This window comes from Vigna umbellata, chromosome 1 (genome assembly GCF_029865625.1).
Source record: "Vigna umbellata cultivar VRB3 chromosome 1, Vumbellata_1.0, whole genome shotgun sequence".
In the NCBI taxonomy this organism is placed as follows: Eukaryota; Viridiplantae; Streptophyta; class Magnoliopsida; order Fabales; family Fabaceae; genus Vigna; species Vigna umbellata.
The window spans coordinates 62,388,746-62,530,824 of NC_142165.1; the positions used below are offsets into that span (position 1 = coordinate 62,388,746).

General features: G+C 33.8%; 3 protein-coding genes and 3 pseudogenes across 3 annotated transcripts; 3 read left to right on the plus strand and 3 right to left on the minus strand.

Moving 5' to 3' along the window:
- Positions 1-1,709: 1,709 nt before the first annotated feature.
- Positions 1,710-2,033, minus strand: LOC148205998 (uncharacterized). The gene has a single exon (XM_088106055.1). The coding sequence runs from the start codon at positions 2,031-2,033 to the stop codon at positions 1,710-1,712; it is 324 nt and encodes a 107-aa protein (XP_087962181.1).
- A 26,693-nt stretch (positions 2,034-28,726) lies between these two features.
- On the plus strand, positions 28,727-31,297 carry LOC124836340 (putative xyloglucan endotransglucosylase/hydrolase protein 28). Its single transcript, XM_047311491.2, has 4 exons — positions 28,727-29,101; positions 29,233-29,333; positions 29,819-30,027; positions 30,486-31,297. The coding sequence occupies exons 1-4, from the start codon at positions 28,912-28,914 to the stop codon at positions 30,979-30,981; spliced, it is 996 nt and encodes a 331-aa protein (XP_047167447.1). The 5' UTR covers positions 28,727-28,911; the 3' UTR covers positions 30,982-31,297.
- Positions 31,298-52,365: 21,068 nt separating this feature from the next.
- Positions 52,366-111,163, minus strand: LOC124836339 (DNA topoisomerase, type IA, core). Its single transcript, XM_047311489.2, has 22 exons — positions 110,981-111,163; positions 110,368-110,877; positions 108,971-109,335; positions 106,568-107,219; positions 106,344-106,430; positions 105,999-106,045; positions 105,342-105,451; positions 105,150-105,250; positions 99,405-99,497; positions 98,396-98,479; positions 96,562-96,645; positions 92,320-92,388; positions 91,033-91,092; positions 87,331-87,402; positions 86,793-86,900; positions 86,567-86,643; positions 76,926-77,009; positions 72,677-72,788; positions 72,508-72,597; positions 64,000-64,065; positions 60,417-60,512; positions 52,366-52,845 (listed from the first exon to the last, which is right to left on the minus strand). Exons 1-22 carry the CDS (start codon positions 111,059-111,061, stop codon positions 52,720-52,722), a joined length of 3,174 nt encoding a protein of 1,057 aa, XP_047167445.1. The 5' UTR covers positions 111,062-111,163; the 3' UTR covers positions 52,366-52,719.
- Positions 111,164-117,289: 6,126 nt separating this feature from the next.
- LOC148205999 (uncharacterized) lies at positions 117,290-119,553 on the plus strand (annotated as a pseudogene).
- Positions 119,554-126,241: 6,688 nt separating this feature from the next.
- LOC148206000 (uncharacterized) lies at positions 126,242-129,301 on the minus strand (annotated as a pseudogene).
- A 4,408-nt stretch (positions 129,302-133,709) lies between these two features.
- On the plus strand, positions 133,710-134,400 carry LOC124837626 (triphosphate tunnel metalloenzyme 3 pseudogene; annotated as a pseudogene).
- Positions 134,401-142,079: the final 7,679 nt, after the last annotated feature.

Consider the following 142,079-nt stretch of genomic DNA (forward strand, 5'->3'; position numbering starts at 1 on the left):
CAGATCTTATTATTTTCAGTTTACAAGAAAACTGGTTTTCAGTTAAAAGAATGAAGTTTTGAAGTAAAGATTTGACGACAGATTTGTGTTTCTAAAGAAGAATTCATGTGAAACGACTATAGTCATCAACAATGGTTAAAAAATATTTATATCCATCAATGGAAGTAGTAGAAATAGGGCCCCAATTATCAACATGAATGAGGTGAAAGAAACATGGAGATTTAGTTTTACTAGCAAAAAATTGAAGACGTTTTTGTTTAGCAAAAGCACAAGCATCACAAGCATCAATAGATTGAAAAGAAATATCAGAATATTCATAAGCTAATATCTGGAAAATTTTATTTGAAGGATGACCAAATTTAATGTGCCACAAATTACAAGAATCACTAGAGCTATTATTAAAAATAGAATGAAAGGAATTTAATTCTGAAGTACTGTTGGTATTTTTTAGCTACTCCAATGATCTAGTAAGTATTCATCTACACAATGAGATAATTGTTTTGATGAAAAATAATGAAACAATTATTGGAATGTAACAGTTTCGAAAAAAATAAGAACAGAGAAATTGGGAACAAATAAAGTATTGTGCAAAACCAAATTGCCTAAAATGACCTCAGCACGGACGCTTAGGGCCCTTGACCCAGGGCCCTTAGCCTTACTTTTCTGCACTGCATCTTTTTGTCTTTTTCTGCAGTTTTGCTTGCTTCTTGTGCTTGGTTTAGCTCTATACATTGTTGAAGATTCTTCCAAACACATTATTACCTACTAAATAAAGGGATTATAGACGAAATTACATCAAAGTAGCCCAAAACACAATTATTAATAAAACTAAGATAATAGAGAGGATTAAGCAAATTACAAGTTAGAAAAAAGTTGATTTTGTATCAAAATTGCATCATAAATAACGGTAAAATCAACCGTTATCATGCAGCTTCATTGCCTCTGCATGCAGCTCCTAAAATGCGTCCAGCAGTAGATCATATTTGACCTTAATTGGCTCATTGTTGAAATTGTTGTCGCTGCTTTAAGAACATACAGATCCATCCATGAGACACAAATTTGTCTCTTCCTCTAGACTCTGATCATCATCACTGGATGACTCCTCGTCACTGATCTGCCAGGCAATATAAGTTTTTCTCTGCTTGCTCCTCCTCCTGTCTTGAATGTATTTTTTACATCAGCCTTTTGCTTGATCTTCAAGTCTGGGCAATCTAGCATGATGTGACCTTCTTTCCCACACTCATAGCAAGTGAAAGTAGTGATCTTTGCATTCCTTTTGCCTCCTTTTGAGTTTCCTACAAAGCTAGTTGCAACATTCCTATTTTTCATAAACTTAGTAAATTTCTTTACCATTATGTTCATCACCTCCTTTTCTGAGATGTCTGCATCTGATTCAATTCTTCTAGAGGTCTTTTTGCTAGTAGCTTTGAGTGCAATAGACTATTTTTGCTCAGTCTCTTCTTCTTCCTTCAATCTCCCTAGCTCCAGCTCTTGTTCCCTAAGCTTACCAACCAGTATAGTCATATTCATAGTAGTTAAATCTCTAGATTCAGATATGGCTATTACCTTTGGCTTCCAACTCCTGTTGAGACTCTTTAAAATCTTGATGTTAATCTCCTCCTTCTCAAAGACTTATTGAGGGCTATCAAGTGATTGACAATGTGTGTGAACCTCTTCTGCACATCATAGATGGTCTCTCCAATTTTCATTCAGAACATCTTGTATTCTTGCACCAAGGAGTTCTTTCTTGCTCTCTTTACTTCATCTATGCCTTCATGTGTTACTTCAAGTACCTCCCACATCTCTTTGGCACTCTTGCAAGTGGATACCCTGTAAAAGTTGTCAATAGTAAGAGTAGAGGAAATAATATTTCTAGCCTTAATATCATATTGTGCTCTTCCATTTTCCTCTTGACTCCACATAGAAAAAAATTTTAAAACAGGTTTTCCATCAATCAATTTAGTGGGTCCAAAGGAACCATTAAGAACAGCATCCCATACACCTTTGTCTACTAACTCAAGAAAGATCCTCATTCTAATTTTCCAAAAAGGGTATTTTTTGTAAGATCCTTGAAAATATTTGTATGTTAAAATGTAAGATCCATGAAAAAAAAAATATTTATAATAGTAAATTTTAACATTTTATTAGTAATAATAATTTTAATGGATAGAAAAATGTAAATTTTTGGATATAAAGTTATAGTAATTTTGGAGGGAGAGCTTCAAATTTTTGATAACTTATTTAGGATTTTTTTAGAAATGTGAATAGTGAATAGTGAATAGTAAATAGTAAATAGTGAATAGTGAATAGTGAATAGTTAAAAAAAAAATATTAAAATAAATTATGGAAGAGAACACTCCACGTAGAATTAATCATTCAGAGATAAGAATGGTGAATAAAAAATAATTTTTGAATAGTAAAAATGAATAGTAAAAGTGAATAGTAAAAATGAATAGTAAAAATGAATAGTAAAATTTTTGGCTATAAATAGCCAAGGGGGGGAGGCTGAAGATTTACACCAAAATTCTAGAGAAATTGTGAGAGAAGAGAGTTAGAGGAAATTCTAGTTAAAGAGGGGAAATTCTGGAAGTTTCCGGAGAACGGTTTGAGAAGAGGAAACTAAGTCTGGAATAGAGGTAAGGGAAGCTAACTTTGAGTATTTCTTTTTGTATTATCTTGAGTCTTGAATATGCTATATTTTTCTTTTGTCTGATTTTAAATCTTAAATATGGAGTATTTTGTTTCTGTATGATTTTGAATTTTAAATGAGAATATGTTTTTTTTTGTGTGTTAATATCCAAGTGTGATAATTGTAAAATGTGATATTGATTATGTTATGTCAATTGTATGTTATTAGTGGTTTATATTTTTATTTTGGAAGGATTAGAAATTGTCTAATCGGCTCTGCCAGATTCAATTTCTTGTTTCCCCAAACTATTTATTTCTTTACTTATTTATTTTATTGCATTTTTGGAAGGATTAGAAGTTGTCTAACCGGCTCTGCCAGATTCAACTTCTTATTTCCCCAGACATGTATTGTTCTTGTTATTTAATTATATTGTATTGATGGATGGATTAGAAGTTGTCTAACCGGCTCTGCCAGATTCAACTTCTTGTTTCCCCATGAATTTTTATATTAAGATTATTTTTATGATTGTCAAATATTGTATTCTTCTATGACCATTTATAGTAATGTTTTATTATTGTTAATTGTTTATAATTATCTTGTATGAATTCTATTATGGATGTTTATTGTGATGATTTTATTGAATGAGTTTGTTGGCTGAAATTAATCTTGTTGGAAGGTTTGGAATAAGGGTTCTATAATAGCTTGTATATGGGTATTAAATATATATACAGTGTTTGAGGTTGTTGTGAGAGGAAGTAAAATTAGGCATTTTAAGATTTAGAGCATAAGAAAACAAGGTAGATAAATTAAATAAATAAATTGTTAATTATTGAAGGCCTCCCTTTGTTGGTAGGATAGAGGAACCTTAAAAACCTGAGTTGGCACATCCCTGATCATAGAGCAGCCCTGGCCTGGTCCAGTCAGTTGTGACTAGTCATATGTGCTGGCGTCGAAGGTGAGTTTGATGCGTTCAGACATCTGGGTCCTCTCCGGTGACCAATTGGGGTAAAGAAAAATCTCTACTAGGATGAAAATAAAATAAAACAAGTTGATTGTAGATGCATAATATTATCATGGTAAAAATTTCATATATATTTTATTTATCATTACATTGAGCCCAGACTTTAATATGTAGTTCCTAAGATATGTTGATGTATTTTGGTTGATCCATGATCTTTGTTTGGTGAAAATATGTTGAGTTATACTCGTTATGGGCAAAATGAGTTTATAATATGAAGCATGATATCTGTCAATGTGTTTAATTTATCGATACCAAAACGGGTTATTATGAATTCATGATTAAAGAATGAACATGATTGAGTTAGGTGGATAAGAGGGTATGAATTGTTGGTTTTTATGAAATGTTGGAGTGGATATGAGAAATCATTACTTATGAAATGATGTTTACTACCGGGAGTAGTATGATCGAGTTATACCATGAGAGTTTGGTATGAGCAAAGTAACACCTGAGATTTATGGAAGCAGGCAGAGAGGGGTCTGACCATAAGGCTTCAGAAATTAAGACATAGTATGTAAGTGAGGCTTAAGGAAGCAGGCAGAGAGCGGTCTGACCATAAGGCTTCATGAGTAAGCATGGTACACTTGTAAGATTTATGGAAATGAGAAAGATGATTTTGATAATGATGAATTAATGACATCGGAATAATGATATTTTATCAATTGCAGAAATACCTGATTTTAATATTTTTGTTACAAGTTTAATGATTTTATGATATGGTTGGCTTACCCTTATTTGTTTGTACTATGATCATATAACTCATGTTATATGTGATTAGATAATGTTGCAGATGCGGTTGAAAAAGCTTAGAGATGAGAGAGATGCGGGGAAAAACTTTCAGGGATTTTTGTAAAAAGAATAAATTTGTATTGGGAAGATTATGTTGTGTAAAATTTATAAGTTGAAATTTCAATGGTGAAGACTATATTGTTTAAAGTTTGTAAGTTTGGTATTGTACTTTGGAGTAATTGAAATAAAGTTTGATTGTTTATATGAGATATCAAATTAATTTAGTCTCTACTATCAGTAATACCCTTTAAAATATTCGGGTGTTACATTTTTCACCTACAAATAGAGGTGGTCTGTTTGTAGATGCACCTTTACCAAAAGTTTGAGAAACAAAAGCCATCAGGATCACTTAATCGATTTCACAGAAAAGATAATCGATTATTTTTCAAATAATTTTTGAAAAATCTGCTCTGGTGCCAACTGTTAGAAATAAGGAGGCTTGTTTCTCAACACCAAGAGGGGGTGAATTGTTGTTTTATAAAAACTTGCACTTTTCAAATATTTTTGAGAAATTAGAATAATCTTTAAACTTTCTTGTGTTAGAGGTAAATGCTCATGCAAAGAAAATAAAGAGATAAGGATAGAAGATCAAACTCAAGATTTTTATCCTGGTTCGGCCTCAATGTCTACATCTAGTCACTCTCCCAATCAACCTCAGATTGGAGAGTATTTCACTATAGTGATTAGAGTATTATAGCAAAGGTTTTACAGAGCTCTCTCAAATGCAAACACCTTCCAAACTCTCAATCAAATATATAAACAAAATACACCTGCACACACAGAACCGCTTGTCCTTGTTCCAGAAATCCTTTGAGAATCCCCATTCAAACTCCAAGAGTTCCTCACTCTCCTTTCTGACGCGCACATCCAGGGAAACAGAAAATAAAAGATTGCAGAAAATTCTTCTGATCAAAACCAGATACACCTTCAGTAGTGCTAATGTGATCAGTCAATGTAGCCCACAAAAATGCCTCTCAAGAATGCCTCAAGATTCTTCAAATTCTTCACATTCTGGATTCTTGGAGCGTATGTGCAACGTGTAAAATCTTTTCTCACAGAGAATATCATATAAACAATTTACAATTGATCAAAATTCCTTAAATTATAAACAATGCATAAATATATAGTTTTTATCAGTTCAGACACAAAACAATCGATTGTTATTTATGTAATCGCACTAGTGCAGAAAGGGCTTTAGACGTCTGTTCTTTTGGCTTTTTGACGTCCAACCTGTACCCGACATCTTTGTGGGTGACGTTAGTCAGACGGCGGGGGTATGCCTCGGACGTCTATATAGACGTCCGTTGTGGTTAGGCCCAACGTCTATATAGACGTCCGAGGCATACCCCCGACGTCCATATATACGTCCGAGGTATACCCCGACGTCTATATAGACATCGGAAGAAGATACCCCCGACGTCCATATGCCTGAAACGGGTTGTTTAGGGATTAGGGGTTGGACGTCGGTTTGTGCACTATCAGACGTCTATAGACGTCCGTCAGTGCACTAACCGACGTCTACTGGTGTTTTTTTTTTAAATTAATTTATTTTTGCATTAAAACCACACCTGAAAAGCAGAAAATTGTCCTAGAACAATATAGTATAGTATATATGTGTTTCATATAAAGAAAGTTCTACTTAATGTATAAAATAATCCAATACCAAAACTATAAAGATATAAACTTAAACTAAAACTAAGCAATGTTCAACAGCAAATAAAATTGTTCCTAACTCCATCTTTGCAGAAGATAAGTTGTCCACTCCTGCCTTATCTGCCTAATTGTGTCCTCTGGTATATGAGATGTACTCTTGAAGCGCTGCAAAATTGAAGAAAGATTCATTATGGTTTCATATATGTTTAAAGATGAATTTGATTTGTAATGTATTCAAGGTATGCATCATTACCTCATTCCAGTCATCTGTAATGACAGCTCGAATGATGGTCTTAATCCAACACATGACATAGAAGCCACATTCCCATGAATCTTGTTGCTGGTTACACTAAAATGACAAACTAAATAGTCAAGAATTTAGATCATTCAATAACATAGAAAATGAATTAGAACTATAAATGACTTACAACCTTTGGATACAAAATTTGAACTAGTTGACCTCGAGATTTACCAATAACTCTGTACAGATTGAAAACACAAAGTAAAATTATCATAACTATATTTATCATAAAAGTTTAAGGTGAACATCAAATTCAAAGTCATTTTTGGAGAAACACTTACCCTTGAAGCATGGTTCTCAAGTCATTTTTCATCTTCCTATGCAACAAACAAAACCATATAATTTTACATTGTTTGGGAATGATGACCATCAGCTGCCAGTGCGACCTATCACGAAGGACAAATAGTTATTTAACTAATTAAGGAAACTTTAATAATGAACTTTTACATATAACAACACCTACCCATCAATGTATGGCACAAGGTATACGTCTCTTTTTGACTCATCCATCCATGTTTGAAAATAATGTTGTTTGTTTTCAAGTGTGTTACCAAAAGGTTGAATGGTCTGAGGTTCAACAAATCCGTACATGGAAGGCCGACCTTGGTCTACAACGATTGTGTCCATGTACCAAAAACAACAAAGTTAAGTTGTTAGAAATTATAGGAATCTAAATAAAAGGAATATGGAAGACAAAATTAACTATCTTACATGCACCACAGTTGAATGATGGAAATATTCAACATCCTGTCTCCCCCAATCACCTCCAATGCATTAGGCAATGTGATATATACTGGCACATGGGGGGCAGACCAAATACTCTCGAATCCTAGTATAGTTCTAATGGTGCTCCCTTCAACCTGGATAATCTTGTCATTAGCTTTCATAGAGGATCATCCTCCCCTTCAGCCATGTCATCATCTTCATGTATGACTTTATCATGAATCGGCTGCTTTTGAGGACGTGTGAACTGAAGATAAGAATTTCATCAAAGAGTTATCAACAAATATTTTTAAACTTAACATAGAAATACTAATAACAAAGACATTATACCTGTGGAGTAGCGATGTGTGACATGATCAATGCTCTAGGCCAGGCTATAAATGATCCTATGGCCTCCCCCACAAAATTAATTTCTGGAGTGGGTACAGACACCTGAGCCTGGGGATCCCGAATCTCGTCAATCGTCACACGCACGTGGTGGGGTAATATGGGAACACAATGAATAGTCTGTCCTCCCTCAAGCACTCGTCCGACACCCACAATGCGTGGGGGATCCCCATCAACCAACAGCTCATATTGACCGCTATACCGAGTAGCAATAAAACTTGTAAAATTGAGCCAATTAAGCCCTCTCCGTTAAGTTTTCACTGACGCCGTCTGCAGATGCTGACGTGGTGCACACTTAATAGGTTGATGTGCACTGTTTGATTACATGGAATTTTTATTTAAATTAAGACATTATGACATGGCAAAATTTAATTGGTTTATGATAAAATTTAGGGATTTTATTTGCTTTGAGTTAGGAAACTGGTCGGAGTGACGAACAAGGGTTGTTTAATTACTGTGCGACGAGGAGAAGTTGTGATTCCATGGAAGCCAGGATTTTGTGGGTTTGGCTGAGGTTGCTGATGAAGGCGCGACGAGGAGAAGTCACGGTTGGTTTTCGTGGTTTTGTAAAAGCGGCATTTGTTTGATAATATTTCTTTTTTTTTTAACTTGCTGAAGTCACGTATACAAAATTCATGAAAGGAGAAATATTTAAGAAACTTCATTGTTTGATTCTATAATTTCCATTGCCATAGAAATTCTAAAATATATCGTGCATTTTCAAATGGGGTTTGGTGGTGGGTGCAAATTACATGGTAAAACTTTCTCTTTGTATTATTGATGGAGATCAAGTCAAACTTAAATTTCTTACTCAGATACCAGTATTATTGCTCTGCTCTGTTGTTGCAGTTGGTGGGGTCAGGTGGAAAAGTCATGGGGAGTACTGCGAAATTTTCCTAGACCATTACCATTCTACACAATTTTGATCAGGTTAACAATTGCAATTCTTGCACCTTCGTATTTTTTCTTTCCTTGTCTAACGAAGCTTTCTTTTTCCTTTGTGCATTTGGAATGCGTTTTTTCCCTTAGATTCTGAATAAAACTTTGAAGATATTTTTTGCACATTTTATACAACAGGATTTATTTTTAATTATTTCAGTGAAACTGATTCTAAGACTAATTTGTGAATTGCAAGAGGTTGATAGTGGGTGGATTTTGTTTTTCCTTAAAGACAAATTTTAGCTCAGTGTAGATAAAACTAGCAAGGAAGAGGTGAACTGGTGAACAACCCAAATCTAGTGTGGAACCTTCATTAATGAAAATTTTTTCTGCAGGTTATCTTAAAAGAAAACTTCATTGTTTAAGAAAACTTTTCTCCTGGATGAAAAGTGTTCAATAGCCTTGTGCCTCTTCGTCTTTGTCCTCTGGGACTCATCATTTCTCTTCCGCTTATTCTGCTTCCCCGAACCCCCACCTTGGTGTGAGGGATTTAGATCGGAAGCACTTTTGTCGCCAGTGATGGGTCGTTGTTCAGTTAGGGATTTGCTTTTGGGGGTGTCATATGACACAGAATCAGGGACGGAGGCAGAAGACATGGCGGCAGAAGACATGGCGGTAGAGACAGAGATACAGAGAGATTGCGGTGCTTGAAAGAGGAAGGACGACGAGGATGATTGAGGTTTTATGGTGTTGGAGGTGAAAACCTTTTTTGATATCTTGCAATCTCAAAACCTAATTTTTGTTCCTGCTTCCTCGTTTTCCAACCGATGTTTGTTTTGGCGAGGTAATCTTGAAGGCGTGAGAATGGAGTATTGGTTGTTGTCGTCCATTTGAATATCGAAATCTAGAATAGAGTGATTGTGATTGGTCATATTGAAAGTAAAAAGTGGTGAGGATGAGACGAGGTGTTGCGATGAAGGAGATGATGTACGAAGATGGTGTGAGAACTGGTTTCACATGGAAGTTGCAGTCATGGTCTTATTAAAGGAGGCCACGTAAGTTAATTTTAAAAAAATTCCACGTAATAAAATATTTTTACATCAGTGTGCATCACGTCATCAGAGTTAGACAGTGTCAATAAAAACTTAATGAAAAGGACTTAATTGACTCAATTTTATAAGTTTATGAACTTAATTGAGACCGAAAAAAAAAAACAATAACCCACTTAAAATTGACCAATATAAGAATCAAATAACGGTTTAAACCTTAACAATATTATGTCAAAGCCGGGACTTTTTAACATATACTCTCAACTTTGTCAAAATAGTCAACTTCTTAACCTAGTTTTACCATCATTCAAGTTGCGGCCAGCCGTCTGTTCCCTCACCCGACGCATTTGCAGTCAAAATAATTATTACAGTTTAAGTCGTTTTGTTTTACGCGTGTATATATACCTCGTTTCCTTTCATTGTAGCCTAACACAATTTTCTATCTCTTTTTAATACAAATATTTTGTTTTCTTTGTTTTCCTTTTCCCTCTGCTCATGACTCTCACCACCGTTAAGCTTATGCAAAATATCAATGACCTCTTCTTGCACATAAACCACATTAAGAAATATAATTATAAAGTTTATGAAATGGATATTTTATGTACTCAAATTTTCATTTTCATCTAGTATATCTTATTTATTGAATATCTGTCAAAGTAAATTAGGTGTGGTAATCAGCGCCTCCAACCGCTACCATTTTAATCATGAAAAAAAAATGTGTACGGTGCGTTTTTTTTTTTCAATTTCAGTGCCTATCAAATTTTATATATATATATGATTAATTGAACTTAAACTCATCAAAGTTATGAATAGGTAAAAATTAAAGAACACAAGTACAAAACTACAATAACTAAATTGAAAAATAAATTAGGAACTAAAATCGCATATTTTATGTAAAAACGAAAATAAAATTGTACTAAAATCTTTATGTACGAACGATTTATTTTTTAACATAATTATGTAGTTATGAAATTTAAAATAAGCTAATCTTAGTAATCATATGCACTTGAACATATCCAATACATTTAGATGTTATTAGTATTGACATTTGTAGAAATAACTGAAAAAAGTAGTATGAAAAAGTATTTTTGAAGAATACAGTACAATAGTAATTACTTGCTTCGGGTTCTATAAAAGCATAAAATAGTGAATAGTAAGGAATGTTGGATACTTAGTAGCTAATATAAAATCCAAAAAAGAAGGAAGAAAGTAAGAAATGAGTGAAGTGTGTGATAAATATATAGTTTGAGAAACGTAGGTCAGATATTAAAAAATATTAAATTTTTGGTCAATATAATTACAAGATTTCATTTTAAATTCTGGCGTGGGGGTGTGAGCTGTGGCCACAGATGAAATGGATAAACTTCTTAGTTTTTATATATTATTTATGTGTGTGGATGGGGATAATAGTAGCAACAATAATAGTAATAATAATAATTATTATTATAATAATAGATTGAGTAAATAGAAAAGCAATACTATCTGGAAAAGGAATAAGATGGGTCCGTGATGCCGCAATCTACGAGAGGAAAGAAGGAGAGTGAGATGACGTGGCGGATATGCATGCAGTGGTATGACACGTGTTGACGAGACAGTGTTGGACCCTCAGCCAAACATGCCCTTAAAATCCTTTCTTGTTTTTTTGTCTGTTTGGTAGCAGGACTTCTTCTTCTCCTTCTTCTGCATACACAATCTGCTAAAATGACAAATATAACCCTTCACATTATTCCTATTATTACCCTCTCCCTCACGTGTCCTTGAAAAACGCTCCGCACACTAATCGCCTCCGTGACCCTTCATTTAAATCTTTAAGATAAAAACTATTCTAAACTATACTACCCTACAGTCTTATAACAACTATTTTAAAGTCATATTAAATATTTAAAAGATTATTGTTTGTAGTAGTTTATGAATGAATTACATTAATATCTTAAGATTTCATCAATCTTTTTCAATATTTATTTTTTAAATTTCATGTTAATGCGTTTTTATATATTAAATAAACTCTCAATCGTGTACTCGCAAAAGAAACTACAGTAAATATTAGAAAAACAAAAGTCTTGTATAATTTCAAAAACTATAAATAAATTAATGAAATTATTCTAATAATTCTTTTTCAAGTCAAGTAAAATTGTTTCTATAAAAAAAGAATATTTTCTTTTATCAAAAGATAATACCATTACTAAATTTGTCTTCTTTTACTTTTGTTTTCTTTTTCTAACGGTCCAAACGTGTCATCAATGAGAGACTGAACAGAATATTTCAGGGAGGTACACGCCACTATTAATAAGTCAACAACATTAATGTGTCTTCAATTTCTGTAACAATTAACTTCACAATACAATTATAATCCAGCAACCACTGATGGCCCTTTGATGTGATATAAAAAAATAGTATTTATGAAATTAAATATATTTATTTTATTTTAATAATTTTAAATAAAAATATATACCTATATATTAAGAGTATCTATGAAATAAGGAAGAAAAATATATTGTTTACCAAAACAAAATAACACTATTAATGATATACTGTTTAGGTTTGTTTGAGTCAAGCTTAAATATGTTTTAATTTTTTAATTTTTAGTGAAAATTAGAATGAATTGTTTTTTTGAAATTTTAACTTAATTTAATTTTTGTAATTTTAGAAATGTGTGGATTTAGTCTTTTTAATCAGACCTAGTTAAGTTTATTTGACGTTTCAAAGGTATTTTATATAGTATTTGAGTTGTTGACACTGTTTGACATATTTTTTTCTTCAGTATTAGTTGAGAAACACATTTGAAACCTCAAATGCATTTAACAAAAGTTGATTAAAAGAAATAAATTCATGCAGCTCTAAAGATAAAAAATTAAATTAGTCCAAAGTTTCAAAAATTAACTAATTCTATTTTTCATTAAAAATTAAAAGGCAAAAATATATTTAACCTGTAACACCCTAGAAAATGGCATTTTACAAGTGGTGGTGTAAAAATAGTGAAACTCGATTATTTTAATATTAAATAGTTTTCATATAAATAGTTTTGTTATAAACGAGTTTTATTATTTTAAAACACATCATCTCTAGAAACCACTTTTCTAGGGTTATATGACTTCTCTTCAAAAGTTCTTCTTCTCTATTCATCTAATTGAAGAACTAAGACCGTAGGAGTGATCCTGGCGGCGAGCTCTTCAATTCAGACCGATCTGTTTCTTCGTTTGAGTAAGTTAAGTTTTGACCAATTTTCTCTGGTCCTTTCTTTCTTTTGTTACATGTGGACTCCGCTCATTTTGCATGTAAGGTCTGAGTCTTCTATAAGACTCTCTATTAATCAATGGTACTAATGGTATACCTTGATTGTGTTTATGTTGTCTGTAGGTACAGATAGAACTCTTTGAGTTGTGTGAGCGGAATATGGTCTCTAAAGCGGTTGGTCTTCTAAAGAGATAAGGGAAGCTAGTGATTTCTTTTAATTGAGCTACAAAGTGTGCTTTGGTAGTTAATAGTATGTGAGTTGAATGTATGCTAATCTTGATGCTTCAATTGTGTGTTTTGCCATAGTATGCATGTTTGATTGAGTGAATCTACTGGTATGAATCTGGTTGAATGTTCTAAAAGGTGATGAATATGTTTGGAATTGATCTTAATATTGAATTTCTTGTGGTTGAGAAGCTAGTGATGATATTTGATTGGAATTTTGGGAAAAGAATGGTTAAGTTAGCAGGAGTTGAGAAATAATGGTCTAGAAGGAGATATGGTAAGTTAATAACTATTGTGTGATTATTTGAGACTTAGTTGTGTGGTAAATTAGCAAAGAATTTGTCTAGAAGTGTGTAGTAGACAGTAAGTGGTGTCTTGGAATGAATTTTGGTGCATTTTAGAGGTTTTGAGTAGTGAGTTTTCAAAGTAAGTGGACTTAGTTCAAGTGAAGTGTTTCGGGTTTGTTATTGGATCATTTGTGATTTTGTCAGACCCCTAAATGGCTAAGTTGTGAGTTAGAAGTAGTAAATTGGAGTTATGGTCTATAAGTTGAAATTGTAGTTAGTTTAAGTTAGAATTTCATTACAAAATGAGTTTAGTTTTGGTTTTAGTTGAATCGTATATTTAGACAGGTCAGTTGTAGCTTAGAATACAAAATGGAAGTGCTAGAAGTTGGTAAAAATGGTTAGAATAGGTTATGAGTGACTTAGGAGTGCTAATTCTTAATTTTGGTGTTGTAGAATTATACAGCGAGGAGAGGCGAGCATGAATGGCTGACTGGGCGAGTTTAGAGGAGTTCTGGCAGTGAGTTCTAGAGGCTGAGTGTAAGTTTGGGGAGCTTGTTGTTTTGGCTCTCGTTGGGCATGTGGGGACTGCTCGTTGAGCAAGTCTTTGGGGTTTTTGGCAGTAAAGTTTAAGGGTTGAGCAAGCTTCCTCGCTAGGCTGGGGAGGCTTCCTGTTTGGTCTCTCACTGGGCGAGTTGTCTATGTTCACTAGGTGAGCGGTTTGAATTTGTTTGGTTGTTTTTGCTTTCTATTTCTCATTTGTGTTTGGTTTTATTTGGTGAAATGTTTATTTGATACTCTATCACATGATGGAAAGGAGTGATGGCATGTGAATGATGGTTATAAAGAGTTCAAGGAGAATTCCTTTGAAATGGTTATGTGTGTAAGTGTATTTATTGATATAGGAAGCTAGAATTAGAGGTCATTATGATGCTCTCAATAACCTTTAGTCTCAAAAAGAGAAGGATGATTATGTGGTGGAGAGTGGCAGGAGGTCCCTAGTGTACTAGTTATTCATTAGCCATAGATGCTTGAAAGGATTAACCTTGGAGTGTTTTGATTTGTTGATGAGGATGTTGTTGTTGTTGACGTTGTTATACCACCTCAAAGGCAGGGTCTCTATAGTTTGATATCAATACATGTATCCAAATTGTTAGTCTAAAGTTAGATGATGAAATGTGTATGAATATTGTTTGGTTGTTGATAGTTGAATTATAAGAACGACATTGTATAAATATTTTATATGTATTCTTTGATAAACTAGTTTACCCTTTCTTCTTTGTGTTGTTTGTTTGTTTTTTTTCTTCCTTTTTACAATGATCACCTAAATGGTGTGAGCTTAGGAAGCAAGTGCTAAAAAGAGGTGGATCTAAGGCGTAGAGTAGAATGTTTGGTTTTAGGCTTCGTTAGTTAATGTAATTATCTTATTACGTTTTCAGTTTAGTGTAATATCTTTTTATAGTATTCCAAGTTTTAGTATATATTTTTCTATTATAAGTTAGTTTTGGATTATTTATAATAACATCTTATATTTTTTCTTCGAGTTAACTGTTTTGTATTAGTAAAGTATAACAAATCCTATGATAATTAAATGGGAATGTTAGTAACCTAATTATTTATAATTTTTTTTGAAAAAAAAAGGGTAAATAAGTTAACATTAAATTGTTAAGAAAGATTAATTTTTTATATCTATGATCTTATTTTCTTTTAAATATCCCTTAAATGTCTTATACTATAAGAAAAAATTATTAGAGATATGGAAATTTTGAAATAAATTTATTTATTTATCTTTTAGTTTTAGAATGGTTTATAAATAAATAATAACATTTGCTACTGACATTTGTTTGGATATATAGTTTGTATGAAGAAGTACTTTATTTGTAACATTGTTAATGTGCGAGTGTATATATATATAAATATATATATATAAATATATATATATATATATATATATATATATATATATAAAAAGAGGATATAATATTAATTTCTCTTTAACTTTTATTTTTTCACTTACAAATTATACCTAATATTTAAAAAGGAAAATGGCATACACTTTGCATCATGTAATGATGAATCACACAAGTTTTGGGTCAATATAACGCGATGCAACACTAAAAAAATACCATTATTAATATGTTAGACGAGCTTGTATAACTAAAATATAATGTATAAGTACAACGATTTAAATACTCTAATACGGTAGAATAGTTAACTAAATAGGAAACATAAAACTTCATCACAATTATATATAAACATAACTACAATTAAATTTTATATACAAACTATTAGTCCAAAATTATATATACACCTGGTTCTCTAAAACAACCAAAAGAAAACATTCACTATAACATCTACACTATCTTCACCGAGTTTCTACTCTACAGAAATATCATCTCCTTTTGCTCACACCCACCAGATGATCATCGTCAAAAAAATCAACACATACGAATAATAAATAAAGAACACAAAAGAAGGGTAAGCTAATGATAAAAAGAATAAACAATTATTGCACATTAAGATTTCATTATACATATTATTCCAGTCAAAACACACCAATTATCCTAATCATGTCATTGACCTAGATAAAATCATCCGGATAAATGTATTAATGTCAGACTATGACAAGTTTTGCACTTGTAATGGTGAAACAACTGGCCCCTCAAGCTATCACACAAGGTTAATCCGTCTACCACCTATTGACAAAGAACACCAGACCATAGACTAGGACCTCTTGTTACTCCTCACCACATAATCCACTTCTTTATCTAAGATGACGTGATTATTAGAGCGTCAAAATAACTTCCAAGGTTGCGTCCCTACATTAATACACCACTTACTTGAAACCACCATTAAGAATTTTACCCTAGAAATTCTTTCAACCTCATATTTGAATTCAATAACAATTTCCATACCATCATACCTTTCAAACCATGTCACTAAATGATAAATATAACATCACACCATTTAAATCCAAATACTACAGAAAAAACAATCAAAACAACCAAGAAACCTAAACCCACTCGCCTAGCGCCAGAAATAGGGTGTCCAACGAGCACAGACTCGCCTAGCGCGCAACCTTCACTCACCCAACAAGAGCAAAAACAATTAGCTCCACCAATTCAACGAGTTGGCTTGCCTAGCCACTAAAATCACTACTAAAACACTTAATTACTCGCCCAACGAGCTATTTGCTAGCCCATCTACTTTGCAAAATTTTGCAGAACATCAATTTTGTAGATTCTACTCCCCTCAAACCCACAAGTCTCAACTTATACACCTCCACAAACATCTTTAACTCCAATTTGGTACTCTAGACCTCAATTAACCCTATCCAAATGTGTATGACTCAAACCAAACCTCATTGGACTTATTGTACCATGAATCTCTAACTTATTCCAACTAAAATACCATTTTAAGACCCATAACTTATTTCCCTCTTTTCTAACATAAAACTTGACCACTTAGGAGTATGAGCAAGTCAGAAATGACTCAACCACATGCTCTAAAGTGTCCATTTTAGCATAGACCCCTTTACTTTTCAATTTCATTAGTCAAAACCCTTAAAATGAACCTAAAACCATCCAAACACAACCAACCTATTGACTATTAACTCCATTTTTATAACAAATTTTCTACTATCTCAAGGTGCCAACAAGTTTCAATCAACCATACAACATTTCCTAAATCACCATTTCTCCTCTTAGACCATTATTTCTAAAACTCACCTATCAACCCCTTCCCCCCCCCCCCCCCCCCTCCCCTTTGACCAAAAATAACCTATAACTCTACTACTCATTTTTCTTAAACATATCAACCAAAATTACCACCACCAACTTCTCAACCATAGAAAATTTACAACCAAGATCAATTCCAAACAAATTAATCAAAGTTAAAAAACAGCAAGCATCAATTACCTATTTGCAATCATTCAAATCAAAATTTATACTAAGCAGATATTCCAATTTCAATCAATTTCAACATCACCTAACAACAATCATCAATAATACATATCAATTAAAATAAATCAAAGAAAGATCAATAACTTCCCTTACCTTTTTTAAGACCACACCGCTCTAGAGAACCTTATTCCGCTTTTACAACACAAGAAGTTCTATTTGTACCTACAGACAACAGAAACACGATCAGGGTATACCGTTACGACTAGGTATGGCAACGAGTCGGATCATACATGGATAGTGCCTACCCGCAATCCGATCCGAAAAAAGAAAATCCACCCGCTACCCACTCTCTACCCGCACGGATACCCGTTTAAAAAATACCTATAAGTATTTTAAAACTCGTGGATACCCGTGATACCCACGAGTACCAGCAAAATTTAAAAAAAAATATTTTTATAAATTATTAAAATAAAATTTAAATAAAATTACAATAAATATATAAAGTATAATATAAATTAAATTAAATATAAATTAAAATTTAATTTTAATTACATTTAACTTAATAAAATATAAATTAAATATTTATTTTTATTTTTTGCGGGTAGCGGATATCCGTGAGTACGGATAGTATAATACCCGCACCCGACCCGTTTATAAGCGAATATTAAAATACCCGTTACCTGCAATCCGCGGGTAGTAAAGATCCGCGGGTACCAACTAACCGTCGCGGATTTTATCCACGAATATCTGCAGGCACAGATTTTTTTTTGCCATCTCTGGTTAGGACCACTAATCAACAGATAATCTTATCGAAGACTTGGACATTACATGCAAAATAGGCAGCGCTCACATGAAGTAAAAGAAATAAAGGACCATAGAAAAGGGGTCAAAACTTAACTTACTCAGATGAAGAAACCAATCAGTCTGAACTGAAGAGTTCGTCGTTTGGATTAGTCATACGGGCTCAGTTCTTTAATCAAATGAATAGAGAAGAAGAATTCTTAGAGAAAAGTTAGAGAACTCTAGAAAAAGAATTTCTAAAAAAATAGTGTGTTTTAAATAATAAAACTCGTTTATAACAAATTTATTTATATTAAAACCTTTTAATATAAAAATAATCAAATTTCATTATTTTTAACCCATTATCATTTTTAAAATCCTATTTTCTAATTCTTTACAAAACACATCAAAATTGTAATTATAACATAATTAATAAAATGTTCTAATTAAAGCATAATTATTATTTTATTAAGTGGTCTCCCTTCCGTTGTCGTAAAAGAGTTTGTTAATGTAAAAATACATTTATTACAATAACATAAAAGTAACTAAATTTATACATAATATCTAAAAACAACAGAATTATCAACATTAAAATCATGCTTATATTAATAAACAGATGTATGTGAGTTGAAATCACATTTAGTTATATATAGTGTAACATTCCAAAAATATAGTATAAAACTATATCATAGAATACCCACAATTAACAATATTACAGTTCAGTTCTGAAAGAAAAAAGGGGTACGTTTATGGCCGAACGGCCTTACAACAATACTCCAGAATTTAAACTTTACAAAACGAAAGACTAAATCGAACGGTTCCAAAACTATGCTTACACCGAATAGTTATACAAAATAAAACTAATTCTAACAACCGAACGGTCCTATGGTTCAACTTTAACGTTCACTTCTTCCAAAGCCTCTTCCAGCAAACACTCGTCCCCTTCTACTCACATTCACAGGATGATCGTTACAACAAGAAGAATAACCGGACGGACAACATGACAAGACAGGAAAGTAGGGTAAGCTTATGTAATTTAATTAATCCAGTAAAACATATAATTCACACAAAATCTCAGATTTAATAAAATCAATAGGTCAATCATGCGACAACCAATCATACATTTCCAACAATAATCGTACGGTAAAACATGCAATGACCGACCACTTTACTTTGACTGTCCGGACTGTATGAATTATGTGTAGCTACGACGTTTGTGCACCCGGGTGATGTAGTAGCTGGGATGCCCTCAACAACTGTCACCCGAGGTCAGTTCGTTATACCTCGCCCAAGTTCACCTTATGGACTAGGTCCTCCTGCCATTCTCACACATGATTTACTCCTCTCTACTTGATAATGAGTAATCACAAAATATCAGGATAAACACCAGCTAAGCATAACCACATTCGTACTCTATCATTCAATAGCCAATCTTGAGATATTCCTCCCTGGAATACTCCTTCGTATCCATACTATTCCATTCATATCACACTTTAAATACCATCATACTTAATCATCAATACAGTCAAACCGAACCAAGAAAACAAGATCCCATCTTAGAACAGAACTGAAAGAAATAACATCAATCTTAGAAGCAAGATCGAACGAGAGAATACTTTTTAGGCTAACATAACCGAACACCTAGTGTAAGACCGAGCGATCTTTCACTTATCCACAGAACAGGACCGAACGGTCCATACTAGGTAAGACTCATCAGAAGCCGAACACTTATGGTAATACTGAACATTTACTTATGACTGAACGGTCTTTACTAGACAGAACTCCAAGAATGTACAAAATACTATAGAATACATATAATTAGACCTAACCGAAAATCATGAAAGCTTTTATCAGAGACCTAAGAGTTTAAACCAAACATTACAAACTAGGGCCGAACACTATTGAGCTTGGCCGAACACTCCTAATACCTAATGCAGATAAATTACGGAATATATTATAAGACCGAGCGCTTAGTTTGAAACCGAGCACTATTGAGACCGAACACTTGGTTTAAGCACTCTAAAATTACGCAACAGGTATAAGTTGGTTAAAAACACTAACATACAAAAATGCTTATTTATAAACTAGGAAAAATGATTATAAGATCAAAGACTTACATTATCTGTAGAGTAACCTAACTAGACTGACTATTAAATGAAAATAGAAAACTATTAATTGATCAAACTATTAAATTTCAATTATACTCAATAGATCACCGATCGGTCATTGACTGAAATTCTTTCTACAAAAGGAGAATCCAGTCCAGACCGAATACCCAATAGAAAACCGAACGGTCAAGACTGACTTTTTGAGACAATTATAGAATACTGCAGATTTAAGCTCAGACCATATTCATACCCAGTTCGCACCATGTATAAACCAACACTCACATACAGACAATCATACAACAACATTGATAATTCATATCAACTAAATAACTAAACAAAACATCATACAAACATGCCAACATTCAAAACAGAGAATCATAATTAAATTACAAGCTTCCTTTACCTCTAAACTCAGCCGAACGCTCATGGTTGCAGTATATGGCTCACCACTACCAAATCTTATACACTTAGAGTTTCCCGATTTACGAAGCTAGACCAAATAAAAGACCAAAATTGCTATCAGAATTTCATAGAAGAAGATGATAAACTCATGCAACCAAAAACTTGGCTTGCATGTGGCAGAAAACAGCTGTTCTAAAGAGAGAATGAACTTACCAGTTCAAACTAACACTTGATCGGTTCAATCGAAAGCTCTTGACACGAGAAGAACTCAGGCGTGGCCTGATTGTTGATCAGAAGAAGAAAAAGATGAGAATTTGTAGAGAGAAGAATAAGAATTGTAGAGAGAAGGAGGAGAAAAACTCAGAAAGGTTGGAGAAAGAGAGAGAAGATGCATGCAAAAGTGACTCAAAGTTTTGAAAAATTTTCTTATATACTACCGTTAACAAACCGATCGGCCACTCAACTCTGCACACCTGTCTTCCACTTTCTGAATATTTAAACCCTTGTCCTACACCTGGCTTCCACTAACTACTGATTTTAATGACCTTGACATATAGTGTCATGATTAAATGTAACGAGTCTTTCAAAAGATTTTAAATTATCATAAATAAATATTATCAAAGTCTAACACTTATGTCTTCAACTTATCAAATCTTAGTTTTTATTTTTTAGGTAGGGTGTCACAAAATATTTTTTGTTATTAAATTATAAATAAATATTATTTAACTTTTCACTTGAAATCTTGTTTATTTTATTAGACAATGATATCTCTGTTAATCTCAAATTTTGTGTTTATTATTGTCACTCAAAGCATAATACAAACTTGAGTATTCTTAAACATCCATCAGGAGTTATGTAAATTACCCATTCAAGGTTAGTCATTCAGGATCAAGTCTTATATACATGTAGGTATGTATATACTAACATATATACATTTATGTAAATAATCCAAGTCATCCATCCATGAATGACCATCAAAAAAGATATACATAATGCACATCAAACATTAATCATATACCTTTCAACCCATATAAAATTAATCATGCTTTTATACGGTATACCATGAATCATGAATATTTCACAAATATAAAAACACATTAAATATAGCATAACTTATTACCATTTCAATATCATCATCACAATTGCCACTTAAATGAATACAATATAAGACAAAACCCTCTTAGATTCCTTTATCACTTCTGACTAACCACTTTAACAATTGAGTTTTATAACAAACATTTGAACTATAATCACTTATTGAAAATTAATTCAACAAGTTTCATAAACACCTCCATTGCCTTAGGGTTCCTGAGCATCCAACCTATAACACTCTAAATTAATAAAAATCATGTACTAATTTAAGGCATCTGGCATTAAGCATAAAGTTACATAAGTAAATGGATAAGAATTACATTATTCATATATATATATATATATATATATATATATATATATATATATATATATATATATAATTTTTTAAAATATAAAATTTATAGAAAAGAAATATTATGCAATAATAAATTATACGCAACTATTTACCACTAAATTTTTATATTAATCTCATTGAAATAAGATTAGGACCATATATATATAATTTTTCAAAATATAAAATTTATAGAAAAGGAATATTATGCAATAATAAACTATACGCAACTATTACTATTAAATTTTTATATTGATCTCATTGAAATAAGATTAGGACCAGTTGAAAATAGACGTATACATGTCACCTTTACGTAATTTTCATGCTACACATTTAATTATGAATCCAAGTCATTTGGTTCTGTAAACATTGATCATTAACAAGTTTAGTTGCGATTAATAATGAAAAATGTTTTGGTTTTATATGACAGGTGTAATCAATAGACACACTCTTTTGAATATGCTCAAGAAATATAATAACAATTTTAAGTTTGTAATAAAGTCTAACACATTTACATAATTAAATGTTATAGCTAATATTTTATTAGTCAATTTGTTAAAGTGATCCAATTAATTTAAATTTATGGTTAAAAAATATATGTCATAAAATATTAGTTGTGTAGATATCATAAACAATATTTTAATTTGATAAGGAGCCAAATTAGAAATATTGAAATTAAAAGAAGTATTTGACATAAATTAGTTATGGTTTTCATCTGTTTTTTTTTTCTCTCTCTTCATTCCTATCAAAGAGAAAGCCAAGAGGGAAGCTTAGGTACTCTATGATTGGAAGATTATACCATTTTTCCATGTTGTTCCCAATGACTAATTCATATATGCTTTTATATAATGCTCCACGAGGCATCAGCCACTAGTGGAAAAATACCTTTCTAAAAAATAGCTTAGGTACTCTATGTCCCCAGTAACTACGTTATAAAAAATCATTTTTGTACGTTATAAAATGTCATTTTTCCACTAGTGAGGGATTATTCATGATATGAAAGGGTTTGATTGCTCATTAATTATTAATCTATATTGGATGCATAATCTAACAAGGGACGTGTTTTCCTTGAGCTTCTCCTTTTTTATTGTCTTCCATCTTTGTTCATATTTTCTTCTATTTTTGTGCACTTTCAATTAGGTTATTATTATACTTCATTATATGTTCTTGTTTTAGTTTTCTTTAATTGGACACTACCTCTTTAATTGGACTCTTCCTCCTCTCTTAGGGTGTGTTTACTTGGGGGTGATGGAGGGAGATGATTTAGGGGAGAGTGATTGAGTGGATTTGAGGGTAATTTTTTGTGTGTTTATTTGAGTGGATTTGGAGGTAATTGAAAGTGAATTTAGAGGTAAAGTTTGTGAGAATTAGTGTAGGATTTGATTGATGTGATAGTTTTAAAAAATTTGTTTAATTGGTATATATTGAAGATTACTAAAATGCTCATAGGTATTAAAGTAATATAAAATGATATTTGTTAATGTTATATTTAATTGTAAAAATGTTTATTAAGAGTAAAAAATTAAAAATAATTTTTAAAAAGTAATTAAATTATAATTTAGTAAAATGAATTTATTTGAAAATGTAGTATTTGTTTGTAATATAATTTAGTTCCAGGTAGTATGAATTTATTTGTTGTGAAAGTGAGATTTATTAATTATTAAAATTAATTTTTAAAAATAATTATTAAAATTAAATTTTAAAAATAATTATTAAAATTAAAAATGTTTATAAGATTAAGGAGAGGTATTGGTAATAACCATGGACCCAGCCAATATGGAGGTGCAAAGCATTAGTTAGGGATGTGCAAAAATCAAATATGGCCCAGGCTTAAATACACCAAGATCATTATTCATCCAGGCTTATATATTTATACAGGGGCACATGCGTCTTTTTCAGTTGAATCCCTCCAAATCTCTTCTCATTCGCGTGTGAGCAAACAGTAGGAAATCCCACAATTTATTTCCAATCGTTCTGCGCAAATCGCTGCAAGTGAACACGCCTTTACTTGCAATTCATCGCTTCTCAACATTCGTAAATAGTAATTCATCCTGAAGTGAACACAATATTAGAGTTTCTTGAGGTGTACCTTCACATTTAGATAATTTAACTATTTTAATGTCTTCATGAAATTTTCATCAAATACCATGTAAAATGAGTCTTCAATCCAATTGGTACTTTCATTTTATTTTAAAAATTATAAAAATAAAAAATATTACTAACAAAATCTTGTTAAATTCACATTAATTCTTTATATTAATTCTTTATATTAAAGTCGTGTAAGACTAATAAATTTAGCATAGTAATAATTTTTGTTTTCATTTATATAAATTCAGTATAAAATTACACTATTAACGTTAGAAAAAGTAGAGAAGACGAAAGATTAAGATTGCGAGAGTGGAGATTTCCATCCAAACTCACGTGCATGCCATCCATCCAATGCTGCCTCATCAACCAATACGATTTACCTCGGGATCCACCCACACAAGATCCCATTCCCCATCTCCATGTCACCCAAGCGTGGTTCGCTTCCCGTGCACGTTAGAGACTCAGTGTTTCCCTGCTCTAAAATGCGCAGGCACAGCAGAAAATAGTGACAGGGTTGGATTGCGGTTCCTTTCCCAATGGAGAAAAGAAAGGAAAACTTTTATTAATCCTAATAGGAAATTAATAGGACTGTTTTGAATTATAATAATAACAATAAAGCAATAAAAAAATAGAAATAATAAAATATTTGCATGAAGTGTGAAGGGTGATTGGGTTCGGTTTGCGAGGAGGCACGTTAAGAAGAAAGAGGCTCGGTGAGAGTCCGTGAGTGACGGGAAAGAAGCTTGGATTGTGGGAACTGAAATAGAAGTGTGTTGAGTTTATGAGTGTAAAGTGGGGTCCACTCAAGGTAACGGCTATTTCACACCATCTATCTATCCTCAGCTGTCAAGCACCTTCAACAAACTTCCACATCATCCACATCATTGCACCATCTTACATATTATTAACCTCTTAATAATGCTACTATACTTTTTTTTTTTTTAAATTAAATTTAGTTTTATTTCATACCAATTTCTAAATATGATTAAAAAAGTCATATTTATAATGTTCCCGCTTTAACTATGTTAAACTAATATCTTTAGAATCCCTGTGTGTGGTGTTTATATAGAGCTATGAATTCCGTGACGAGTTCACGAAGACAAGGTCCAACTAATTAAAGGATAATCAATGTTTTATTAATTAATTTACCAAGAATTCAGTTTTATTTAATTGATAACAGTTTTACTATTAAAAATATTTAATTGAAACCACTATTATAATAAAAGTTCAAATTATTGTTATTATTCATCAGTGATGACGCAGTTTGATTGGTTTATTAATTAATTTACCAAGAATTCAGTTTTATTTAATTGACTACAATTTTACTACTAAAAATATTTAATTGAAACCACTTTTATAATAACATTATTGTTATTGTTCAATGAATGACGCGTTTTTATTGGATGGGAGTGTCAAAATAAGGCGCCGAATTTTGAACGCTGGCCCACGCAATTCTTATTCCTCTTTTTAAAACCCTCCCTTCAATCCTTATTCACGCATTTACCATGCCCATTAATGTCTTTTTACTTTCAATTCAACTGTCTCGCGCTCCCAACACCACTGTCACTGTTTTTTATTACTTTTTTTTTCAAATCGTATTCATAAAATAACTAAATGCAAATTTTTTTTAATTTTTTTTTCAACCAACTATTTTTATTTGAAAGTTAAAATCAAATTAAATTAAAGCAAATCTCTCACTACGTTAAAATAATTTTTTTAAAGATTGATTTATTATTTAACTATATCTTGTATAATATTGATATTTATCAAAATATTATAATAAATTTGTATTATAGTTTCTAATTATATTATATATATTATATATGTAAATATAGCAAATTTAAACTTATAAATACGATAATTATTGTGAAAAAAATGCATTGCAGTAAACTTATATAATAGAAATATTGCAAACCGTTTAATAATATTGTTTAGTGACTATTATAAAAATAATAGTTTTATGTAATAGAAATTCTATAACTTGTCTATATTCGTAACATAACTTGTCTTATATAAACGAAGAATGTACATTTAAATTACTTTTTACCTCAATTTCTAGTATATGTGAATTCTTTTATTCGTAACATAATAAGAAATCAAACTTAGTTAAATGTTATTATTTTATATTTAATTAAAATAAAAAAATGCAAACAAGACAACCTGTAAATCTTAATGTATTCCTTCTTCCAAAGGCTTGTCTAGTCTCGTGAATATACCTTTTTAATTATATATTATAAAGAAATAGGAAAATGAAAAGTATAAAGTGGATCTCCTTTTTTAGTACAAAAGGCTTAAAAAATATTATTATTTTTCCTATAATCATTCGTATGTCTCTGCTGTCCTCTACTTAGTTTCTTCCTTTTTAGTACTTTTATATTTTTAGTATCATAGTTTTTGCCACTTTACCTCTCTCCTTATTTTTCAACTCTTTTTAAATTTCAGCCTTTTCCTAATTTTTAAAATTTTAAAGCATCAAGTCACATTCTCCAAGGCTATCAAATAAATTAAGAATACTTTAATAATCTAAAATGGAATAAAGATATTTATACTCTAAATATTCTTCAACAAAATCAGAAATGATATGATAATAATTATAAATACAAATGTATTTAGTCAAAGAGATACACTGTTGACATTTAAACTCAAAATTCACTATAGAAAATTCTTTTTTCTGAATAAAAACACTTGTTCTTTTTTTTTCTCTCAACAATATGCGTCTTATGTAAAATATATCTTTTTGCTATAACAAGATTTAACCCATTTATAGAAAGTAGTACCAGAAGAAATATTTCATGATATATTTATTTTAGATTAAAATATACGACTTATAGAACTTATAGAAAGTGATTTGATTTTTCTTCTCAATTCAACATTCTCTGTGTTTTTATTTGATGTATATTTCATTCATTATTTTTTTAAAAAGTAAATTATTTTAATTATCTAAATTATTCTGCTCTTTTCTTTATTATAAAAGTTTATTTTCTATAATAACTATATTATGACTAAGATAAATTATTATTTACTCCCATATATATTAAAATATATTATGACTAAGAATCAAGTACTTTATAATTTAATTTAAAAACAAAACATAAAATTTTAAAATGGTTTAAAAATAAATAAACATATTTAATCTTATTTTTTAATATCTCTCTTTATATTAAATATCAAAATTGGTTTAGTCTTTAAACAATAAAGAGTTAAGTTAATTGAAGAGTGTGCAAACTTAAAAATAAATATCTTTATATCAAATTATAATATAATTTATATATTGAAAATATTTTACTTGTGAAATGTTAATTATAGAGCTTGGAGAAAAAGAATATTTATTTGTTATAATTTTGATGCACAAAAATTAAAGATTTATCTTATGAATATCATGCACAAATATCTATTGATAATGTGAGAACATTATAGTGTCTCCAGTTTATATATCAAAATAATTAGGTCAATAATTATAATACTAAACTAATTTAATATTAGAGCTAACAGAACTCATTATTAAAATAATGAGTTTAAACTTAATCCAATTTCAGAACAATATGACAAATTTAATTTAATATTAGAGCTAACAGAATTCATTATTAAAATAATGAGTTTAAACTTAATCCAACTTTAGAACAACATGACAAATTTTAAGGTGGTCAATCTTACAAAATTATTTAGGAAAAAGAAAGTTTATTTCATTTATATTTTATAGTTTAGTTTTATTTTTAATTTGAAATCTTCCAATTTCATTAATATAAATTTAAGTAAAAAAAAACACTATAACAATTTCACTATTCATTCTTACACATTTATTATATTATTTTATTCCTTTAAGTTGATTTGAACATACTCTTTTTTTTATGTACACCCTTGGCGGTCCAACTCTCAATATTTCCAAAAAATTGTAAATTCTATGATAATACAAAGCTCCTTTGGCAAAGATCAGTGTTCCAACATCCACATAAATACATTTCTAATTAAGAGGAGAAATTGATAGGGTCTTATCAATACCATAATATCTTAAGACATGTTGATGAACAATTAAGACCATTATCATAATGTTAAACAACAAATATAAATTATAATTGACAAGAGTTTATCAACTAAACCCATACAAATAAAAGCCTAATACAACTAGGATAAATGGGTAAAGTAATATACTATTCATTATTGAATGTACTTTATTTATTCTCTAATGGGCATTAGAGTATCTTTGCATGGAGACCCTATCCATTGGTCCAAAATAATAAGAAAAAATACTAATAAAAGATGCCATTTCTAGGTTATAGAAGAAAGACAACAATGATCTAATGGAATAATATAACATACACACTAAAATATATATATTAAATTGAAATGAAAAAGTGTGAAGTATAAAGTTTCTCAAACAGAAAACTAACCACAAACTTAATAGTGTTTCTATATGCGTTTACTTAATTTAAGCAAAGTGAAACATAAAAAAGGGCAGAAGGAGGACAAGTTTCCCTGTACAGATTCATTTTCAATTTTGCGAGATATGTTTAAGATAAGAGAGCCCGTGTTGAAGCCTTTGTCAACAAGTCTTTGTACTCATCCAAAACAAAGCACAAACCTACACTACAACAATGCCCAAGAGAGAGAAAATAATATTATTATACTAATAATCTACTACCTCTAATAACTCAGACAGCTGAGAAATTGTTGTACAATTGTAACGTATTTCTCATTTTCCACATACATTTATATTCCCCAATTAAATACCAGTATGTTTCTTAAAAGAAAAAACAAACTTTTAATTAAATAAAAAATGAAGAGAAATTTGTCTACATTCGGACACAGCTCAACACTCTCTCCCACACTCTCACCAATACAAATAAGCTTAAGCTTTCCTTTGGCTCTGTCTTTCTCTCTAATCAGCCTCTTTCTGCTCTCTCTATCGCTTCTAGCTGTAGAGATTATTCCATACCTCTCTCTTTCCCTCATCTTTTTCCCTCTCCTTCTTCTTTGTCACCCTTCTTTGCACCACTCCTTACATATCCCAAAAGAACACTCCCAGGAAACACAATCATGGAGGGGTCTCACATGGAGTTCCTAGTAGTCTTTTGTTACTCCATGCTTTTTGCCTTCGGTACTGCCTCTTACGGGAACTCTCCCATCATATCCTTTGATGAAGGTTACGCTCCCTTGTTTGGGGACAGTAACTTGGTCATCCACAGAGATGGCAAATCTGTTCATCTTTCACTGGATGAGAGAACAGGTTTTTCTTTTTCTTTTCTTTTCTTTTTCTCTTGCCACCTTTGTCAATCTAGGTGGGGTTATTGAGATGGTGATTTCTGTGTTTAAAGTCTTCACCTTTTTGTGTTTACCATTTCTGTGATGTGTTTGCAGGTTCAGGATTTGTGTCTCATGATCTTTACCTTCATGGGTACTTTAGTGCTTCTATTAAGTTGCCTGCTGATTACACTGCCGGAGTTGTGGTTGCCTTCTATGTGAGTATTTTGCCTCAATATTATGATTAATGAAAGTGATAACTTTTTTATTTTTTTCTATGAACCAATTTTATTCCTGTTTTAAAAACTCAGCCATCCATCTTCATCACCAGCTCTCCCTTTTACAAAAATTTCTCCTTCACCTCAATCACCAAGTCTTTTATAATATCGTTTTGTTTAAGTAGCAGCTTTTCTTATTTTCGAAAATATAAGCCAAACAGCTCTCAGGGATTGATTAGTAAGGTTCTGAAATTGAAGAATACCAGTACGTTTTTTATGATAAAATAAAAAGTTCGGATGTTTCCATTTTCATCCTGAACAGTGGAGAATGAAATTTAGGATTTTTGAGCATAAAATTTAGAACTTCTTCCTGGGCAAAAGTGCAATTTTGTTTGTTTGAACCTGAAACATCATCCTGGTTTTGATTTTAACATTATGCGGAAAATAGGAAAAGTAATTTATTTCATCTTGTTATCTGTTTGCAGATGTCAAACGGTGACATGTTCCAGAATAACCATGATGAAATCGACTTTGAGTTCTTGGGAAACATTAGAGGCAAAAACTGGAGGATTCAGACAAATGTTTATGGCAATGGTAGTACCAATATTGGCAGGGAGGAAAGATATGGTCTCTGGTTTGATCCTTCAGATGATTTCCATCAGTACAGTATTGCCTGGACTGATTCTCAGATCATGTGAGTATACCATATTTGGTCATATCTTGCATTATGTCCACAACTTTGTTATGGTAACTTTTATCATCATTCTTGTTTCTTACCACACCCCCTCACACTGTAGTTTGATGATCTCTTGTTTATAAGTAGAAATTTGATGGATTTTGCTGGTGTTTGATATTCTCTGTTGGTCTGGTTAAGTTTCATCAAAATATTTCATCTAGTTTTCTTTTTCCTTTTACCTTAACGTGTGTGTGTGTGCAATATAAGGGGTAAATGGTTTGTTAAAACCTCTCTTTTTTTCTTGTGGTTACTTGGTTTGGTTACTGAGAATGAATAAAACCAGATAGATACCAAGGTAACTAGTATACTTGAATGGTACATATCCTTGTATGGATTCCATGTTTTTCTCATTCAACTATGTTTTTCTTACATCAGAAATTGTTTTTCTTAATTGGGTGTGGTGTATCCATGTGCAGATTTTATGTGGACAATGTTCCCATCAGAGAAGTGACGCGAACAGAATCTATGGGAGGAGATTTCCCCTCTAAGCCAATGACACTGTATGCAACAATATGGGATGCATCTGATTGGGCTACGAATGGAGGAAAATACAGGGTTAACTACAAGTATGCACCCTATGTTGCCAAATTCTCTGACCTTGTTCTGCATGGGTGTGCAGTGGATCCTATTGAGCTGGTTGCCAAGTGTGAGAATGATGAAAAAGGCATTGCTTCTGGTGTTACACCAGCGCAAAGAATCAAAATGGAGAATTTCAGAAAGAAGCAAATGACATACTCCTACTGCTATGACAGAATCAGATACAAATCACCTCCATCAGAGTGTGTCATCAATTCCCAGGAAGCCGAGAGGCTAAGAAAATTTGATCCAGTAACTTTTGGAAGCGGTCGGCACCATGGAAAACGACACCGCCACACCAGAGGAAGCCAGACAGAAGCAGCTTCATCATTTTAAGAATACCATAATTTGTTTTATTTCATCCTTTCATTTAGTAAAATTCCTGGGTTGATTTTTTTCTTTCTGTTTTTTCTTTTTCCTGGTGTATAGAGAGGGAATAGAATTCTTGAATATGATGATAGTTTTGATATGGTGGTTAATTAGGTTATTGCTGGTGGTGGTTGGTGGGTATGTGTATAGTTCACACCTTTAGGTTCCCAGGTATTTTGCTATTGTAATTCATGTCTTTTTGTTTACAAATTAAAATCCTTTGATTTTGTACTTATATTTAGACCATACCTCAGCGGTTCAATAATTTATTTAGCATTGGTTATTTTTTAACTGTGTTAGAATCATTAAAATCACACTGAAAATTAGTTGGAAATCAGAAACTGGAAGATGTGAGCAGTCGAGTGACCGTTCGGTTTTGGAAGATAGAAGTAAAACTTAGTTTTCAAAATTCATGTCACTCTCTGCATGTAACTATCTTCTTCAATCTTTTGAAACTCCATTTTTCTTCTCCTCTCTAAAATACTTACTTCTTTCTATAAAATCTCACTCTTTTCTTCTTCCGATCATCAAACAGACTACATCTGAGCATTTTCGGCGTCGAGGACGTTCGTTTGAACCGATCAGTTCTGGGTTCTAAGTTGGTAAGTTCTCTCTTCATTCAGTCGGTTGGTTTCTTGGTACATGCAAACCTAGTTTATGGGTTGCATGATTCAATCATCTTGTTCTGAGAGTTTCTGGATTTCTGTTTGGTTTAGTTTCTTAAGACGTGACTGTAGAATGTTAAGGTCTCTGGTAAAGGTGAACCCGTATTCTGAACTGTGAAGGTCACGCTTAGAGGTAAGGAAAACTTATATAATTTGATTAAGATTCTTGTTTTGAATGGATGTACGTTCGTTGATTTCTGAATGAATATGAAGTATGATTGTTGATATATTTTGACTGTATGAAGTGTAAATATTTACTATGATATGGATGTATGAATGTATGAAGATAGATGTTGAGAAATGTATTGATAAGATTATGAATTCTAAGTGTAGAATTTTATGTAAAAATTGATGTTCGTCACTGAAGATCTTTGACCGTTGGGTTTTCCTGTGGACTCGGTTGGAACTGGATTCTTTCATATGGAAAGAATTCTAGTTGAGGACCGAGCGTCTTCGTTCTGCAATATTTGTATATAAGCGTTCAACCAAGGATATTCGTTCCTTGATGTTTGATGGTAAACTTAAGTATATCTATATGTATTTGTATATTTTGTTCGTTCATGAACACTATTTAAATGGTATCTTATTATATTTATCCAGCCTTTCTTCTATAAGTTTAGTAATGCTCGGTCTTACACCAAGCGCTCGTACTAAGTAGTGCTCGGTCTTACACCAAGCGCTCGTACTAAGTAAGTGCTCGATCTTACACCAGGCGCTTGTTCTCGTTTCCGTAATCTATCTTTATAATAAGAGCGTTCGTCCAAACTCCATAGAGTTCGCTCTCTACAGTGTTCAGTCTTCAACTGACATTCGGTTTCCTTGAGGTTTAGCTCATTAAGAAGCTAATATTTATTGGCGATCGGTTTCTTCATATGATTCCGTTAAGTACTATTATTTGGTGTCCTACAGTACCTGTCTCAATTGGTTTCGGCCTAGAGTCCTAGTACTCGGCCTAGGCTTTACGGTGTTCGGTTTGAACTCTCAAGTGTCAGTTCATTAAATTGGCTCACTTGGTAAACAACATTCGATTATATTAGTCTCTGAGAAGTATTATTATATTCGGTCCTTTTCACAACTAGTGAGTAACTCTCTCAATTTGATTATGTTTGAGTTGGAGACATCTCGGTCTCACTCCAAGTGTTCGGTCTTGTTCTGGATTAAAAACTAACGTGCGGTATTTGGTATCCTAAGGGATCATTATTCAAATTGGTTCAGTTGAGGTTTTAATAATGAAAGATGATAAAATACGATATGGATGAAATGACTTTGGTTATGGAAGAGTGTTCCGGGGAAGAATATCTCATGATTTGATATTGAAATGGTAAAGTATGAATGTGGGCACGCTAAGCTGGCGGTTCATCCTGATATTCCGTGATTATTCGTTTATCACGTAGAGAAGGGTAAGTCATGTGTGGGAATGACAGGAGCTCCTCGTCCTTATGGTTAATTTGGACGGAACGGACTAACCTCGGGTGGCAGCTATTGAGGGTATCCTAGTTACTACATCACCCGAGTGCACGAACGTCGTAGCTACATGAAAGAGTTAATGAGTTATCTTGTTTAAATTGATTGAGTGAGATATATGTTGATAATTGAATTAAATTACACAAGTTTACCCTATTTCCTGTCTTGTCCATTTTGTACGTTCGATGGTTGTCTTTCTGTTGCAATGATCATCCGTATAGATGTGAGCAGAAGGAGAAGTTTTGCTGGAAGAGGTGTTGGAAGAAGAAAGTTTGGTCGAGGTAGAAGTTAAAACTGAACAGTAGAGCCATTCGGTCAGTAGTTAGTTTCTTTTTGTGATAACCGGGATGTTACAAACTGCAATTCAGTCATTTATTTTATTCTTTTCTCATCACATAGAGACAAATCTGAGTTAAGCCATATTTGTCAGTTGAACGTTACAATTATTTAATCAATCTTAATGGGATTCCAAGGTCAAGCTGAAGAATGATTAAGTGTTGTGCCGCTGATTCTTCAATTAATTTTGACCACATCATCTGTCTTTTTATATTTTGTGTTTTGCAACATTCTGGTATATCTACGTGGAAACGAAAAGGCTAGATGTTTTTGTTGACCTGCGTATCTGTTATCTTTTTACAACGAAAAGAAAAATATTTGCTTTCCACTTTCAAACGAATTTTCTTGTATCACTCTGTATCATGGTAATTGCGAATTCAGATGTTAAAGCAATAATGTTGTATCAAGTAGGAAGTTAATTCTGGGCTGATTGAAACGGGAGGGATTTCAACAAAATTTTGTAGATTTTCCCTTCACTATAATAGTCAATTTTTCAAGGAAAATTTCATCCTTTTTATTCTTATTTTGAAAATTTTAAAATCAAATATATATATATATATATATATATATATATATATATATATAAATTATAACCTTGATTTAATTTTTCTATGCATGAGAAAATAAAAAAAAATATAGTATATAATTTAGTTTTTAAATTTTAACATGAAATTAGAATTTATTTGTATTAAATTTTGATACAGTTTAATCTTGAAACTTAAATAATAATAAATTTAAATAATAAATAAATATAATGATTTTAATTTAACTATTATATTTTTTAATATTAATTAATTTAACTGTTATATTTTTTTTAATTTTTTTTTAATTTGTTAAATAATGTTTCTAATTAACTTTTGAGTTATTTACACAACTCTAAAAAAATGTTATAGATGAAAACTAACTTTTATAATAAACACTTTATTAATTTATTATTAATTTTTTAGTATAAATAAAAATAGGAAATTGTATAAAAGTTACTATCTTTCTAGAAAATAAAAACTTCCCTTTCCTTTAACCTATTCTAAATATTTGACTTCTTTTTACCCTTTTATATAAGATTAAAGTATACCATACGATTCTTGATGATGGGATCTATCTTTTTATCCAATCACTTTGATGAAGAAAGTAAGTTTCTCTTGTGCTCTTTCTAAAGTATTTTTGGTTATGTATAATTTTTGGTCTTTTTGTTTTTGGTTTTATCCATGTTCTCATATATTGTGGTAAGGAGAGAGTAATGCTTTTAGATGCAAGGTGTTTAAAGCTAGTGTCTACATAACAAATGTGGAATGAAGTGAAATAAGTGGTTAATGTTTTGTAATCTTAACTCAAATAGATGTTAACAGTGAAGAAAAGAAAAGTTAGATACTAGTTGTAAAAAAATGTCTTATATCTCAAGCTAAGAGGGGGTGAATTGGATTAAGTCTTAAAAATTGTTCTTTTCAAAATCTTTGTGAAATCTTTGGCTTTCTTGAAATCAATAAACAGGAAGTGATGCATCGACAATAAAAGAGAAGGAGTAGAGAGAAATATCAACACAAACAATATATAGTGGTTCGGCTAATCGCAAGCCTACATCCAGTCCTCCTTCAACAACCCGAGTTGAATGAATTCCACTATAAATTGATTGATCTTACAAAAATATGGAGATACCCCTTTCAATGCACTTCTCACCACACTCAAAATCAATATAGCTACCCAAGAGATGAATAATCTTCAATCTCTTAATACAAGAGCACTCACAGCCCTTAAACCCCCGCAAACATGCAGGAACACAAACACAAATTGTCTATGATGAAACTGATCTCCAAGTCACACTCCTTTAGTGCAGATCAAATTAAAATAGAGTTAGCCCACTTTTCTTGAAAGAATCTTGATGTATAAGCAACCAATGTAGCCTTGATTCTCCAAGATCTCTTCTTGAACGTTCCTGTATTCAAAACTCAATGTAAATGTTAATATTTGAAAATGATAGCAATTGATTAAAACTCAAGTCACACATATATAGGATTTTATGAATCCTGACACATTATAATCGATTAAGGTTTTTATGTACTCTATTAAGCTTTTGCTTTTGTTTTAACAATTTTGCTTTTGTTTTAACAAATTGTCCTAAGTATGTAATCGATTATTTAATAACATAAGTCATTTATAAATTTAATTGATTGTTATAACATATTAGGCTATTAAATGAAATGAATTTAAACAAAGTAAACTGATTTAATCAATTGGACAACTTATGTAATCGATTAATCCTACACTTAAGCAATTTTTGAATCCAATTTCCATTCTAAACATATTAACCCACTTAAGAAACAGATTGTGGTATTGCTTTCTGTTTTAATCGATTAGAGAACTTATGTAATAAATTACTACATAGTAGTTTGCCCCTGTTAAGCATACAAAGTGATATAGTGAAATGTTAAATCGATGATTTCATCCAGAAATGATATCCTTAATATGTTTAATACATGATTCATTTAACACAAATGAATTCTCATATCAAGCACAAACAAGATATAAATAAAACAATTGTTATGTCATTTGTTGTGCAAGAAACTATAAAACCATTATCTTGTTCATCATAAAAAACAAAGATATAAAGGGTAGGTTTAGCCCCGTCTATCAACAATCTCCCTTTTTTTTATGATGATCAACAAGAAACATGTTTTTCAGTTATTCTCTCCTTTTGGACATTAGCAAAAAAATGGCAGAATAAGTAACATGGAATAAGATACCAGCTCTATGTAGCATAATATATGATACAAGTATCAGCACAACTATAGCAGAGATAGAAACACCTGCTTTATCTCACAATGATGCATATTTCACACTATATGATGGATTTCCAAGTGAGTTTGGGCTATATGCAACCCATGATATCTATTTCATGATAAACATATATATATATATATATATATATATATATATATATATATATATATATATATAATGACATTTAAAACTTGTTCAGAAACCCACACATGCAATTAAAAGCATATAAATCCATATTTAGCCGCATAATCGATTACATTATTAATGTAACAGATTATAAATTACAGTACAGTTATTTAACAAATTATGGAATTGTTTAATATGTTAAAAATTGCAAATATGATCAAAAACACGATATACGATCACTTTATAACCTGCAAAATCAACCTTCTGAACATTTTACAGTGTATCACAATAATCATGATTTGAGCAACAATTGTATACCAATGCATTATCAATGAATGATATAAGCAAATGAGCATATGACAGTATGCAATTTCAGAATGCTTTTCAAATTCATTGTGCACAACCTTGATCTAGAAAGCCTAGCTCATTTATAATTGTATAAAATCTTTCCTTTGACAATGGTTTTGTAAAAATGTCAGCCCATTGGTGTAAAGTATCTACAAATTTAATTTTAACTTCACCTTTTGAGACATGATCTCTGATAAAATGATGTCTTAATTATTTCTATATGCTTTGTCTTTGAATGCAAAATATGATTCTTTGTCAAGTTGATTGCACTTGTATTACCACATTTTAAGGGTATGTGATATAAGTAAATGCCATAATCTTTCAACTGACTTTTAATCCAAAGAGATTGAGCATATTAGATTTCAAATGCAATATACTCGACTTCTGTGGCAGATTACGCCACACAAGCTTGCTTCTTCGAATGCCATGTGATCAAAGAGCATTCGAGTAAATGACAAGTGCCATTGGTGCTTTTTCTATTAAGCTTGCAGCCACCAAAGTCAGAATCGTTGTACCCTTCTAAGGATATGTTAGCATCTCTAGGGTACCATACGCCTACTGTTTTAGTACCTTTAAGATATTTCATAGTATTTTTTACAGCAGTTAAGTGAAATTCTTTTGAACAAGACTGAAACCTAGCATATAAATATACGCTATGCATGATATCAAGATGAGTAACAGTCAAGTAGAGTAAGGAACCAATCATACCTCTATACATTTTCTGGTCAATGTCCTTACCTTTCTGATCTCTATCAAGATAGCAGTTAGTGGCCATCAGAGTTGTAGCTTCTTTGCATTCATCCATCTTTAGAATCAAACTTACCAAGGTTGCTTTTACCATTATTCAATATAAAGCATTTGCAACCAAAAACCCTTAAGTGAGTAATATTAGGTTTTCTACCTTTTAACAACTCATAAGGGGTAAGCTTAAGCATGGGTCTAATGATAGTCCTAACACATATCAAGTTCTGCTAACGACATCAGCTCAAAAGTTTTTGGGCAGGGATATTTCACTTAACATAGTCCTAGCAAGTTCTTCATGAGCTCTTTTTTTCCTTTCAATTACACCATTTTGCTGTGGTGTTCTAGGTGCATAGAAATTGTATGATATGCCCCGTTCATAACAAAAGTTCTCAAAATTTTCATTCTAAAACTCTTTTCCAGATCACTTTTAATTGCCTTTATCATAAGCTCTTTTTTCGTTTTGAATAATAGAGGCAAATTTCTTAAAGATCCTAAAGGTATCACTCTTAGATGCAATAAAGAAAGTCCAAATGAACTTAGAATAATCAACTACAATAACAAGACCATAAATATTTCCTCCTAGACTTTTAATTCTTGAAGGGCCAAACAGATCCATGTGTAAAAGTCAAGTGGTCTAGTAGTAGATATCACCCGCTTTGATTTAAAAGAGGTTTTGATCCGTTTCCCTTTTTGACAAGCATCACAAAGTTCATCAGATTCAAACTGTATGTTTGGTAGCCCTAGTACAAGACCTCTAGATGCAAGTTTATTCAAGTGAGGCATGTGAATATGTGCAAGTCTTTTGTGCCACAACCAAGGCTCAACTTCCTTAGACAACAAACATATAACAAATTTGAAAGATGTCATTTTGAAATCAATCATGTATATATTGTTATATCTCTTGCCTACAAGCACAAGTTCATTTGATGAAGCATGACAAATTAAGCAATGATTTGATTCAAATGTAACCTTTAAACCCTTATCAACAAGTAAGACATTTTCAATGATGTATGAGGAAGGGGTTTGTATTTTACCGATACCAATGACTTTACCCTTATTATTATCCCCATATGTGACGTGCCGACTTGTTTTGTGAGACAAGCTGTTGAACCTTGAAGGATCTCCAGTCATGTGTCTAGAGCATCCGTTGTCCAGATACCACATGGCCTCTTTTTCACCTTTCTCTCATTGTTTTCAACTTGGGCATATTTGGCCATCATGCTTACATTCGTTTGCTGTTTAGGGTGCTTTATGGCTTCACTTCTGCCTTCATTTTCTTCTTGAAGAGCTTGCTTTCTAGACTGCTCTTTACTCCCTGCAAAATTCAAGTTAGTTTTTTCTTCTACATATAAAATTTTTAGTAAACCTTTTTGCCATCATATTTGTTTCTCCTTTCTCTGAACTTTCTTTAGATTTCTTAGTAATTTCAGTAGCAGACTTCAAGGTGTTGATGTTTCTTTTCTCCTATTGATTTTGCTTTCTTGATCTAGAGAGATCTTTGACTTTCACCTTCTCAATTCTTGTCTTGATCTGTTCATGGGAATTGTTGATGACAACATCTCTTACACCTTTGCCTATTGAATTCAAGAAATCATTATTTTAATCATCAATTACACCTTTTCTCCAAAGGTTTGAGATATATTAGCCATCAGGAACGATTTAATCAATTTTGTAGTGAAAGTAATCAATTAAAATTCAAGTAATTTTCAAATTCCAGCTCTGGTGCTAATTGTAAGAGAAGAAATGCCTTATATCTCAAGCCAAGAGAGGGGGGGAGGGGTGAATTGGATTAAGCCTTAAAAATTGTTCTTTTCAAAATCTTTGTGAAATCTTTAGCTTTCTTGAAATCAATAAACAAGAAATGATCAACCAACAATAAAAGAGAAAGAGTAGAGAGAAAGATCAACACAAATAATCTATATTGGTTCGGCTAATCCCAAGCCTACATCCAATCCTCCTTCAACAACCTAAGTTGAAGGGATTCCACTATAAATTGATTGCGTTTACAGAAATATAGAGATATCCTTCTCAATACACATCTCACCACACTCAAAATCAATATAGCTACCCAAGAGATAAATAGTCCTCAATCTCTAAATATAAGAGCACTCACAGCCCTTAAACCTCTTGCAAACCTGCACAAGAACACAAACACATATTGTCTATGATGAAACTGATCTCCAAGTCACACTCATTTAGTGCAGATCAAATCAGAACAACTTTAGCCTACTTTTCTTGAAAGAATCTTGATGTATAAGCAACCAATGTAGCCTTGATAGCAATTGATTGTTTTTAAACAGAACTTCAGTCACATATATATAGGATTTTCTGAATCTTGATGCATTATAATCGATTAAGGTTTTTATGTAATCTGTTATGCTTTTGCTTCTATTTTAACAATTTTTCTTCTGTTTTAACAGATTATCCTGAGCATGTAATCAATTAATAAATCACATAAGCCAATTATAAATTCAATTGACAGTTATAACAAATCAGGCTATCAAATGAAATGAATTTAAACAAAGTAAATTGATTTAATCGAATAGACAACTTATGTAATCGATTAATCCTACACTTAAGCAAATTTTCATTCCAATTTCCATTCTAAACATACTAACCCACTTATGAAACAGATTGTGGCATTGGTTTTTGTTTTAATCGATTTGACAAATTTATGTAATTGATTACTTAATAGCAGTTTACCCCTTTTGAGCATACAAAGTGATCTAGTGAAATCTAACAGATTATATACAATGTTAAATCGATGATTTCATCCAGAAATGATATCCTTAATATGTTTAATACATGATTCATTTAACACAAATGAATTCTCATGTCAAGCACAAACAAGATATAGATAAAACAATTGTTATGTCATTTGTTGTTCAAGAAACTATAAAATCATTCTCTTTTTCATCATAAAAAACAAAGATATAAAGGGTAGGTTTAGCTCCCCCTTTGAGCACTAGAAATGAGAGATTATATGAACATATTTCTAGATGAACTCCTTAGATTACTCTCAAAGAGGGAAGTGAAGTTTGCTCTAAATTTGATACCAGGTGTTAGACTAGTATCAATATCCCTTTAACAAAATTGAAGATGCAAATAGAGGAGTTGCTTGAAAAATGGTTTATCAGACTAATTGTGTCACCTTGGGAAACTCCAATGTTGGTTAAGAAAAAGGATGAGAGTTCTAAATTATGTGTTGATTATAAGCAACTAAATAAACTCATTATTAAGAATAAATACCTTCTGCCAAAAATTGATGATTTAATGGATTGGTTACATGAAACATTAGTGTTTTCTAAGATAGATTTAATGTCAGGGTATCAGTAGGTCTTGGTAAAGGATGAGGATGTACAAAAACAACTTTCAGCTCAAGATATGGGCGCTATGAATATGTGGTGATGCCAATTGGAGTGACAAATGCCCAAGTTATATTCATAGACTACATGAATAGAATTTTCTAGCCGTCTTTAGATGAATTTGTCATAGTTTTAAAATATGATATCCACTTTAGAGAACCAACTTTATGCCAAATTCTTCAAATGTGAGTTTTGGTTGAAAGAAATGCAGTTCTTAAGACATATCATATAAGCTTAAGGGGTTCAAGTGGATCCTACTAAGGTTGAGGGAGTGGTTAAATGGGAAGGTCCTAAGTTAGTGTTAAAATATAATGACTCAATTTCTCACACCAAGGGGGGGGGGGGGGGGGGGGGGGTTGAATTGGTGAAGTGTAAAAATAAAAGCTTTTAAAATCTTTTTTACAAAATGTGATGCCTTTACACTTTTCTTGAATCGCAAGGTAAATGATTAGCAATGTAGCGAAAACTTAATCGAATATGCAAAGAACTTAATCGAATGAATAAAAGAGAGTAGGGATCAGAAAATTCAAACAATGTATTTTTATTCTGGTTCGGCCAAGCCTACATCCAGTGTCCTTCCAACCACAGGAAGCAAATGCACTATAAAGATCAAGGTTTTTACAACAAAATTTTTATAGAGACCTCACGTCAAAAATATAAAACACCTCTTTAACCCTCTAATCAAATATAGGTAGTAAACAACAAGACCAGCAACAAGAACACCCTCTTCTACTGTCTAACCCTTTGAGGCACCCTCAAAGTCAAGAACACCACTGTTCTTCTTCCTGTAATCACAACAGGGAAACCAAGCCAATCTTAAAAAGATTGCAAATCCTGATCATGCAGTAAACACCCAAATGTGCAGATTGATCAGACGTTTGAAACACAACAAGTACTGCTCCTCAACAAATCTCAGAATCCTTAATCACCACGGTCAATCTTGATTCTTGGAGTTTTTCCCTTCTCCGTAAGATCACACAACTTTCTGTAAAAATATGAAAGTGTTAGAATCACAAAAGTTCTTACAGAATTCAAATCAGCGTCAATTTATAATTAAACACACATCATACGCATTTTAATTGACTTTGCTACTAACGTAATCGAATATACCATTAAGTTATAACAGTTTAGCAGCAATCACAACAATTCATTGAATGTACAATTAATGCAATCGACTATCATTTAATGCTTGGTCAACACAATTAAAAATATGACCGTTATGTTAGTTGTGACAAGCATTAATCAAATTTTCAAAACATCAACCAACTTAGTCGAATACAAATCACATGCAATCGATTAAGCAACAATACTTAGCACAGTTTTGAAAACTTTTCTTCTTGAAAAATCTCACAGCACACTTGAAAATATTCTGTGCAAACACATGAGTTTTAATCGATTCACCCCATAATGTAATTGACTTAAAACTGTTGTTTTGCCACATATTTAAAGTTCAACTAAAGTGCATGTGGTTTTCCTTTTCCAAAAACACATGTCATGCATACACATATAAAATCACATTTAACACAGTGATATGCAATGAACAACACAATCATGTTCTCATATATGCTCATACAGATTTAACACAGTAAAGAACAACATATAACATGTAAACACAGAACATGTAACACAAAATATACATGTCTTATTAATTATGTGTTGTCATCATAAAAAACACAGATATTTCTGAGGTTGGGTTAAGCAAAACCTATGCTCCCCCTATCAACAATCTCAATAGTTAGTCACAAATATCATGAGGTTTATGGGTCTAATTGACTACTATAGTAGATTCATAAAAGGTGTCTAAAAAATAGTGGCTTCTCTAAGACAAATAACTCGCAAAGGTAAACCTTTTGAACAAACGAATAAATGTGAGCAGATATTTTAAGAGTTGAAGGCAAGGTTGACTAGTGCCCTAACTTTTGTGATACTAGATACAAACATGCTTTTTGAGGTATATTGTGATGCATCACATAAGGGTTTGAGATGTGTGTTACTGTAGAAGAAGATGATCGTACCATATGCTTCAAGGTAATTCATGAAAAGAACTATCCTTCTCACGATCTTAAGTTGACAATAGTGGTGTTTGCTTTGAAAATATGTAGGCATTATTTGTATAATGCACAATTTACGGTGTTTAACGACCACAAGAGTCTTAGGAGCTTGTTTGAACAAAGAGAGTTGAATAAGAGGTATAGATGATGATGAAAAGTTTGCGAGATCCTATTTAACTTTTCGAAAGGCTAAAGTTGAGCAACTCAGACTGGGGTTTATTACAATAAGTGGAGGTACCTGAGTGAAAATGAGACTGTATTGCTATGGACTTTGCAATTCATTTACCACGATTAGTAATTAATCATGATGCTATATTGGTTATAATAGATAGGTTGAAAAAACGTGCTAATTTCTTGTTTGAGTCTAAAGATGTTTATGGCTAAGCTGACACAATTATATATCAAGGGAATAATAAATTTGCATGAAGTGCCTTCGAGTATAGTGCCAACTTCAGATTCAAGATTTACGTTTAGATATTGACAAAAACTTCAAGATACTTTTGGAAGTAAGATGAATATGAGCTTTGCCTATCATCCCCCAACCGATGGACAATCTAAAAGAACGATCCAGTTAGTAGAAGTCTTATTGAGATCTTGTGTATTGGATCATTTTGGAGTTTAGGATGAAGTTTTACCTTTGGTGGAGTTTATATATAACAATAGTTATCATGTTATAATAGGAATGAGTCTTTATGATGATTTGTATGGTAGGAGGTGCAAGACTCATTTATGTTGGTATCAAGATGGTCAAACAATTTCGATAGACCTTGAGTTGTTACAATAAGCACTTAAAAAGTTTAGTAGATTCGAGAGCGAATGAAAGCCTCAATAATTAGGCAAAAGTCTTATGAAAATCAAAGGAAAAAGCTTCTGGAGTTTGAGGTAGGATATCACTTATCCTTGAGGAAAGTGAACTCGAGTGTTAGGTCAGGTGATTCAACATGGGAGTTATAAAAGGACATGTGGATATCGAAAATTTTTCTTGTTAGGTAGAATGTAAGACTTTAGAAAATGCTATAGAAGAGAAATAGTTTTTATAACAGACACTTGATTAGTTTATTATTAAAAAGCTTTACTATGAATAGAAATAAGTTAAATCGAGTTCATTTTATTAAAACTGTTATCTCTCTAGAAAGTACAACCTTCCTACTCCTCTAACTTCTCTTTAAGTCTTTGACCTTTTTACCCATTTGTTTGAAGATCATAGTATACCGTATGACTCATGACAACGAGCTCTATGTTTCTATCTAATCAATTTGTGGAGCAAAGTAAGTTCCTATTGCCTATCATAGTGCCTTGTCTGGTTGTGATAGACTTGCAATGTTCTTTGAGATTGACTTGAGTATTTGCTGAAAAATGCTTGGCTATTTGTCCAATTTGCAATTCCAAGTTTCTGATAGAGGTCTTTGTGTTTATCTGGTTGGTTGTTGAAACTTGAATTAATTAATTTAGAGCATCCTACATTTTAGGTAACCTATCTTGTTGGAAGGACTATTGGCCTTGGTAAGGTGCTTCTTGGCCTTTGGGAATTTCCAGCCTCTTGCTTCCACCCGAAATTTTAATTTTGATTGTTTCTCTAATGAGAATTCTAGTGGAAGTTAAAATTCTTTGGTCTCCTTCCCTGAACCTCTCGAGTCAACTTTATTGATGAGCATTGACCTCTTGATATCTTCCATCTACTATGAGCTAAGATGGAACTTTGTGTGTCTAACTCCAAAATTCCTCTTTTGGTTGGTTGGATCCTGTCATGTTGCAATTGGTTATCACTTGCTGATAAGGACTTTATGATTGAGGTTGCTTCTTCTACGTCTTTTGTCATCATAGTTCCTCCTATATAAGCATCCAAAATCATTTTTGTTTGTAGTCTCATCCACTATAGAACATGTTGAGCTTAGCAAGATCATCAAACCCATGATTTAGGTATTTTCTTAGTAGAGATTTGTATCTCTCCCATGCTTCATATAAAGGCTCATCAATTCCTTGTAAGAAATTTACGATTGATGATTTGACACTGACATATCTTGATGGTAGGAAGAATCTAGTTAAAAACTTTCTGTCCACATCATCCTAATTGCTCATGCTTTGATTAGGTTGAAATTGCAGCCAAATTTTTGTCTTCCATGTTAAGGGAAATGGAAACAATATGAGGTGAGTTGCTTCGTCTTCCTCTCTAGTATTCCCATGGTACCACATAATTCATAGAAAGTGGTTAAATGATTGTAGGGATCTTTCTTGTCCATTCTTACAAACTGATTTGAGGTAATTAGTGACAACAGAGTAGGTTTCATCTCTACTCCTTTAGGTGGTTTGACTATGCTTGAAAATTGCCATTTTTTCTTCTTGTTAAGGAATAACTAGATTTGGAGGTGATTTTTCTTTGTTATGCTATTGTTCAAGTTGTCATTGATGCTTCTTCCTTCTGGTTTTGCTATTATTTCTCCTGGATGTCTTCTCAATCTTAAGATCAAACATCAAACTTACTTCCTGTCTTTTTCTTGGCATACCAGATGAACATAAGATCAAGTGAGTAGAGCATAATACGTTTTTGAAATAAAACTGAACTAAACTAGAACTACCCAGATTATACTAAGATATACAACAAACTTAAACTGATTACAAATTATTAATTTATCTTAGTGCAAATCTCTGGCTACGATACCAAAAACTTGTTGATTGTTCCTCTAAAGATATACTTTTTCCAACAACTGCACTGGTTAGATTATATGACAAAACATCATATCCATAAGGATTTGGTTTGATAAAACAATAATCTATGATCTATTCAAGTTTGTATATGAAACAATGATAAAAGTTTGACTTATTTAACAAGTTTGATTGAATGATGAAAATAAGTGATGTTGATTAAGATGTTAGGGTTGAACTTGGCTACTCTTCCTCTACTACACTGTTTTTAGCTCACTGTAAGTTATATTCATTACTTTAGTGTTTTTTGAAGTACTCTTTATGGTAATTCTAAAGCCATTCTTGGTATATAGAATCTAAGGTTATCAAACTTAGTGTGATTCCTTACTCATGATTGAATGACTTCTTGAATTAACGAGCAAGACTCTTTAAACCAACTAAATCATTAGATTTATTCCTGTCATCTAACAAGCATTAGGATATTTTGTTGCATCTAAACTTAAATAAGTTTTCTCATTTCATTTAAGTTGATGAAGTAAGATAATTGATCAATTCATAAAAGAAATACAAGCAAATTAAATAACCAGCATATAAAGAAAAAACATAACATATATTGACTCAAATGCAGTAAATAAGGTTAGAGAAGTTACATCAATCCCAAGAAGGAAGAGTTTATCTACTCATAATAATTTCTAATACAAGCATAAAACGTTGTTGTCTTCCTCTTATAATTCTCTCTAAATGTATTACACAACATGTCCTAACAACTCTAGGAATGAATTAAAAATTTTGTTTCTATTAAGCATGCAAATAACAAAGCAAGACTTTGTTTTTATGAAAAAAATAACATTGCTTTAGCTCCTGAGATGTTGGTCAACCAAGATCTTTTCTCCTTAGGCGAGTTTTGTAACACCCTAATTTTGGGATGCCACGATTACGAGTGAAAATTTAAAACTTTTAAAATCATAATACCATTGCGGAAATCCAAATTCATTAAGTCTTTAGAATTCAAGAAAAATAAAGAAAATTCCCATTTAATTATAAAATACCACTCGAAAGAGCTTTTCCTTTTACTCTTCAAGGAGCAGCTCAAGATTGGTGGTACTATCTTTCTACATGAATTACTAATTGGGATACTATAGAAAGACTATTTCTCGAAAAATATTTCCTAGCATCTCGAGTATCTGCCATCTGTAGAGAGATCCAAGATATAAGACAAAGAGATAGAGAAACTCGCAGTGAGTATTGGGAGAGATTCAAGAAACTTTGTGCTTCCTACCCTCAACTTCAAATAAAAGATTTCGCTTTTATGAGGGCTTAAGTCCAACAGATAGGTCATGGGTAGATGCTGCAAGTAGAGGATCATTCTTAGACAGATAACCGGAAGATGTTATAGATTTAATAGAACGGAAGATAGTCGATAACCAACAATATGAAACAAGAGAAAATTCAATGACCTTGTTAAAGGGAGTACATGAAATGGAAAGAGGTGCAATAGATGGAAAAATGATAAATGAAAGAATAGACGGGCTAGAGAAACAACTCGACGAAATTGTGAGCTTGATTAAAACTTCAACTCCACAAGTTGCTAAGGTGTGTGAAATTTGCATTTCAACAGGACATTATATTGATGAATGTCCTAGCATAACAGAAGCTATCATGGAGGAACCATCTCAAGCTCTTGTTGCAAACATGTTTAGAAGCAATAAACCATATCAACAACACAAGCAACCTTATGTTCCACCTCAGTTAAGGCAATAATATCAACTAGATATGTCACTTCATATTATTCTTCACCTCCTCCATTTCCAAATCGGTTGAAGTTGAGAAACAAGAAAAGGGAGGAATTAGACCAAGAGATCTTTAATACTTTCAAAAAGGTGGAGATCAACATCCCTTTGTTAGATGCTATTAAACAAATCCCAAAATATGCTAACTTTTTAAAAGAACTTTGGAAAAAAAAGGCATATTAGGGATAATTTGGTAGTAAATTTGGAAATAAATGTGTCAAGCTTGATTAAGAAGCATATTGAAATACCGCAAAAATGCAAGGATCCAAGTATGTTTTATGTTCCTTGTGTTATTGAAAATTCAAAGTTTGACAATGTCATGCTAGATTTATGGGCTTCCATAAATGTAATGCCTTTATCAATTTTTACTTCTCTAGTCTCTAGGACCTCTTGAGACTACTGGTGTGGTCATTTAATTGGCAACCCGTAGCACAATTAACCTTTTAGGTGTGCTTGAGGACGTGCTTGTCCAAGTTGAAAAGTTAATTTTTCCTGTAGATTTCTATATCTTGGATATGAAGGATGATGAAGGAATCAGTCCAACAACTATTATCTTGGGAAGACCCTTCATGATGACAGCATGAACATGGATAGATGTGCATGAAGGATCATTGACAATGAAGATAAGAGATGAGAAAGTGCAGTTCAACATGTTGGAAACCGTGAAGCATCCGATGGAAGATCATTTTCTATTTTGCATTGACTTATTAAGTGATTTTTTAAATAATTTATCTTCTAGTTCTTAGATGTTTTTTCAATTTTTTTCTCCATCTTTGGACTATTCTTTTTCAAAAATGTCATTCATAACTTTGGATGATGAAAAAAATTATAAAGCAAGTGCTATTGAAGACGTAGTGATAATAGATGATACCTCTCTGGTGTCCGAATGTGATGTTGGGGTGGCTGAGATAACCTTAGATAGTAAAATATTGCAATATGTGGAAGAACAGTTTTTGCATATTATTAGAGAACATAAGAAAGAAATAGGTTGGATTGAGCCCTATACATGTGGTTCCTAAGAAATATGAAATCACAATGGTCAAGAACGAGAAGGACAAGTTGACTCATATTCAGTAGAGAAGTGGGGCACATAACTTAGTAGTTGACTATCTTAGTAGGATTGAAAAGGGAAAAGATAACATTCCGATTCAAGATGACTTTTCCGATGAAGTCCTACTAGCATTCCTTCCACCATGAAGGAGGTAAGTACCCTCATACTTTTCTCTGCATTCTATATATAAGGCATGTGTTGAGGAAAATGCATAGTTTAAGTGTGGGGGAAATAATTTTATTTGTTCCCTATTTTGTTTTTTTTAATAATACTATTTTCAATAAATATTTGCAATGGATTTGAGAGTTTGAATGAGTAATTGGGATGATCATTAATTCAAGAGAAAAAAAACGAGTCATGTTGATATGAGTGGATTGCTTTTTTGATTTGCTGATTGAGTTGATTTGAGAATTTCTTGCTTAAATCTTTTGTGAAAGAAATTTGAACCTTGTGAGTTTTGGGCCAAATGTTAAGGGTGAACCACCATATGCCATACTTATTTTTCTTGAGTGATTTGCTCATATTTTGTTAGTACTTTAATATTTAGCTTGATTCTTTCTTTTACGGCTGAGGTAAATATGCATGATTTGATATGATTGAGACATTTCTTGTTTTAGCTACTTGACCAAATAACTTGTTCTAAGATTAATCCATTGAAAGCCTTTTAAGTCTTAAATCTATTTTCCTTATTTTCATTCATTGTCAAATGTGAAAAGAAGAAAAAATATATGTTCCTACCTTAGGAAGAAAGAAAGAGTAATGGATTATGTTAAAAATAAGTGATGAATGAATAAGTGTGTGGGTGGCAAAAAAATAATAAAAAAGACAAAAGGGGAAGATAAATAGCTAGAGTTTTGAAGAAAAAAATGGAAAAGAGAATGGAAAACGCAAATCTTCCTTGAGAGAGCATCAAATAATAAAGATTGTTTTGGAAATCAAATGTCATTACTCTTTCTATGTCTATTTCAAAAACTCAAAAATTTCAAAAAAAATTCCTACCTTTGTTTGGCCTCATTATAACCTTTAAAGAGTCCTCATGATCAATAATTTAATATTTTTCTGAAGTATGTGAATATTAGAGTCTTGCTAGATATCAAGGGTATCTACTTAGGTATTTTAAGTGTAAACACAAGCCAAAAACACGTAAGAGAGTTGGGGAGAAATAAATACATACTTGAGTGATATCTCTCATATTTGATTTTCTTGTGAATTCAAAAGGTCAACTCATGTGGGAAGAATAAATTGATTTCATTGCATGCTCATGACAACTTGATTTATAGAAGATTGATCTGTATATGGTGTTATTCATTCTTTTGATCTAAATGCAAATATGGAATGAAATGACCCAGAACAAAGTCTTGGAATTAATCATTTTTTCCCAAGAGTGTAAAAGTGTGGGGGTGTGATGAATGCATATTTATGCCACATTTATGCTTTAAAATTTAAACTTTTGATGATTTCTTGAGCTTAAATGGTTGATTTAAAGTGAATTTGTGAAAATTGGATTTGTCGGGTTTGAGAATTAAAGATGCTTAAAATGTGATTTTTAGTTGTATAAATTGTGTTGGATATTCTAACGTTTATTGGTGCAACTAAAGTTAAAGTTTTATTCATTTAAAATGCAATTAGAGGAAATTTCAGGGGCTTTTTTGTAATTTTGGAAAATTAAGAAAGACATAAATGAAATTTTAAAGACAATTTTGTTGATATTTAAAGATAATTAATTTAATTTGAAAATATACACAAAAAATATCTATAAAATATTCTTAAAAAATGATTAAATTTGTTGAATATTTAAAAGATATAGATATAAGATAAAAGATCTTATCAACAAAATATTCAGAGTTGAAACCCAACTAAGCCTATATAAAGAGATCCAGGGGAGACAGAAATCATAACTCATTCATTCACTCAGACTCCTCCACTGGAAGCAATCATCCACCACTCGTCTCACTTTTATTTTACTTTGTTTTCTACTCCATTCATGGAGGGCTAAGCTTCTAGGGTTATTCCATTGTAATTTCATTATGGATTCTGAGGTTAAGTTGAATTAATGTATTTGTTTCTTTTGATTATTGATTTTAGTTATCTCTTTTCTATGTCTTTCATCTCTTAATCACATTAAAGTAATGATTTTTACATCATAAGGTGTTTGAATCTACATGCATATTGATCATATGAGTTCAAAGGTTTTTAGATTTGATTGAGAATGTACTTTGATTAAATTTAGGAACTTTCATATGATTAAACGAGTTTGTGCTACTAATTGAGAATGTACTTTGATTGGTGATAAGAATTTCAACTATAATTAATTGAAAATTTACTTTAATTAATTAACCTTTAATTTGGTTAGGAGATTTAAGAATAGACATGATTAAACACAATAGGATTTGATTGAGAATGTACTTTGGTTAAATTTATTGTGAATAATCTAGAAAGATCTTACATTTGATTGAGAATCTACTTTGGTTAATTTTATGATCGCCTCAAGTTAATTAACTTTAATTAATTTGAAACTCGAACAATAATCAATTGAACAACAATTTGTGGATAACTGATGACGAATCTATCTTGAAAATGTAGTGGAATTAGCCTATTTCATTATAATTGTTTCAAAGTTTCTCATTTGTTCTTCAATTAAAATCACAACAGTCTTCAACACCAAATTCATTAGGATAGGTTTTCATTCTTATTTTTAAACATTGCATAGCATTTACTAATCTTTTGAGAGTCTACATAAGAGTCAAGTATTGAAAAATAATTTCGTATTCATTGAAAAACGACTCAAAGTTACTTTAACTTTATCTGGTTTCTTGACTACTAACTTGACAATATTGGAATTGTCTTATAAAATAGTGTTAATTTGATAGCTTCAACAACATGTCATGTATAAAAAGTGGGGTTAGAATTTTGAAGCATATACTTAGTTACCGTGATAACTAGTTGTGCGCTTAATAAATATTCAGATCTACACCATGTTGAAAAACCCAGCTAAATGCTCAGCAAGCACATTTCTAAAAGCTAGTTCACATAGTTTATTATAATTATTATTTTTAATTTATTTATTTATTATTTGTTGAATGTAACTGTTGGTAGTAGCTGTCTATCAACACTGATCTATAGTTTGTTAAGTGTCTCCTGAGTCTGCTCAAATTATTTGAATGGTTTATTGACCTTCAAATAAACATCTAATAACTTGAAAAGTGTAAATAGAGTTGGTTATTTAAAACGCTTATCTTCTGTAACTTAAGCTCCTATTCTTAAGTTATTAGATGATTAGTTTCATTAGTCAAAACTGTACGTTATTATTGTTTTTTTTATAGAGGTTTATGTATTTCACATGATCAATCCTATCATTCTTTTTATTTTGTAAATCACTAATTTAATTATGTGTTCATCAAAATTAATTAATAAATATATCATCGTTTCTCTTTATATTGTATGTTTTATATTTTCTCTTAACACATTTATATATGTATCAAATAACTAACATTTTAAATCTACATTTTCTCGAAAATGCAACGTAGCGTATTTAAAAGTCTTCCAAAATACACGTTCCAAAAATGAACTATACATGTAAGCTTCAAGTGATTCATAACTCAAATAAGAATTGGGATAACCATTCAATTTAATGTCCCTCTAAAAAATAATAACCTGAATTATTGCCAATGATAAACTTTAATAATATCTTTTACCTAATTGAGGAAGAATTTTTCTAATAAAAATATTTTAATCGAAGTATCCATATTCAAGTAAAAATAACTTGCATTGATGAACTATTTCACGGTATTAACCTTAAATAAGCATTCCTCAGTGACGAATAGTAACAAGAGTACTAAATCTTAACCTCGCCATCTCTTTCCACAAATACAAAAATATTCTTAACATAGACTATAATGTCACTCTTTTCATCATCTTGTAAGAGCCTGTCGTAAACTCTAGCAACGTCAAGTATTCTAAACATCAAGAAAACAAAATAAAAAGAGCAAGAAAAAGGTATAACCTTTTTATGGATTTACAAGGCAGATAAAAGAATATCAATCCTTGCTAAACTAACCGTTCAGTGCTTATTCAAGTTCAACCAATATGGATACAACAAATATTCCTTTCTCTAAATTAAATAATATATTGGCCTATGTTATAGACATTTAACCAAAGACTACAAAATTTCTTGAACAATTATAAATATACATTTGGGTCCATAAAAGAACCTAGCAGGACTCGTGTGGGACTGGATTCACAAATCCTTTGGTTGGAGAATAGCTGGAAATTCCAAGTAGCCAAAGGCACATACTAACGTAGCCAATCACGAAAAAACCTGCATTCATGCTGAAAAAATAGGCCAACTTAAAATGCTTCAATAACTTCAACTTGGGCTTTAGATTTGCCTTTTGGCCGACCAGACCGTCTCACGTCTTTTCCGGATAAAAATTCAAGGGCTTTTTCCAGTGTCACATCAGTTGGCTTGATATTCTGAATGTCAATTTCAAAAGAAAAAAAGTCATACAATACGAAAGGGAAACTCAGCCAACTCAGTTAATACGAAAGTGAAAAACTTTAGCGGTGGGAAAACATGCTTTGAGATGTTACTTTCACATAATGGATGTGTTCAGTTACCAATTGGACAGTGAATAAAAAATGTGAAAGGAAACATTTCTTGCCTCGGTCACAGGCCTAACATTTGCTTGTCATTGTTGTTCCAACGGAAAACCATGAACACTATTTTGCAGAATACATCGATAGTAAAAGTGATTTATCCATTTTATGTTACTTCAAATTAATCCGAATAACTAATATTATTGGTAAATCAATCCGAATAACTAATATTATTGTTAGATGTAACAGACTTAGGACACCTTATTATATTTTTCTCATTTATAAATGCATGGTAGTTTCTTCCTGCACCCCATTATAAAGAAATTTTCCATTAGACAAAAATGACTTATAGACTACATAATCTAGAAGACAAATTTGACTTCCAGAGATTGTGCAATTTGGAAGCAAAAACTGACTAGCTTATGGATTGTACAATCCAGAAGTTATTTTTTAAATTTGGATTATGCAATCCGAAGTAATTTTTTTACTTCTGTAATGCCTAATTTGAAAAGGGCCAAATAATTAATTTTGGTATGGTGGTGCAGGTATCCTATATGCTCTACACACAAGGATTCAGCCTATGATTTTCTTTCTTTTATTTTAACATGATATCTAAAGTTTTGCCTAGTCCACGGTTCCGTTCTCCTCTTCCACCATGTTTATAGTCGAAGACATCATTCCCAACAACCATCAAGTGACTCATTTTAAGTGCCAACTATTTTGCCTCCTTTTCTCTCCTTCAACTCCTACAACTGAATCTGACCTCCCAATTACTCTTTGTAAAGGTATACGTTCTACTCGTAATCCCTCTCCATATTATATTGCTTTGAGTTGCCATAGATTATCTTCACCTTTTTATACCTATCTTTCATCCATTTCTTTTGTGTCCATCCCGAAATCTATCAGTAATGCCTTAGCCCATCTTGGTTGACATCATGCCATGCTAAATGAACTGTGTTCTTCATAATAGTTCTGGAAATTAGGTTAAATGGAAATTGATATGTTTATTACAAAGAGATCATACAAGATATATACGGGAGACCTAAGCTATTTTAGGAAATATAATAACTATATTCTATTCTAGAATCCCTTGATTTATGGGATTGTCCCTATTTATTCAAATCTGTACTGATTACAATAAAATATATACTTGTTATGAAATACACAAATTTCCTAATTTATTCTTTCCTAAAATACTATTTGATTTCCCACACTCCCCCTCAAGCTGGTGAATAGATGTTTTCCATTCCCAGCTTGGATACAATCTTCTCAAAATTGTGGCAGCCCAGCCCCTTGGTAAGAATGTCTGCAATTTGATCTTGAGAGGACACATATGGAGTGCATATCAAGCCACTATCAAGCTTTTCTTTGATGAAGTGTCTGTCCACTTCAATATGCTTTGTTCTATCATGCTGCACTGGATTGTGGGCTATGCTGATTGCTGACTTATTATCACAATAGAGCTTCATAGGTTCTTCCCATTTTATCCTCAAGTCTTCTAAGATGATTTTAAGCCATAGCAACTCACATATACCTTGTGCCATGGCTCGGAATTCCGCTTCAGCACTGGACCGAGCCACTACACCCTGCTTTTTACTTCTCCAAGTCACAAGATTTCCTCCAAGAAAGGTGCAATAACCTGTAGTTGACCTCCTATCCACAATTGACCCTGCATAATCAGCATCAGTATAGGCTTCAAGCTTCACATTACCATTCCTTTTGAATAGAATCCCTCTTCCTGGAGTTCCTTTAAGGTACTGTAAAATTCTGTGGGCAGCTTGTAAATGGGTCTCCTTTGGGCTATGCATAAATTGGCTAATTAAACTCACTGCATAGGCAATATCTGGCCTGGTATGAGACAAATATATAAGTCTGCCCACTAATCGCTGGTACATCTCTTTTTCAACAGCAACGTCTTCTTCTGCATTTCCAAGCTTTATGTTTGGTTCTAATGGGGTACTAGCAGGTTTGCACGCTGCCTTGCCAGTTTCCTTGAGCAAATCAGTGATATACTTCTGCTGGGATATAAATATCCCATTCTTGGAGTGGGCAACTTCAATTCCCAAAAAATATTTTAGTTTTCCCAAGGTCTTGATCTCAAATTCCTTGCCCAAGCATTGGCTCAACAATCGCTGCTCTTCTTTATCATCTCCAGTTAATATTATGTCATCCACATACACCAATAATATTGTTACTCCCCCTGACTTGGAATGTTTAAAGAACAAAGTATGGTCCCCTTGACTTTGTTTGTAACCTAGACCTGTCATAACTTTAGTAAACCTGCCAAACCATGCACGGGGGGACTGTTTTAGCCCATATAATGCCTTTTTCAGCTTGCAAACAGTGTTGGTTACAACGTCTCTACCGTATCCCGGAGGTATCTCCATATAAATTTCTTCTTCAAGGTCTCCATGTAGGAAAGCATTCTTAACATCAAATTGTTCCAAGTTCCAGCCATAATTGGCAGCAAGAGACAATATCACCCTAACTGTGTTCATTTTGGCAACCGGAGCAAAGGTCTCCAAATAATCAACTCCATAGGTTTGGGTGAACCCTTTGGCAACTAGTCTTGCCTTATATCTCTCAATTGATCCATCAGCCTTGTATTTCACTGTATAAACCCACTTACATCCAACTGGCCTCTTTCCTATTGGTAAGGTGACTAACTCCCAGGTGTTGTTCTTCTCTAACGCCTCCATCTCTACATCCATGGCTTGCCTCCATTTTCTGTCAGACAATGCCTCAGATAGGGTATTAGGTAGGAGTGTAGTGTTTAGGTTTACTAGGAAGGCTTTATGGGTAGGAGAGAAATTTTCAAAGGACAGGTAATTTGAGAGAGGGTAGATTGGCTGTTTGGTGCATTTTCTTGGCCCTTTTCTAATGGCAATTGGGAGGTCAAGATCATTTTGGGTTTCAATTTCAAGATCATTTTGGGTTTCAATTTCAGCCTGCACAGCTGGAGAAAAAATTGTTACCTCTTTTTGTGGATTTGAGTTGGATTCTTGAACATTGCTTGATCCTGGAATGGCCTTAGTCTTTCTTGAGTATACCAGCTTCTTACCAAATTTTCCAGCTTCAACATCTCCTTGATCAGCTTCACAATTAATTTCACTTGGTACAGCTTCAATTTGATCTAGTTTAGGTTCAAATATCAGGTCTGGAAGAATGGGAAAACCAGAATTACTACTTTCCTTATCTTCCCTGAAACTCTCCCCCGGAAGATAAGGTTGATGGAAATAGCCCTCTTGTTCATTGAAGGTAACATCCCTAGACACAAAGAATTTTTTGGATGGGGGGTGGTAGCATTTATACCCTTTCTGAGTGAGTGAGTAACCAACAAAGACACACTTTAAGGCTCTAGGATCAAGTTTCCCCCTGTCTGTATTATGAATATGGACATATGAGATGCACCCAAAAACTCTTGGTTTAAGATTATTTGTAGTGGATAGGTTTGGATAGAAAGACGACAAAGCTTCCATAGGGCTTTTTGATCCTAAGACTCTAGAGGGTAGTCTATTGATAAGGTGTGTTGCTGTAAGAACAGCTTCCCCCCAGAGATTTTTTGGAACACTATGTTGGAACAACAATGCCCGAGTCTGATTTAATAGATGCCCATTTTTTCTTTCTGCGACCCCATTCTGCTGTGGTGTTTTGACACAAGAGGACTCATGAATTATACCTTCTTTTTGACAAAAAGAATTAAGGACATGATTGAAGTAATCTTTGGCATTATCTGACCTAAGCCTCTTAATATTAACACCAAACTGACCTTTTATCAGGGAGTGGAAGTTTAGGAAGACAGAACTGACTTCTGATTTTTGTTTAAGTAGGAAAACCCAAGTGACCCTTGTACAATCATCTATAAAGGTGACAAACCATCGAGCACCAGACACATTTGAAACATTAGAAGGTCCCCATACATCAGTATGAACAAGATAAAAGGGGAAATTGCTAATTTTATTACTTATTGGAAAAGATACACGCTTGTGCTTAGCAAGTTCACACACCTCACAATGAAGACTCTCAACATCTAACTTTGTAAACAGAGAGGGAAACATAATTTTGATCACTCCAAAGGAGGGATGTCCCAACCGACAATGATAAAGCATGATTTTTTCTCTGTTGGTCATCAAAGATTCAGATATGAAGGAATGAGAGATTCTGTTTTTGTTGGACAGATTTGGATCTTCAAGATAATAAAGGCCATTCCATTCTCTAGCATGTCCAATCATCCTCCCCGAATCCTTGTCCTGAAATACACAATGATCGTTGTAAAAAACAACCTTACATGACAAATCCTTTATAAGTTTTCGTATAGAGACTAGGTTGGTGGACAGCTTTGGGACATGGAGAACATCTTTTAAGGTTATTAAAGAATTGATTTGGATATTTCCTTGACCAGCTGCAGTTATAAGGGTTCCATCTGCTGTGGCAATTTTCTTGTTGCTGGGACATGGGGAATATGTGGAGAAGTATTTGGCTAATGGTGTCATGTGGTCTGTGGCTCCAGAGTCCAATATCCAGTAATTGTTAAAGGGTGTATCTGAGACATTTAATCCAAAAGAAAGTGGAAACTTACCTGAATATGCCAAAGAACACACACCTGTAGGTTTTTCCAGCTTACTAAGAAAGGTTCTCACCCTTTCTATCTCCTCTTGATTAAGATGGGCAGCAGCTTCTGGATTATTTCCTTCATTTGTTCCAGCAGCAACATAAACTTGTCCTCCTTTCCTTGAGGGGCCTCCTCTGTGTCCCCCTTCTCGATCTCGATTTAAAGGCTTCCCATGCAACTTCCAGCACTTCTCTCGGGTATGACGAGGCTTATTGCAGTAGGTACACCAGAGACCATCACCTTTTTTCTCCACATTTGCTGATCCTCCTTTCTTCTGTTCGGCTACCATGGCCAACGTCTGTTCTCCTTTATGGTCAGCCACCATTGCTGAGTTCTCTACTACTGCTGGACTCTCCAACATGAGACCCCTTCTGCTTTCTTCACTTCTCACAATAGCCACCACTTCATTGAAGCATGGTACCTTTTGCTTCCCCAATATTTGAATCCTAACTTGATCAAATTCAGGATTCAAACCAACAAGGAAATCATAAACTCTGTCTTGTTCGATATATTCCTTGAGAAGTGCTGAATCTTCAGTACATTTGGCTTTTATGACTCTATAATGGTCTAGCTCCATCCATAATGATTTCAACTGATTGGCATATTCTGTAACAGTCTTGTTCCCTTGTTTTGCTGCCAAAGTTTTCACCTTTACGTCATATACTTGAGCAGCATCTTTGGCTTTAGAGTAGGTTTGCTCTACAGCATCCCAAATCTCTTTTGCCGAATTAAGGAACATGCATGTGTCGCTGATTTCTGGAATCATTGAATTCCACAGCCACGCCATGATCATTGAATCTTCCTCATCCCATGTAGTAAACTTGGGATCCTCCTGTTTGGGTCCAGACTCCATCAGGTGACTCAACTTCCCCTTTCCCTTCAGCACTGTACGAACAAGTTGGGCCCACTTCAAATAATTTCTTCCATTGAGTCGATATGCAGAATGGATATTCTGCAGTTCTCCAGGAAGCTGGGAATGGGAATTCCCTGTTTCTGGGGTTGGGTTCACAACTTCCGCTTCCCTTGACATCATAGCAAGAAGATGGCTGAGCGGAAAAAAGGAAAGGCTGTGCAATTAAGGCACAGAGAAGACAGCAGCAACAGAAGATTGAGCGATAGAGAAGGTTGCAATAGCAAGGGAAAAAAAATGTAATGAATATAGGAAAAGATGCAGCAGCAATGCAGGCTGCCGTCTTAGGGTTATGAGAGATGCAGCAGCAATGCAGGCTGCCGTCTTAGGGTTAAGAAAAATGCAGCAGCAATGCAGGCTGCCGTCTTAGGGTTTACAATGCGCAGACAGAGCTTCCTAGATCGGAAGCTCTGATACCATCTGGAAATTAGGTTAAATGGAAATTGATATGTTTATTACAAAGAGATCATACAAGATATATACGGGAGACCTAAGCTATTTTAGGAAATATAATAACTATATTCTATTCTAGAATCCCTTGATTTATGGGATTGTCCCTATTTATTCAAATCTGTACTGATTACAATAAAATATATACTTGTTATGAAATACACAAATTTCCTAATTTATTCTTTCCTAAAATACTATTTGATTTCCCACAATAGTAGAATTGGGAGCTTGCCCATTACGGGAAATCTGTTGTTAGTTGCAGGTGAGTTTTTGCTATCAAAGTTAGTCCTGATGGTACTATTGATTGCCTCAGCTCGACTTGTAGCCAAAGGTTACACAAATATTTGGATTGAATTATGGAAATATGTTTTCTCCAGTGGAATAAAATGGCATTTGTTTGTTTATTTTTCGTCATGGTTGCTCTTCAACAATGACCTCTTTATCAAATAGACGTCAAAATTGCTTTCCTCAAAGGAGATTTGTAGGAAGAAATTTATATGGAACAACCTCCCATATTTGTTGCTTAGGGGAAGTCTCCGCAATTTATACATTTTCTGAATTGATATATCATCTCCGCAAATCTTTATATGGCCTAAAACAGTCTCCTAGGCCTTGGTTTGACAAATTCAGTGTGGTTCATAAATTTGGAAGTGAGGCACATCATTTAGTCTTTTACCGTCACTCAAGTGTTGGATGTGTCTTTGACAGTCTACGTTGATGACATTGTTCTTATAGGTCATGACCACCATGACATCACCCAGATGAAACAATACCTTTGCCATCATTTTCGAATCAAAGATCTTGACAAACTTAGATATTTTTTAGGTATTGAGGTAGCACAATCCAATGATGGTATTGTTATAGTTTTACTATATTCAATAGTATTGAAATGGCTCAACCAGAGGAAGGTTGTTATAGTTTTACAATGAAAATATGTTGTTGATATTCTTGAGGTGATAGGGTAAGAAAATTGCAACCCAATAGAAGCTAATAGCGGACCAAGGTGAAATCTTTTTAGATCTAAAAAGATATAGAAAGCAAGCGGGAATCATATATCTCGCTACTCCAAGACTTGAGATCTCTATGTAATTGGAGTGGTCAATTTATGCAGAATCTTCACACTGGCCATTGGAATATTGTGAGGACAGAGAAATACTCAAATATTAGGGTATTGTATCTCTCACTACCTATCATCATCAATATGAATCTTATTTTCATTTTGTATGCAGCTTCTAGTAGCTTTTAATGGTTCTATGGTAGATTATTAGTATGGCAATAGTGTAGCTGTTTGCTTCTCAACAGATTACATACTAAAAGATAGAAACTATTTTAACCAAAATTAGTAAAAAATAGAAACTGCATTTGCATTGTCAGGACAACCCTAAACACAGGTTCAACAACTATGTCGCTATGGTTGTATAGTTAGGAGGAGAAATAAAATCTAAAACTAGAAAATGCTTAAAACCACCATCATACCTTAGGAACAGAAGCAATTGTGCGCCGATGTCTAACAGAAAACCCAACTCTTGCAAGCTTTAATATGACAGGTTGTCCATCCTTGGGATGGTTACCCTAATCACAAGCAAATGAATTAGTTCAGCAATGACTTAAAAATGCAGACAGGGAAAGACAAAAGGTTTATTAACATTAGAACACAAATCAAAATATCATACAAAAGAATAATACTTTGAAGATAAAAATTTTTGAAAGAAAATGTCGGCAGAATATTAAATGTATTACTAGAAGCTGCTAGAAGTAGTTAGAAGATTCTAGAGATCTCACTGTAATTATTACTTTAGGGTTATAGATCTTTAAGGTTAGAGTTCTCAATGTATAGAGGTTGATGTCCTGTTTCAAATCAATCAATTGGAATAAAAATCTTCTTTCTTTTATTAATCCTTTCAAGTTAGTATCAAAGCTCCCAATCTTTAGGGGCCCTGCTTCTGCATTTCTTCTTTATTGTCTTAATTACAGTTCCTTTTAGGGTTGCCTGAACATTTCCTCTAAAATATTGAGGTTCCTGAAGTGCCGCTAAACCTCTGTCAAAACCATTGTCGAAGCTGTCACCGAACTTTTGTCAGATCCATTGTTGAACTTCCATTGGAGTTGTTGTCGGAATTTTGCTGGAATTTTTGCCAGAGCTGTCACTAGACTTTCACCAGAGCCATCGAACCTTTTGTGGGAGCTCCTACAATTGCCATTGTTGAAATTGTCGTTGTTATTACTGCTGTCACCATCAAAGCTAAGAAGGGCCTGAGGAATCCCTGTTATTTTCTTAAAACATTGCAGCTCCAGCAACATTAATTTTCTAACTTCATAGGTACATGCACTACGTGCTAACGTTGAACATCTGAAATCTCTCATGGAGTCTATTACCTTATGGTGTACTTGCTCTCTAGCCATGACATAAACCCTTAAGACCCTATCAGAACATGGCGGGTCTAATTGGAGAAGGATATTAGTCACGGAGACTTTATTTCTTAAAACCTAGTTCCTCAATTTCCTATTTTGCAACTTCATGCCCAAAATTTTGCATGATCAGTTGGGTCACCCAAGCTTATCAAAGTTAAGGATGATGGTTCTGAGTCTCAATCACATTCAAGTCTTAGATTGTGAGTCTTGTCAGTTAAGAAAACATGTTAGATCTTCTTACCCTAAAAAGTCTGAAACGCGATGTAATTTTACCTTTTCAACTATTCACTCTAATATTTGGGGGCCAAGTCGTGTTATTTCTTTTGGTTTTAATTATTTTGTAACTTTCATTGATGCATTCTCTTGATATACTTGGGTTTATTTAATGAAAGAGAGATCTGAACTTTTGTCCATATTTATGTCCCTTTTTAATGAAATTAAGAACCAATTTGGAAGACAATTAAAATCCTCAAAACTGATAATGCTATGGAATATTTTTCTGCATTGTTTCTTCATTCTTATCTTCCCAAGGAATTTTACACCAGTCAACATGTCCCCACACTCCACAACAAAATGGCATTGCAGAGAGAAAGAATAAACATCTCATTGAAACTACACGCTACTTGATGTTGAATACTAATGTTCTTGTTCATCATTAGGGCGATGCAATCCTTACTGTCTGTTTTTTTATCAATAGGATGCCTTCTTCCTCTCTTGAGAGTAAAGTCCTTCACTCTATCACTTTTCCCAACAACTTTCTATACCATGTCTCTCCTCGTGTATTTTTCCCAACAACACTCTACAAAAGCTATTAAGTGTCGTTTTGGGATACTCTTGCCTTCAGAAAGGGTATAAATGTTATTCTCCCTCAACCAAGAGGTATTATATGTCTGCTGATGTCACATTCTTTAAGGATACACCTTTTCTCTTATCCTCCATGTAGGATCGTTCATTTGTTCAACAAATGTTTCCGTGACACTATCATGTGATTCCTTAGTTATTCCCACTCCTTTACCTCAAACTCAAAATGCAACAATTTGATGTGAAAAATGTTTTCTTACATGGACAATTAAAGGAAGAAGTCTACATGAAAATTTGTCGATGTTTAAGGCCCATTGAAGAAGGGAATAAAGGATGTAGGTTGAAGAAAGTCTACAAACTCAAGCAGTCACCCTATGCTTTTGGTTGACTCACACAAGTTATGATCTCCATAGGGTATTAAGATAGTCAAGGTGATCATACCTTGTTCATCAAGCATTCCACAAAAGGTAAATTTACACTACTCTTTGTATATTTTTATGATATGATTGTTGCAAGATACAATGAACATGCGAAACAAATCTTGAAAGAAACATTTGTTGCTTAGTTTAAAATGAAGGATCTAGGAGGGAATAAAGGATGTAGGTTGAAGAAAGTGTTGTACAAGCTCCAGCAGTCACCCTATGCTTAGTTTGGTCAACTCACTCAAGTTATGATCTCCATAGGGTACAAATATAGTCAAGGCGACCATACCTTGTTCATCAAGCATTCCCCAAAAGGTAAATTTACATTACTCTGGGTATATATGTATGATATGATTGTTACAAGAGATGATGAACATGAGAAACAAATCTTGAAAAAAACATTTGTTGCTCAGTTTGAAATGAAGGACCTAAGAATATTGAAGTACTTCCTTGGGATAGAAGTAGCTTACTCAAAGAAAGATATCCTTATCTTCCAAAAAAAGTATGTTATTGATCTTCTCAACGACATAAGTACGATTGATTACAAGGCCATTAGAATTCCTATAGATCAAAACCATAGAATTGGGAGTGATGAAAGCGGTTTTACTATGAATAAAGGTCAAGGTTTAGGGAAGAGGGTATTAGAAACAGTGGCAAGTCAAAGAAGAAGGGAAAATGTTTTAAAGGTTGAGTTTTGAAGAAGGAAAAAGGTAGAGGGGAGCTAACATTCTTGTTTTCTTTCTTGTCTTTTTGTTTGTATGTGTGTATGATGAATTGGGTTAAATTGTGGTTATTTTTGGTTTGATTATTATCTTTTTAAGTCTGAAAAAGAGTTTTCCTTTGAAAATATGTTGAGATTTTGAGAAATTGATAATTAATTTGGGACGTTACATTTTGTTAGCATATCTGTTTACGAAAAGGTCTTCCCACTGAGTAATTTCATGATCTCACATGCAAGCTAGGAATGATAGATATCCATTCTCCAGCTTGAGGGAGGTATTGTTAGTAGGATATTAAATGTATTACTAGAAGTTGATGGTAGAATATTAAATGTATTATTGAAAGCTTATAATAGTTAAGAAGTTGTTAGAAGATTCTATAAATAGAGGTTGATGTACTGTTTCAAATTAATCAATTTGAATGAAAATCTTCTTTCTTTCACATTAATCCTTTCAAGTTATTATAAGAACCTATAGTTCTAATTGAAAACTGAGAAACATAACAATGTCCATGGGTATTGTATTCATGTTCCACGAAGGGCAAATGGTTTTTCATACACTCTCTTTCATGTGCTACTTCCTAGGCTAATTGATACTTACTCCAACAAACACTAAATGCATTTAATATGCGATACTTATAAATGGACCCAGAACACATTACAGTGATAACAACCTACGGCTCAAATTGAGAAGTAAGAAACATACCAATGTCAATGGATATTGCAGCAACTCGAGTGCATCTTCAAGAGTGATAGTGCCGACATCCTTGACCTGAAACAACCCAAATTGTTACTCCTTTCCTTTCATTGGAAGATATAATAATTGTTCATATTTGCACAAGCAGCTCTAAACACATAAAATAACCTACAACCATAGGTTGCACAAATGCATGCGCAGCATGAGCAAACACAGATAGTCACATCAACAAAAATAATTAAAAAGGGTCCCTCCTACACCCAAAAAAGAGGCTACCCTAAACAGAAGAAAAATAAAAGACTTAATTGATGCATAATTATCAAATTGTTAAAACCAGAGAAAAAGGGTAAGTAAAGTATGTGCATTGACAACCCAACGGAAAATTGGTTTGCTGTCACTGAACTATTCAGTAGTGTTCATTACAAAAACATTAGATATCTCGTCATTCTTTAACTACATATTTATATCTTTCGTTTCAGGGACAAAAATGTAATACTTATATTAGAGTCTGATAGAGTCAAGTATGATTCTCTGTCGAATTAATGCTTCCAACAATTAAAGTGCAGCAAATTCTCAAATTTTATCATATCATAAATTCAACCAGATACGTTTCTGATATATCATCTTGTCAAGATCCTTTGAAACTTGAGTTAGAGGGTTCCAATTTTACAGTAAATTTAAGTGTGAACTGTGAAGCCAATATTACATAAAATAAATCATGCCAAAGTTACGGAAGGATTCTGATATATTTTTACTATTCTCCTTTCCAGAAATATCTAGCAAACATTGTCATATAGTTTACAGTTGTAAATAGCAGATTATTGGGATAAAAATATTCCTAATATATAGTAATAAGGAAAAACTATGTTCAAAATCTTCCTATTCATTTAAGCATATACTTTTCCAAACAGGGCCAAAAAGTTGTGTCCCATTTGTCATTGCCATGAACACCATCATGGCAACCTCCTAAGCCCATTCCAAATTCAATACTATTGGACCTTTGTCTTAGGGTACTTAGATTCTCGATTCAAATGACTCCTTTTCCTAAGCTGTTTGACTTGTATGTCAAAATGACTAGAGTAGAACTCGTTAAAGTTGCAATGGTGATAGTGTACCTATAAGCAGATCTAGGAATATAACTTGAGAGTTGTCTATTGTAATATTTCTCACAATTGGCAAATAGTCTTATCTCACTATTGAAACCTACCAACATCTTCAGCAGCTGTTTTACGCTTATTACTATCTATTTAAGGACCTTGCCACAAGACAATTTTAATTCTTTGGAACGAAAGTGGGTTGTATAAGAGAAGTGAAAAAAAATATTGCTCTAGGACTTTAAACTTGTTAAGAAGTGGATTTTAAGCCTAATTCAACCCCTTAAAACTAGCTTGTGAGTTTGAGTTAGGCTTAAAATTCACTTATTAACATGGTACCAAAGCCAAGTTTAGAGTCTATACTAGCTAAATTTGTTCTCCGTCAGGCATATTGTTCCACCCACTATCAGGATGAAATCAGATCACCCATTAATGTCTAGTGATAAGGCCAATTTAAAGTATATAAGTAGATGCAAACCTCACCTTATAAGCTAGTTTTGAACAATAAAGTTAGGCATAAAGTCCACTTCTTATCATTGTATTAGAGCCATGGTTTAGAACCTATTCCAAGGAAATTTGTTGTTTATTGAGCATATTATTCCACCCGCTATCAGGCCACCCATTAATGTCTAGTCCCACGCACGAGATGTATATACCTTGACATGAGGGGAGTGTGTTTGAAGTCTCATGTCAACTAGAGATAAGGTCAATTTAGAGGAGTATATATATCAGTGCAAACCTCATCTTAAAAGCCAGTTTTGTGAGGTTGAGTGGGGCTTAACATGGTCGTTTACAGTCTAGCCTTGCTAAATTTGTTGCTAAATCATTGTCTTGACAATTTGAAACCTTATACTTTATCCTCTCCCTCCTAGCTTTCACTGCTGTAACCCAAATTTCAAAGTCTTTTCCACTAATTTGACACTTCCACCAAAAGTAGTTTGGCAAACATTATGTAACCTAGAGAAGCAAAAAAAAAAAATAGAGTATCTCATTCTAGTGTAGAAGTTGAATTTCAAGCCCTTGCTCAATGTATTTGAGAAGGACTCTTCATACTTAAATAAAGGTTGACTTCTATGAAATTCTGCTATGATATAAAGTCATGAATATTTCCCAAGCATAAAAATTGACCAATGCTTCATCGAAGATAGTATTAGCAATGGTATTGTGCTTACAACACATGTCCCTACAAGACTTCAAATAGCAAACGTATTCAGTAAAGGGACTTCTCAAAGCATGTTCCAGTTCTTGTAGACAAGCTAGGAATGATTGATATTCATTTATCAACTTCAGTGTGTGTGTGTTGTATATAACAGATTATTAGGATAAAAGTATCCTCAATACTTCTATATTGATTAGGAGAACATATCTTTCTATTCATACCAGAATGTTTTTATTTCCTTATTTTAGAGAGCTTGATTGTTACAAATGAAGGTGTTAGATGTTAAGATGTGTGTTTCTGTTAATTGGGCTCAGCCCATTCTGTATTAAGGGCATTGGCCCATATCTTACATTATAAATAAACTACCCTATGTGTATGCAAAAGACACAAGGGATATTTTCTCTCAATCTTCTCTATTTCTCACATGGTATCTAGAGCATAGGATTAGTTCTAGCAACCTCCACGGTCACCGGCACACATCATCGCCGTTGTCCCCGCCGCAACCGCCGCCGCCGCCACTGTCGCCGGAGTTCCAGAATCGATTGACGACCACACCATCAGAGTCGTCTCGGCCGGGCGACCACCGTGGTACAAAGATCGCGGCGAACGGACCACCCACGCGCCTCCACGCGCCGCCGCAAAAGTCGCCGGCGCCGCCGCTTCCTGCCGCGCATGCCGGCGCCTCGCCGATCAGAACCGCCGTGATCGCCTCCTCGCCTCTTTCTAGATCTGTGGTCGTTGCGTCAATCGGAGCACTTTGAATTTTTAGGGTTTCTCCTTCTCCATGGCATTTTCCTCGTCTACAAACACCTCTATTGGTGGCTCATCTTCTGATCCCTCAATATACACCAATTATGTGAATGTACACTTGTCCATTGACAAGTTAGATGGCACAAATCATGCAACATGGGCGTCCGACATCAAACTTTGGTTGAAGAGTCAGGGGTACTTAAATCACCTTACTCAAAATGTGACTACTGCTACCACATATGACACTTCCCGCTGTATGAAAATTGATGCTCAGTTATGCATTGTTATAAAGTCCACAATTCACTCCTCACTGAAACAAATGTTTCGATCATATGAAACATGTTCAGAAGTATGGGCACAAGCGAAGTTGTTATACACAAATGACACTCAGCGCCTTTATGGTGTTTGTCAGGACCTATTAACTGTTATTGGTCCGCGCAATCATGGTCCCATGGCAGAATACTTGGGTAAAATTCATGTCCTTCTTCATGATTTTAATGATATATTACCTCTTGCTTCCACTCCTGCTGAAGAACTGGAACAACGATCAAAGTTCTTCATGTTGTTGGCATTATACGGACTCTCTGATGATGTCTCTCATGTCCGTGATCAGATTTTGGGTTCTCCTGTCATACCCAACTTTACTTCTACTTGTTCTGTTCTTTTGCGTATACCGAGCAAACCCGTCACTGAGACATCTCCTCATATTGATGATTCCTCAGTTATGGCTATCCAAGGTGATGATCGAAGTCGGTCTCGCAAGCTAAGTAAAGGACGTCCAAAATGTGACCACTGTGGCAAGTTAGGCCACAAAATTGATCGATGTTATGCGCTTCATGGGCATCCTCCTCGACCTATAGTAATGGCTAATTCTGATCCATCTGCAGACCATCCTACTTCATCTAATACCGCAGAAAAACCTGCACGTACAGGTACACCTCTTGTTGGTCTGACTCACTTTCACTCCCTCGGACCTTGGGTCCTTGACTCAAGCGCCACCTATCATATCAATGGTAACAAGTCCTTGTTTTCTTCCTTGTCATGTCCGGATAATTTACCCTCGGTAACAATGGCTGATGGGTCTAGAGTCTCATCTCATGGTGTTGGTACTGTTGATATTTTTCCGTCGATATCCATTGATCATGTACTTTATGTTCCTGGGTCTCCCTTCAACTTATTGTCCATAAGTCGTTTAACTCGTACCCTTAATTTTGTTATTTCATTTACTAAAGATTCTATTTGGTTGCAGGATCGGAGTTCGAAACACATGATTGGCACAGGATGTGAGTCTCATGGCCTATACCATCTCCGCCCTTCTCCACATGTTGGCGTAATCATGGAGTCACCATCCCTTCTTCATGCTCAGTTAGGTCATCCTAGTCTTGCCAAACTACAACAACTTGTCCCGAGGTTGTCAAAATTATCAAGTTTGTCGTGTGAGTCTTGTCAGTTAGGAAAGCATACTCGTAGTTCCTTTCCTCGTAGTGTATCACAACAGGCGTCGTCCCCCTTTTCATTGGTTCATTCTGACATTTGAGGACCTAGTCATGTTAAGTCCACTTTAGGTTTTCAGTATTTTGTTACTTTTATTGATGACTATTCCAGATGTACTTGGTTGTTTTTAATGAAGAATCGTTCTGAGTTGTTTCCTATTTTCCAATCATTTTTCAATGAAATAAAAACACAGTTTGGGGTTTCTATTCGAAATTTACGCAGTGATAATGGTCGTAAATACCTTTCTCAACCGTTTAAACATTTTATGGCTTCTCATGGCATTCTTCACCAAACCTCATGTGCTTATACCCCTCAACAAAATGGGGTGGTTGAGCGCAAGAATAGACACCTTATTGAAACAACTCGTACTCTTCTAATTCATGGTCAAGTACCCTCAGGTTTTTGGGGTGATGCAGTTCTCATGGGCTATAAGTGTTTTTCCCCTTCCCTCAATCGTCATTTTATCTCTGCTGATGTCACTTTTGATGAATCTTCGTTTTACTTTTCACATCTATCTTCTAGTTTTGTACCTCCACCTGCTATTGTTGATATTCCTATTTTTTGTGATCCTCCTGGTGATGCTCCACCCATTTTGTCTTCTCCTTCTTTAGACTCTCATTCACCACAGGATCGTCCTTCACCACCACCCCTTCAGGTTTATAGTCGCCGCAATTGTCTCCCTCATGACTCACTTCTAGTGTCGCCTCTTGTGTCTCCTCCGGCTCTAGCAAATGAGTCTGATCTGCCTATTGCCCTCCGTAAAGGTATACGCTCTACCCGTGACCCTTCCCCCTATTATATTGTTCTTAGTTATCACAAATTATCTCCATTTTTTTATACATGTCTCTCCTCCATTTCTTCTGTGTCAATTCCCAAGTCTGTGGGTGATGCCTTAACTCATCCTGGCTGGTGTCAAGCTATACTGGATGAATTAAGTGCTTTACAGAAAAGTGGAACTTGGGAGCTTGTCCAATTACCATCTGGAAAGTCTTTTGTTGGTTGCAGGTGGATGTATGCTATCAAGGTTGGCCCTGATGGCACTATTGATCATCTGAAAGCTACACTGGTTGCCAAAGGCTACACACAGATTTTTGGTTTGGATTATGGTGATACTTTTTCTCTAGTGGCAAAAATGACCTATGTTCGCCTATTCATTGCCATGGCCGCTCTTCGCCAATGGCCTCTTCACCAACTTGATGTCAAAAGTGCTTTCCTTAATGGCGATTTGCATGAAGAAATTTATATGGAGCAACCGCCTGGCTTTGTTGCTCAGGGGAGTCATCTGGATTGGTATGTCGTCTTCGCAAATCCTTATATGGCCTAAAACAGTCTCCTTGAGCCTGGTTTGGTAAATTCAGCTGTGTTGTTCAACAATTTGGTATGTCTCGCAGTGAAGCGGATTATTTAGTGTTCTATCACCACTCAAGTGCTGGATGTATCTACTTAATAGTGTATGTCGATGATATTTTTCTCACAGGAAGCGACTATCTTGGCATCTCTCAGATGAAACAACGCCTTTGTCATCATTTTCAAACCAAAGACCTTGGCAAACTCCGGTACTTTTTGGGTATTGAAGTAGCACAATCCAACACCGGTATTGTCATATCTCAGAGGAAGTATGCGTTAGACATCTTGGAGGAAACAGGGTTAATGAACTCTAAATCTGTTGAGACACCTATGGATCCTAACATCAAACTCCTACCAAATCAGGGGGAGCCTTTCTTAGATCCTGAACGGTACAGAAGATTAGTTGGTAAATTAAACTATCTTACTGTTACACGTCCTGACATTTCCTTCGCAGTTAGCGTGGTGAGTCAATTCCTAAACTCCCCATGTGAAGACCATTGGGATGCAGTTGTTCGCATACTGAAGTATATTAAAGGATCACCTGGAAAATGTTTGCTATATGGTCCTAACTACAATACAAAAATCGTTTGCTAATCAGATGCTGATAGGAGGTCTACTTCTGGATATTGTGTCTCTATTGGTGGCAACCTGATATCTTGGAAAAGTAAGAAGCAAAGTGTTGTGGCAAGGTGCAGCACAGAAGCAGAATATAGAGCTATGGCATCAGCTATTTGCGAGCTTGTGTGGCTTAAACAATTACTTAGTGAATTGAAATTTGGAGATGTCACTCACATGACACTTATATGTGATAATCAAGTTGCTCTCCATATTAGCTCTAACCCTGTCTTCCATGAGAGAACCAAGCACACTCAAGTTGATTGTCATTTTATTCGAGAAAAAATCATATCCGGAGATATCAAGACTGAGTTCATCAACTCAAGCAACCAGTTGGCAGACATATTCACTAAGTCCTTACGAGGACCTAGAATTGATTATCTTTGTAACAAGCTTGGAACATATGATTTATATGCTCCAGCTTGAGGGGAAGTGTTAGATGTTAAGATGTGTGTTTCTGTTAATTGGGCTCAGCCCATTCTGTATTAAGGGCATTGGCCCATATCTTACATTATAAATAAACTATCCTATGTCTATGCAAAAGACACAAGGGATATTTTCTCTCAATCTTCTCTATTTCTCACAGAAGGTAATGAAAATGTAATTGGTGTGATTGTTATCAATAAAGTAATACTTTATTTCCTATAGTTCAAGAAAGTGGAACAGCAATCGTCTTTTGTAGGAAGGTCATTTTAAAGATAAAGGATGTTTCTAATAAAAAAAACTCAAGTTAATAGGAGTTATTGTTACCTATTCTGTTTAAAAATCACTGTATCAGATAATGTTTTTGGCACGGTAATCTTCCCTTGCTTAGCTTAGTTTCTGTCGTCTCATAATTATCTTTCAAGAATGTTATTTTATCCTTGATTATATAGGTTTATCTACTCCCGTTAATTAGCTTTGGATAGTCAAATTTTGGTGTACCAAAAGGGCCCAGAAATCGTGGGTAAAAAATTGTCCTTAGTTTAGTTGTGTGAACGTTTTCTTTCAACCATACAGCTTTCTATTCACAATCATAATTCTGACCTCCTAACTCAATTAAACTACCTTAACGCCTTCTACATTCTTTAAAATCAAATGATAACATCATCATCATTGTCTTGACAATTTGAAACCTTATGCTTTATCCTCCTCCCTCCTAGCTTTCACTGCTGTAACCCAAATTTCAAAGTCTTTTCCACTAATTTGACACTTCCACCAAAAGTAGTTCGGCAGACAGATAACCTATCTACTTGGAATTTTTTTCTGTTTGATGATCATAAATAGACAACCGAGCCAACCAACATACTTTCAGGTTTGGATGAAAATTTAAAGACAGGTTAGAATTTTGGTAGCCTAGCCTAGTCTAGGCCTTGGCTAACCATTGCACCATAACACATAATATTGAATTTATAATGTGATTTTAATAATTATACAAAGTAAATAATTAAAAACATAATCTGGCAAATACACCGACCAAACTTTTTGGTCATCCGAGTTTGGGCCAATAAAAGTTCATACCAGGACATGCCAAGGACAAACATCAGTTAATCGGACCATCCCATTAAGCTTGACATATTTTCACACACCTAAACACTTTATCCAGGCATGCAACACATTTTCCTCTTGAATTTTCAAGAAAGTGGAGTATCAAACTTCTATTTATCATAGATACTGATAGACTTCTTTGGTCAAGAAGTCTATGTATCACTCAAAACAGCAGACACACACAGAATACTGGACAAAACAAAACTTTATATTATTCTTGTAATCCAGAGTACACTGTACAGCACCCAACTCTCAAGGGAGCACTCTCCCTCCACAGGAAGAATCTCCTGTCAACACAATGAATATCAAAAGCTACCCCTAACACAAGACCTCCCTGCCTTCTTATAAAGGCCCCCCAAACCAACTAACCAACTAACAACTAATTCTTAATCTATTTCCTTTTATTCTGCACACCTTATATCCTATCACATTATATCCTATCATATACAAACTATTATTGGGATACCTGACAACATAGCATCTAAAAGATTAAAATAAAATCAAAGTGTTGAAAACGGCAATGTGACATACATGAGACACAGAGGCTCTTTTGGGTATGTATCCTTTCCTGTCTTCTCCGAGCTGAACATAAAATCCATAAGGGCCAGTTTTCAAAAGAACCTGAAGAAAAATAAGCAGCCCCAAAAAAAAATTAGAAGTTCGTTATAAGATGTAACCAAGAGAATGATCTAAAACAAACCTTTTCATTTGAACCACTGGTAACACCTAGTAATTTTGGCTCCTCTACTCTAGTGCTTGGCTGAGATGAATCCTCTTCCTCCTCGGTACCGTATAATGTTTTAGCAATGTACCTATTTTCAGCAACACAAGAAAAACTCATAACAGATTCATTTGTATATTTTGGTTACAAAAGATAAAAGTAAAGGGTAAGTCAACATCATAACAAGGTACTAGAAAAATACCATTCATAAAACTTAGATGAGATCCCATAAGCTTAGCACACGTACTATTTTCACACACTATACGCTAAATGCACTAACCATTACTCGAAGGAGTATATATGAGAAAAACAGCTTGAGATATCTTAACTTAGATATATATACTGGTTCAGATTCATATATACAATATTAGGTTACAGATAGGTATAACACACAAGACCTTATTCTCAAGATCATCTAAACTTTTGCAAAACAGACAAGATTGCTCTACGTAGACCTCCTCTTCAAGAGAACCACAAAAAAGCTTTTCGAATATCCAATAGACAAAGGAGCCGATGACGAATGGTTGCTAAGACAAGGAAAAGTTCGACAATAGTCATTTCAGCCACTAGAGAGAAACTATCATTGTAGTTAAGCCCATAGATTTGAATATATCCTTTTGCCATCAATCAAGATTTGAGGCAATCAACTTCCCCATTAGGTCCAGCTTTAATGGCATAGACACATCAACAGGAAATTATCTTCTCCTTGAAACAAAGAGGATTTAACTCTATTGTTTTGTTATGTTCAAGAGTCTGCCTTTCAATAATTATGGTTTGTCAACATCCAAGATGATCAAGTGCTTCCATCACAAATTTAGGTAGAGTAATAGAAGGCTAGAAGAAAGTATGAAGCAATGTTCAACAATTTGGTATGAAACAGTTGAAGCAGATCATTTAGTCTTTTATCATCACTCGAGTGTTGGATATATCTACTTGATAGTATATGTTGATGACATTGTTCTTACGAGCAATGAAATAATGGCAATTATTCGAAGTGAAGAAAGTAGGAGTCTAATGCTAGAGACCCAATTCAGATAATTCAGCTATGATTGTTGAAAGAGCAATAGCCATGGTTGTGGAACAAAACAAAGTAGGCCCTCTTCCAAAAATGGAGAAGAAAAATGAAGGAGTATGGTGCACCAATTGCAACAAGCCATGTCACACAAGGGGAAATTGTTGGAAGTTGCATGGAAAACCTCAAAGCAAAGATTGGTGAGACAAAGGAAACCCTCCAAGGAAAGGGGGGCAAGCTAATGTTGTCGGTCCTAAAAGTCAAGAACGATTTGTCCAACTCAACCATGAGGAGTTAGAAAGAGTACGATCCTTTCTCTGTAAATTGGAAAAACTCAGAGGTATGTGTTCATTGACATACTCAAGTAAGTTCCCATTTTCTTGTGGATTTAATGTCTCAAATACACCCTTTACCCATTATTGGATACTAGACTTTGGAGCCACATACATGGTAGCTAGTCACCCTACCACCTACAATAAGGGTTGTTGGGTGTAAGTGGGTTTATACTGTGAAGTAAAAGGTCAATAGGACTATTGAGGTATATTGGATGACATAAGGATTATATTGGGTGTAAGTGGGTTTTATGGCACAAGATTATATTGGAAGACTTAAGGATAAAGTGGGACAAACCTATGAGGTTATATTGTGATAATAAATCTACAATTAGTATAGCCCACAATATAGTACAACATGATAGAACTAAACATATTAAGGTGGACAAACATTATACCAAGGAAAAGCTTGATAGTGGTTTGATTTCCACCCATATGTGTCCACTCAAGGTCAATTGCAGACATACTCAATAACAAGATGAGCAACAATAATTTTGAAAGAATTATATCTAAGTTGGGAATATAAAACACTTATTCAACAGCTAGAGGGCGAGTGTCAATATATTTTTGGAAATTTTAGATATTATGCCCATGTATTTAATGTTATATTTTTTGTATCTTGTTATTATTACTAGTATAACAATCCCATAATTCCAAGGATTTGGTAGTAGAATAGGCTCCTTTTATTTCCTAAAATATGCAATAAGCTCTTCTATATATATCCAATGTATGTAAGGAGACAAATAATAAGAAATATATTATTTCTCCTAAATTTAATAGTATTCAGTGAATATTTGGAAGGAAACTCAGTTGATGAATTCAAAATATGTTGACAAACCTATGGATCCTAATATCAAACTCCTACCAAGTCAAGAAGAGCCTATTTCATATACCGAGCACTATAGAAGATTAATTGAGAAATTGAATTACTTACAATTACTCATTCGAGCATTTCCTTTGCAGTTAGTGTGGTAAGCCAAAATTTCTTAATTCTCCATTTCAATTGGAATGCAGTCATCCATACAACATTAAAGGTTCTCCTAGAAAAGGCTTGTTATATGGTGTCAATTGTTGTCTAGCATTATCCACCGTTGTGCGCTTCTATCAAGCACAATTCATTGATGTCTGTTACTATCTGCAGCTATCCCACGTTGTCCAACCTTGCTCACCAATGTTTGTGTTGTTTGTTGCCATCCACCGTCGATGTTTCGTTGTTTCAAGCCTTCGTCTGATGCGCCTCGTGGAGCACAAATCAAAGCCAGTTAGTGCACCTCGTGTCTCTTACTGACCCACCATCACCCTTCGAACAAACGCTTAGCTACCCTAGGCGCGTGTCTCTCACGCACAGGCTTTTGGTGGTCGAAATCTCCCCAAACCATCGTCTTTGGGCTCGCTAGAGCATTCTAAACCAGTATCCACCCTCTGTTATTCATTCCAATAGAGGAGGACGTCCTCAATGCTAGTATTGTAAAAGAATTGCTCACACAAAAAGAAATTGTTACTCGCTTTACATTATTTTCCCCATAAGGTAGTCAATATTTCCTTGTCTGGAATTTCTGAGCCCAAGTTCTCTAATGAAGAATACCAGGAATATCTCAAGTTAAAGTTTCAAAGCCAAGCACCATCTTTCACCTAGTTTTTTTTGTCGAAAGCTTGCCTTTGATCATATCTCTAATAATGTTTCATTATTTTCCTCTATTTCTTATCCTAAAACTCTTTATTTCATTACTTTAGCCAATGGTTCCAAAGTTACTTCTCAAAGGAGTTTGTCAAATTTCCCTTTCTTCCACCCTAAACCCCAAGAATGTCCTTGTTCCTTCATTATTCAAGATCGTAGTACAAAAGACGATTGATTGGTGAAGGGCATGAATCTGAAGGACTCTATTATCTTGGTACTAGACCATCAATGTCTTGTTTAGCTTCCCAATCTCCTAAGATTTTAAATGATTGGTTAGGTCATCCAACCCTAGGACTTTAAGAAAGAGAAATCATGAGAAGCTCTAGATGACTCACCAAATGGTACAGGATCAAAGAATAAAGGGAGAAAATGAGCTCAAAAGACTACAAGAGCAGGAACTGTGGTGGTCCAAAAGGATTTCAACCACAAGAAGGCGCCACCCAATAAAACTTTTCTAGGACACCCAAAATGATGATGACGTTGATTAGATTTTGGATTTGTGGTCACCGGGTTAGGTCACACTACTCAAGACGCACCACACCCAAGCATTGGCAAATAAAACCCAAGCGGCAAGTGGTTACAAACAATAACGAACGATGGCAAATGGTGATGGGATGGAAAATTCTATTTTGGTCAAAAACAACCAGAGCAGGATCGACTTGCTTTGATACCAACTTGAGAAAAACAGAAGAATATGGAATGAATGAGAGAGTGAATTTACCTCTCTGAGCAACTCATATAATGTTCATAATGACTTTGGAGATTTTAGATACAATGTATAAGAGGGAAGAGAAGAGAATAGGAAAGGTCATATTTAGGAACTAGGTATCACAAAGCATACAACAACTTTTCAATAAATCCTATTTAAGGCAACTTATTCTAACACATATATACATACATGTATGTATATATGTATGTATGCAAATACGTGTGTATATGAATCATTAGATATCTAAGTATATTCTCAAGCTCTTTTTATCATATACACTCCTTGAAGTTGGTATCAAAGTATATTCCTATAAAGTTTGTTGGCCCCATTGGTTGTATGCAAATAAGTGTGTGTGTGTGTGTGTATTCCCATAAAATGTATTTAGTTAAATACTCTTGATGAACAAATATGACATATATTATAAAATGCACCACATTGAACACGTCAAATAAGTTAGAGACAGAACCTATAAAACAAATATGGAATAAAATACTCACTTGCAAGTTGGATGTTGATCACAACCAATAAAGTAGCCAGCGCCAAATCTACTTACTTTAAAAATAAGTGTGCCTTCCATGCAACTGAAACAAGTTCAAATATAAAATCAAGAGAAAATCTAATCAATATACAAGGCAACACATAACTACGAAATTAGCAAAGTATAACGACAACATTTTAAGACAATTCACATGATTTATGCTTATCAATTGTAGTCTTCTCTAGAAATGTTGACCATGCTCTAGTATTGAGTTTGTTGGGTAGTTATACTGCCAGTTAGCCATCACAAGTCAAACTAAAAATGAAAAATATTGATTGTAAAATTGAAACAGTTTTCGTTGACAAAATTAATATTTCATTGTCATCTGACTATTTTCCTCTCTTTCTGTTAGCTTCTTTGAGTTTCTCTCACTAAAATTTTTCATTGTCATATCAAATCGTAGAACAACATAGAAAAGACTCAAATATTATGTTAGGAACCAAAAATAGAAGCTAGAGAATAGAAAATAATGATTAAGTTTAGTGGACAAAAATGAACTAATCAAGGAAAAACATCATTCATAAAGAATCTCCATCCAAGGGGAATCCTCCTTTCGTTCTTACAAAGTGTTTTATGCCAAACTCAACCCTTAAAAGATTAGCTTATAAATTTAATGTAAGATAAATTGTTTCTAGTTGTTAGAAGTGGACTTTAAGCCTAACTCAACCCCACAAAACCGACTTGTAAAGTGAGGTTTGCACCTTACTTATATATTATAAATTGGCCTTATCTCTAGTCGATGTGGGACTTCCAACACACTCCCTTCACGCCGAGGTATATACATCTCGTGTGTGATAGTAGAAATTTTTAATGGGTGGTCCGATACCGGCCCGATAGCGGGTGGAACAATATGCCCAGCAAACAATAAATATCACTAGGATAGGCTCTAACTATGGCTCTAATACCATGTGAGAAATAGAGAAGATTGGGAGAAATCTCCCTTGTGTGTATTGCATACACATAGGGTATTTTATTTATAATGTAAGATATGGGCCAAGGCCCTTAATACAAAATGGGTTGAGCCCAATTAACATAAACACACATCTTAACATCTAACACTAGTATTATTTATATAGGAGCAATTGCTCTTAAATAGAATACAGAGACATAATAACTAAAAATCCTAATTTATGATGGATATAATATATCCCTACAATTCAAGATCAATGATCTTTTGTACAAGAAACATAACATATACTGTTAGCTTATTAATCATCCTAATTATGTAATGTAATTAAATCTCCTAATTATGTAATTAATATTGTACAAAAAGATATTAACGATGTCATAAATCCCCTGATGTTGATGCCCAACTTAACAATTAACTGAAATGTAGCACCAGTCCAGCCTTTTGTCAAAACATCTACAAGTTGATTTCCAGAGGATACAAGTGGTGTACATATTGTCCATTATTTAATTTCTCATTTATGAAGTGATTGTCTACTTCAACATATTAGTATGTTGCACAAAATTATGTGAAATATTTAGATTGACTAGTTATCACGGTACAGTCCCATAGGATTCTCTCAACAAATCTTCAAGTCTTCTCAAATTACCTTTAGTCATAGTATTTCCAAATTCCAAAGGCCATGCCTCTAAACTCTGCCCCTATAGTTGATCTTGACATTTTACTTCTTGCTCCTCAAAGTGACTAAATTTCCTCCAAGAAAAGTGCAGTATCCAGTGTTTGTGTAGGCTTCTAAAATCAACTCATTTCCTTTTGTAAATAGAATTCCTTTTCTAGGAGTTCCTTTCAAGTAATGTAGAATGTGATAAACAACTCCGAGATGAGCCTCCTCTGGATTATGCATGAATTGACTTACAACCCCTACAACTTAGGCAATGTCAGGCCTAGTGTGAGACAATAGATAAACTTCCCGACCAGCCTTTGATAAGATTGTCTATCTACAACTACATTTTCAATTAATTCACCAAGTTTTATTTTGTTCAAATAGGTCTCTACTAGTTTGCATCTTAATTTACAAATTTCAGCCAATAAATCCAACAACTTTTTTGTTGTGAGATGAAAATACCATGATGGGAATGACAACTTGAATGCACAAGAAATATCTCAATTAGCTTAACTTCTTAAATTCAAATTCTGTAATAAAAAATTAAGGCTTCAATTCCTTCATGATCATTTCCTATTATAACTAAATCATCTATATAGACAATTAGTGCAGGAACTCCATGGTCACCTTGGCTTTCGTTGTACCCCATGGTTTTCATTATAGTAGCAAACTAGCCAAACCATGCTCTAAGAAATTGTTTCAATCCATAGAGTGCCTTCCTTAGTTTACACATTGTTCCCTCCTCGGCTTTAAATCTCTAGGTAGGACCTCCATGTAAATTTCTTCCTCAAGAATGTCACGTAGAAAGGAACATGTGACATCAAATTGCTACAAACTCCATACATAGTTTGTTGCTAGAGACAATAAAATTCTAATAGTATTCATTTTTGCCAAAGGTGAAAAAGTTTCAAGATAGTCAATCCCATATGTTTGAATATATCCCTTAGCAACTAACCTTGCCTTATACCTCCCATTTACCCTGAATTTAACAGTGAATACCCACTTATGTCCAACAAGATTTTTTCCTTTAGGTAGATTCACCAACTCCCAACTTTTGTTCTTTTCTAGAGCAACAATTTCAACCTTCATTACATTTTTCTGATAATTACTATTCAATGCCTAGTCCACAGTTCTGGGATTAGTAACAGTATTTACATGACCAAGAAAGCTTTTGTGATTATGGATAGTTTGTCATAAGACACAAAGTGTGACAATGGGTACCTTGGATTTTGAGTACATGCTCTAACACCTTTACTTACTACAATTAGAGGATCTTGTACTTCAATGCCTGCCACATTTTGTTCTTCAATAATGTCAGGTATTTCAGGTATAGTTTCAGATTCAAGGACTTGTAGTGATTGAATAATAGACCTCTCCTTTGTGAGTGTACTTTCAATGGATGGATAGCAATCTGAGTTGGGTATCCAGTTATCTTTTGGGCTTGACACGAGGAGAATAAATAGGAGAAAGACCAAGACTAAATTCAGTAGATGGTGAAGTACTAGGACTACATTCAATAGATGGTGGAGTATTAAAAGGATAAAATTTTGGGAAAATGAGATTCTCTATCTAGAATGAATTATCCTTATCTTCAATACATGAACTTTCCTCCAAAAGATAAGATTGAAAACATTGTGTATTTTCAGCAAAGGTGACATCACGAGACACAAAAGATCGTTTTCATAGAGGGTGGTATTATTTGTATCCCTTTTGCATAGTTGAGTAACCAATTAAAGTGCAGTTAATAGCTCAAGGATTAAGTTTCCCCCAAAGATTAGAATGAACATGGACAAAGGTTACAAAGTCAAAAAGTCAAAACACAAGACGATTTGTTGTCCTAAAGTTTGGAAAAAAATTGTAGAATAATTGAATAGGATTGTTATTACTTGGTGTTTTGGAGGGAAGATGATTAACCAAATAGGTAGTAGTAAGAACATCTTTTTCCCAATTCTGTTTTGGAACATTTTCATGGAGAAGAGAAGTTCGAGTCACCCTATTTTGTTGTACGGTGTTCACACAACAATATTCATGAATTATTCCTTGTTCATTGAAGGAGGATAATGTTTGTTTGAAAGACAATTTGGTATTTTTGAAAACTTGGCTCACTTCATTTTAAATTTGTAAAGTCTTCATTGTGAAGTGTGAGCTGGCAAAACATAATGTGTACCTGTTCATGTGAGTAATAAAGTAAGCACTTCTCCTTTTTATCTTATTCATACAAATGTGTGGGTCCCTATAATGTTCTTTATATTTCAGGGACTAAATGCTTTACCGCCTTTATTGATGATTGTACAAAAGTAACAGTTTTTTCTCCTTTGTTAGATGTTAAGATGTGTGTTTCTGTTATTTGGGCTTAGTCTATTCTGTATTAAGGGCATTGGCCCATATCTTACAAAATAAATAAATTACCCTATGTGTATGCAAAACACACAAGGGATATTTTCTCCCAATCTTCTCTATTTCTCATATGGTATCTAGAGCACAGGAATAGTTCCAATCAACTCCACGGTCTCCGGCACCCATCACTGCCGCTGTCGTCGCAGTCGCCCCCGTTGCCGTCGCCGCTGCCGCCGTCGCCGCCGATCAGTACCGTCGTGATCGCCTCCTCGCCCTCTTTCTGGAACTGTGGTCGTTGCGTCAATCGGAGCACTTTGAATTTTTAGGGTTTCTCCCTCTCTATGGCGTCTTCCTCGTCTACAAACACCTCTATTGGTGGCTCATCTTCTGATCCCTCAATATATACCAATTATGTGAATGTACACTTGTCCATTGACAAGTTAGATGGCACAAATCATGCAACATGGGCGTCCGACATCAAACTTTGGTTGAAGAGTCAGGGGTACTTGGATCATCTTACTCAAAATGTGACTACTGCTCCCATAGATGACACTTCCCGCTGGATGAAAATTGATGCTTAGTTATGCATTGTTATAAAGTCCACCATTCACTCCTCACTGAAACAAATGTTTCGATCCTATGAAACATGTTCAGAAGTATGGGCACAAGCGAAGTTGTTATACACAAATGACAGTCAGCGTCTTTATGGTGTTTGTCAGGACCTATTAACTGTTATTGGTCCGCGCAATCCTGGTCCCATGGCAGAATATTTGGGTAAAATTCATGCCCTTCTTCATGACTTTAATGATATATTACCTCCTGCTTCCACTCCTGCTGAAGAATTGGAACAACGATCAAAGTTCTTCATGTTGTTGGCATTATACGGACTCTCTGATGATGTTTCTCATGTCCGTGATCAGATTTTGGGTTCTCTTGTCATACCCAACTTTACTTCTACTTGTTCTGCTCTTTTGCGTATACCGAGCAAACCCGTCACTGAGACATCCCCTCATATTGATGATTCCTCTGTTATGGCTGCTCAACGTGATGATCGAAGTCGGTCTCGCAAGCCAAGTAAAGGACGTCCAAAATGTGACCATTGTGGCAAGTTAGGCCACAAGATTGATAGATGTTATGCTCTCCATGGACGTCCTCCTCGACCTGTAGCAATGGCAAATTCTGATCCACCTCCCCGATCACCGTCTGCAGACCATCCTACTTCATCTAATACCGTAGACAAACCTGCAATCTTTAACGAATTTCTCAGATGGTATGAGGATCATCAGCACTCTGGTTCCACTACATCTGCATCTGTTGCACGTACAGGTACACCTTTTGTTGGTCTAACTCACTCCCTCGGACCTTGGGTCCTTGACTCAGGCGCCACCGATCATATCACTGGTAACAAGTCCTTGTTTTCTTCCTTGTCATGTCCGAATAATTTACCCTCAATCACAATGGCTGATGGGTCTAGAGTCTCACCTCATGGTATTGGTACTGTTAATATTTTTCCATCCATATCCATTGATCATGTACTTTATGTCCCTGGGTCTCCCTTCAACTTATTGTCCATTACTCGTTTAACTCGTACTCTTAATTGTGTTATTTCATTTACTAAAGATTTTGTTTGGTTGCAGGACCGGAGTTCGAAACACATGATTGGCACAGGATGTGAGTCTCATGGCCTTTATCATCTCCGCCCTTCTCCACAGGTTGGCGTTGTCATGGAGTCACCATCCCTTCTTCATGCTCAGTTCGGTCATCCTAGTCTTGCCAAACTACAACAACTTGTCCCGAGGTTGTCCACATTATCAAGTTTGTCATGTGAGTCTTGTCAGTTAGGGAAGCATACTCGTAGTTCCTTTCCTCGTAGTGTCTCACAACGGGCGTCGTCTCCTTTTTCATTGGTTCATTCTGACATTTAGGGACCTAGTCGTGTTAAGTCCATTTTAGCTTTTCAGTATTTTGTTACCTTTATTGGTGACTATTCCAGATGTACTTGGTTGTTTTTAATGAAGAATCGTTCTGAGTTGTTTTCTATTTTTCAATCTTTTTTCAATGAAATAAAAACACAGTTTGGGGTTTCTATTCGAAATTTACGTAGTGATAATGGCCGTGAATACCTTTCTCAACCGTTTAAACAGTTTATGGCTTCTCATGGCATTCTTCACCAAACCTCATGTGCTTACACCCCTCAACAAAATGGGGTGGCTGAGCGCAAGAATAGACACCTTATTGAAACAACTCGTACACTTCTTATTCATGGTCAAGTACCCTCACGTTTTTGGGATGATGCAGTTCTCACAGCATGTTATCTTATCAACCGCATGCCATTTTCCGTCCTAGATAACAAAATCCTTCATTCTATCTTATTTCCTCAAGACCCTCTGCATCCATTACCTCTTCGAGTTTTTGGGTCTACATGTTTTGTTCATGATTTTAGTCCTGGTCTTGATAAGTTATCTCCTAGGTCTCACAAATGTGTCTTCTTAGGATTTCCACGGTCACAAAAGGGCTATAAGTGTTTTTCCCCTTACCTCAATCGTCATTTTATCTCTGCTGATGTCACTTTTGATGAGTCTTTCTTTTACTTTTCACATCTATCTTCTAGTTCTGTACCTCTCCTTGTTACTGTTGATATTCCTCTTATATGTGATCCTCCTGGTGATGCTCCACCCATTTTGTCTTCTCCTTCTTTAGACTCTCATTCACCACAGGATCATCCTTCACCTCCACCCCTTCAGGTTTATAGTCGCCGTAATCGTCTCCCTCATGACTCACTTCCGGTGCCGCCTCATGTGTCTCCTCCGGCTCCAGCAACTGAGTCTGACTTGCCTATTGCCCTCCGTAAAGGTATACGCTCTACCCGTAACCCTTCCCCCCATTATACTGTTCTTAATTACCACAGATTATCTCCATCTTTTTATACTTGTCTCTTATCCATTTCTTCTGTATCAATTCCCAAATCTGTGAGTGATGCCTTAACTCATCCTGGTTGGCGTCAAGATATGATGGATGAATTAAGTGCTTTATAGGAAAGTGGAACTTGGGAGCTTGTGCAATTACCATCTGGAAAGTCTGTTGTTGGTTGCAGGTGGGTGTATGCTATCAAGGTTGGTCCTGATGGCACGATTGATCGTCTGAAAGCTCGACTGGTTGCCAAAGGCTACACACAGATTTTGGGTTTGGATTATGGTGATACTTTTTCTCCAGTGGCAAAAATGACCTCTGTTCGCCTATTCATTGCCATGGCCGCTCTTCGACAATGACCTCTTTACCAACTTGATGTCAAAAATGCTTTCCTCAATGGTGATTTGCATGAAGAAATTTATATGGAGCAACCGCTTGGCTTTGTTTCTCAGGGGAGTCATCTGGATTGGTATGTCGTCTTCGCAAATCCTTATATGGCCTAAAATAGTCTCCTCGGGCCTGGTTTGGTAAATTCAGTTGTGTTGTTCAACAATTTGGTATGTCTCGCAGTGAAGCGGATCATTCAGTGTTGTATCGCCACTCGGGTGCTGGATGTATCTACTTAATAGTGTATGTGGATGATATTGTTCTCACAGGAAGCTACTATCTTGGCATCTCTCAGATGAAACAACACCTTTGCCATCATTTTCAAACCAAAGATCTTGGCAAACTCCGGTACTTTTTGGGTATTGACGTAGCACAATCCAATGATGGTATTGTCATATCTCAGAGGAAGTATGCGTTAGACATCTTGGAGGAAAACGGGTTAATGAACTGTAAATCTGTTGAGACACCTATGGACCCTAACATCAAACTCCTACCAAATCAGGGGAAGCCTTTCTCAGATCCTGAACGGTACAGAAGACTAGTTGGTAAATTAAACTATCTTACTGTTACGCGTCCTGACATTTCCTTCGCAGTTAGTGTGGTGAGTCAATTTCTAAACTCCCCATGTGAAGACCATTGGGATGCAGTTGTTCGCATACTGAAGTATATTAAAAGATCACCTGGAAAAGGTTTGCTATATGGCCCTAACAACGATACAAAAATCGTTTGTTTAAAGTTTGGAAAAAAATTGTAGAATAATTGAATAGGATTGTTATTACTTGGTGTTTGGGAGGGAAGATGATTAACCAAATAGGTAGTAGTAAGAACATCTTTTTCCCAATTCTGTTTTGGAACATTTTCATGGAGAAGAGAAGTTTGAGTCACCCTATTTTGTTGTACGGTGTTCACACAACAATATTCATGAATTATTCCTTGTTCATTGAAGGAGGATAATGTTTGTTTGAAAGACAATTTGGTATTTTTGAAAACTTGGCTCACTTCATTTTAAATTTGTAAAGTCTTCATTGTGAAGTGTGAGCTGGCAAAACATAATGTGTACCTGTTCATGTGAGTAATAAAGTAAGCACTTCTCCTTTTTATCTTATTCATACAAATGTGTGGGTCCCTATAATGTTCTTTATATTTCAGGGACTAAATGCTTTACCACCTTTATTGATGATTCTACAAAAGTAACAGTTTTTTCTCCTTAAACACAAATTCGAGGTTAGCTACATTGTTATGTAGTTTGTGTCACTGATTATCAATTTGGAATTACTATCAAGAAAGTTAGGTTTAATAATGGTAAAGATTATTTCAATCATACATTAATTTTTTTTTTTTTCAAAAGGGATAATCCATGAATGCATGTGTATACACACCCGAGCAAGATAGAATTGTTGAACGAGAAAATGGGCACTTACAAGAACAAAATAGAGCACTACTTTTTCAAACTAATATTCCAAGAAAATTTTGGGGAATTTCATACTTACTGCCACTTATTTAATTAACAAATTACCTTCTACTGTTTTGTCACTAAAATGTCCAATAAAAGTTCTAAACTCTTTCTATCCACATATAACTCATACACTTAACATTCCACCTAGAATATTTGGGGTGTGTCCCATTTGTACATGTTCACTGGCATTGATAGGATATAAGGTTGGGCCGAGCCGAACGGTGCAAGACCGAACGGTTAAGGGTGTGTGGGGTGCAGGACCGAACGGTCAAGGATGTAGAGGTTTCTATTGTAATAGGGGAGTGGGTCAGAGCTGCTACAAATAGAGCTCTTGTAACTTTGTAGAGGCATTTAGTTTTCTTTTGTAAAGTCTGGACTTTGACCAGAAGAGGGAGGTTATGCTCCCAACCAGGGAGGTTATGCTCCCAACCATTCTTTGTAAAGAGATTTCTATCGCTGGCAATAATAGAACCCATTCTTTCTTTACTGTTTCTACCTACTAGTAGTGTTCATAGTTAGGTTTCCAACCCAGGAATCTATCAGACATCAAAGCACAAAACTAGATCCAAGGAATTGTTCAATGTGTTTTTCTTGGGCACTCTGTCATACAAAAAGGGTGTAATTGTTTTCATCATCTTCCCAGAAAATTGTGTCAAGGGATGTCAGCTTCAATGAGCAAGTTAGCTATATTACCCATCCTCATCTTCTGGGGAGGAGTTTAGAGAGGATGATGATGAGCCTTTATATTACCAATTTTTTTCTTTCAGACCAGAAAATGAAAAAATAAAATTCAAAACAAGTAATATTACTAAAATTGAAGCTAAGAGGTTAAGAGTAGAGGTGAATCAAAATACTAAACCTTCAGGATAAATAATTTGTCTCTTATCATTCCACATTTTATTAGTTAATACTAATTTCATCCAAAAATATAATATTTACCTTGGACAAACCCGATTCTGATCTGGAAGAGAAGCAAATAAAAAATCGCCAAACTTTTTTTCCAACATTTTCTCAACCTTCAAGCACAAAACGGATTCATGAGTAAAGATCCAAAAAAACTACAGGTGCATGTAGAAATATTCACAATTTCCAAATAGAACATAGCAACAAATTTAGAATTTTAGATCAACAAATTCCAAACAGTGAGCGAAAACAGATTTTATACCTGATGAATATGAACATTCGAAGTACGCTCACAGTACGATTTAAACCGTGTCCAATAGTCTCTAAGGAGGCCTTTCCATTCAGTCAACCCAGCAGAAACGTTATCAAGCTGGATGAAGAAGTAGACATAAGATAAGAAAAACAAACAATAACAACAACCAACTAGATCAAACCGAAGATAAAAGAATCAGATTAAAATAGTGAGGGAAAACGAGTCAATAAATGGCGTCAATTATAATAGTGATACAGCTTCCCAGCTTTAAAATTTGAGATGACAATGGATAGGTTATTGTAGGGTACTAAAGTATCTCTACTCCTCCCAGCTTTTAAGGAAAACAAGGGCAAGAAACAGCAATTATATTCATGCAAACAGAAACCTCAATTTCCATGCTTATACGCAATGGATTCCTGTACAAATGCACCCAATGCATGTGATTTGTGTGAATACTCATTGGATTCAAATCACACGGTCATCATAATTTAAAAAACACATAAATTGGAAAGCTCAAATGGGGCCACAACCTAATCACAGTAGATACCTCAGTTTCCATATCAGCAGTAAAACTGTAGTCCGTGACCTCTGAAAAATGATGCGACAGAAAAGCTGAAACCTAACAATCACAGAAAAACTTGCATAAAATACCCATCATATCAAGCTCATCTAACATTTGTATAAAGAAAGCGATAATATTAAGTCATAAAACTTATAATAGAAAAGGAAAATATATCCTATTTCCCAGTATGCCATGGAAAAAAGAGAATAGGGTGTTAAACTAAAAGGGTAATTGTGAGAGAATGTTGCTGAATTAGAATGAGGTGAGTCCTCTGGTAATAATGTGTTAGGTTGATCAGCCCATGATGCAAAATTCATCATTGTGCTCTAATGGAATTTCTATTATTTATGGAAAAAGGGCACCAGAAGATAAGGTTTTCTGAACTCTAGCATAACTTAACTTTAAGGATCCAAAAATGACCATCTTAATCATCTTTTAATTTGTTGATTAACCCATAACCAAAATTATCTTTGTATTTAAATGAAATTTCCCATTCTTTATGGAAATTAGGGCATCAAAGGATATGAGATTAAGGCAAAAGAAGAAATATTCTTAAAGCAGTGACCAATGGAATGAATATACTAATATAACACAGTCATGGCACATGGAACATAGCATTATAAAAAGAAATAGAAAGCAATGAGGCCCACAACAGTGACTTAGCCCAAACATCTCTAGGCCCTTTAGATTCACAGATAGACTTTTGCACCTGGATGACAATGTCCAGAAGGATGTATGTTGTCATATGCAGGGAATTTGCATGCACGTGAGTTGCTAAAACTGCATTTACATTGATTCCTTTTTCAATTTTATTTCCGACAAATGCAGTAAGCCAATAATTTTATTGTACTTCTTTTTATAAAAAATTAGGTATGCAAAAGCATCACTATGTTGATTTTTACTGTATATTAAATACTCTTTTGATGAATGAAAGAAGGCAGTTAAAGATTGTTCTATAACCTTTCTGAATTAGCCTTGGGAAGTTCCTAGTCCTCGAATTCAAGTAAGTCAAACTCAGGTCTATCAAATGGTCCAACATGCCACAACCATGGCTGCTAAATAATACTCACAAGTCCACCACTAACCAGTTAAAGGAGGCAGTTCTCCACCTTACCTACAACAACCTACCTTCAAGACCAGTCAGTCATCAAGATCTCACCACTAAAGTGGTTGTGATCCTTGCCCTGTTTGTCCACTCTAGTCCTTACACCCCAAACACCTTCCCCTAACCACAATACATCCTCCTTTAGACACCCCAGGTCCCTTGATTCGATGGCCACAATCCCATGGGATGGATATTCAAAATATATCACTTCTTCAACTTATAAATAATAACAATAATAAAAATTAATATAAATATAATAATAATAATAAATATAAAGAATAATAATCTTCTATTTTTACCAATTAAAACATTTTTTTAATCTATTAAATCTATCACATTACTCTTTAACTTTCATAAACATTCATCTCAAATCCACTTCATTTTTCATCATCTTTTCCTTAATCCAAACAACTTCTCACCTCTCTTTTCCCTCAAATTCACTCATTTTCTATTTATAATTTTGTTACTATTATTTATTTTATTAATATTATTATTTATTTATTTTATTATTATTATTTGATTTATAATATTTTGTATGATTGTAATCAATTAGATTTATTTGTTTAATAATTATAAAATTAGTTTTTAATATGCTATCTTCATTAGTTTTTATATTAACTTTGGAACTAATAATTAGGAAATTAGTTTTTATTTAGAACTCATTTTCATCGATCAATTTTGGTATAATTTGTTAAACATTTTGGTGCTAAATTACACATGAGCACATCCTACCAAATCACAGATCCCATGGACAAATGGAAGTTCTTAGAAGAGTGATCCTACAAGAACTCAAAGCACACGACTACAAATTTTTGAAGTCATTGATGATAAACCACCATCCTCTTTGCTTGTTGGGCTCTTCTTTGCTTGTTGGCTCTTTTTTTATGATAAACTACAAAGTACATCTTGAATATTCATCAAAGAACGTAAAATTAGAATTACACCTTGATTCAAACCTTTTAGGAAAGGTAGATCTAACATGTTTTCCTAGTTGACATGATTTACATTCTAAGGTCTGGAGACCACTAAGTTCAAGAATCACTATTTTTAATTTTAACAAATGAGGATGGTCAAGCCAATCATGTAACATTTTTGAACTAGGAGCTACAACATAGGACACATGTGGACCAAATCCAAAATGGTATAATCCGCTGGCTTCATATCCTTCCCCAATCCATCACCCAAAACCCCACTCTTGTATAACAAAAGATTTGTTATTGAAGGTTATTGAACAATTTAACGTTTTAGATAATTGACTTATGGAAATTTAATTGAAAGAACAATTAGGAACAAAAAGAACAGGCTTTAGATTTAGGGAGGGAGACAGGGAGACTTGACCGACTCCCTTTGGGGAAACTTTAAAGCATTTACAAGGGTTATGAAATGATATTTTTCTTAAAAGGAAATGGTTCAGAACAAAGAGGTATTACCCAAGATGTGATCAGAAGCACCTTAGTAAATTACCCATGATTTTGACCTCCCATGGATAGGGAAATGCAAGTTGTTGATGTACTTGGAGTTTCAAATGTTTGTGCCAAGCTGTTAGACTTTAACAGTACGTACTCTTGATATTCATCCTCTGGAGTCAGTTGTTTCAGCCTTAGAGACATTAACTGTCTTGGCAGGAAAACCATGTAGGGAATAACAATATTCTTGGGTGTGATCCATCCTTTTACCGTATGTGCACTATGGACACCCTCGACCTCCACGTCTTCCTCTTCCTCATGTGACAACCATGACAGATGGTTTCAGTAGTTCATGAGCTTCCTTAGTTTCAGGCGTTGGGACTCGAAGGGGTGTAGTCAAGCAATCCATGGAAGGGACCTCATGACTTGTCAAAAGTTGATCTCTGACATGGTAAGGTTTGGATGTAAAGCACGAAGGATCATCATCACCATACAATATTTGTCAAGTTTCTTCTTGAATTCCTACAAAGATTCGACTTCCAAGACTTTAGTTCTTCCACAACATATTGGACTTCATTCATGAAGGATACCATACTATGGTCAGTCATTTTGGGAGATGTAAGATTGTTTGCAGAATCATAAAAGCATTGGATATCATAGGCATCAATGTTTTGAGCTTTCTTCCAAAAGGAGTGACATGTTTTGAAAGCTCCAAGGGAGATCAAAAGTATTGGTTCTACAGATTGCCACAGCAAGGCACACAACTAGAAATTTGCTTGTTTCCACTGCTAAACTTTTTCAATAAGCACATGGCTTCCATCTTGCTCGAGGTGGTCATGATGTCCTTGGCAAGGGAATCACATTTCAACGGCAAGGGAACCACATTTCAACGGATGCAGCCCAAGAAAGATAATTTGTTCCATTTAATTTTTTGAAAATAATGGATAGACTTCTAGAGAATGAGATGGCAGCAGTTCCTATAGACATTGTTGATAAAGAAGAGAAAAGACTAGGGTCAAGAAACCCTAAGATGAATTTTGGTGTGATGAGACTAAATAAGAGAGAAATTATTTTCTTATAAACTTGAGAGTTATAACAAGCCAATGGGGGTCCACATCTATTACAACAATGCAATTTCATCCAAACAAAACAAATTCAAAATTGCCCAAAGCTTACCATGCGTCCACGAAATTCTGGAGACAGAACTCGATTTTTCACTGTAACATAGTTTCTGTCCTGAGAGAACAAAAAAGATTGAGGACTCAATTCTATAAAACTTTATTTATAATACAAGATAAAATAAGATAAATATTAATTCTACTATGCACCATCATTAATTGTGTCAATAAATACCTATCATTGCATCGCAAGCTCAACAAAGACATGCGTACATCAAAAAACCATGATATATAAGAGTTGATTGAAGACTACTTTTACTTTAGGTTCCATACTAGTAGAAGGATTTGCTCATTCAGTACTTAAGATTTATCTCCATATCAGAGCACTTTCATTATGACACAAATCTGCGTTGTCATGCTTAATGAATCAGAAAGTTTATACAAACTACACTCATTCAATTATTGGATGACGAGAAATAGGTGAGAACTAAAGGGGTTTGGTTGAAGAAATAGGTTGTCAAATAGTATAGTGAGTCCTACTATTTTAAAATTAGTTACACTCTCTTTCTCTTACACCATACAATTCTAAATTATTTCCATCTCTCCGCCTTCCATTTCATCTTAACCAGAGGGTGTGATCTATCTAAAATGGCTGAAAACCTGAAGAAATACTTCTTTGATTACACAATTTCAAATGATCATAAAGTGAACAATTATTTTTAACCAGATAACATTCAGGAATGAGCGATTTTTAGATTTTTTTTATGTGCACAAACAACCTAGGATACAAAGCATGTTTCGCTCAACTTATTTTGAAGAATTAATCACTCAGCTTCTAGATTGAGATTTTAAAACACAAATATTCTCTTTGAAATAATCTAATCCAAACATGCTATTAGATGGATTCATCAGTTAATTGAGCCTCTACAATTTCTGATATAGTGCAGAGTAATGAAGCGAAGGAGCTGAGTCCAGCCTAAGTTACTAAGGTGTTTTGATGGTGTTTTCTCTTTTTAATTTATGAAAACTATTTTATAAAAAATTTTCAAAACTAAATTTAGAAATAAGAATGGGTAGAAGATGAAACATTACAAGGAAGAAGACAAAAAATAGAAAACTCTAATTTGAAAACTAAAATAGCTCAGAGAAGTTCTGCTTTAAAAAATGAACAGAGATTTTTCATAAATAGACAACAAACAAACCCCAGATTCGATCAATAGACCAGAATAACTTATACAATTATCTAAATAAATCACAACATACAATTTAAATTGTTACATTTGATGTGATATAAGAGATAAGATATGCTATATTGATGACATTTACGGCTACGGAAATAAAATACCCGTAAAACTTTTATTGTGGATGCATATGTTGATGGCCTTCCAATCCCTAGCTCCTCAAGCTTCTTAACCTATTAATATCATTTCGAAATCTTAAATGGAGAAAACAAGAGATGAAAGTGCAAAAGAAATGAACACAGTCTGCCATCCTTGACAGCACAAATCATGTTATAAATTCAGGGTAACATTATACGTTGCAACAAATCTATTTATTTTAGATAATTGAAAATTATAAATCATAATATTGATATATTGATATATTGAAAATTTTAACATATGCTTACGATGCCAAATATAGGTCTCAACATGAAGTCATGAACCAAATTCCTTTATATAGATAAAAATTATAACGTTTCTGTGCATGAACAAATATTATAGTGTCTAAAGTTTGAGAAAGAGTTATTAGCTATAGCTAGCTATGTAATGGATAAAATTAACACAGAACTCTTTTGTTCATAAAGAAGATGAAGGCAGAAAGCATAAAATTCTATGTAGTACAGTCTTCAGTTTTCAGGCTTTATATAGAAAGAAACAAAATACAGCAAAAAACATAAAGAAAGCTTAGATCTAAAGAAAAACAAAGATGCAAATCTGGAAAACTATGATTCTGTTATTGCTTTTCTGTTTTCTCAAAGTGAAAGTTACAATTAGTGTAATACAATCATGAAGCTTGTAAATCAAGTCATTGATGTGGAACTAAACTCAAGAATACGTAAGAGAAATAGCCAATTTGCTAATGTAGCAAATGTCATGTCACAGTTTTACAAGAGCAGAGGTCTTATTCAATTACTCTATTACTTAGGTTTGTGAGGAACTCAAAAGATTGAGTTTGTCCCGTAAAGAAGTAAATTGAGAAATATAAAGTGCTTCTGAAAGAATATGAGTAGTTTGAGGTTCAGCAGGCACATAGGTCACAATTAAGACTTGATGAGAAATTTTTCTCTGACAAAGGATATCTAGCTCCATATGTCTTCTTCTTTGTTTATCACAGTAAATTACTACAGTTGTGTTAGAACTGTCACTTATTTAAAATAGTTAACTTGCTAGAATTGGTTAATTTGTGTATATTACTAATTTTCTGTATCTTGGATGCAAGGAATTCTTATAAATGAATAGATCACCTAAGAGATCATACACTCTCTCTTAAGCATTTTTTCCATATTTCTATCTCAAGTATCAAAGCATTTCTGTTTTTGTTTTCCACTTGCTGGTGAGTTTTTGGAAATGAAGATCTAACATGTTTGTTTACCGGTATTGAACCCAATGGTTGGTATCAACCTAATAGTTGCTTGTAAAGTACATTTTATTTTATAAAATACATTAATGAAACTTGTAAAGAAAGCTTCACTGTTGTGGACTAACTTAACTAAAATAATCACTATGCTTGTGGGACTAAACTGAATAAGATGTAACAGAAATAACCACTTTACTAATGTAGCAAATGTCACTCGGTGTTACAAAAACAGAGGTGTTATTCAATTACTCTGATAAAACAAGAGAAAAGCATAAGAATATAAAGCTCCAAAAAATAAACATTGTCGTATCAGAGATGCCCAGATAATCAAAAAACAACCAAGTGTATGATAGAAAGAAATAAGGTATTTTCAGAAGTTATTATATGCATCCCATTTGCTGCAACGATTGGCAAATGGCTGAATTTAACCACAGAACCAATAGGAGATGAAATACATGATCATCCATGTGTCTTCACTTCATAGTTCAAGCCTTAGCAAATTGGACCAGTTGGTTCATGACGTGGTATTAAAACCTATGGCCAAGTCATCTAAAGTTTGATTTTTTGTCAACCCATTCTAATAGGTTCCTAAACTAGAAACCTAATCAAGAACTCCCTCACATTCTCTCACACCCAGAAAACAGAGAAAAATATATGGTGAATTGTGTATTATTAACAGAAAGAATAGTGTGTGTATACAAGATCCAAAGACATAACCCTCTTCACAGGTCAATGGCCTGTTAACAAACAATGTACTCAAAAACTGCCTTCTAACTATCCAAACAATCTATTTATACAATTCCTCTACCTTCTATCCTAACCCCATTTCCCATTATACCCTTATATCCCAAATACCCTATATCTTAACATTATACCCTTATATCCCAAATACCCTATATCTCATGGCTCCTCTTCATCAACCTGTTACCATATGAAGGGAACCCACTGGATGCTGCCCTCCAATTCAGATCTGGAGGCTTGGGTGATGGCCATTTCTCCTCCAATGACTTCCATTCTTCCTCTTTCCTTCTTATCACCCCCAAATTCCACACCAAGGTCCACGGTTCTACTTCCTTTATTTTTAAGGAAGCTTCTGGCTCCCCCCACCTTCTAGCTAGTGTTGAATCCCCCTTGCTGAATACCTTCTTCCCTCTTTGATTGAACACCCTAGTCAATACCGTTCGGTTTCGTCCAATAATGGTCAACACCGTTCGGTTCCGTCCTATATTGGTCAACACCGTTCAGTTCCGTCCTATATTGGTCAACACCGTTCGGTTCCGTCCTATATTGGTCAACACCGTTCGGTTCCGTCCTATATTGGTCAACATCGTTCGGTTCCGTCCTATATTGGTCGACACCGTTCGGTTTCTTCCTATAATGTGGACCATCGTTCGGTTTCGTCCTTTAATGGTCAATACCGTTCGGTCCCCTATCGAACATTGCATTTTCATTGCTTTTGGCTGAATAGGGCCTCCAGTCGAGAGAGTGGACAACTCCGTCTGCTTTACGTCTAATTCTGTCTCGAACCGCTCGGCAACCTCACTTGGGATATTGCGCTCGACCTCGGACCGCTCGACAACACTCGATCTACCGTTCGGTTCCTTCCCGCTAACTTCAACCGTTCGGTCCGTGTTGGTTTTCTTCCTCTGCTCATCCCCCAAGCTCACCTGGTACGGTTGGGTATCCTCCATGGGTAAACCCCAATCCTCTACTAGTACCTTGCCTATGAAACTGTGGTTGGCTCCTCGCATTCGTCCCCCAAATGACTCGTCTGAACCGCGACCCGCCACAATCTTGAGGTCTTGTACAAACTCGTCCACCGTATCACCAGGGCTTCCTTCAAACCATTCCAAGAATGATTCTTGGCTTTCTCCTTCCAGGCTCTGAACCAGTAACCCGCGCTTCCCTCCATGCTAATGGCTGCCCGACGCACCTTTTCTTCCTCCTTCACCCCCTGGGTCTCAAAAACTGTCTCCGCCCTAGCAATTCACCCCATCGCATCAAACCCTTCGAAAACGGGTAAATCTACTCTCCTCTCCCCGCTGGGTTGCACTTCATGGCGTTCATCCCCTTTCTCCCCTTCCTCTTCCTTTCGCCGGCCCCAATGTTAGTCGTCCTGGTGTGGCCTCGACCACCCAACATCCTTATGATTTCTTGCAAATCTTGGCGTATTACAGTATAATCTTGGCGTATTACTCATAATCTTGGCATATTGCTGCATAATATGATCGCAGCTCCCCTGTCTGAACCGTCATTCTATCAACCGCAATTTCTTTCACCCTCACCCGATTTTGGCGCTGGTTCGAATCCGACGTGTCGGACCAATTGATAGGTTCCTAAACAGGGAACCTAATCAAGAACTCCCTCACAGTCTCTCACACCCAGAAAACAGAGAAAAATATATGGTGAATTGTGTATTATTAACAGAAAGAATAGTGTGTATACAAGATCCAGAGGCATAACCCTCTTCACAGGTCAATGGCCTGTTAACAAACAATGTACTCAAACTGCCTTCTAACTATCCAAACAATCTATTTATAATATTCCTCTACCTTCTATCCTAATCCCATTTCCCATTATACCCTTATATCCCAAATACCCTATATCCTAACACATTCTCTAATAAACAATTGATTCTATACACAATACTTGTGTATAGCCTTGTCTTGTTAGAATTATCCAATATTAGGCATTTTCTACATGCAACAAGAGTAGTACCAGCTTAAAGGAGCATAAAATGTTTTCTATTTTTATTTCCAATTTTTCCTTTTGATTAAAGAAGTGTCACTTTTGTCTGTTTTTAAAGACTCATGAGAAACAACGAAAACAACATTTTATTGTGTTCATAGTTCCCTGTAGAAATAATATTTGGAAAAAAAAGTAAATAAAGTGTCATGTTTATAGTGAAAAGCGAAGAATGAATACCAGCATTTTCTAAAGTAAAGTGGCCCATAAAGTATATAGTACTCCACCACTCCTTTAATATAATGACAAAAGCAAGATGACCTACCAATGATGCTTCAGAGTACCGTGGTGGCGGCTGTGTGTGGTGCTCACAAGGTTCAGTTTGAACCACGCATAGTGGATCCCCTGTCTACAAAATAGAAGTTAATGAAGAGTTGTGTTGTAAAGGGCACAAATCGTGAGTAATTATGCCAGACATTGACAAAAAAGAAGTCAACAATAAGTCTCATTCTGCTAAAGGCATATGTCCATGTCCTGTGGAATAATGACTATCAGTATAATAAAATGAAATTCACAAAAAAAAACAAAAACAAAAAAAACAAACGGATGCATAGAAAACCAAGCCTGATTAAAAGTGAGAGCAATTAACAAAGATAAAAGGTTTTAGAGACATGGAAACATTCTTGAGCCACCATCTAAAATATTTTACTTATACATGGCTACAAACGAATGGGCAAATGTTGATAAAGTCATGACTATAACTAGGGATTTGATTTGTAATCTAATTGTCTTATGTCTTATGTGTTATTCCTACTATTCTATAATTCTCCATCTGTATTTTACTATACACATCACAGAAATAATAGAATACTACATCATTTTAATCTGGTTTTATATTTTCTATAAGATGGTATCTAGAGATTTCCACCATTTAATTTTTTAACCTTGGCTATTCCTTTTCATCCATGGCTCTTGCTAATCCCACCGCTTTCACACCTTATTCCATTCCCACTTCCCTTGCTGAAAAACTTGACGACTCCAACTATTTTCACTTATGTTAGCAAGTTGAATCCGTTATTAAATTGCATCAACTTCAGTCATTCATTGCTATTCCTACAATTCCTCCGTGATATCACTTTGATCAAGATAATGCCAAGTCCCGCATATAAATCCTGGGAAATTCAGGATCAAATGCTTCTTACATGGCTTTAATCAACATTAATGATGTTGATTCTCTCACATTATTGGTTCGACAAACTCCTACCAGGTTTAGGACACAATTCATGAGTAATTTAATATTCTATCGAAAGCACATGCTTGACAACTTTATATTGATAATCATTGTGTATCTCTCATTGACAAGATGATGGAAGATTTTTGTCTCACATCAAAACTATTGCGGACGAACTTGCAGGTGTGTATATTTTGTAACAAGCATGGCAAAATATAACATATATGCGCTTGAGAGGGGAGTTAAAATAGAATATTCTATGCATGGTTATAACTTTTTTGTTATTTTAAAAGCAAGAATGCAATAGCATCACTATGTTAGGTTGGCACCTCAGACAACATCAATCATCTCCAGCTTACTTGGATATTATTAAAAGACAAAATATTATACATATGATGGGGGCTAAACCAAACCCATCAACAAAAACAAAACAGACTTACAAAAAGGTAAATGTTATCTGTCCCTAAAGAAATCAATATTAAGAAAAAAAGGCACATGTTAACACTTTAAAAATAGTCATTTGCTGCAATTAGGGATTTCAGTTGGATTTATGATTGATTCCCTTTGTGTTCTAACTTATTATCATAAATAGTATACACGTGTACCTTCTCTGGCCCAATATTCAGATATTTTTCTTCTCAATAGGCATCAGCTCTTAGGAATATATTTTTATCCAACAAGACAAAACAATAATAAAGAAAATAGAAGATATTATTATTATTATAATTATTATAAGGGTACATGTGGGTCTATCTGTACGTCTATCAAAGCCCCCTCCCCTTTGAGAAAACAAATGACCAAGCAAAACATAAGGAAACCAAAAACAGCAACCTATCTAAATAAACAGAAATGGCAGACTGCCATATGAAGAAAGCATCAAATGGTTTCTGTAGTATAAATTATATCTTAAGATTTCAGAAATATTTACCTTGAGAGAATTTAGTACTCCAAATGTTTTATCAGGGCTGGAATCATCACGGTCTTTATCGTGAACACCTTCAGCAACAACATCCTAGAAGGAAAAACCACACATAAGTCAGGAAAACAAATCAGTTATAGCTTCCTAGTCATATAAAGGCACATGTAGACATTCTCTACCACAGCTGAAATTAGTTGAGAAACAAAACCAGTTTTGGGCAGCTTTCATGTTGACCCAAAGGTTAGGTATCTCACAGAAACATATATGGAACACCCACCAAAAGAATGAAACAAAAATTCTGTGTCAAGTGAGTGCCACTAAAAATAATATAGATTTGAATCAAATTTGACCAACATTAAATCCTTCAGTCCCTTTTATCCAGTAAAGCATACAAATTAGAACCACAAGGATATTCACGCTGAATTTTATACATCTTTTGGGATGAGGAAACTCTGAAGTAACCTCTGCATGCATTATAGCAAACAAGACAAAAAGTCTTTCCAAAACATTTTATGCTCAATTTTATGAGACCTTGTTCAGAATCGAAATGTGTTATTAACTAGTAAGAAGAAAACACATTCCAAATCCTGTAACTTTAAGAAATGAATTTTACCAGAAAGCAATATTTTGTAAATCCAATTGTAATATATTTCATCGCAATAGCAAGTAAATTGCACAAAACTCAAGACAATACTAATAGTAAAAATAATAAGAATTTAGTTGATTGAAAATAACAATAATCATTAATATAAAAATAGTCATTACATTTGAGATACTATCAACATCACTACATGAATAGTAAAAATTGCAATATATTTTATCACAGTAGCAGGTAACTTGCACAAAATCTCAAGACAATACTAATAGTAAAAATAATAAGAATTTAGTTGATTGAAAATAACAATAATCATTAATATAAAAATAAAGTTATTACATTTGCAATACTGTCAACATCACTACATGAATAGTTACATATTGTATGCTACCCACATCAATTATTTGTTGGAACCAACCATACCGTATAAACTGCCTGATACCCAGGAAACTCAACCATTGAACTCGCAGTACGTAATACAATAGACTTGTCACCATTTCCAATATCAAGATGTATCTGGAATAAAAAGAAAGTCATGAAAATGTCTGGTCAAACATAATGCCAGATGGAAGCAGATGAATATGTGAACACAAATGTAATTTCAACAAAGAAATTGTTCATGACCTTTCTGTAACACAAAAAGAATATACCATCAGTAAACATGGAATAAATTAAGTTACCATGAATAACTAACAACTCTAACAAATTAATGTGCCATACAACAGAGCAAACAGATCCTATAAGGCTATCTGTTAAATGGTGAGAGTATTATGGTGATGAGAGTCCAGAACTCCAAAACTTTGCCATTCATATATTGAGTTAGACATGTAGCTCCTCCACATGTGAACATAATTGGAGTTCGTATGAGATGATAAGTTAATACTAAAATATATCTCTAGAATAGAATTACTGGTCTACTACTTGCCTATCATATTTGTCTTTGCATTTGATTAGGTCCACACAGATAATAAATAGGCTAAAGCAAAGCCAATGAATGATGTTCTTGTTATGGCTAATTCAAAATTAGCTAAGAAGCAGAAAATAAGAAAACCAGTTTAAATCAATATTGATGATTGTTCATCCAATGATGAGTGGATTATGGAAGATGAGTAGAATGAAGCATTAGGTTTGGAGGTAGACAACTTGGATTTTGGATGAAAACTTGGTTCCAGTCCAAGTTGAGGAGGATGAAACACTACATCAACATGATTTTGACATTATTGATTTGAATGGTGAAGATGGAAATGGAGTTGAAGATATGGAGATAATGATTTTAACTTACAAGACTATTTGCTTAAGATAGAATATTATTTTGTAACTAGGATAGAATTACTTTTGGAAATAGGATGTAGCTATTGGTTTATTGTTCTGTAACCAGGATGTTATGTTACACCTAATGATTTATTGTTTTATACATTTATTATAATTTTTTTTTTGTCAAGTTGAATTGACGTTCAATTATGAGTTGAGTGAGATATAAGGATTTTGTGTATGCATATATGAATTTCATAAAATTTGCAGGATCTTTCTGTCTGTGTTACGATCTCCTAATTTACAATCCACATTACCCTTTCCAATCTCATTTAAGATCTTGATTTTGACTACATTTCTTCCAATGCATGTTTGATCTTTATCACCTAGGTTCTAGTTTCACTCTTTGTTCTGTTTTCTTGATAACAGGTATCTCTGTCCTTTTCTTATAAAAGTATTTTCTTATAAAAGTAAAAAAGTAGCACAATTTTGAATTCTAAATTAATCTCAGCCAATACTCTAGGAACAAATTATAAAAATAATGGTTAGTTTATTATACAGTTTAAGGTCCGTGTAAATATGCAATAACTAGAAAAATTTATATAAAAGAAAGAAGATTTTTATTCAATTCATTCAAAACAATACATCCACTTCTATATAGAGAGAACTCAAACTCTAGTAATAATTACACGAGATATCTAGAATCTTCTAACAACTTCTATTAATTTAATATCCTACCAACAATTTTTAGTATTGCATTTAATATCCAACTAACAATACTCTCCCTCAAGAATTTAATATCAATCAATCCCAGCTTGCATGTGAGATCATGAAATCGTTTAATGGAAAGACCTTTTGTAAACAAATATGTTAACTGAAGTCCAGATGGCCAGATGGGATGTAAGAAGTAGTGATAAGACCATTATCCAATTTCTCTTAAATAAAGTGTCTATCTATTTCTGTGTTTGGTCCTATTATGCTGAACTGGATTGTGAGCAATGCTAATAGCTAACTTATTATCACAACAAAGGATCATAAGTTCTTCACATGCCACCTTAAGATCATTTAGAATAATTATCATCCATAATAATTCACACACCCCTTGTGCCATAGCTCAGAATTCATCCTCTGCACTAGACTTTGCAACAACATTTTGCTTCTTACTTCTCCAATTCACCAAATTTCCACCCAAAAACATCCAATATCATGAGGTGGATTTTACTATCAGCAACAGACCCTACATAATCAGCATCAATATACACTACCATTTTTAATTTCTCATTTCTCTTTAACAATACTCCCCTTCCTGGACTTGTCTTCAAATATTGAAGGATTTTGTTTACAACATGTAAATGTCTCTTCTTTGGATCATGCATGAAATGACTAACGACACTCACAACATAGGCTATATATGGTCCGGTGTGAGCTAAGTAAATGAGCTTTCCAACAAGTCTTTGATATTGGCCTTTATTCTCATAAGAACTTTCTTCATCACTCCCAATTTTATGGTTTATGGTTTTGGTCTATAGGAACTCCAATGGTCTTGCAATCAATCATGCATGTTTCTTTGAGAAGATCAATAACATACTTTCTTTGGGAGATAAAGATACCTTTCTTCAAGTAAGCTACTTCTATCCCACAGAAGTACTTCAACTTTCCTAGATCCTTCATTTCAAATTGAACAAGTTTTTCTTTCGAGAATTGTATCTTATGTTCACCATCTCATGCAACAATTATATCATCAACATAGACTAAGAGTAATCCAAGTTTACCTTATGGGGAACGCTTGATGAACAAGGTATGGTCACCTTGTCACTTGTATCTCATGTTCATCATAACATGAGTGAGCCAACCAAACCAAGCATGGGGTGACTGCTTGAGTCAATACAAGGCTTTCTTCCACCTACAGACTTTATTCCCTTCTTCAATAGGCCTAAACCCTAGGGGAATTTCCATATAGACTTCTTCCTCTAATTGTCCATGCAAGAAAGTATTTTTCATATCAAATTGTTGCAATTCCTAACCAAAATAAGTTGCCAATGAGAGAATGGTTCTAATTGCAGTCATCTTTGCCACTAGAGCAAATGTCTCCTCATAATCAACACCATAAGTTTGAGTAAATCCTTTAGCAACTAACCTTTGCTTTGTATCGTTCGAATGTTCCATTAGATTTATACTTTACATTATAAACCCATTTGCATCCTACTGCCTTTTTATGCAAAGGCCAGTTAACAATCCCACTACCTTTTGATCTAGAGGCTTGTTAACAGTTTCCCACGTTTGGTTCTTTTCTAAGGCACTCATCTATGCATTCATGGCTTGAGCCCAATTCTCATCATTCAGTGCTTCTTGAACTAAAGTAAGGACCCTAACTGCATCAATGGCAGAAAGGAAACTCTAGTACTGCATAGATAGGTTTTTAGTAGTGTCACAAAATGAGAAATAGGATACTTGATACAAGATTGAGTTCCTTTCCACAAAGCAATGGACAAGTCATCAACGTCAGGTTCACAATTAATATTCAAGGAAATTTCCAAATGTTCAAGGGTGTCAAAAGAAGGAACACTTACCCTCGGACAAATGAGTGGTGTTGTTATTGGATCAAGTTGGGTTGCTTTTGTCTCCTTTGATATTTTATATGGAAGAAATTCTCTCGACGACTAATTTCTAGAGTTGACCCTCTCTCTGGAACAAAGTTGCTCTTGTTAGAAGCAACTTCAGAAATATGGCTAACTTTTGGAGCTAACCCTAACTTGGGAACAAAGATGCCCTTATCAGAAGCAGCTTTAGAGATATCCATACGAGATGTGTCAGGAATACCAAGGGTAGTACAAGATGCTTCTTGCATGAAAGGGATAGAAGATGACTCCAAAAATTTAAAAAGACTCGGCTTCAAAATAACTCTCCCCCTAAAGTTAAGGACGTTTGTAAAAAGATTTAGTTTCATCAAAAGTGACATTCATGGAGTTGAAAAACTTTTGACTCGAAGGATGATAGCAACAATATCCCCTTTTATAAGATGCATAGCCAACGAATATACATTTAACAGTTCTAGGATCTAACTTTCCATGGAATTGACTATGAATATGGACAAATACAACACATCCAAATACTCGACTATGAAGACTACAGAGAAAAGGAACAAATGGACAGAAGGAAGATATGAACTCAATAGAACTCAGACCATCTAAGACTCGAGAGGGTAATCGGTTAATAAGATAGGTTGTAGTGAGGAGAACCTCTCCCCAATAAGATTCAGGGACTTTTATTTGAAAAAGATGTGTCTGTGTCATCTCAAGAAGATGCCTATTTTTTCTTTCAACAATGCCATTTTGTTGGGGTGTATGCACACAAGTAACTTCATGAATAACACCATTTTCAGAAAGAAAATTAGACATGTCATGATTCACATATTTTCTCCCATTAGCAAAAAGTAAACGTATAATTGACTTCCCAGATTATCTTTTTATCATATGGAAGAATTTGACAAATAAAGTAAAAACTTCAGATTTTCTTTCATGAGGAAAATCCATGTAACATGGGTACAATCATCAGTAAATGTGACACACCATTTAGCACCAAAAATACTACAGTTTGGCCCCCAAAGGTCGGAATGAATTAAATCAAAAGGATGGACACCCTTTGTATTACTAGGAGGATGTGGCACAATGGTGTTTTGCAAGTTGACAAGCATCACATTTAAATGAACTTTAGAAAGGAGAGATGTCCTAGACGACAATAAAGAAGCCAAATTTAAGAGGACTCGTAGTGCAAGATTGGAGACAAGAGGTACCTATTTGTGTACTAATACTATCTTTAGATCCTAAGTTGTTAAAACAATACAAACCTCCTTGTTCCTTAACAGTTTCCGTCATCCTCCACGTGGAAAGATCCTAGAAAATACAAAGAGTAGGAAAGAAGGTTACAGAATACTTCAGGTCATGGGTAAGTTTTTTAATGGAAATAAGATTATTAGAAAGGTTTGGAACATAAAGAACATCTTTAAGGTTGAGGAATGGCAAAAGGGAAACATTACCACATCCAATTATTGGGATATGAGTCCTATTGGCAACATTAATGTGATTACCGAAAAAAGAAACATATGATGTTGAAAGAGATGAATGAGGGGTCATAATTCTTGAGGCACCAGAGTCAAGAACCCAAGAGTCCTTACATAAAGATGAATTGAAGATCTTACCAATCATAGCTACAGAGCAGTACCAGAAAGTGACTTATTGGTAGACTCCATCCGAGATTCAAACATTCAATTTCAGCATGCAATGCATGTATCTCTCAAGTTAGAAGCTCAACATTGCTTAAAGGAGCTGCCATGCTCTAGATGTGGCGGCAAATGACGGAAAAAGCTCCAACAAAAAACTTAACGACAACTCCAACAACTCTAGCGAGGGTCAGAGGACAACTCCGACAATGGTTTTGACAAAGGTTCGACGAGACTCCACCGAAAGTCCAGCGAGACTCCAGCAAAGGGCGACGACTCTAGCGAAGGTGAAGGTCTGACAGCAGCTTCGGTGGACAGCAAACAGGATGCGAGAACAGAAAGAACCACAAGTTGGGTGCACTTCAGGCAATCCCAATATTTAAAGGAAATGGGTGCACTTCAGGCAACCCTAAAAGGAATCGTAACTAAGACGATAAAGAACAAATGCAGAAGAGAGGCTCCCAAGATCGGGAGTTCTGATACCAACTAGAAAGATTTAATATAAAAGAAAGAAGAATTTTATTTAATTCATTCAAAACCGTACATCCACTTCTATATATAGAGAACTCAAACTCTAAAGTAAAAATTACAAGAGATCTCTACAATTTTCGTACAACTTCTACCAATTCAATATGCTCCCAACAACTTTCACTACTGCATTCAATATCCAATTAACAACACAATGTATGTAGACTAACCTGCTCAATGACAGCAGGTTCCATTTGACATGAAACTGTTCGTGACCAAATAAGTGTGTACAGCTTCAAAGATTCTTCATCAAGTATCCCAGCAAGCATTGCTGAAAAAACATCAACAATTAATATTACCAGCAGTCACCTCTGTACACCATTCAAGTAAAATATTCACAAAAGAAGCATGTGTTGTAATACATGGCAACTTGCGTATGTCGGTTGGTCTAATAGCTTCATGGGCCTCTTGTGCATTTTTCACCTTTTTAAAATATTTTGGAGCACTTTGTGCCGCAAAATCTTGTCCATACCTGATACAGAAAACTCTTATTCATGCACATGAAAAACAATAAAAATATTTTCTATGGCTTGGTTTTACTTCTATTGTTTTAAAGAGCATACCAAAGGTCTGTTTGGATGAGGGTTCCCATAAGCATTCATTGGGGAAAAAGTAATTGGAAAAAAAATCAGATTTTGGAAAAGCTAATATGAGGTAATTTCTACAAAAGTGCTCATGGAGAAGTATATTTCACTTTTTGCCTCTAATTTTCTTCTCCTAGAAGTGCTTATAGAAAAGTTTATCCAGAAGGGTCCATATTATATTCCCACATAATCTCCTTCCTTTCAAAGTAAAACTCACTTATTAAATTTTTTTGAAAACTATATAATGGTATAGTATACACTAGCATCATTGTATCTGTAAGGTTTAAATCCAATTTTATATTTGTGTTCAGTTAAATAGCTAGTAATGGGGTCACTCAGGTCGCATAGATACATATATAATACAAACTCAGTAGTAATAATGAAATTCTGAGAGCAAATATATGAATAAAGGTAGTTTGGAGAAATGAACATCACCTTTCAATGATCAACGAGCGTATATTAGCAACAGCTTCGTCAGAAATCTAAGTAAATTTAAGGCAAGTTGTTAACAGAAAGAAACTCTAAACAAGATTACTGGGCTCACAAGAAACTCTAAACATGTCATCCACACAGGCAAACAGTAAAAAATAAAAACTGTTATATGAAAATCATGGGTAATTGGTGATCACTTTTAAACAGGCAAGACTCATGACATGATTGTTACAAAAGAGAAATGTGGGTGGGAGGGAAGGGGATACAACATACAAGAATATTTGGAGATGGCACAATCAGCTTTTGTGGACAAATTAATCATATTTATGCAACCAAAGAGATACCTACATGGAATCCATCAGTTCTTATGTATGTTATCAGACCCACTGCTACACCATCAGAGAGTTCAACTCCCTCGTAGAGCTTCTGTGCAAGCTGCACTTGAAAGGCAATTGATATTAATGATAAAAAATAAGTCTAGAAGGCTTTGAAATTTAAACATGATTAAATATTAATTCAACATACATGAATAAATATGGAAATAGATTAGGCATGAAGAAAAATTCTAGTACCTTCATTGTGTGACTTGCCGTGAAATGTAACTTGTTTGCAGCATCTTGCTGAAGTGTTGATGTTATGTAAGGTGTTGGAGGATTTCTTCGAGTTTTGCTTTTCTTCAAGCAAACAACATGAAAATTGGCTGAGTCTATATTGCTTTGAATATGTCTTGCCTCAGCATCAGATGTAATTGAAAACTGATTCAACTTTTTTGAATCAAAATGGGTCAAGCGAGCAGGAAAAATAAAGTTCGTGTTTGATCCCAAATCCTCCTTTTTCAATTGAACCTCCACAGTCCAATATTCCTTCGATTTAAATTCATCAATTTCCATTTCCCTATCACATATAAGAGCAAGTGCAGCAGATTGAACTCTTCCAGCTGACTGACAACCAGGTAACTTCCTCCATAATAGAGGAGAAATATTAAACCCAATCAAGTAATCAAGAGCCCGCCGAGCAAGGTAAGCTTGAACTAAATTTATGTCAATCTGTCGTGGTGTTTGTAGGGCACCTTTTACAGATTTTTCAGTTATTTCTTGAAACACTACTCGTGCTAAGGATATGTTATCATGTAGAGCACCCTGTTGTTGTAACATCTCAATAATGTGCCAAGCAATAGCCTCCCCCTCTCGATCAGGATCTGATGCAAGAATAAGGTTTTCTGCTCTGCCAAACAACATAAAATGAATTAAGCAAGATACATATTATCAACTACCTATAATGCAAACATACTTCAAAATTGGCATCATATATGCATTTTACCATACTGGATACCCAAAATTGGCAGCCTTGGTTGTGTTATCTTCAAAATCTTTTGATATAAATTATTTTATTTAGATAGTAAAATGATAATTATCATAAGTTGAATAGAATATTTTTATTTTGATTATACTTGTTGGAAATGGAAGTATGTTGTTAATAGTTAAATCATATTAATAGTCAATCAATGTATTGTAGGAAATAGTTATTTTAAAAGGTGTATTGCAAGTTGTGAATTATATTTACATTTATTATCTTTTAATCCTCCAGCCTATAAATAGTTACAAATTCAATAATATTTTGTTCATTTCTTATTCTCAAATGGTATCAAAGCTCCCAATTTAAGAGAACACTACTTCCAAAAACAACTTTTTGTAAAAACCCTGCCTGGGCAATTTGAGAGTGCTAGAGGCTCTGAAAACGTAACTAGGTGTCAAGTTCTGCTAGAAAAAGAATTTTATATAGAAGGAATGGGAATTGAACTTATATGATGCCAATTATGCAATGTCCATTATTTAACTGAAGCTTTACAAGGCACTGTAATTTCACCAAAGAAAATCTAGTAACTATGACGATAAAAAGCATGTTGTAGTGACCAATTCTGTGCTGAAGCTGAGATTCAGACTATGGCTCAAGGCATTTGTGAATAATATTGGCTCAAGATTATGTTAAAAGATTTGAATATTATATGGAATGGACTAGCGAAGGTTTATGCAATTAATCAGAAATCATAACTCATAATCTTTCTTAATATGATCAAACTAAACATATTCAGGTGGACAGACATTTTATCAAAGAAAAACTCAATTGGGGATTGATTTGCATTTTGTATATTCTCCCAAGAACAACTTCAGGATATAACAAAGACAAAGCATAACAGCCCCATTTTTGAAATAATAGTATCCAAGCTGGAAATGAAGAATGCCCACTGACCAGCTTGAAGGGGAGAGAATAGAAAATTGAAATAATAATGCGAAGAAGCTTAAATCATATCAGTAGACAATCATAATCAGTCCAATGTATCATAGGAAATATGTGCCATAGACAATACTGTAATTTCAACTTTTTACTGACTTTTGAATTGTATTTGTCATTATTATCTTGCAATCCTCCTGCCTATAAATTGAAATATTGCTAATGCCAGGTGACATAACAACAGAACTCAATTTAGAAAATAATTTTCTTATTTTTCACAATGATTATGCCTTTCTAACAAAGTTTTCAAGAGGTAAAAACACAATGATGATAGTAAACCAATATAAATCAGCAATATTAAATAAAGAAAATCAAACTAATAAAATCTAGGCAATGTTTAACAATGATTATATTTTACTCAAGATGTGTTGTGCCCGTATCTTTATTTAAAAAGAAAAACTGTCCTATTTATATATTAATTGTACCCAATACACATACCCACACCCACTCCCATCCAGCACAGTCAACATATGCATTAAAAGATGGAAAGGAAACAAAACCACAAGTAATAATGACAAATATGCATTACTCTAGTAACATTATATTGAAAAGACACCAAGATTAGCTCCAGAAAGATTTTACAACTGTAACAGCAAAACACACCCCAACAAAATATCCATTATACTAGTATATCCACTGCTGCCAAAAGCAAAAGCAAGTGGGATGAGGGATGGGAAATGTACCCGCTCAAAGCAACCTTGATGCTCTTCAGATGAGTCCAGGCAGGTGCCGGAACCTCCCACACCATGCTAAAATCTTCATCAGGTCGAACCGACCCAGACCTAGCTGCCAAGTCTCTCACATGACCATAGCTTGGCAAGACTTCATACATATCACCAAGGTATCCCTTAATAACCTTTGCTTTTGTGACAGACTCCACAACCACCACAGACTTTCCAGAGGGAGGATACAATGGCTTGTGTGTAAAATTCCACAGTGGTTTCGCCTCTTCAATCAGACTAGAATTCCCATTTTGCTTCTTCAACTCATCCTTCACAGAGGCAGAATTATCCACTATTTCTTCAATTGCGCTGTCAGCTGAACTTTTCTGATAACCACAGTATCAGTGTCATTCTTGGAAGTACAAACACAGGACAAAAACATGATATACAAAATCATCTAAAACTAACAAAAAAACATAAATCACGAGAAATAATGTTTCAAAAGTAAGCACTGGTCACAGACATAATAAATACTAAAAGCTATCGAAATTATTATAGTGTTTTGATTTGTATTGGTACAAAACAAAATTGTAAACAATCTATATATAACAATACAACTAAAAGTATTCAAAGTGACCATGCAGTAAATTCCTAAGACAATGAACATAAGAAAATAAACAACTAAAATGTATTAAGTTTCTTCAAAGGACTAAAATTAACTTATAATTTTAACTTTTACAAGAGCTTTCTGATTTAAGTTCTCAAAAGCTACTAATTTTAACGTAAGCATAAGCCACAACACAATAAATTAAAAGTGGTATAAGATCAAGGTTCAATTGGATAAAATTTTTTATAAGCACTTACAAAGAAGAAAAATAAATAAAGCAAGTTCGTGCCATAAATTAAAATAAACTTATGCACGAGTTAAATCGGTTTTATCAATAAACTTATCTCGTTTTCGCTTTCCTATTTTCTTCTCCTGCGAACGTCAATGCCATTACTTCAATAACGTGCATCATTGTTTTCTTATTTGAAAACTAGTAGCTAACTACCCATTACGAACCTTTGAAACCTTCTCCTAAGATATCAGGTATAAAATGAATTAAGTTTCTCATATTTCTCATATAATATAAAACCAACTAATACGCTTCAGCTTCAATAAAAGCTCTCGCATGTAACTTCTCCATTTATTTTAATTTATACATAAACTAATTTAACTTTACAAAAATAAAACTTCATTCATTTTATCTTTTTATTCAACTGCATAAGTTAATTACAGCTTATATTTAATTTAGTTTTTCTTTTGATTTTCTTCTTATGTAAGTACACTTCTGTCGGTGTCAATACTGACATTACTTCAGTAGCGCTTCAGTAGCAGATATCGTTATTTCCTTAATTGAAAAGGTTCGATTGCTAACCTTGGAAACCTTCTTCCTCTTCAATTTGGTAGATTTTCCAGAAACTTCTGCAACACACTCCTCATGCTCCGAATTGCTGGCAGCAGACACCTTCTTTTTCGGCGAAGGCTTCTTCTTCTTCACGCTTTTCTTCTTTGCAGTTTTCGCAACCTCTTCTTTTCCACTCGCAGCGTCGCTTACTACCCCGCCGTCCTTCTCCTTTCCACGAACGACGACAGCCTTCACTCGTTTCCCCTGCTTCCCACTATCCCCCACGCGCGTGGAGAACCCCTTCGAGAAGAGCCCGTGGTCAAACGGCGTCGTGCAGTTCGCGGCGAACGGAAAACCAAAATAGTCACCAAACAACGTCGTGGACTTCACTGCGAAAGAACGAGCGGGGATCCTCTTCGCGGTCACGCTGCGAGGGAACAGTAGACACGTTCGACGACATTGGAAGGTGGTGCCGGTGATGACCGATGAGGCGTGTGGTGAGAGCGCGTTTATGGGAGGCTGTAGCGCCCTGAACTGCAACTGCAATGCGACGCCCAACCAAAACACAATCACGTTATTGCCACGATAACAAGATAAATTGAAAAAAAAAATAGAAAATTACGGGAAGAAGAGAGGGAGTGACCATGAAGTGACGAAGGGAGAGAGTGTGAGAGGAAGGAACTGAGGTTGAGGTGGAGAAGAAGGTTCTGTGAAGTTGAATCATTGTAGTGTTGTGTTCATTTCATAGATGGTTATGAGTGAACTGAGGGTTTTGTTATCAGAGGAAGAGGGTTTAAGAGTAACGGCAAAATAAATGGCGCTGCCTCTGCTATTGATAAAAGCTGTCTTTGTTCTGGATATGTATATGGAAGGAAACTAACTGGCTGGGCCATGCTTTTCCTCAATTTCTTCTTCCACTCTCATTCTTTCGTATGCAATCCCTAACTTTTAAAATACCGCTTTTACCCTTACAAAAAGTTATTAAAATAAGGTTAATTTAAACGGTGTTCTTCTCCTTGCTTCCGACACTACCTTCGTTCTCCTTAGGAATAGCAAAAAAAAATCATAGGTATGGATATCCGCGGGTAAAATCTGCAGTGGGTAGTTATTATCTGCAGATATTTATTATCTGCGAGTAATAGGTGGTGGGTATTTTAATACCTGCTTATAAACCGGTCGGGTACGGATAGTATATTATTCAACCCGCGGGTACCCGTTACCCGCAAAAAAAAATTATATATTTTTTAATTAAATTTAATTAAAAATAAAATTATATTTTATCAAGTTAAATTTAATTAAAATTAAATTTTAATTTATATTTAATTTAATTTATATTATATTATATAAATATATTTTTTGTAATTTTATTTCAATTTTATTTCAAAAATATATAAAATATTTTTTTTGCGGGTATTTGTGGGGGTACTCGCGGGTATTTTCTAAATGGGTACCCGTGTGGGTAGTGGGTCGGGCAGCGAGTACAATTTTATCCGACAGGTCAGGTTACGGGTAAGCATTATCTATGTCCGATTCGACATGTAGCCATCCCTAGTCCTCACCTGGTCACTGCATTTATCTTCTTGTTATTATTTTTCTTCTTCTTTCTTTCTCAGAAAGCAAGAACCCATACAGTGGTCCTTGATCGATGGTTAAGAACTCATACAATGGTCCTTCTATGGCCCTCGACATCACCAATCGTACTCCTCCACCGTCTTATTCTTTATATGTGTCACCACCAACGACAACACTAGTATTGCCACCGTCACCTTGTGCCGCTCAATTGCCTCCATCAAAATAGCACTCTCCGCTCTCATTCCGCACATCATCACTATGTGCATGGAGAATACGTGAAAAAGGAGAAGCACGCACAACACAATGTCCTCTTCATTTAGGTACATGTGCGAGTTCTATCTAGGGATGACAATAGATCGAATCGGGCATGGATAGTGCCTACTCGCAACCCGACCTGCTGAATAAAATTGTACATGTTACCCGACCCGCGGATACCCATTTAGAAAATACCCGCAGGTATTTTAAAACCTATGGGTACCCGCGGATACCCGCAAAAAATAAAAAAAAATCCTACATTTTTAAAATAAAATTACAAAAAATATATATATAATATAATATAAATTAAAATTTAACTTTAATTAAATTTAACCTAATAAAATATTATTTTATTTTATTTTTAATTAAAAATTATATAAATTAATTTTATTTTTTATTTTTTGCGGGTAATGGGTACCCACGGGTCAGGTAGTATATTACCCGTACCCGACCCATTTAGAAGCGAATATTAGAATACCAGCTACCCGTTATCTGCGGGTAATAAATATCCGCAGATAGTAACTACCCGTCGCGGATTTTACCCGTGGATAGCCATGCCGCGAATTTTTTTGTCATCCCTAGTTCTATCCCTCTATTTGTTGTCATGATGGTTATTAAAATTTTGGGCATCAGAATCACCCCTTCGTTGGCCCTGTCATCTCCAATGAAAACGACAGTGCCCTTGTGTCATCCACTACCTTAACATCTGCAACCTCACTCTTGTTGCCCTTCAGGAAACTGAGCAATTCTCTGATGGGTCATCGGCGGGTACCACCTTGAAGAAGTGGTGTTACGCTTGTTGGTTGAGCTAGCAGACGTAGGGACAGGAAGTTCTTTATTATGACAGGGGCAGTGACTAGCACATTTTTTTTCATTTTATTTTTTATATATATTTTAAAATTATGTTTATATATTATTATATTATTATATTATTTATATTAAGTTAGTTTTAAAAAATTTTCTTAAAATTTGAAAATCACTTTTTATCCTCTCTTTTTCTTTTTCTTTTTTTATCTCTATCTCTTTCTCATCTTTCCTTCTTATCTCAATTTTCATCCTCAAACTTTCATTATTTTTAAAATCAAATTGCATAATTCTAAACTTGAGGAGTTGAAGAAATATTTTACATCAAACAACTTTTTCTTTTAAGTTTATTTTCTACTTCTTTTTTTTAAAAGCTGATTATTTTCCTCTTACATTATGCTTTAAATGGAACTTTTAGAGATCTTAAATCATGCTTTAATTATTGGTTGAACTTTTCTTTTTATAGATACAACTATTTTAGGCTTTGAACCTATCTAAGGAAAGAGCAATATTAAGAATTTACTTTAAGGTAAGGGAAGCTAATCATTTAGAAATTGTTAATTTTCTTGAAATATTGAGTCTTCGTTTGGAGATTTAATTTAGGGTACTGATAAAAACATTTTTTCTAAATAAGTGAGAGGTGATGAATTTATTGTTAAGACAAGATCGTTTAAAGAGATTAGATTGTCTAGTAACTCATGTTTTGAAGTTTAACAAACAATACTCAACGAAATATTGCATATAGAATGTAGCGTTTGATGACAGTATATGCTAAAGAATAATACTGAATATAATAAGTGTTTATCAAATACAATCGTTTATCCAAAGTATTGAACGAGATAAACATTTATAATGAATATAATGTTTCTAAGTAAATTATATCCAACAACAAACAATGTATTGAGCCACTAAGCGTATAATAGAACAAATCATCTAAGATATCAGTATAACGTGTTAAATGCTATCAAATTATATATTGAATATTTGATATCTCAAACGCGTCTAATGCATAAATATAAAAGTGCCAAATGCTATAAAACTCTTGATAGAGTGTCTAATCACCATAGTGTCTGAACAAATGATAAAGCGTCTAAATGTTAACTCTACTAAACGATGTAAAGTAGCTTAGACAACTGAATGAAACAAATGTTTAAAGATTATATCATTTATATCTAATACATCAAACACTTTGCAATCAAATGATGCTTTTATCAAACGATGTTGACACGTGTCAAAGTGTTTTAAACACGCAATGTGCGTAATGATTATCAACTTTTAAAACATTTAATGTTGAACGAAAAAATGCTTCTTTGTTTGCATGCTTTGCTCTCTTTGTCTGCGTAGGTAATGACAACACCAAGCTTTATTCAGAAGCTTTGCACAAAGAGCAGAAAGATATTGAGAGATAAGAAGACATTCCTAGAATGTTTCTTCAAAGCTTTTAGCTTTGGAAGACTGTAAAAGCTACTTATAAAAGAAAGCGTTGATAAAGCACTGTCACTCTATAACGTAGACCTAAGTCTGACTAACTACCTAAAAGGGCTATGAAGTCTATCTAGAAGTCAACTTTGTGCCCAACGGTCATCTCTCGAAGAAGGTGATGAGTCGTTATTTCTTTAATTATCTTTAGTTTATTGCACTTAAATAAACCAGGGAATTGTGTTTAATTGTCTGTTATTTCCCCGTTTTCCGAATTCTGCTTAATTTGGTCGGAAATTTATGATTGTGCTAATTTGGGTTTTCTGAGCTAATTAAATGCATTTTGGATTACAGGAAGAATTTTGGAGATACATTTTGGGACATCAGGAAGAATGCAATTAAATTTAAGACTCTCCACACAGATATTTTAGAATTAATTAAATTGTAATTCAGTAGTTTAGAATTTTTGAATCAACTCTTACATTTTGGGTCAATTTTTCGTAAAATAGACTAGACCCAAAAATAGAGAAAGATGACTTGGCATCTTAGGGTTTTTGTGTGGACCCCACCCTTATTAAAAAGGGAACTCACGGCCTAAGAGAGGAGCGAGCCGCCACTTGACATTTTGCCACTTTACTCTCTCGTTTTTTTTTTAGGCTTGTGCCTTGAAGTTTTCGGGAATGTAAGAACTTGGGAGATATTCACGTTGTTACAATTTTTAGAATGAAAGAAGCACACGGACTGCCAGGGGCTCATGTCCAGCGTTGATTGATGGCACATGGAAGGGCTGATTTCGTTTTCAAGTGAGAAGCATACAGCTGCAACGTTCTAAGTTAGAAGCACTTTTTAATTGATCTTTGCTAATTCTTCATTGGCGTCTTTCAATGCTCATCATCACGGAAGTTCACTTTTGCATTGTTTACTGAATGTTTGATTGCAAGCTGGTAGTTATTCTCTTTTTACTGTCACGCATTTTTGAATAAGCAATTTCATTTTCGCACATGCTGGAAGAGAAGCGTTGCACGGTGCATTTACTTTTCTATTAGAGTGAAGAAGCGGTGATTTCATTTTGCTTTAAATTGGAGATGGTCCAGCGCTGCACGTTACAAATACAAGGTCATTCATAAATAAAAGCTTTCATTTTTTTTCAATTCTTCTTTTCTTTAGAATAGGATGGTAACGTAATTTTGGGAGGCATTGTTGGATGGAATAAGGTGTGCTCCAACAGCCACCGAGAGGGAGAGAGTGGTGTGCACGGTTACGTGTTGAAAGCTGCTGCCACTGGCTGGAAGAAAGCCTCCAAGCTGCTGGAGGTCACGTGCAGCTGTATGGAAAGACGCAAACTTTAATTGGAGGAAGAAGCATGGTGTATTCAATAGTTGGTGTCACGGCTGGAATGATGTTGCTGCAGCAAATTGAATAGAGAATGTTTTTTTTTATTTAAGCAAGGAGCTCGTTGATTTGATGGGAGTAGGTAGTGGGAGCACATGGTGATTGGAAGAAAAGAGAATTGTCTTTTTCCAGAGAATGAAGAAGTGATTAGATGGGGTAGGTGTACGGTGATAATATGGAGAGAAGAAATTTTATTCAATTGCTTTGGAGAAAGGCATGGAGCACCCGGGCTTGATTTTAGGTGATGACACATTTCAGAATCGGCAACCATTTGGCTGGAGTATGTGCACGTGATTTCATTGGAAAAAAAGATTGCATTTTCTTTATTTGAAGGGTACGGTCAAGCTGCTACAGGAGAATGGATTTTTATCATTATTTTGTTGCTTTTACAATTGAAGTTTGCGCGATTTTCAATGAAGAAAAGGGGGATACGATATTTTCTTTCTTTTAATTTAGAAGCTCGGTGATTTATTTGCTGCAAGGTGCTTGATTGATTGTTTGAAGTCTCGTTTTTTTTTCTGATTATGGTTTATGCATTTAATTAGTTTATGTATTTAATTAGTTTATGATCTAGTGCTCCTTAAACTAACATAGAGCGTTCAATCTCATAGGCTAGCTCTTTCATGTGTTTTTAGTCACTAGTTTGTTTGGTTTTATTTCATTTCCAATTTTAATTTAGTCATTTGCATTCACAAAAATTTTCAAACCCCCCTACTACGTGTTTGTCCTAAGACCCGAACCACATTTGGTCCTTGAGAGACGACCTAGGAGTCACTTCCTAGTAATATACTGCATTAATTTTGCAAACAACTTTTGTGTGAGGTGCGACACTCATCAACAGAAGGCTATATAAAAAGGACTCAAAAGAGAAAGAAAAAATCATAATACAAGAGATCATTGAGTACTTACTCTACTACTCTACCTTAAAGTTCATATTGTCTAAGCTCTTCATTATAGGAGAAAGAAACTTACAAGTTTCAATTTTTATTGTATTGTATTTATCCTCACTCCGAGAGTTATTCGAATATATACTTGTACTCAAAACACTTGTGTTAATATTCAGAAGTGGATTAAACATTTGCATTATTTAACTCAATTGAGTTAAGCGTTCTAGACAGGTTGTCTAGGGTTGATAACAAGAGTGGTTAAGCTCGGTCTAGTCAGTTTAACTAGGAGAACCAGAAGTGGTTGATAATACTTGTATACCAAGAGTGGAATGTACTCGTTTTAATTTTGTTAAACATTAGTGGAAACTCTTTAGAGGTCTTGAGGGAGATTAAACGTAGCTTAGATTGAGTGAACTAGTATAAAAATACTTGTGTTTTTTATTCTTTAGTATAAAACGTTTTCCTAAACTCTTTATTGAAAACACACATGTTTAAAAACTATTGCAAACCGTCTAACTCTTACAATAGTTATTAAGTGTTGATTTGCGAAAGAGTTTAAAATACTATTCAACCCCTCCCCCCTTTTTAATATTTTCCTACATTTCATTTATATTAGAAAAATTATGATAAATAGTAAAAGAATTTATTCTTTTTTCAAGAGGAAGGTTTGTGATGAAGATGAAAAAAATGCATTTATGTCATCAATATAATGAAAAATAAGAATCCCAAAATTGAATAAAATGAAAAATAAATCTCTAAAGTTAATAGATTTGAAAATTATTTAGAACTTGATATAGGGAAGCATCCTCAAATTTGGAAATACCCACCAAATCAAATTTATGAGGTACAAAGAGTTTATCTAAAATGGAGTCCATATCAAGTGCATCTACAAAATTATCTGTTGTTTGGTAAAGATGATCATCAAAGAAGATTTTAATACACTTGGTTTAGCTTATTTCCTTCATGGTTAGAGTATTCGGCATTAAAACATGTTGCACATTTCTTACCTTGCTATCTTTTTAGTAAAAACCCAAGTGAAGAGCTTTAGTTCAAATGATTTCAATATTAAGAGTAATTCAGTTTATTTTCATTGAATTTTAATTCACAATGAGTTAATTATCATCAATATGTTTTAACTTTTTTGACTGTTTGTTTATAGGTTTAAAAAGTTGGAGGAAAGTTAATAATAGAAATAATTGTGCTTTCCTTAAACACATAGGGATGAATCGTTGTTAACCACAAAATATTGCAGTGTTTGCTTGTTAAGACTTGTTAAATCAAAATTGTCATATTATGTTTTATAAGTGCAAAGCTCAAATCAAATTATAAAGAATCAGTTGCAAATCATCTTGCCATGGTCAAGTACTTTCAAGAAGAGTGGAAGTCATCCTTGAAGATGGTATAAACTCTATTTTTTAGACCGTCTTTAGAGTCATCATGAAGCATAGCTTGGAGTAGTATAGGTTTCTTTAAGCCATGTATTTCGACCAAGTAGGTAGGTTTGTTTAAGGCTTGTATTAAGGCCTAATTAGTATATGGTTTTTCCTTAAGCTAGACATCCAAACTATGTGGAAAGTATGTGACATGTGTGATGCTTCCATTGGAGATGATTTAGCTTTAGTAGTAGCCACATGACACTTTAGGATTGAAGAGGATTTTGTTTTATGAGTGGCCACATGTCCTCCCCTCATTGGAGAGGATTTGTGGACACTTGTCCAATCCTTAGAAAGCCTCATTTTTGGCCAATAAGTGCAAAGGCGAAATATCATGTTTTTAGGGTTTTTAGGAGACATCCTTGCCTATATATAGAGGTGTCTTCTCTCTTGTAATCATCTTAGAAGTTTATTAATGTTATACTGCCAAAATTTGGCCATACATTTCTTAGATCAAGACTAGAGTAACCCTAGAGGCCACTCTAGTCACCTTCCTCCTTAAGTTGGTCTCACCTCTCTTGGAGCCACCAAACACTACACCAAAACCACCACCATATCTCCTAGTGGTCGTGAGCTTTTACATCTTCCCCACCATAACTCATCATCCTTGAACTATTTACCACCACATTTTCGCATCCTTCATTTAAGGAAACAACCCTTCATGCACATCTCCTAGCTTTTATCCAACCTAGCAAAAGGAGGTTGTTATCAATAGGTCATGATGAAATTACTAAATCGAGGAACTAAGGTAATTTTCTTGAGATGATAAAACTCATATAAACATACAATGATGAAGTTTCAAAAGTTGTGTTGGAAAATTCTCTGTATATTTCCAAATATAATTCACATAAAATTCAAAAGGAGTTATTGAATATTTTTCTAATAAATTGAAAAATCATATTTGTGAGGAAGTTGAGGATTCTAAGTTTTGTATGATTATCGATGAAGCTTGTGATGAATAAAAAAAGATAAAGTGACTTTTATTTGAGATTTTTTTATAAAAATGATTTTATACAAGAGTGATATTTTGATATTGTGCATGTTAAAAACATTGCAACATTAACTTTGAAGAATTAATTGTGTTGTACTATCTCAACATAATCTTAGTGTTTCTAATATATGTGGTCAAGGGTATGATGATGCTAACAATACGAGGGGATAATGCAATGGATTACAAGTATTATTCTTGAGTGATTGTCCTTATGCATATTATGTTTATTGTTTTGCTCATTGATTATAACTTGCCTTGGTTGTTACATCAAGCGAAGTTGTTCTAATTAGTCAATTATTTTCAAATTTGACTTTTATTAAAAGAAATTGATGAGCTTGAAAATGGTAAAGGGGAAAATCAAATTGGAACTTTAAAACAAGTTGGGGATACCCGTTGGAGGTATGCATTTATTTTGTTCTACAAAAGCACTTATTCTAAACTTGAGAGAAAATGGTTAGGATAAGTTATTTAAAACTGTGACTTCTTTTTCTGAAAAACATGACATTGAGGTGCCTAAATTTAGGACTTCTGATGTAGCAAGGCAAGGACACTATTGTCACCAAAAATATCATATTACAATGGAGCAATATTTGAGAGTTAAAATATTCATTGTATAACTGATAAGCAATTACAAGAGTTAAATTGTAGATTTAATGACCAAGCAATGGAGTTATTAATGCTAATATCTGCTTTGGAAATTTACTTGTTCATGAACAAAGAATGAAAATCTTCAACTAGAAGAGCAAGTGTTAAAAGTCACTCTTGATGTCAAATTTGGAGTTGGCCGAGGACAAGGTAGAAGTGGACGCGTCCATGGGAGAGGTAGCGGAAGACAATCGTTAAATAGAGTACCACTACTACAAAAAAGCGCATAGATAGCACTTTTCTTTATCATAGATAGCGCTTTTTAAGCGCTATCTATGCGTGCGCTATCTATTAATAGATAACGCTTCTAAAAATTCGATAAAAAATTCAAATGTCTCTATAAAAATGCGTAGTAGATTTTTTTCGTCTTTTTTCATTGATTGTCCCTATGTAGTCAAAAATTCGATAGAAAATTTTGCAAAGTTTGGGTATATAAAAATTTTTTTGATATTCAATTTTTATAGTAATAGTATAAAATGAAGGTTCTTAACATTTCAGATTATTAGTTTTGGATTAGAAACTAAAGATCCATTCAAATCGGAATATGAGAAAAGGGTTTCTGATAATTCATAAAGTAGATTTTATATTTTAATAATTCAATTAGTGCCAAATCAATAAATCTATTTTTTGTGGTTGTTGAAGATCTTTTTTTTCGATTTTCTTCTACATTAATTCAAAGTGAAATAAAATGAAATAACAATCTATTGTCCGCCACAATGGATAGCGCTTTTTTAAAAAGACGTTATCTATTGTCAACCACCAATAGATAACGCTTATTGAAAGAAGCGCTATCTATTGGTGGTTGGCAATAGATAGCACTTCTTAAAATAAGCGCTATGTATTGGTTCAAATTTTTTTAAAAACTAATTAATTTTAGAATAAAATATAAAATATTGGTTCTATTATGTACAAATCCACACTATATATTGATTCTATTATATACAAAAAAATATAAAATATTGAGAAAAATATGACTAATGTCTCAAAAAGAATATTCATTAATATAAATAAAAATTATTGGTACACTAATATTTCAAAATTTAATCGTTAAGTCGTTTAGTATGTGTCACGACATAACATTGTTTTATAAGATAATATATACAACCATAACATATATATCATATCAGTACTTATAAGCATGTACATCACCCTAACATAACCTATAAGCATGTATTAATTACATGTAAACACCAATTTTCTCTAACTTCAATTTTGACTTTCATGATATTGTTGACATCTACAACTAGAAAAATACTGCAAGAAAGAAAAATAATATAGAATTAGTTAATTAAATATTGCTACAAATTAATTATGACGATAAAGATAACTTACATCAGTTGGAATTGTTCCTCCTTCACAGTATGTAATAATTTCCTTCATATATTGACACACATAATACCCACAATCATTGTCGTTGGGTTGTCTTGGGCACTAGAATTCCAAAATTAAAAAACATTTTTATAATTTGAACATAAAATGAAACAAAAATCTAGTATACTCCAAACAAATTCAGTGCATGATAACAAATAACTATATACCATATACAAGTTTAAACTCTTAATAATAAGTTATGGTTTCATAACATCCATATGCCCCTTCAACCAGTTTCATAATAATACATGTTATTTAACTAACCATTACCATGCAACAAGGAAATAAGTCTTCAACCATTCAAGAATACAAGTTATTCACCTAACTAGTATAATACAAAAAGCCATAACGTGAACTAAAGGTCACATAAGGTTATTCAACAATTTAATTATCACAATCAAGACTATACTACACAAAACATACTAGAGTAATGTACCTTAATTGTTGTCCACTTGATATTGTTTGACTTAGACTTTGAAACCATGTTTCCAGTTTGAGCTCGATAGGTTTGTATAACCCTAGTGAATAAATAAAATTAAAGCATGTATAAGTAAAAACAATACAACTAAAAGTATACAAATATGTCAGTTAAAAGTATACAACACGTATATTCTTACATGTCAAACAATTTCTTTAAATCTTGCCTCATTAATGTCTACCGCCACTTGGTCAAGATAATGAATTATCTCTAATTTAAGATTGATTCCCAGCAACACTCAACGTTGGCTACAATTTGAAATGAATCAACAAAATTAGAATTCGTACATCTAACTTTGAAAATAATACATTGTTGATAAAGTTGTAAAGTAAAGTATTACCCAATATTAATAGGTGCAAGAACAAACTTATCAATCACCCCATTATCAAGAAAAAGAGTAACTATTTTTTGCATTCTGTCTTTCATTGGTAGCTCATGTGTTGTGATTTGGGGTGATAAAAAAAAGAATGCCTTATCATTTGGCTTAACAAAATTTTGATATAGGTACCTTATAAAAGAAAAATATAAGAATGTATTAGCAATATGATAAGGTGTCAATCTAATAATGAATTTAATGATAAAATGTATAAAATGCTTTACCCTATATATATAGAAATTGTAGTTGCACCTAGCCATGCATAATTAGTAACTTCTTCAATAATTTATGCATTAACGATTTCTTTATGATTTTGTAGTCCAAATATGTTTTTGTCCATTTGTATTGGAGGAAGTGACTATGATGGCTTTAGTTTCATGTATGAAGAGAGACAATTGCACCATTCAGAAAGATTTGGATGAAACAGTTTACGAGAAGTATGTTGAATGGTCATTTTCCCTTGACATTTCTTTTTAGGTGCGACACATTCATTTGTATTATTCATCTTTTTCTTTATAGGTTGAGTAGAATCCTAAAACATCATCAATTAAACAAGTTAGGTAATAGATAAAATATGTTCATAAATATGAATGAATACAATTGTATAAACATACCTCATCACTAATCTGTATGAAATTCATTGGTCATGCCACAAATGTACCTATTGCTTGTCCTATTGTCATCATGTCATCATCATCAATTGGTATAGGCAAGGATACATTTGGCTCCAAAGCAATATCTATACTAACTTTGACATGTCCCTTAGGTAGAGGTCTACCATGTAGTGTATCACTTTTAAAATTATGCAATTTTCCATGGGCAACCAAGCAAAGTGATGGTGATAATGTAAACAGTTTACAACTTGAGACCCCCTACATTATAAAACATAATTATAAGACAATCTTCAATGTGACTAAATATGAAGACCTATGAAAGTAATGTAGATAAGTTAGTTACCTCGGGAAAACTATTTGATGACAATGTGGAACTCCCTTGGCCACTATCAATATTAGCTTCTTCAGTAGTATTTGGTGTGCCAATTTTTCGAAGCGAAATCAACTGATTTTCCATTCGTGCCATTCTTTCCGACATGTCTTTCACTTGAGCAGTTAATTTATCATGCTCATGGTACGTAGGACGCTTTTTGGACGGAAAATAATCTCTATGACCGACTCCAAATCCCATTCCCCTAACACGACCTGGATACTCTGGGAGACATAAAGCTTGACTCAGAATGTTGGAGTGATCATTACTCATCTCTTCTAAATTAGTTTGTGAGAGTTGAACCTAAACAAGAACCAAACATATCACATTTAATCTCATTTCACGCAAAAAAATATAATATGAAAACATATTACTTACACATTTCTCCCAAACTTGCTGAGTTTCTTCGTTTTCAATTACCTCGCTTTTGTTCACATGACCATGCTTCCACAATTCTTGACGGGGAATGTTATTAACATTCGATCCCAATTCCTTTATCTAATTATTGTGAAAAAGATCAAATTAGTTAGAAAATTGTAATAACTGAAAACTGGTGATGCATGTACATTTTATTTTGTTGGGTGAAAACTGGCCATGCAGGGACTATAGGGTACACGTGAAATATGAGAGAAAGTGAGAAATTATATGTTCAAATGTGGGTTTTAAATAAAAAGGGAGTGTTAGTGGTAAAGTTAGGTGAACCTACTGGGAGAGACTGAGTAAGAGTACTTGATGGGTTTATGGGAGAGAGTAGGTTTTGTATTAAATAGATGGATTAAGAAAAAAGGGATTTAATTAGGTTAGATCATGTCAAGTATCCTTTTTGTTATGAACCTGTATGGGGTTGTGCGTTTCAGAAACTGTGAGTGAAAGTGAGTAGGGTGAGTGAGTAGTCCAGTGGTCATGAAAAGCGAAGGAGAGAGATAGAAGTTATTTGGTGAGTTTTGGTGATGTGGTTTCTACAATATATTGACACGTTCTGGGCATACCTTAATAAAAAGAGTATGGTAGAATGATGCTAGTGCAAGATAGGTAGTCATGTGAGTGAAGGGTCTTGGGTTGGTAAAGAGAGAAAGATGAGAGTTTGAAAGAAGAAGGAGAAAGAAAAAAAAGGGTAATAGAGGAATGAATGAGTGTGGGCTCGGGTTGTGTATGTATTTACTTTAGGCAAGAGGAAAAGTGAAAGAGAAAGAAGGGGTGGGTGTTTCTGGGCAATGGATAACGCCTGACATTTTTTATTTCTTCATTTTTTATTTCTTGATTGGGATATGTAGGAATTTGAGTGGTTATTGAGTGGCAAGGAGAAGTTCCTACGTGAAAACTAAGGGCTTGTTCTTTTAAGTGGATTTGAGGGAGTGGATTTGAGGGGATTTGAGAGGATTTGAAAAAAAAAATTTGTCGTTTATTTGAGTGAATTTGGAGGTAAATGAGAGTGAATTTGGAAATAAATTTTTTTAATTTGTCAAGTCAATACAATTCTATACTAATTCTCACAAATTTTATTTCCAAATTCACTCTCATTTACCTTCAAATTCACTCAAATAAACAAAAAAAAAAATTATCTTCAAATCCTCTCAAATCCCTTCAAATCCACTCCCTCAAATTCACTCAAAAGAACAGGGCCTAAGAGGGAGAAGGTAGGGCTTTAATAGTTTTTGGCGTAGACTACACATAGGGAAATAGGTTTTATATTTTTTTAAGTTTCATTTTAAGTAAGTTTATATATTATATTAATATAATATAGATTTATATATATATATATATATATATATATATATATATATATATAAGAAAGTTAGATTACGTAAGTTATATATTATATTAATATAATATAGAATTTTATATATGCATTAAATTCCTTTCTCTTTCTTAAAGAGCACATAATGCAACCAAACAACCTTCCACATCAAATGTTAACCCAATATAGTAATTACCACTCAAAACACAATTGACATATCACACATTCTATTAGCATTACTTATGACCTGGGCATGTGTGTAATATCCAAACAAGTACGACATTCATCCGACCAGAAAAAAAAGACAGATAAACTCATAAAACCAATCACATTTAGTTTCCTCGAGTTATCCTTTATCTACACGAGATAATCAAACTGTAGATAAGGAATTGACTAATTTTCAATTCATACTTTTAAAAATGATGACTCACTCTATAAATATCAAATCAACAAGAAGATATTGTAATCTACTATAATTCTCTCCTAAAGTCAAAATACACATATACAAACATGTTTAAACCAAAGATATGGGACCATACAAAGTCAAACAGTTTTAATGATCCAATGTGGTATGCAATTGATTCAACCTAATTTTTTATAACAGCCAAGAAAGTACATTCACAATTCAATCACATAATTTGAAATGATAAACTGACTTACCATATCTTGTTCTATGCGGGCATACCCCTTACGAGAGCCCCTATAAGGGTACTTGGAGCTTGATGCCCTTTCCTTATTTTGTTTGCTTTTTTCCTAAAAAGAAATATAGTAAAAAAATAATATGCTCAAGAATTAAGGGATAAATATATTATATATAGATAGTATACATTACCTTGAAAGTTTTATCCATACGTTTTACAATAAACTGTCTCCAAATGTCCTCACTAATAATGGATGCATACTTCGCAGGAGGTTGATTAGGAGGATTCTCTAAATAATCTCCATTGTCATCCTTTAGATATTTATGGACCAAGGAAGTCCTAAAACTCCTAAGCAACAACCCTGCCTTCCTTAATACAAACGTCTTGCGACATGTATCTACATTGAAAGTTAGCTGTCCAAAAAAATACTTAGAAAAAAATAGTTTTGAAATCATAACACATACATTTAAAATAAGTAGTAAACATTACTTGTATATTATTCCAAATGATCTCTTTATAGGCATCCAAACTTGAATCTTTCCAATCATCATAAGTTATAGGCACATTTGCTCGAACAATGGATCCAAGATAACTGATGAAGTTTGTGCCACCGGGTTCAATGGGTTGAACTTTTGCATTCCATGAAACCTAATATTATGAATAAGTACTGAACAATAATTAGGAAAGTAACATATCTAATATACGAAAAAATATACAATGTCCATTACCTCTAATTTTTTTCCCTCACTTCTAGCTTGAACGATCTTCTTCATAATCACTATACCTTTCTTCCCTTTTAGCTTGGTTGGGAGAAGGAATATCGTCTTCAGTAGGAGTTGTCATTTACCTATAATAAAAGTGATTCAAATAAAAAAAGGGATAACATCAGTAAAAAGGGATAAAAATAAGAATAAAAATTTATAAATCCAACCTTTTCTTCTTTGATTTGAAGTTTAAAGACTTAGGTTTCTTATGGACATAAAATGATGGATTTATCCAAATTCCTTCATCATGATCATCTCTCCTATACAAGATATCATCTGCTATTGGATCATCATCATATGATATTTGATACAAAGGATCATCTTCAATATTTGTATATTCATCTTCTATATCATCATTGGAAGGATCGTTTATTTTATTGGTCAACAACACAATTGACCAATTGACATCAACCGGATCAATGACATAAAAGATTTGTTGAGCTTGTGATGCTAAAATAAATGGCTCATCTTTGTACCCCACTTTATTAAAATTCACTTGCATAAATCCTGTTTCATCTTGTCGAACTCCATTATTGTTATCAACCCACTTGCAACCAAATATGGGTACCCGAAATGTGGTGTAATCCAACTCCCATATATGTTCAATTACCCCAAAATACGACATATTTGCATATATAGGACTTCTATCTTTAGCACTTGAGATGTGCATAAATTCAGCCACCAAAGTTACACCACTATTTTGCATAGTACTTTGATCATCTCGGTCTTTAGTGTAAAATGTGCACCCATTAATCATATAACCAGTGTAAGAGAAGACTTGAAAATTTGGACCATTGGCTAACCATTTCAATCTGTCAGAAATTAAAGAGGATTTCACATTTAACTCTACAAAAATGTGACTTTTTAGCCATTGTATAAAAGTTGCATTGTGTTCTCTACATATCCAATGGTCAGTCCTAGTTGGATTTAATTTTGTAATCATGTCTTTGTGTCTCTCAACATATGGTTCAACTTCATCGTCATTATGTAGGATATACAATTGAGCTTGCTCCCAATCTTTCCTGCTTATAGTCACTATGGTATTTCCAGAAATCCCTTCTCCTATGGTTCTCGCTAAGTGTCGAGAATTTGGAAGTCCTATTGATTCAACATTAGAGAGGTAATCAATACAAAAATCAATAGCTTCTTCAAGTATATATCGTTCCACTATACATCCTTCTGGTCGACTTCTATTTTTCACATAGCCCTTTAATATCTTCATATACCGCTCCATTGGATACATCCATCTCATATAGGCCAGTCCACAATATTGTGTCTCCTTAACTAAGTGAATGCTAACATGCACCACTATGTCAAAGAAAGAAGGGGGAAAATACATTTCAAGCTCACACAAAATTACAATAATTTCTCTTTCTAGTGCTTGCAATTTTCCAGTGTCAATCACTTTGCTACATACGGCTCTAAAGAAATAGCATAGTTTAGTTATGGTCCATCTTACCTTTTTAGGCAAAATGGAACGTAAGCCTATCGGTAACAAATGCTCCATCACAACATGACAGTCATGAGACTTTAACCCTATTAGTTTTAGATCTTTCATAGATACTAAGTTCCTAATGTTTGATGAATACCCTTCTGGAACTTTAACTCCTTGTAGAAACTTACAAAACACAATTTTTTCCTTTCTAGATTGAGTATTAGCTGCTGGAGGTAGATATTGACGTTTACCTTTCTTTATTGGTGCCAATTCTATTCGAATTCCCATTTGAACCAAGTCTAGCCTTGCATTGATGCCATCCTTAGACTTTCCAGGAACGTTCAACAACGTACCTATGACACTATCAAATACATTTTTTTCGATATGCATGACATCAAGGAAATGTCTAACGTACAAGGACTTCCAATATGGCAAATCAAAAAATATTGACTTTTTCTTCCACCCACTTGTGACTAGATCTCTTGCAAAAGGCTTACCAAATTTGTTGTTTATATCCTTTACTTTTTCAAAAACTTTATCACCATACAACAGTTTTGGAGCTCTACGTTCTTCTATTGTCCCATTAAATGCTTTTCTCCATCCTCGATAACGGTGCTTTGAAGGTAAGAATCTACGATGCCCACGAAATACATTTTTCTTACCATGTTCCAATCGCACCCAATCTGTATTATCTTCACATATAGGGCATGCACACTTCCCTTTGGTACTATATCCAGATAGATTACCATATGCTGGAAAATCATTAATTGTGCCAAACAGCATTGCCCTTAGTAGGAAACTTTCTTCTGTATATGCATCATACACCTCTACACCTTCGTTCCACATATCCTTCAAGTATTCAATAAGAGGTGCCAAGTATATGTCTATGTCCTTCCCTGGTTGTTTTGAACCTGGAATTAGGATGGATAACATCATGAACTTCCTTTTCATGCATAGCCATGGAGGTAGGTTATATATAATCATAACCACAGGCCACGTGCTATGCGAGTTGCTTTGCATACCATGCGGATTTATTCCATCAGTAGACAAAGCAAGACGTAGGTTTCGTGGTTCTTTCCCAAAATTAGGGTAATCATGGTCAACTTTTGCCCATTGAGGAGAATCTGCAGGGTGCCGAAGCTTTCCATCACGTATTCTTTCATCTGCATGCCATCTTAAGTTCTTTGCATCTTGTTCATTACGATACATGCGCCTAAATCTTGGTATTATAGGAAAATACCATACCACTTTGCTCGGCACTAAATTTTTCTTATAGCGCGATGTCATACATTTAGGACATTTATCCAATGGGGCATATTCATTTCAAAAAAGAATGTAATCATTTGGACAAGCATGAATCTTCTCGTAGCTCATCCCAATAAAGCTTAACATTTTTCTAGCGTCATACATTCGACTAGGAAGCACATTATCTTGTGGTAGCATAATTTTTATAAGTGATAATAATTCAGTAAAGCTAGTATCAGACCATCCATTTCGTGCTTTCAAATTGAATAATTTCAAGACTGCTGATAGTTTTGTGAAACTAGTACAACCATTATACAATGGTGTCTTTGCATCCATTGTCAACCTATCAAACATCTGAGGACAATCTCGCATATCCTCTTCAATAATATTTACAATCTCCTCAACTTCATCTAACTCATGTTGTGTCAGTCTCTTTCGGTGTATAACTTGTATTATGATAAAAATCATTATTTATATGATTTTTTCTATTTTCACCATGTTTGGTCCAGCATGAATAACTTTTATCAATTCCATTGCATATTAAATGCTCTTCTAACTCATCTGCGTTCACTACCTTTAAATGACAACACTGTAAGCAAGGACAAATGATTCTACTAGGGTTTTTTGCATGCTCAACTGCAAATGTACAAAACTCTTTCACCCCATCCTCATATTCTTTTGATAATCGACTAGCAAACATCCATTTTCGGTCCATATTTTATTAATCTATCAAGATTAGTCAATATAGTATTAGCAATATATAGAAACTAACACTATTTGTAATATCATACAAATAAAATAATATTCATACTACCTCAACTTTGAACACATCATTAATCACTCCATTTATGACAATCTTACCATCTATATTATGCAACACGAAGTGATTTTATGTTTATTTCATTATAATAAATACAAAGGCATAACACTTAAATTAGTTCAGGGTATTTTAGCAATATGATCTTGTATTGTCAACAAAATATCTACTAATATGAAGCAAAACAGATTTCTATAATCTCAAAAGCTTAACTTGTTAATTGGAGGTCCAAGGAATGGTTTTATATCTTTGACAGGATGTTTATGTCTGGGCCAAAAACGCAGTTGAATTTTATAGGAAGAAATGTGCAGAATTCATAAAGTCAGAAGACAACTTATTACCTTTCACTTGATGGGGATATTGTAAATAGTGTACATAGTGATTCTAGTATACAGAAAGGAGTTTGTGGCTTAGAAGATGGGGATTCTGACATTGTGAAAGAACTAAAGGAAAAAAATACTATTGTTGAATAAAGAATTTTTGGAAGAAAAGCAAACAAGAAAAAATACATAACCAAAGAAAAAATACTGATCCACATAACCTCACTCTTGTTAACTACTAGTGCACCCAAAAGAAAACAATCTAAAGCAAGACTGACTATCACATGAATCAGTTTCAACATGCTTCCTAAATTAATCCACATGTGTATTAAAAAAAAAACCCTTCAACCTTTATACTTTCAATATACCAGTAACAGAGACAATTGCATACCAACAAATATAATTAAAAGGAACAAGTGATAATCGTGTAGCAAGAATCCAATCATACACAAAATAGGATTAGCGCCCCATACATAATTTAAACCATCAAAGAATGCAGAATACAAATCTGTACTACAAGTATATAACTAAAACAATTATGGCCAATTTTGAGATATTTTATTGAAAATTACTGTGATTTTAAGGTTATTTAGCATGCATTCATTAAAGATTCTATTCTTTCATTATAAAAAAAGTTATTTTATAACATTATTATAAACCTAAGGTACTTAGCAACAAAAAAAATAACCACTGGACTTTTTTCTTTGCATAAAGTATCAACTAGAAAAAGTCAAGTGAATTCATTACACTACAAAAAATTAGATTTTTACCTGGGGTTATTTTTTCTGTTTTTCGACGGTTTTAACCTCCGGAAAATATGTTACCCGCGGTTAGGAAAACCGTTGGGAAAACCTGCGTCGTTAAGTAATTACCGGCGGTTTTTTAAAAAACCGCCGCAATTAGCGGGGTTTTGAAAAACCGCCGGTAGTAGTGGGGGCTTTACTAAAACCGCCGGTAGTAGTGGAGGTTTTACTAAAACCGCCGGAAATAACCGGGGTTAAGTAAACCGCCGGTAATTTGTGAGGGTTTATGAAAACCGCCGGTACTTTTGAGGGTTTTTCAAAACCGCCGGAAATGTAAATAATTTAATTTTTTTATTATTCAAATTACTTGATTATCATTAATAAACCAAAATTAAATAATATGAAACCAAAATTAAATGTAAACATTAAATATAAACCAAAATATTATTATATAAATTGTAAACATTAGAAATACAATTAATGTTTCTTAAAAATTAAAATTAACATGTTATGAATAATAATTATAGTTTCGTACTTCTTCATTATTTTCATCATTTGGTACTTCTTCATTTTATCCATCATTTGGTACTTCTTCATTTTATCCATCATTTGATATGCTTCCTTTTTCAAATACCTACAATATAAAACAATAATTAGTTAATAATATTTTAAAAAAATTATTAGACGAATTTAAGAACTATTGATGGTTGAAAAATATTAAAATATGATATAATAGAAACTAAATCCAAGTATATCGATGAAAACAAAAGGTTAAGCATTTTATGGAAAGTAAGAGAAAAAAAAAACATAGATCTTGATCTTAATATCTTCATTTTAGTCAGATCAATAGTAAAGTTATTGTGCATAAATAATTTCACCACATTGGATACCTAACTTATTGAATGTGACAAGGAAATAGTACAACCAAAATAGTACAACCAAAATAGTACAACCAATATAGTTCTTTCTTACTAATTAGAAATCTTTAATCTAGTCATTGGTAGAGTTATATTTTCACCTAAATATAACTGAACATTAATTATGTAAAGCTGACAATAAAATGATGAATCACTGAAACGTTATTAACAGTGTACTTACTTATGATATGCAAACATTATCCAAGGATCGAACTTCTTCATCTCACTAACAATTTAAAATTACAGAACTAGAAATTTGAAGTATACTTAAACAACTAATTGCTTTGCAGTTTACAATTGTATGCTCATTAGTAGGGGCACAAATTTTAATACACGAAAAGTTCATTAAAAATTTTGAATCTCAGACTGAAGTAATAAATCAGTTAAAAAATAGTTTATTAGTTTTAATCCACAATGCACACTTTAACAATTTTACACTATCAATGAACTATAAAATGCCACCTTTTAGAATGGGGTTAAAAACTTTTACAGAAAGATTTAATTATTACAATATATTATTTTAGTAGTGACAGAACACGGTAGGTTTACCAAGACAACATACCATACTTGAATTAACTTTTGATGCACTAGAACATTCTTATATAACGATGTATATTTTACTTTGATCTCATTCAAGGTGTGCAAATGGCAAGTACCTTCAATATCAAAGAATGCTTGTTGATTGTGCTTGTGTCTCCACCAAATAACACCTCCAAACTGGAAATATAAACTGAAATTATGGATGAGATACAAGTATAAAACAGAAGAGTTCATATGTGTATTACAGAAAAAGGAAAACAATTTATACATAGTATTAGTTTCATAACATTTAAGAATTAAACACTTCTGGTTTTGGCTATATAAATAATATAATTTAAGGTATTAAATTTTTATTATATAAATTTTATATAATTTTATTGTTGTTAAAAATAAGAGTAACTAACCATGCGGAGTTTTTCTTGTATAAATTTATTGTTGTTAAAAATAAGTACTAACCATGCTGAGTTCTTATTCACATTTGCCCTACACACGCATATGAATTTATGTCAGTCAGATTATAAGGCCTAACTTGTTTGCAACTGAATAACTATCTTAATGTACCTGACTATTTGCAGCAGTATAAGGCGTAGAGACAGTTGTATCATCCTCATCTCTAAGCAGTTGGTCCAATGTTGGCCACAGTTCTTCTTTCCTGCAATAATAGTCATATTTAGGGGAGGAGAAAAACTATAAAGTGTGTTAGGATTGTGGAGCCCTATAATTTAATACACCTATTACATTTTAATATCTTCAAAAATAATTCATCATTGAGATCTTCATGTGAGATCCAGATCCAAGAGTAATATTCATATAGAAAATAAGGCAAGGAGAGAGATTGCGCAATGCCCTTGCAATTACAGTGTTAACTTTTTAAGAATCTCGCTTAATCATTTTAGAAAAACCAAATCCTAAATAAATAAAAATAGATATACTAAATATACTAAAAATACTTATATCCTTATTTGATGTATTGAAACCAAGAAGAAGCATGCATACCTTCCTTGATACTAATCTAATTGTTTGCAGTGCATCCTTAGAAAATATAGCAGTCCGCAATTCTGCAACAAGTAGTTGCATCCAATAAATAAAAATTTAGCAGAACGAATAATGAAAACACATGCCTTTTTTCAAAGTAAATATTTGTTCAAGCTTAATGATATAAAAAATGTGACAAGAATCATCATGTTACGTTCGTTGAGCTTACTTGGTTGCTAAGCCTTCAAGGTTTCCTCCATCACCAATGGTGATATAAACAGGGGCTGATTGATCTTTTATAGGAGTGCAAATGCCAAATGCAAAATGCTATTTGGCACCATTTGAAAAGGTACGGTTTCACCCTGCAACAAAGTGTTCATCTATGTTAAAAACTCTATTCTTACCAACATTTGGGCTGGGTAAATGCATTACACCAAATTTAAAATTTTTCGTTGAGAAAAACAGAAAGAAATTTTTCAGATAGTTGAAACCAGATAAAGTGAATTGGTTTGAGAAGCTTACAATTTCTGGAACAAAATCAATTTCATGGTTCCCTGTAGTCCAAATCCATGGTTGATATGCAACACTTCTTTTTGTAAACCTTCCCCAAGTATCCCACCTCACGTTATCATGATTCGGGTAGTTATCATCATAAGAGAGGTCGCCAACAAACCGTACAGTTTCTCCTTTTCTTGGACTCAATTCATAGTGAGAAAGAGTCACATTTGAATCAAAACTCTGACCAAGATCCCCTACAAATAATGTCACACCAATTTACAACAAAAATATTATCACTAACACAAGTATAATGCTTCAAAACCTACAAAACAACATTTGGGAAGTGATAGTGATCATAGATAACAAAAGTAGAATAACTGTAAAATTTATCGTAAAACCCTAGCCTCAGTCTCCCACCTTTCTTCCCCAATGGAGGTCAAAGTGAAGCTGCGCCTCGTAGACGCTAACGCCCACCGCCGTGTCACCAGCTTGCTCTCCCCCTTCCACGTCATCACCCACCGAAAAAAACCTCTTCTTCGACGGTGCTGTGTCCGAGCTCTCTAAGCGCCGCGCTGTGCTGCGCTTGCACTTCTACGGTGACGACGAGCGGTGCGTCGTTTCGCTGAAGGCTCGAGCGGTGCTGGTGGACAGTGTCAGTTGCGTAGACGAGGATGAGAAGGATCTGGACCCACAGGTCAGGCACGAATGCGTTGCAGAGCCTGGGAAGTTGGGATCGGTGGAATCTAGGGTTTTTCGGAGAGTGAAGGAGGACTTTGGAACTGAAAAGGGGTTTACAGGATTGGGAGGGTTTGGGAGAAGATAAAAAAGAAAAGTAGAGTTTCAAACTAAACAAAGGGCAATGAAGAGGAACTGGAGTTTACAATAATTAGTCAGAAAAATTATTTTAAAAAAATAAATAAATGTTTAGGGACGATTTTTACTTATAAACCGCCGGAACTATTTAGGGTTTAAAAAACCGCCGAAAAATAACCCCTTTTAAAATATACTTTTTTTGTAGTGTTAAAAGTAAAAGTACTTAGCACGCAAAACGAGGCTTATTAATTCATGAAGAAAAATCTATGACATTAACCTTTTCTACGCAACCTAATATACTAACCATTTTACATGCAATCACTGGTTACTCTAAGCAATGCAACCCCATAAAAAAAGACTACTATAATTGAAACTTCATAAAGTTATTTAATTAAACTTACCCCACGAGAAGATTAGCCAACAAGTTATATGGACTTAGAAATACACAAACCAGAACAAACATACTATCAGAATATCAAGGCTAAGGTCCCAACTGACACCAGTAACACAATTCTCTATCTTGTTTAAAACGAAGCACTACCTTCAGTAGAATAAAAAAGAAAGAGAAATAACAAAATGTAATACTGCCTGGTACAAAAAAATCACTATCAGAAAATACCACAGACATCATAAAGTTTATGATACCCAAAATCTAATCTAATTCCACTAACTCAAACATCCTCCCTTCGTGTAGTCAAGCTTACTAATGCCACATCAAAGCATCCTAATTTAGCCTCACTACTGTGGCTAGCCTTGACATAGTATGCTACACCACACTCCACCATACATAACTTAAACCATCAAAGAATGCAGACTAAAAATCTATACTGCAAGGTCTAGATATGTGACTATTGATTCAAGGTCTAGATCTAAAAAGTTTATATCTCTAGGGGCTTTTGTATTTTGGAACTTTTGCATTTTAAAACTCTTCTTAGATAGAAATCAGGGATGGAGTGTCTTCTTGAATGCTTCTTAAAAATGTTATTTAAAGGATGATCAGCAGCTTAAGATCCAGGTGGCTCTGTACTTAAGATACCTTCTGGGGGTATAAGCTTTACAATTGTCAATCTATTGGTTTTGTTTTTAATATGAAGGAAATTTGTGAATTAGATGGTCGTAAAACTCAACCCATCTTGCCAAAATTGATGGGTGATGCTTGCTGACCTGTTGGGTTTGGCATTGTTTTGCTAACCCTGTTACTTGTTCTAGTAACTGGTCTGGTAACAGATAAAGTAATCATTTTATCATTTCATTAGCAGTGACATACTTTTTGTTATCATAAGTTGCTTTGATTACTGCTTTGCTTGGAGAATTTTAAAGTGAAAAACAAGTGAAATTACTTTGAATTTAGAACTTTGTTAAAGGACATTTTCTAGGTTTTTATGTTCAGAGTGGAAGGCACTCTTAACTATTTATTTACCATGTTTTATGCAGATCCTGATGATCAGACTTGGTTCACTCACAGGTCTAGACTGTCGAATCCATTTTTCTTGGATTGAACTCCTTCATAACTATTTTGAAGAGTTTTTGCAGCAACCCTTAACTATAATGCAACCCATATGCCAAAACAACCTTTACCTACCTTTGCTCCAGAATCATTGCAAGTAGAAATTTGAAACACAGACTAAACTCAATTTCAATCAAGGTTAAAATTTATATTCAATCGGAACATACCAAAGAGCCAAACGACAACATTGGGCTTAATACATTGTTATCATTATGCTATTTTTTTATGTCCATCCCCTTTAAAACGAAAATAGGGCAAAAAAGAACCGAAATAGAGAAGAGAAAGAGGAAGAGGGAACATGATACCTAAACCGACATCCTTGAAACGAAGGAGCCCTACAGCTTGAGGCAACGCGCACTTATGAAAACAACAACTGAAACGAAGGAGCAAAGACGCCACACGCACTGATGCCACATGCAGATGAAAAGGGCAGAGGATGTAAGCTGAAATGAATAACCAGAAATGAAACAAAGAAGAGAAGGGCGAAGAAAGAACGTGATACCTAAAACGACAACCCTACAGCTTGAGAGACCTTGCACTGATGTAAAACGAAGGAAACATGCACTAATGAAAGCATATGCAGATGAAAACGTCTAAGTAGAGATAAACGCGAATATCGTCTAAGCAGAAACGAATAAGGTCGAAGGAGAAGCGCGAACTGAAATTTTTTTAATAATCAGAAATAACGCTTAATATAAAACGCATTATCTATTGTGTTCCCATACATAACGCTAATTTAATGGGCGGTATTTATTTGCTCTTTCATAGACAGCGCTTCTTTAAATAAGCGCTATCTATTGATATATTTTAAATTATAGAATTAAAAAACAATATTAAAAACTTATAGATAGCGTTTTTTTAAAAAAGAGCTATCCATTTTCGCAGTTATAGATAATGCTTTTTTAAACAAGCGCTATCTATTGGTTCCCCAAATTCATAGATAGCGCCTATTTCAAAAACACTATCTATTTGGCGTTATCTATTTGCATTTTTGTAATAGTGTTCATTGAATGCTTTCAATGTCACAAGCTAGGTCACTCTCAATACGAGTGTCCTAAGATGGAAAAGAAAGCCCAATATACAACATTTGAAGAAGCAACAAAAGCTGAAGAAAACCTCCTCTTAGTGGCATATGATGAGGTAACACAATATGCTCATATGGAAGATTGGTTTCTGGGCTCCAACTGTAGCAACCATATGACCATAAATAAGCTTTGGTTCACAGAAGACAAGGAAAAGGACTTCAATAGAACAGTCAAACTCAGGAACAACACTACAATGATTGTCGTTGTAAAAGGAAACCTCTATGTTCAAATTCGAGACACCTTTTAAACTGTCTCAGATGTTTATATGTTCTTGAGCTTAAGATTAATCTCTTAAGCTTAGGGAAACTCCAAGAGAAAGGATTAGTTATCCTAATTCAAAATAATACATGTAAATTTTTTCACCCCGTGCGAGGTATGATTCTTCACATCAACATGAAGGGTAATAGAATTTTCCATTTGTCGGCTTTAATGCCTCGTCAACACTTCAGGTGTCTCCAAGTGGAGGAAGCATAAGAAAAGGAAATGCATTTGTGGCATAATAGATTTTGGCATCTTCATTTACATGGATTATGCACTCTTGCAATGAAGCAAATGGTGATCAAGTTACAACCAATAAAACCTTCTCAGACAATTTGCTTTGCATGCCTCATTAGCAAACATCATAGAGATCCTATACCAAAGAAAAGTTCATGGAGAGCTTCGACAAAGCTTCAGTTGATTCATGCCGACATCTACGGTCCTATTTCACCAACCTCACATAGAAATGAACGGTACATTTTAAGTTTTGTTGATGATTTCTCTCGTAAAGCTTGGATTTATTTTTTACATGAAAAGTCTAAGACCTTCGCTACTTTCAAAAGTTTCAAAGCTTGTGTTGAGAAAGAAGTATGAGTCTATATCACCTGCCTTAGAATAGACGAGGTGGTGAATTCACGTCGAAAGAATTTGTAGAATTTTGTACTTAACAAGGCATCAAAAGGAAATTGACGGTAACCCATACCCCTTAACAGAACAGAGTTGCAAAACACAAAAATTGATTATTTTCAAATGTTTGGGGCCATCGCTCACGTTCATGTTCCAGATCAAATACGGAGCAAACTTGATAACAAAAGGCAACAGTGCATCCTATTGGGAGTAGTGATGAATATAAATCCTACAAATTGTTTGATCCCGTTACCAAAAAAAGTAATTGTAAGTAGGGATTTGGTGTTCGAAGAGGAAAGCACAACTCTTAATTGGGAAAATGAAGCAGTCACCGACAATGAAAATATAGAGTCTACATCAAATGAAATCCAGTGATGTTGATAATCTGGAAATGTCGGAACCCTGTAACGTCCTAATTTCGAGAGTCACTTAAGCACATCAAAGTTTAAGAATTTGCAAAGATAAAGTTTGCAAATTTTAAAAGGAACTTAATTTATTATAAATTTAAAACATATTTGTCCATATCTCAAATTAAATAAGTAAAACATCAATTAGACCTTATAAATTATTCCCATAAACTTCTAAAATATCCTTATATAATTCCTATCGCAGATCCCATATCTCGTCAATTAGTGGCTCCATAATCATCTACATTCCTATTTGCTCCCGTAAAACACACGTGTCATACAATCATTGCAAGAAACACACATACAACAACAAATAAGTATGGATGAGCTATTTTGAATAATCACAATTATAATGTAATCTCAACACACACGTCATATGATCATCATAGGAAACACACACACAACAACAAACAAGTATGGATGAGCTATTTTGGATAATCACAATTATAATGTAATCTCAAAGTATAGTAATTAAAGCATCACAACATTAGCATTCACCTAAAACTTACCTTTGGTGGTCACATATCGCATAGACTAAGATTGCTTAGGTCTCATACCCCTAACCTTTTGTCACACAAACTTATCATTATCACACAAACTAAGGGTTCTTCTTTCATTCACATAGATATAAGAAGACCTAACCAATCAAGGATATAGAAACTAACAATCTAGATCACTACCTTTTGAACACATCACAACAATATCATTTATCACTAAAGGAAATAACATATACTATCAACAAGCATAATCTGAATTATAACAGATTTCATGCACACAGCCTCAATACTTCACACAATTTGTATCACCACAATTATCATTAAACTTGTGTTTTTACACTTAAAACCACTTAACCTAACATTCATGAAGCTATAAACTTCATTCGACAACCACAACTAATCAAATCAATAAGCATATCATCAACAACAGAATAACTTCAAAGAAATAAGATTCACAACCTAATGACTTTCCCATCAACTTCTATTGTACAATAACCAAGTCCTTAATACTATTATAACATACAACATTCATACATTGTTTACCTTTAAATATGCATAACAATGGCAAAGCTGGTTCACAAGCAAAATTCCAGAATTTCAGTCAATACTCTTCCTATGTTAGATTCATATTACATCCTTGAATTAACACTCATAATAGCCTACTTTCCACTTTTCCCTAGTTCTAAAATTTAAAATTAAACTCAAGCAATATCACCTTACATTACACATATCAAGTTCCTAAGTTCAATGTCCTAGACCAATAGTTAAATAATTCCAGCAAACTAAAAAGGAAATCCCCTAAGTAACATGATATTACAGTTAGTAATTTGTATTATAAAATTTACACTCAATCATTTCCTATAATTTGATTATAGCTACACTAAAAACTTACGTTAACTTCTCTTCTTTTAAAGAAAAATTCTTATGTGAATACCCATTCCCTCTAATAACATTTTAGTACCTTTAATATACAATTTTATGCTTTAGCTTTATCACAATCAAGATTTTTTTAACATGAAGTCAGGATTTTTTCATTGTTTGTTTGGTTAATAAAACTAATTTTATCATAATCTCATTTTATCATAATAAAAAACTAAAAAAAAAATTGTACACATTTCCGACGGTTTTAGAACCCCGGTTAGGTAAACCCCTACAAATAGGGACGGTTTGGCAAAATTGCCGGTTTTGGAAACCTCCGTTAGTATCGGCAGTTTTACCAAACCCCGGTTAGTTCTGGTTGTTTTACCAAACTCTGATTAGTTCTAGTGGTTTCAACACAACCCCTACAAATAGCAATGGTTTTTGAAAAACATCGCTAATACTGCGGTTTTCTCAGAACCCCTAGAAATTACAACTGCTTTTTAAAAAACTGTCGGTAATTACTTAGCAATCCAGTTTTTCCTTACGATTTTTCTAACCGTAAATAATGTACTTCCGGAAGGTAAAACCGCCTGAAACGAAAAAAATAATCCCGAAAAAATTGTAAATTTTTGTAGTGTATATAAGTTATCATGTATTTAGCCGAATAAATGAAAAAATATAAATTAAAACAAAGAAAATAGAACTCATTGAATACAACTTGTGATATTTTAGTTGACTAAATAATGTTTTTAGTCAACTAACACAACTAAAATGGTCCATTTAAGTGAAATTAGCTTATTAAAAAGGATTTTTAGTTCACTAAAATTTTGTCCAACACTTATGACAAAGAAAAATGAAACCAAATAAAGTGCTTAATTGTATTTATTATCATTAATATTTTATACCATAGGGTTGTATATTCTTGTTCTAGGATTATATCATCTCGACCTTAACGTTCAAAATATAATGCGATCACTTTATAGTCCTTTGAAATAAACTCTTTTTAATACCCTTCACTAGTGAAACTAGATTTCTTGTAAGAAGCGTTTCATCGTATACCATTTCTACTACAAATTATCCTTGTAATATCATATATTTATTTTTTATTTGCAGCGATGAGTGACAACTTAACAATAATTCATAATTGTGTCATGAGTTAAATATCAGTGAATATTTAGTGTTCTTAATCTTAAAAGAAAATTAAAAGATCTTCTAAGAAATAATAATATTATGTATTTGAGCCTGTCATATGTAGAAAATAACATTTGTTCATAATTTAATATTGATTATAATGAAATCTTTTAAGAGTTTCTTGAAGAAGAAGATATAATCCAAAAGATAAGGTGTATAATCAGTATAAAAAGAGTCTCTTTTATCCTTCCATTATATTTGTAAATAGTCTATTTTGTTAAATGTTTGCTCTTAAGTTTTGCAATTACTATTTTTTATTAACAATCTTTAAAAATCAATAGTCTATTAAAGTATCTTCTCATTGATAGATCTTTTCCAATACATTTACGAAAAAAAAACCTCTACTCAATTTCCCCCCTAAAATTAACTTATATGTTTTTTTTTTCTTTAAAAATTGTCGTGAAAAACCCATCCAAGACCCTTCTTCAATCACCATGAAGTATCCATAACCAAATTGAGTTTTCATTTCCTTGGAAAATTTTCATGCATGAAAAAACAATTTGCTTCCCTAATAGTTTGATGATTACAACATCCTACCATGGAGTGCAAAGACCTTCAAATACTAAATTACAGAAGTGCACCATGGTGGGCTTTAGGGCTTTTCCTCTGCATACTCAATGGTTGCCCATTTCTATTTGAAAATATCTACCAACTACTATGAAACCATATGTGAGTAAATTCAAATAAGTATCAACACTTTTAACTTACCATATGTGAGTATTAAAATTAAGGAAAGAATCTAACCATTGCAAGAAGAATTCAAGTTAAGGAAGACTAGCATAAATATAACTTATAAGAGTAGGAAAAAAATACCCTCCTTTGGCAAAAATGGAAAATTTATCTATTTAACACATTTTAGAACTTAACCATTTTGTTTGATTATATAAGAGACATGCTTAAACAAGGAAGGAGAGTGTTTGGTGTAATAGAAATCAAGTCAAAGTTACTCATAAATTGCATCTTTACATTTAATGACATAAATACTAGAATATGAAACTAAATATAAAAAAAAAATTCTAGCTAACAACAAATACTCTAAAAAATCCTTTTAAACTACTGCTTTATCAAATTAAATGATTTTTAAAAAATCTATTTATTAAATTAATCATCATAACATTTCAATTTCACTTATTATTAGTTTATTGCTATAATTTAAATCTAAATGTTCAGATTATTAAATTTAAAAAAGAAAGGAGCATAAATTAAATTTCAACTTAGTAGTTTATTTACAAAATATAATGATTTTTATTTAATTA

What these genes read in the sequence shown, in the direction of transcription:
- LOC124836340 (XM_047311491.2), top strand. Translation starts at nt 28,912, where the DNA reads ATGGAGGGGTCTCACATGGAGTTCCTAGTAGTCTTTTGTTACTCCATG. An exon ending in TTCACTGGATGAGAGAACAG is followed by an intron (nt 29,102 to 29,232) that starts GTTTTTCTTTTT and finishes ATGTGTTTGCAG; the next exon opens with GTTCAGGATTTGTGTCTCAT. An exon ending in TGGACTGATTCTCAGATCAT is followed by an intron (nt 30,028 to 30,485) that starts GTGAGTATACCA and finishes ATCCATGTGCAG; the next exon opens with ATTTTATGTGGACAATGTTC.
- LOC124836339 (XM_047311489.2), bottom strand. Translation starts at nt 111,061, where the DNA reads ATGATTCAACTTCACAGAACCTTCTTCTCCACCTCAACCTCAGTTCCT. An exon ending in CGGCAAGTCACACAATGAAG is followed by an intron (nt 106,431 to 106,567) that starts GTACTAGAATTT and finishes TTTCAAGTGCAG; the next exon opens with CTTGCACAGAAGCTCTACGA. An exon ending in CGAATGTTCATATTCATCAG is followed by an intron (nt 86,644 to 86,792) that starts GTATAAAATCTG and finishes TTGTGCTTGAAG; the next exon opens with GTTGAGAAAATGTTGGAAAA.
- LOC148205998 (XM_088106055.1), bottom strand. Translation starts at nt 2,033, where the DNA reads ATGAGGATCTTTCTTGAGTTAGTAGACAAAGGTGTATGGGATGCTGTT.